The following is a 144,179-nucleotide window of genomic DNA, read 5'->3' as shown; positions in this document are numbered from 1 at the left end:
AGCATACTGAGCATGTTTCACTGTATGTTTATGTTACTTAGGCATGTGTACCATGTCAGTTATTTGTTCAAGATCCATTCTCCTGCGAAAGTAGAGCAACTGGCGACAACATACCTCGTGAATACACTCACCCAAGTCACTGCAAGGAGTATTATTGGTGTGTAAACGGAACCCCAATCAACAGAACATGTTGGGGAAGTTCCTTTTTCATCGCTAATGCGACGCAATCTTTGGCATGCACCAGCGACTATACACTTTCATTCTGTGCACTGAAAAGTTCCTCATCCCGTGAGTATGTCTTTTTATAATCGGAAAGTCATGTTCTCCTCTCTAATCTTTGCGTCATCATGATACGTCGAATGAGTGATTCACGTACAATAGATAGATGCCTGTTTGTTGTTCGATTACAGTTTGCATTAAGATGTGGGTTTCTTAGACAAATAAAATACCGTTTAAATTACATCAATGATTCTGATTGACAGTTTGTACCACGGGTAAGATTGAAGTTTATTCGTTTCAATTTCAGCGCAGTTGTAACATATTCAGAACTGAAGACTTCCCCTTAGTAACCTCATTATCTGACAAATTAACGATAATAGCCAGATCTAAAATACATATGTACACATTAATATCTTTTTTTAAAACTTAGAATTTTATAGATAATTGAAAGCTGTTTTTCTCTCTGAAAGTTGTGTATTACATGTAGTTGTTAAAGTATATCGCATATCGCATATCGCATATCGCATAACACTTTGCCGTTTGGGGCGCTAAGCCATACTGTGTACTAAAGAAGGGCAGAGAATTGGGTCCTATCAGAGAAGCGAGGATTTGTCGTTTTTTATAATATGTCCACAATATTCTGATTATCACTTTTTCTTAATAATTCTTGTTTTGTCAAAACACAAAGCACAATTTCAAAACCATATTTTCTTTGTTTTTAATAGCACCAGCAGGGGCTACTACAACAGGTAATGGAAAAGTAACAGTTAGTACTACGAGTAAGATTGAAGTTTATTTGTTTCCGTTTCATTGCGAGTGAAACACTCTTAAGAAATGAAGACTTACAAGTCCTTAGTAATCTCATTATCTAAACTTATAATGATAATATCCAGTTCTAAAATACATATGTACACATTAATACCTTTTTGTTTTAACTTAGAATTTTATAGATCATTGAAAGCTGTTGTTCTCTTCGAAAGATGTGTATCAAATATAGTACTTAAAGTATGTTGCATATCGCATATCGCCTATCGCATTTATATAACACTTTGTTCTTTTTGGCGCTAAAGCCATGCTGTGTACTAAAGTAAGGCAGAGAACTGGGTCTTATCAGAGATGCGAGGATTTGTCTACAATATATATGATTATCACTTTTTCTTAATAATTCTTGTTTTGTCAAAACACAAAGCATAAGTTCAACACGATATTTTCTTTGTTTTTAATAGCCCAAGCAGGGACAACTACGGCAGGTAATGGAAAAGTAACAGTTAGTACTACGAGTAAGATTGTACTTTATTTGTTTCCGTTTCATTGGAGTGAATGACACTTAAGAAATGAAGACTTACAAGTCCTTAGTAATCTCATTATCTGAACTTTTAATGATAAAATCCAGTTCTAAAATACATATGTACACATTATTATCTTTTTGTTTTAACTTAGAATTTTATAGATCATTGAAAGCTGTTTTTCTCTTCGAAAGTTGTGTATCACATGTAGTAGTTAAAGTATATCGCATATCGCATATCGCATATCGCATATCGCATAACAATTTGTTCTTTTTGGCGCTGAAGCCAAAATGTATACTAAGGTAAGGCAGAAAATTGCATCTTATCAGAGATGCGAGGATTTGTCCATTTGTATAATGTGTCCACAAGATTCTGGTTATCACTTTTTGTGAATAATTCTTGTTATGTCACAACACGAATCGCAAGGTCAACACGATATTTTCTTTGTTTTCAATAGCAGCAGCAGGGGCCACTACGGCAGGTAATATTACTAAAAGAACATTATTGTTTCAATACAACTGATCTGAGAATGATTAAAGTTACATCTATGTGATATCAATGGTATCATTTATCACTGTACAGTACCATACACATGAACCAATTTGTGAGAAGCATACTGAGCATATTTCACTGTATGTTTATGTTACTTAGGCATGTGTACCATGTCAGTTATTTGTTCAAGATCCATTCTCCTGCGAAAGTAGAGCAACTGGCGACAACATACCTCGTGAATACACTCACCCAAGTCACTGCAAGGAGTATTATTGGTGTGTAAACGGAACCCCAATCAACAGAACATGTTGGGGAAGTTCCTTTTTCATCGCTAATGCGACGCAATCTTTGGCATGCACCAGCGACTATACACTTTCATTCTGTGCACTGAAAAGTTCCTCATCCCGTGAGTATGTCTTTTTTTATAATCGGAAAGTCATGTTCTCCTCTCATATCTTTGCGTCATCATGATACGTCGAATGAGTGATACACGTACAATAGATAGATGCCTGTTTGTTGTTCGATTACAGTTTGCATTAAGATGTGGGTTTCTTAGACAAACAAAATACCGTTTAAATTACATCAATGATTCTGATTGACAGTTTGTACCACGGGTAAGATTGAAGTTTATTCGTTTCAATTTCAGCGCAGTTGTAACATATTCAGAACTGAAGACTTCCCCTTAGTAACCTCATTATCTGACAAATTAACGATAATAGCCAGATCTAAAATACATATGTACACATTAATATCTTTTTTTAAAACTTCGAATTTTATAGATAATTGAAAGCTGTTTTTCTCTCTGAAAGTTGTGTATCACATGTAGTAGTTAAAGTATATCGCATATCGCATATCGCATAACACTTTGCCGTTTTGGTTGCTAAGCCATACTGTGTACTAAAGAAGGGCAGAGAATTGGGTCCTATCAGAGAAGCGAGGATTTGTCGTTTTGTATAATATGTCCACAAGATTCTGATTATCACTTTTTCTTAATAATTCTTGTTTTGTCAAAACACAAAGCACAAGTTCAACACCATATTTTCTTTGTTTTTAATAGCACCAGCAGGGGCAACTACAACAGGTAATGGAAAAGTAACAGTTAGTACTACGAGTAAGATTGAAGTTTATTTGTTTCCGTTTCATTGCGAGTGAAACACAGTTAAGAAATGAAGACTTACAAGTCCTTAGGAATCTCATTATCTAAACTTATAATGATAATATCCAGTTCTAAAATACATATGTACACATTAATACCTTTTTGTTTTAACTTAGAATTTTATAGATCATTGAAAGCTGTTGTTCTCTTCGAAAGATGTGTATCAAATATAGTACTTAAAGTATGTTGCATATCGCATATCGCCTATCGCATTTACATAACACTTTGTTCTTTTTGGCGCTAAAGCCATGCTGTGTACTAAAGTAAGGCAGAGAATTGGGTCTTATCAGAGATGCGAGGATTTGTCTGCAATATATCTGATTATCACTTTTTCTTAATAATTCTTGTTTTGTCAAAACACAAAGCATAAGTTCAACACGATATTTTCTTTGTTTTTAATAGCCCAAGCAGGGACAACTACGGCAGGTAATGGAAAAGTAACAGTTAGTACTACGAGTAAGATTGAAGTTTATTTGTTTCCGTTTCATTGCGAGTGAATGACACTTAAGAAATGAAGACTTACAAGTCCTTAGTAATCTCATTATCTGAACTTTTAATGATAAAATCCAGTTCTAAAATACATATGTACACATTATTATCTTTTTGTTTTAACTTAGAATTTTATAGATCATTGAAAGCTGTTTTTCTCTTCGAAAGTTGTGTATCACATGTAGTAGTTAAAGTATATCGCATATCGCATATCGCATAACAATTTGTTCTTTTTGGCGCTGAAGCCAAAATGTATACTAAGGTAAGGCAGAAAATTGCATCTTATCAGAGATGCGAGGATTTGTCCATTTGTATAATGTGTCCACAAGATTCTGGTTATCACTTTTTGTGAATAATTCTTGTTATGTCCCAACACGAATCGCAAGGTCAACACGATATTTTCTTTGTTTTCAATAGCAGCAGCAGGGGCCACTACGGCAGGTAATATTACTAAAAGAACATTATTGTTTCAATACAACTGATCTGAGAATGATTAAAGTTACATCTATGAGATATCAATGGTATCATTTATCACTGTACAGTGCCATACACATGAACCAATTTGTGAGAAGCATACTGAGCATGTTTCACTGTATGTTTATGTTACTTAGGCATGTGTACCATGTCAGTTATTTGTTCAAGATCCATTCTCCTGCGAAAGTAGAGCAACTGGCGACAACATACCTCGTGAATACACTCACCCAAGTCACTGCAAGGAGTATTATTGGTGTGTAAACGGAACCCCAATCAACAGAACATGTTGGGGAAGTTCCTTTTTCATCGCTAATGCGACGCAATCTTTGGCATGCACCAGCGACTATACACTTTCATTCTGTGCACTGAAAAGTTCCTCATCCCGTGAGTATGTCTTTTTTTATAATCGGAAAGTCATGTTCTCCTCTCATATCTTTGCGTCATCATGATACGTCGAATGTGAGTGATACACGTACAATAGATAGATGCCTGTTTGTTGTTCGATTACAGTTTGCATTAAGATGTGGGTTTCTTAGACAAATAAAATACCGTTTAAATTACATCAATGATTCTGATTGACAGTTTGTACCACGGGTAAGATTGAAGTTTATTCGTTTCAATTTCAGCGCAGTTGTAACATATTCAGAACTGAAGACTTCCCCTTAGTAACCTCATTATCTGACAAATTAACGATAATAGCCAGATCTAAAATACGTATGTACACATTAATATCTTTTTTTAAAACTTAGAATTTTATAGATAATTGAAAGCTGTTTTTCTCTCTGAAAGTTGTGTATTACATGTAGTTGTTAAAGTAAATCGCATATCGCATATCGCATATCGCATAACACTTTGCCGTTTTGGTTGCTAAGCCATACTGTGTACTAAAGAAGGGCAGAGAATTGGGTCCTATCAGAGAAGCGAGGATTTGTCGTTTTGTATAATATGTCCACAAGATTCTGATTATCACTTTTTCTTGATAATTCTTGTTTTGTCAAAACACAAAGCACAAGTTCAACACCATATTTTCTTTGTTTTTAATAGCACCAGCAGGGGCAACTACAACAGGTAATGGAAAAGTAACAGTTAGTACTACGAGTAAGATTGAAGTTTATTTGTTTCCGTTTCATTGCGAGTGAAACACACTTAAGAAATGAAGACTTACAAGTCCTTAGTAATCTCATTATCTAAACTTATAATGATAATATCCAGTTCTAAAATACATATGTACACATTAATACCTTTTTGTTTTAACTTAGAATTTTATAGATCATTGAAAGCTGTTGTTCTCTTCGAAAGATGTGTATCAAATATAGTACTTAAAGTATGTTGCATATCGCATATCGCCTATCGCATTTACATAACACTTTGTTCTTTTTGGCGCTAAAGCCATGCTGTGTACTAAAGTAAGGCAGAGAATTGGGTCTTATCAGAGATGCGAGGATTTGTCTGCAATATATCTGATTATCACTTTTTCTTAATAATTCTTGTTTTGTCAAAACACAAAGCACAAGTTCAACACGATATTTTCTTTATTTTTAATAGCCCCAGCAGGGACAACTACGGCAGGTAATGGAAAAGTAACACTTAGTACTACGAGTAAGATTGAAGTTTATTTGTTTCCGTTTCATTGCGAGTGAATGACACTTAAGAAATGAAGACTTACAAGTCCTTAGTAATCTCATTATCTTAACTTATAATGATAATATCCAGTTCTAAAATACATATGTACACAATAATATCTTTTGTTTCAACTTACAAGTCATTAGTAATCGCACATTCTGACAAATTAATGCTTATAGCCAGTTCTAAAAATTAAACATAGTATTGTCTGAGATACCTTAAACGTGCTGTGCATTTTTGCTTTAACACAAACCATCCGGAAATAAGTAGTAATTCAGTACGTCCGATTTAACAGTATTTAGTGATAGTATTCACTGCGATGTGCTTTGTTTGTTACGTACATAGTAACGGGTGCGTTGACTTTACGCCGAAAATAATGTATGTATGAGAGAGAGAGAGAGAGAGAGAGAGAGAGAGAGAGAGAGAGAGAGAGAGAGAGAGAGAGAGAGAGAGAGAGTATTGTATTGCAAAGAGGACTGATTTGAGCCCAATGGGGAACGATCTGAGCCTTGAGTGAGAGTTTTGGGCCTGCATGCAGAGAGAGATGATAACGAATATTTCCACACATTGCTTAAAGAGACGGTATAGGGGAAGAGAGGGTGTAGGGTAAAGGTGAAAAGGACTGCAACTGTTCCTATTGATTTTACAGCTCCTCCTTCTAAGTGTGACTGCAGCACATACGCCTACATCGCAAGGGCGAACACATACCCTGGTAACTGTTCTCAGTACTACTGGTGTGTAAATGGTGTGAAGTACCCCCATGAATGTGGACCTGGACTACAGGTGCAGTTCCACATTTCAGAGGACGCTATACCTTGCACAAACATACCCTCCGACTACTACTGTAAACACGTAGAAGGTAAACTACATAAGCTGTTTCAAAGTGATATAAACAGTTTTAATATTGTTGACTAAAGCGTAACGCACTGTTTTTGTTAAAAGTTTAATCATCGAATGACTCAACGTCAGCGTTGAAATGAAACCCACACGTGTTCATATTTTCGCGGTGAATATCTTCACGATTGCTGATGTATCGTCATCAATATTCACTCCATTTTCGTATACCTGTTTTTCGTATCTGTATTTATAACAGAAATAGCCACGTTGTACGTGTAGCCTATTTTTCATATTTGTCTGGAAAACGGAGCTGATCCAGTGGTAATTTGTCCACAACATATTTCAGATGGTAACCTCCAACCCTGCGCATGAAGCACATTCCCACAGAGATATACACACACGTGCCTGCTGGGAGATGTACAGATAGATGACACCATATATGAACCTTGAATGGACAGTTTTTAAGATGCCAACACGCATCGGGACTTTTCTGCGTTCGTTTTACATGGCCCAATATATCTGATTGATAATGTAGGCATCCATTACCATAAAGTGCAGGCAGTAATTGAGGGCAATTGGTGGATGTGTCAAGAAAAAGCGGTTGTAATATATTTGACAGGTGTGGAACCGGTCAAACACACTTGAGATGTATTTCCATATTGTTAAATATACATTGTATTTGTGCTTAAGACTTCTATTGTTATTGTTTCGCGCTTTGTACTACTACAGTTGCTTTGCTTTTTTCGGAAATATGCGCGTCATTTGTAGTGGCGTGATATATATATATTTCATGTACATATTCACAAATCATGTTTTAGTCGGTCATACGTTCTACCTATATTATATTGTTTCTGTTATAATATTGTGATATGTGCATAATTGAACTGTGTATTATATATCTACTCTGTATGTTTATGCAATTAATACTCATGCAATGAACTAAAGATAGACGTTATACCTGCTGGAGTTCTTTCTTTGACTTGTCCAAGTGAACATACTAATTACTTGTAATAGGTGTGTTCTACCCGGCACCACATAATTGTTGAAAATCCTGGCAGATTTACCCGTTTCTAAAGTTAAAGAACCAAAGCACTGATTGAGTTCACTTATGAGATAAAGTACAACGTTTTCAATGTAGAACTAGGTTACTTGTAGATTTAACAACGCTTAATTGAAGTTGGAACCGAACGCGCAAAAGGATGTTTTAAATGTTAAATTGAGCGCGGTTAAATCTTCAGTATATACTGTCTACATTAACTGTTTTCAAGTTCGCGAGCGATAACTGAATATCTGATGTCAGCTCATCAAGTAGACAGAAAAGGTCCTCAAAGCGGAAAACACATGTTTATGTTCATTGCAAATACAATAGCAATCACTCATTAACCGTGACACTCTTTCTATCTGTATCAGGACAGATGTGAACCCTCTGAAATACGCTGTCTGGCTATATGCGTTCATGATCCTGACGACTGACTCGGCTAATGTCTATTGTAGAGGACCGCCTCCGTGTTCCGGTGGTAGAGCGTCCAACCAGAGAGCGGGACCGGTGGTCCCGGGTTCGAACCCCGGCCGCGTCATACCTAAAGACGTAACAATATGGTGCTTGTTGTTACCCTGCCTGACGTTAAGGGGCTAAAACAAGGTGGGCTCGGCGTCACTTTACTGTGTCTGAGTGGGGTATTCATGTTAAACAGCGGCATGGTATATCAGTGGGCCAGCACTATAAATCGGCATCAGTCCGGCCTAGTTCAAGCAGCCACACAAACACACACACGTACATGCACGTCGCTATATAAGTGCAATAATCTTGGACGCGGCGTTAAACCCAGTTTCACCTCACCTCACCAGATGGGGGATGTAATGAGCGACATGTTGACTGCATCGTTCACAGTATATACCTTAAACTCATTCATCAGTCGGTCGTGATGGAAGTGTTGATACACCGACAAGGATACCTTAGTGGAAGTATGCTTGTCGTAGGGCGGTGGGGAAGCCTAGTGGGTTTGATTCCCCATATAGGTACAATTTTTGAAGACTATTTCTGGTGTTCCCAGTCGTGATATTGTCGGAATATTGTTATAAACGGCGTAAAACCATACTCACTTACTATGCTTGTCGTACAATGAATCGGACGGTAAGGCACTCTTACCGATGGCGCAGCTCATGCTTTCCGTCTTAACTGTTTTCATACTCGTTTGCCCTGTCCAGATTATTACAGACATTATGTAATCGGACCTGGACTGTTGCAGGATGTGGCGTTTACTACAAATTCCCTTTGCAATATGATAGTAATGATGATTATGACTACGATACACATGTGAATAATCTGTGCATCATGATCGTGTCCAGCGTGTCTAATTTGATGTGGAGGACAAATCAACTCTTCCAATAATATGATGTTGTGCTGTCTACCTTTGGACAACTTAATATTAATCAAACACATTAATAACTTTCTTTAAACCAGAATGGTGGATGAGTTGGTCTTGACTTCGCTTTGAGCATCATTTCCCCATATACCCATGTGCTAACTTGCCACCTCTCGAACCTACAGAAAATGTTCAGAATGTGTGTCTGTATTGGTTGTGTTTGCTTACCTGTATTCCTTAACAAGACAAATTAAATTTAAACATTTTTTGTTCAGTGCACCTCCCCCCCCCCGTACCCACCATTCCCATGGCTCATTTACTTGCATTTCATGGTTGTAGGAAGGTCGAGTGGCGAAAGTGCTCGCCGAACGCCCATGTTGTATTCCCGACATGGAAACATACTGGTAACCAACCCACTTATTGCAATAACGATGTGGTGATATTTAATACGCCAAATCGACACTCTAAAGTATGTTCAAAGCCCTACATTACCTCCCCGGTGAATGGACCAGTGGACACTTTATTTTCATTCTCAGCTCCTTGAGGAGTATACAACCAAAGTTGCCTGTAATGCGCTGGAAGGTTAACAGTCACATTTCATACTACCGGGTACCCATTCACTGCTGAATGAACAGGGGAGACCCCACATGTACTACATGTGTCTCAATTTGCGGCATGGCATCGTTATGGTGTTGATGCAATATTGTTTTAAGTGGCGTAAAAAACTCACTCACCCACTGAAACCAGAACACAGGTAATGGTTAACAAACATGAACAGGTAAGGAGGGGCGGTGGACTGGCGTAGTGGTCAAAGAGTTCGCTCGTCCCGCCGAATTCTAGTATTCGGTTTCGATTTTCAATATGGCTACAATGTGTGCTAGCCATTCTCGGTGTTCCTCATTCATAAAATAACGGGGCGGTCGGGTAGCCTAGCGGTTAAAGCGTTCGCTCGTCACGCCATAGACTTGCATGGGCTGTATTTCATATATATTTGTATCAGGGTCTGTAAGACAGACTAGATTGTCTGGTCCAGACTCGGTTATTCACATACAGCCGTCATATAGCTGACATATTGCCAATCAAACAAAGTTTGTACGCACAGGTGTTGTGAACACGTAATGTTTAATTCAGTGGAATGAAAATTACGCTTTTGAGATTTCATAATTTTCCACATTATATTTTTTATCCGTAAACCAATTTATCAAGTTTCGGCCGCAGCTTATGCCGGTGTACCATGATCGCTATTAAGTTAATTTAATCTACCGACAAAGTTAATATGAGGAACCGGCCGTAAAATACTCCTTGTCGGCATGCCTTTCTCTGGACAACAGGTCACATGCTCCTGATGATTCAGTTAAAGTGAAAGGTATTGAAGTATTCACATTGGTTGCCGGACAGACGGCTGTGAACGCATATTTCTGATTTTGTTTGTTTGTTGTTTAACGCCGCACTCAGGAATATTCCAGCTATATGACGGCGGTCTGTAAATAATCGAGTCTGGACCAGACAATCCAGTGACATCATGAGCATCGATCCACGCAATTGGGATCGGTGACATGTCAGCGAGTCTGACCACCCAATACCGTTAGTCGCCTCTAACGACAAGCATAGCCACCTTTTAGGACAAGCATGGATTGCTAAAGACCCATTCTACCCCGGATCTTCACGGGTCGCATATTTCTGAGAGCAACATATAGATACATGTATGTTCATGGCATCTCGTTAACGTTTGCTCCAGTGGAATTAATGATTTATGATATACTTCAGAGTGAAAGACTGAGTTTGCTGAAGTTGGGAAAAGTGGCATTTTCATTGCAGTGAACATAACAATTGATATTTCACTGATGTGAGAAATAACATTTTGACGACCGCCTCCGTGGTCTTGTGGTAGAGCGTCCGCCCGGAGAGCGGAAGATCCGGGTTCGATCCCCGGCCGCGTCATACCAAAAGACGTCAAAAGATGATACTTGTTGTTACCCTGTCTGGCTCTCGGCTTTAAGGGGCTAAAACAAGGACTGGTCGACTCGGAGTCAGCATACTGTGTCTGAGTGGGGTATTCATGTGGGGTAAACTGTGGCATGGTATGTCAGTGAGCTAATCGGCATCATTCCGGACTAGTACAAGCAGCCAAACAAACGCACACACGTAGATGCACGTCGCTATATAAGTTCAATAATCTTGGACGCGACGTTAAACCCCATTCGAGACGAGCGCCGTTTTTGTTACTTGACAACCGTGTATTCTTTCGCATACAACACCGGACTCGTAGTTTTTCAAGAATATTTTTGGTTAAAGTTGATTTCGTATAGAATCATATCTATTTGCATGATACAGATAACTTTTGTTCACTTTGTTTAAGATTTCGATAATACGAAACTACTTTGTTAGTCGCAAACACAAAGGGAGTTGTGTCCCTGTGTGTTAGGTAAAGAGAATTTACGTTTCAATGTTTTACATTTGTTATGAATTACTTTAATTTTCCGCCAGACACCTACACAATAAGTACATAATATATAGGATTAATAGTCCCTCCCCCAGCGTCACTCTATATGAGATCCGTATAATTCAGGGCCAGTAATATAGCTTCAGCAGTAAAGATGGAACTTCCATAAGTTATCCTGACAGAAACGATGGCATGATCTTGACAGTTCCACATGCAGCTGATGCCATCTATTGATCCATTTATGCAGATAATTGTATATATGGGAAACCTGTCTTTAAGTAAGATTCTTGGTTGTACAATAGTGCATTTGTATTAGGCCTTCTCTAGCCTTGTCTGTTCTAAATCGTCGCCAGACTGTAAGGATTGCTTGGTGGCAACTAAAACAAGCCATATCAGTAAGGATCATATATATGAATCTTTGATATGCGATTGCATGTATATACCTAGCGGGGAAATCGAATTTATCACACAAACCCTGAAAAGCTGGATTAAAAATATTATGAAAATCCGGGTTAGATGGATTTGCGTGAAGCTTAAAAACGTATTTACTTTAGACATGGTTCTTATGAGCTCTCGATATCGGACATTCTAACTGCTGTCAGACATTTATTATCAATTGCGAGATCCTTTCAATGATCTATAGACCCGTGAACATCCGGGGTAGAATGGGTCTTCAGCAACCCATGCTTGCCCTAAAAGGCGACTATGCTTGTCGTAAAAGGCGACTAACGGGATCGGGTGGTCAGCCTCGCTTACTTGGTTGATGCATGTCATCGATCCCAATTGCGTGGATCGATGCTTACGACATCAATCACTGGATTGTCTGGTCCAGACTCGATTATTTACAGACCGTCGTCATATAGCTGGAATATTGCTGTGAGCGGGGTTAAACAACAAACCAACCAACCAACATTAAAACTTGATGGGTGAGATATTGATAAATATCAAACACAGCGCCATATTTGGTTATCTGCCGAAACAGATTCCACTGGGCCTAAAAGATATAATAGCGGTGAAAATTATAATAATAGAGCATTGAAAATCAGTGGTGACACCAGGTGTTCCTGAAAAGAGTAAGCATGTTCTACCCTACTGGAAGCAGCCGCCACTCACACAATTTGTATAAAAAGACAACGCAGAGCTGTACTGCTGCCCAAGGCTTAGTATATGCCGGTTCCTGGATGCAAATACATTTTGAATCTTTCATTGAATATACACGACTACTTGCCCATTACTTTTATCATTATCATCCGTTGAAACCCATAAAGCAGTGTGACCATTTAGATCTTCGACAATTAAGAAATGCTTGGGAAGTAGATCAACAAGACTGCCAAGGTCCTTGATTTGAAGCGCTGAAGATGGGAGGAATACATAATGAGCATAAAGTTATAGCAATGTGGAGAGTTAAACACACGTCCACGGCATGTTGATTGGCATTTAACGGAAGAGGACTGTGGAGGGTACCGTATTTAACAAAAAAAGTGGGACCATCAGATACTTTACCATTTCTTGTCCTTGTATTTCATCTATACATGTAATACTGGTGTAAAGAAAGTAAAGACCATTTTAAAAGTTTCTTGAAGGCTAAAACCTATGTGGTATTAATCACGTGGAAGTAGTTGGACTTCATCAAAATCAGCTCCAAAGCAATGAACACACACACATGTGATAATAATTTGAATATCCGTAATATGTTTATGTGTGAAAACATACACGACCTAATCTGGTGCTTCTGATCAGTGTATGTTTACACTCATAATGGCAGCCATAACACAAGCAGCTGTGATTCGACAAAAATAGTTCCACAAAACGAGAGACGACATCAGCGGGTGTATGCTAACACTGCCTTTGCAGTTACATGTGTTGTAGTTTGTTACAACACATATATTTCAATAATATCACTATTTGATGAGGAGTGTCTGTTTAGAACTACATGCACCTCTGTACGTTTGTCACAGTGACAGTGCGTCCTAATACAATTACATCAAGTGGAGGACATCAGAATCGTTGACAAGATCAACGTGACGGGGGAGATTGAAGTTGTCGACGAACATGTAGCGACTACAAGTGTTAGTCATCATTGATCAATTGACCGCTCATTCAATGGTCATTACAAAGATATGTTGAATATATAATGAAGCAAATCCAATGATTGCTGCAGAATGTTGTTGACGGTCACTGTGAGTCAAGGCACAAAACGAGTCGATAGTTTGGGTGCGGTATTCTTGTCTTCAAGATTCAAGATTCTTTATTCAGTATTTTGGACCATGTGGCCTAGAGTACAATTACCATTACAATAATTGCTGCGTCACGTGGTGTCAGGAAAATAAATACAGGTAGACTTATTTCACATTAAATACATGATTTAAGTATAAGGCCAAAGCCTTTACAATGTTGATATTTTTCTTGAATCTTGTATTCTTGTCTTGTTCACTAGCATGGTCGCAGCGTGAATATTTGATCAAGGGCATGCAGTCAAACTACTTCCAAACTTTCCAATGTATGCAAAAAACGCCGAGTTCAAGATTAAAGTGTCTAAAAGATCAAAGCGTCTTCTTGGCTTGTTTGCACAGTTGATCGATTCTCTGCAGTGTCTCAAAAAATGTTTTTGCTGTTTGAACGACTCAAATTGTACTAACAAAATCCAGTGACCCCCCTTATGAGGATTTCCGTCGTCATTTCGTAACAGTATTTACGTTGTTCACTGTTTCATCTGACTCTCCAAATGAAAAAAAACCACAGAACAAGGTTAATGTACAATTTATTGCAATCGGTAAAAACGTTAATTTCCATCAATTCCAAAAGTACATCTCCATTCTTGACGCAAAACGAGGTTACAATGCGTCTTTCATTCCCGTTTGTCGTAACCAAAACGCATCAAGTCAATGGTTATTATTACCAATTTCCTTTGAAATGTGAAACTGTATACATGAGTGGATATATTTGCATTGAAGCCAATCATCCGCTGATGCATCGCTTCATATCATCTTAGACCCGTGAAGGTCCGGGGTAGAATAGGTCTTCAGCAGCCCATGCTTGTCGTAAAAGGCGACTAAGGGGTGGTCAGGCTCGCTGACTTGGTTTATGCATGTCATCGATCCCAATTACGTTGATCGATGCTAATGTTGTCAATCACTGGATTGTCTGGTCCAGACTAGATTATTTACAGACCGCCGTCAAAGAGCTGGAATATTGCTGAATGCGGCGTTAAACAACAAACCAACCAAACCAATCATATCAGCGGAGACGACTTGAAACATGTCATACAACATGTCAAGTGGTGTTGGGATCGTCAACACACCACAATGCCAGCATACACCTTTAAGAGACAGTGCTACCAGAGTATTAGTACAGCGGTTTGCGGTACCTAATTAGACGACTGCGACACCCTGACACTTAAAGTACGGCTTATATTATGAAACATCATATTTTCATCACCATCCCAATTAAGACACTCTTAAGAGCTTGCTATCTTTGATCTTAAAAAATATAAAATGTCAATGCAAGGGAACAACCGGTCCCGACCACCTGCCGAAACACGTGTTTTAGTAAAAAGCTACATTCAGAAGAAATATTCTCAGATAAAACAGATATAATATATACATACACAGAGACGCGGTTCTTTGAGATGTGCTCCAGCAAATATGCTTGCATGGCATCATTTAACATAAACAGTGTTCAAATCAGTATTAAACCCAGGTGAACCACGTTCAGTATTTCTCAATGCGATGTCACCCGTACCAATCATCACACCCACAGGCCTCATCACACAGTAATAGTCACTGTAATTTCAGTTAGCATTCATCAAATTGTTCCAACGCATCGCGTGATAACCTTGATTTGCTTTGTGCTAAATGTCTAAAGGGGACAGTGACGTTCTATTTTCGAAACATCAAGGTTAGACGTTGCTAATTAGATTTTCATCGAGTGCCTCTTATTTTTTCCGATTCCAGGGAAGCCATAATTGAGATCAAATGTCATGGTAACTGTCATTTTTTCAGATTATTAAAAATCTGTCAAAATAGCCAGGAAGGTAATAGAATGTTGAGAAGCCAAAGTGACCACACGTGATTATTCACAATGCTCCATTTGTTGCAGTCAATATAGTACTGGTTAGATGGTGGCACGTGGTCCTGTGCTTAGGCCCTACATCAAGTGACGTTAAGCCACGTCGGCGACGTGTTGGTTGTGTAGATGATTCAGTGAGTGAGTGAGTTTTACGCCGCTTTTAGCAATATTCCAGCAATATCACGGCTGGGTCGGGGACACCGGAAATGGGCTTCAGACATTGTACCCATGTCGGGAATCAATCCCGGGTCTTCGGCGTGACGACCGAACGCTAGGCTACCCAAACGCCCTAGGTGATTCAGAGAGCTAAGAGGTTTCGGTCATACTCAACACAGAAACACATGTTATATAATACAAATAGTCATTGGTGTTGAGTATACACAGTGTGGAGTTTGGCGTTATACTAATGGCATATTATTATCGTTATTGTTCGTTAAGCCTATATGATAACCCTCTTCGTTTGTTTGTTTGTTGTTTAACGCCTCACTCAGCAATATTCCAGCTATATGACGGCGGTCTGCTTGGTCATGGCGGTCATGAGCATCGATCCACGCAAGTTGGATACGATGACATGCATGAACCAAGTCAGCGAGACTGACCACCCGATCACGTTAGTCGCCTCTTACGATAAGCATAGTCGCCTTTTACATCAAGCATGGGTTGCTGAAGACCTATTCTATCCCGGATCTTCACGGGATTGATAACGCTTCTACCTTTGACGAGAAACAAGTTAGGAAAAACAAGCGAACGACGTATGAAATGTAACACATACTCAGAGACATTAACATAACCTATAAAGTTGTTTGTGTGTGAACGTCAAGAACTGTATGGTTGACTTGAGCGTGTGAGCCTCCATTCAGTAAGGGTATTGAATACAGTGATGTGAAAAAGGCATGAATTGTCTCCAACGGCTCGCGCAGTAGAAACATTGGACTATGATTTCACAAGAAGTTTGAATTGATCACCGTTTCGATCTTACACGTTTCATATGGTGGATTTCATTAACTGAGGTCGCTAACCTTGGAGCGCCGCTTTGAATATTATTTCAGTTGTATCAATGGACACCTTGATTGGGGAGTATGGAATCTGGAAGATGATGGACCTGACCAATTGCGTTCCATATCATGGTGCTGTGACGACCCCACTGAGATCTCTCTACAAAGCAATCATCAGCTTACTTCTTGCCTCGTCAGCACCAAAGGCTTCAGAAACCATCCCCACACTTTGGTCAACAGGAAGTTGATCTCTCTGTAGTCCAGTCATAGCCATTTTACCAACAAACTAAATGTCAGGATTGCAATATCAAAGGAATTTTGTATTCAAAGCCTCCTTGCTCAACGCTTGCAAGTTGACTTTCATGTTAGGCTCACTTTTTCATCGCACGTGTTAAGTGTTGCGTTCAATGGACCTGTATCGAAAACAATGGCGTCAAACATTTCAACTAAATCACGTTTTATTTATGTTTTTGCGAAAGACATGTCCAGTTATGATTGTACAGTAATTTTACATCAAGGTTACATGTTTATCAAAGAACGAGGTAGAATAAGGGCCTCGTTTACCCCCAATGCATAATTTAAATAGGAGCTAAACTTTTAAAACTTGCTAAGCAGGTCATCATGACAAGATTTGTTCATATCGATGTAAACACAAATATGTTCATTTCAACTCTGGCATGTTTGGACCGTTTTAGTGTTCGAGGTTTCATGAATGAATCTTTGAATATGTGAACATGAGCAAGTCTTCGACCCAAGCCTCGGAAAAATAGATGAAAACATAACAAGCATAGATGTTCTCCTGAAGTTAGAAATAGCCATTTTAACTATACTTAAGTACTTCATTCTTGTAGAAGTCCAAAACACGCAAGTGTACGAAGTGCAGGAAATGAAAATGCCCCTTCTAGTACTTGATCCTTTGACTTTTGTTTTCAAGTAAATGTCATATACACATGTGACCCGCGAAGATCCAGGTAAGAATAGGTCTTCAGCAACCCATGCTTGTCATAAAAGGCCAGTATGCATGCCATAAGAGCCGAATAACGGGATCGGGGGGTCAGCCTCGCTGACAGAGTTGATGCATGTCATCGTATTCCAAATGGGTGGATCGATGGTCATTATGTCTATCACTGGATTGTCAGTTATTTACAGATCGCCGTAAAAAAGCTGGAATATTGCTGAGTGCGGCGTTAAGCAAACATCATATACATATGTATACATGTATTTGTCATTGTTTTTCATGCATTACCTATATTTTGGTATTATACTTTGGTGCTTTGCTCCTTCCAAGAATAACCCAATTAAGCTTTGTCACAGTTACTTCAGAAGTTATTTGATCAAGTTTACAACATTCAAGGCCTCAGTAAAGCTTTTACGGAAGTCATATGGAAGATATTTCCCAATTTGTCGCATCAGTGACAAAAATGATGTCCGACAAAGCAATTCCCTAATTTGACTTGTAGCATAGGTTTCCCGTGTTTTTTGTGTGACTTTGCATGTGTTTGTGACTGGTGCCACCGGAAGGGCAGGATACGCTCACCTTTTCACGAACACCTTGTATCATCACTATTTGATAAGGATTCATAAACACATGTTCATGATAATGTCGGAATCGTACTATCTACTCTGCTTTCTGCAGAAATTACTGTTAGATATGGAAAGGGTTTTGTCGCTTTAATCACACATACTCTCTGACATTTCGGAGAAGTATGTCAGACATACCTTAGAACCTATGAAATTACCAGTCTTGCATGACCCTCAAGGTGTTGAAACTATAACCTTTTTGAAGGATTAAATTAAGTTCATCGATACTAATACCGAGTCATTTGTTCCGCTAAAGCATTACAAAAATTGTATCGTTATTATACCTTTCAAAGGCGCATGTTGTATTCTTAACCTTCAAGAATGCCCAAGCAAGCTTTGATCATATCTATCTCTATAGTAACGTATCTTCTTGAAAGAACCTGAAGCATCTGAACACGAAATTAGATTGGTTGCAAGTCACGTCACATTAAACTACTAACAGGTTATATTCCAAAAGCGACAGAGCGATATGACACTGCGTCAGTACCACTGACGAGGGGCCGTCACATAGCTGTAATTTTGCTCAGTGCGGCGTTAAACAAACTGAAGAACGTAAAGAAAAACAACAACAAACTTATCACTTTAAAAAGTCAATCTAATGTCTTCCTATCGAATATATAGTCTATCAAAACAATGTATTTGGGAACGAAAAGTGTTGAAATACAATTGCGATCTTGGCATGTGATAAGGTATGTTAACACTCAGACACACCCCACACTAATTTCCACATCACGGACCTCTGTCTACATGTTCATTATATATATTTCTTACCTACATCATTAAGTGATTTTTAATGTATAACCTTACACTCACTCTTGGCAATAGTCTTCTTTTGTTCAGAGGCGCACAGGTGGCCAGTCGCTTAAGGCTCCGAAGTCGCCTTTTCAGAGTTGCATCACTTCGTCACTCAAGAAACCTATGATTGTTGGTAGCATTCAGATGCGGCCAGGTCATGGTTCTAGGTTTGTCAGCACTATACCCGTTCTCGTGGACTTCACCGAAGAGGTAAACGTCTGAGACCTGCATCACTTCGGGCTTTCCTCCCACATTTTAATATAACTGGTCTACTGTTAATAGTGGCGTTAAACCAAACTCACCAACTCGATATTCTACCATGATATTGAAGAATGCTTAATCCTGATTGGTTAAAAAGGTGGTTCCTTTTCGCTACGGAACCCCTTTTAAATATATGAAGCTTTTTTACACAAAAAAGTGTGTATGAATACACCGATAGCCTACATATCAATATTCATAAAAGATTGCTGCAGATTGATCACCCATAGGAACTTTAGAACGTATCGATATTTCCTCTATTACACGCTGGGTCTCAATACAAACCAGGACTCTAATACACGACGGGGTCAGTCGTTCTCGTGAAATTAATAGACGGCCTAGCGTCTAGTAGAGGAAATACGATAGTTTGATGTCGGATGTCTTTGGCCACAATATGATGTTCTAGGCCGTAACCCTGACTGCTTCGATGATGAGATTACAAGACTGAACCAAAGCATATCTTTGCATGCCAATGAAACTGTTTATGAAACTGTAAGGGACATGTCCGATGGCAAACATCCTCGGAACAGGCAATTTCCTCATTGAAACAACTGACAATGAATGTAAAATTTAACATTATGAAAAGTGTTTGAGGAAACTGTATTAATGACAACATGTTTTTTACAAACCTTTTTTTGTGATCTATTCATTGCCATCTCCGTCAACCACCACTGTAAGGAGTTGACAGGAGAGGATTTGAAAGTCAGGAAACACTCTTCCCCTCGGAAAACCACGACAAAAATGTCCCGTCATCTCCAAAGTCACAGCACAGGTACTAGATCATAATGATGCATGTCATCATATCCAAATTGCGTGGATCGATGCTCATGATGTCAATCACTGGATTATCTTGTCCAGACTCGATTATTTACAGACCGCCGTCATACAGCTGGAACATTGCTGAGTGGGGCATGAAACAACAAACAAACACACAAGCAAACAAACTTGATCACAACAACAAATTCATTTCAGAACACGCACAATTAAACAAATCATACACGTTTCAGGGCCACAACTTTCACATTCTTTCCCACGTTGGAGTCTAATCAGTGAACCAGATACCCCGTGTCAAAATAGCCGGCTCATCTGCAGCCTTAACAAGGGCTGTTCAGTCATGCTCCAGTTCTACTGCCAATCACGTTGTACCATCCGGCTCATGCCGAGTAAATCTACAGGTTAATGTTGAACCACATCATGTTCTGCCACATCCGGGGTGGAGAGGTATTTATTTTGATTTTCTTTTATCATTTATCATTTTACTAGGGGTGATTGCTAACCAATTTACTAATAAGACTTACTTAACTAGTAGAATGTTACTCATAACTTTTGTTGGAGAAATATATTCGTTTGGCATTTTTAAAACTATTTCTTCAACCTGTCAGCCCTACAATGGTTAATGGCATATTCCATTTCCAAGAAATGACATATCGCGCATATTTCCAAGAAATGACTTGGCGTGTCCAAACTGTGCACACAGTTGTGATTAAATAAAAACATATTTCTTTGGACAAAGTTTGGAGGGTTATTTGTCAACTTCTTTTTGAAAAAGTATACACTGTGTGATTTGAACACTTATCTTGAACTAGTCAAGACTATGGGTATTTTAATGTTGAACATAGTAATATTTGTTACATATATATCTATCTCGACCCCGTTTCAAATTGATCTAACGATGACATGCATCACCCAAGTCAGCGAGCCACCCGATCCCGTTAGTCGCCTCTTACGACAAGCATAGTCGCCTTTTACGCAAGCATGGGTTGCTGAAGACCTATTCTACCCCTAAAAGAGCCGTATACTGTAAATCTTGAACTTATATGGTCATATTGGTTCCTGATATTCTCGTGGGTAGATGTATTTGTTTGTTTGTTGTTTAACACTGCACTCAGCAATTTTCCAGCTATATGACAGCAGTAACTAATCGAGTCTGGACAGAAGTTCTGACTCGTACACATAAAGAAAGATTTCAGCAAGAAAGGGAGAACAATTGGTGCCAAGGGGATACCTACCTCTTTTCTAATGCCTTTGTCTTAAGAGTCACAAGGATGCTATCCATGGGGTCAATCAGTTCAAATATTTTTCTCAGTAAACCTGACACTGCATGACTAGGTTCGTTGAGTGAGTGAGGTATATTATTACGTGAGTCCAAAGAATTTATATAAGCAGACAGTGGTCATCAAAACTGGCATCTCACGTACGAAGGGTCCCAGACAGTCTGGTTAAACGATTTGCCGTCTGAACAACGCGTGACCTTTTCAGCAGGTCACATTATTGCTTGTCTGATTATATCTCCGTACGCTTCACATCGCCTATGTAATAATGTACACCGACATCTCACGCCATTATTAACTGGCAAGCATCAGTGTTTGTCTCACATTCCTATGCAATTGTGATATCGCTCAATTATTGCTAACCGAGGAGTCAGCAAAATCCACTACACATTATCAACACAAACAATCCTTGATATTTTTTTTATTTGATATAAACAGGCGCCTCGTAAAGACATTTTTTTCAGTTTAATACAGTGTATCGCCGTGAAGGAAGAATTCTGTGTTGTGTGCAAAAACGATTTCACTCACTCACTCACAAATGACATCTTTATGGTAATGTTAAATACGCCGGTCTTGACGTCAACGTCATATTGTTTTACAACCATGCAAGTATCTCACAACACACCTGACCAGGTATGTACGCTGTACATCACGGTGTACAGTGGATAAAGGCGCCGTTGTGGCTTGATTAAGACGTTTAACGTGATCCAATATGCACAGCTATTCTTGAAGCTGTGAACGGATTGTTCCAATATGTCTCCAGCCTACATATGTGAGTTGTGATAGGATCTGCGGTCTGCGTTCGAATCCCCAATTACCATCTGTCTCTTCCAGTGTAGGATGGTTTCGCAAAACTATGAAGGATGAACATAACCTGTGTCGCAGATTTCCCTCTCTTGGAATTTTCTGATACAATGTTCTTCATGGCTCTGTCACATTATTGGCGACGTGGATTAACATTGATTTTACGACGGGAGTGTTTGGATTATCATTGTCGAAACGATATAAATTAATTCTTCGTATTGTTCCGAGTCCGAAATAATATTCGTGCCATTTTTGCACAAAAACTAAAAACTAAAAACAAATGTACCCAGGTACATGCACTAGGTCGTGAAATAATTCATGTAAGGTCAGCGCGTTTGACAGAACTGGGGATTATTGAAAGTGAATCAAAATTGTACGATTGTTTAAACACAAATGAAAAATATATATTCGGCAACAGAAGCAATAAATTATGGATTAAAACTTATTAAAATAGAACTCATGGTGGTGATTGACTTTCACTGATTTGAACGGTATTTCATTTATTTCAGGGCGTGTCGGATTTGATTGGTTGGTTTGTTGTTTAACGCAATATCCCAGCTATATGACAGCGGTCTGTAAATAATCGAGTCTGGACCAGACAATCCAGTGATTGATATCATGAGCATCAATCCACGCATTTGGGATCGATGACATGCATCAACCAAGTCAGCGAGCCTGACCACCCGATCCCGTTAGTCGCCTTTTACGACAAGCATAATCACCTTTTACGGCAAGCATGGGTTGCTGAAGACCTATTCTACCCCGGACCAAACATGAGAGGAGATCGCCGTCATGCAGATCAAAGGGCCTACACAGGATGTGGTGATGACAGAATAAGAATCATAACCGGTGTGAATGTGTGGTGTGAACTACAATTCTGCAAAGCTAAATCATTAGATTGTGAATCTCCACCCGGTCCCCAGGTTGCAGGGTGCCTTGTTTTAGCATTTATATTATTTACCCCTAACTGTGTCTCCCAGTCGGGGAAATCAATGTTTGTCAGTCAGTGAAGACATCGACTGTAACATATTTTCAACGACAGTTGACCAATCTGGCCAAACGAACTGTCTGTGCCACGTTCCACTCTCCATTCCTCAATTTAAAAGCAACCTTTTATCCTATCTCTACCCATTAAGCAGAACACGCTAGCCGAACAGATCAGTGTTGTGATCGGTAGGTCTATAATTCCATGATTGATGTCAAAAGTAGGATAGTGTACTTCTTATGCAAGTCCGGATGGGGATTTGCCTGGACAAATGAGAAACTGATGGAAGGACACAACGCATCGATGATCTTTAATACTGTCTTGCTTGAAGGTACGGTTTCGCAATTTGTGTGTTGTAATAACCCGTTTCCCAAAATAATGTTCATTTAGCAATAAACATTGCTTGAGCACAATATATATAATTTTCCTTTAAAGAAACATGGACATGGCAGCTTATTAAGCTTCACCAATTACTACTTCTAAATAATCTACTTAGCGAGTGGCGAATGAATTCATGTTGGCCGGTTGTCCTCATTGTCGAATATAAGGCAAATCTAATCTCCGAGCGTCTCTGGGAAGCAGGCTTCAGCTACAGTGCCGTGTTGAATGGGAGCCACCTTCTAAGATTGCTATGACGAACGTCCTTGATAGGGCACTAGTAAGAAGACTCTGGGAATACGATAGCGTGGACACTTCGTTCCATCTGTCATCTCCTTATTCGAACAGTGATCTCAAATTATCATTAACGTCTGTGCAATACACAGCAAATGTAACTTTGCGCTGTCATCGGTTACAAGTATATTTCCATCTTGACGTACATGTTTGTGAGAAGTCATGAGTCATATGTGACAAATGTTTGTCTTTATGCGACGTATATGTAACTTTACATGTGACGTTTGTGACGTTTTATGATGTTACTATTTTAAAACTAAAATCTCTGTTTAGGATGCGCTCGGCAAGAGATGTGTATAATCTGCGAATTCTCCTTGAGTCTAGAAATCAATTGACCAGTCCCGAAGTTTTCTTTAGTCGTCAGTTTTCTATGTCCTTTTCATTTTCTGTTGATGGGAATTTAATTCAATTTCGACGGAAATTCATTTTATTGTAATACTCATAAGGCATCGAGGTTTTAATTATTCATATCTTTTTCACATTTGAAATAGTTAAATGTCATCTGCTGAATCCAGCATTTCAACGCCAGCAACAACGTATTCTGTGGGGGCACGAATGGCCCAGTCGTCTAAGGTGCTGCAGTTCGCTGTACAGATTTGCGTCCCTTCGGCACGTCAGAAACCTATGATCGTGGGGTCGGATCCCGGTGGTTCGCCCCGATTATGTTTCTAGGTTTGTCAGCACCATACACGTGATCGTGGGGTTCAACAAAGTGGGAAAGGTCTTATACCTGCATCACTTCAGGCAAACTGACACGCCATGATGTAACTGGAATACTGTTCAAAGCGGCTTTGGACCCAACTCACTGACTCCGAATATTTTTTGTGTGTTACTATTTTGTCAGCGGTATTGCATATTCCTGGTGTACTCTAAATACAGCCAAATTCGGTCCCTGCATCCAGAAAGACGTTTCTGAATTCAACGTTCCCGGACGCATCTATGTACGGTTGGGATTCCGACAGTGGCCGTTGTCCCCGAGGTCTGCCGCTGCTAATGCATCTGATTGAAAAGAGTAATAGTTGTGTCAGATGAATTTGCTCAGAATGGTAACAGATTAATTCGGCCTAAGCTCTTCTGGAAGTGGCTGTCTACATTTGCTTCGATACAGCGTAAACATTGACACGTACAGCATCGTGTTCTTAGCATGTATTAAATACCACAGACACAAGGCAGCCTTACTACATTAAGGCATTGATCAACCGCGCCACGTTTTTGTCGCCACAACTCCTTTCATTGATGGAGTAATGTAAAACTTTCAGCATTCTTTGTATGTCGTGAACGTAATTGGAAAGAGTGCATCTAAATTCGAAAAGGAACAGATCAATATTTCTACCACAATTAAACATGGCAGCTTTGAATGCTCCCGAACCTGCCCTTCAAGCAAGTTGTTAAGCGCTACTTTATGTCACGTAAAAATTGCGTAAAACATCTCTCTTATACGTAAGACTAACAATTAGACTAGTTAGGGTTTGACAGTTGACATTGACTGGAAATGCCGTTCAATAAGATTTAATCGATGCAAGCATTAATTGTAACCCCAAGTGTTCCTTTCCTAAAAGTTACACTAAAGGTTGACGTATATATTCTCAACAAGATCAACCCTTAGTGTTGTCAAGTCAACCCTTAGTATCCACACTAACTGTTGCAGAAAGAGAGGGGATTCTGAGAGGTTTTAGCATAAGTGTTTGTGGGTTCGCAAGTGAGTGGGAAACTGTTGGTGGTGGGCGGTGATTTTGGGTGGGGGAGGGGGGTTAGGGGATGGCGGTTGGGGGATGGAGGGGGGCTGCTTTTGAGGGCGTCGGGTTGGCGGATGGGTATCGAGTGTTCGTAGATGGTTAAAAGAGTTGAAACAGTGGAAACGTTTTAGAGAACACAAATGTGAAATGGGTTTAGAAAAATAGTATGTGTTGCCATGAAGATGACGAAGGCGTTTAATCTATTAGGAATGATCAATCGAGGAAACACTAAAATAACATCAATTTGAGTGTTTTATCAGAAGTATAGGTGAACAAACGTTTGGGATGCAGTGGAAGTGTGGACTATTGACACGAAATCCATATTACTGTAGATAGTAATTGATTTTGTTCCAACTTGGCATACTTGGCTTATAAGCCACAGTGTCAGGTCTCAGATTGGTTGATGGATTTGATAACTCAAGGTCAATGTCACTATATGTTTGTCGTATAAGATATGATATTTTTTGTGCTGGAATGATGAAATTTGTTGAGTAAATGTATTTAAGTGGAAAGTATTGACATGAATGAACCACAGTATGATTGTCAGTGGGACTGTTTCTATATTTGCTGTGCCAAGCAAACTGTTATATGGTTGTAAACGCACTGTGTATCTGTGTATGTCTATGTGAGCGCGTTGGTGTTTATGCGTGTGCAACTGCTAGTGTTCGTTGTCAAAAATGATATACTATCTATAATATCTCTCTTTGTATAGTTATGCTCTTGTATTTTGGAAACTAGTTTAACTGATATTTGTTTTTGAAGGTAAACTACGCATTTATTCATTTATTTTAATAGTAAACAATAAGGGTTGATAATACAACCCCTTGTGTTCTTATGGTGGGAATTGATACTGTTCGTTTGCCCGAGACAATCTATTATCTCTGCATAGAGTGAGTGAGTGAGTTGGGTTTAACGCCGCTTTTAACAGTATTCCAAATATATCACGACGTGTCAGCTTAATGTTGGAGGAAAGCCCGAAGTGATGCAGGTCTCAGACGTTTACCACTTCGATGAAACCCACGAGAACGGGTATGGTGCTGTCAAACCTAGAAACAATTGGGGCGAACCGGGATTCGAACCCACAATCATAGGTTTCTGGCGTGCCCAAGGCAGCCAATTCAGGCACAGCGAATCGCGGCGCCTTAGGCGACTGGGCCACCCGTGCACCCACTCTGCATAGAAAGTTATGCGATTGTGATTTCGAAAACTTCTTTTAAGCTTATACTACTTTTGGAAAATAAACTGAGACTTATATATAAATTTCAAAAGTTGACACTAAGAGTGGATACTGCACCCCCTAGTGTTCATATGGTGACACTAGGAGTTACATGTGCCAGTGCTAGCGTTATTTTGCCTATAATGATCTAATGTATCTTTGTAGAAAGTTATACAATTGTGTTTTTGATAACCTCTTTTAACATACATGTAATACATCTTTTGGAAAATACTAATCGTAATTAGTGCCAATATATTCTGAGATGGCTGCATCCCAAACGTTTCTCCAATTTGAATTCATGTTATTTGATATTTCATCAATAACACCCGTAACCATGCCCCCGATAAATCGTTTCCTTATCCGTTTTCTCGGTTTGATAGTAACATCGTGTCCAGAATCATCCCAGTAACCCCATTAACGTATATTTGCGGAACAGATTTGGGCAAATATAAAGTAAGGAATGGTTCAAAAATTGAAAATGGTCTGTAAATCATCGAGTTTCGACCAGACAATCCAGTGATTGACATCATGGGCATGATGGTTGAACTAACCATTTCCCCAGAAGAATGGTAACGAGGGTTTTAACACATGAGTGACATTTCAATGACCATTTCAGGGGTTTCAGTTACAACCCTCAGTGTTCATAGTAACACACAGGTTTAGGTGAACACTTACGGTTGTAACAGTGCTATGATCGCTTTGCGAAATGGGGCCCTGGTATTTTGATTAGAGACAGGGCAGTCTTTTGGTCACTGCTTTAAAAAGCGCATTATTTCTGTGAAAGGACAAGCCGAATAATTTTGTTTTCTTTCACATCACATTTCATTTCAGGACATTAATGCAGTTTGGGAGGTCTCAGACATTTATCGCATTGTTGAAACCAACGAGCATGGATAAAGTTCTGACAGGACAAGAAACATAATGATAACCCATTTAGGATTCGAACACCCGACCATAGGTTTTTTGGCACGCTTAAGCAACGCAACTCTGCTCAGCCACGATGCCCAGCTGATCTCGAAATAATGGTATGGCACCAGTTTATCATGTGAGGTTACTTCATCCAATAATCCATCACGTTATTCCTTGAGCACGCTGCTGTTAATCTTTAACTCTCAAACTGTGTACGACATCTACACGTCTACCCTTACTGCATTTAAAGTCAAGTTCCCCAGCGTCCCTTTAAGCTGGAGATGAGGAAGGCATCACCACTCGAGGGTCGCTGCAGCAGCATCTGTACAGTTTGGTGTTTTCATGTTCGATGTAGCTCGTGTGTAGTATTAACCCCAAGACTGCATTTACTCAGTTTGGACGTCTTGTCTTGTTCATCAGCTCACACAGATAGTAAGGTAACTAACATCTGCTTGTGAACAGTTTCCCAGAGTGTTAATATTGCAATATTACCGCTACACCACTGTGGTCTGTAAAGATTTGTGACGGGGAAACCAGTGATTGATGGCATGGCCAACGATGGACACCTTCGGGGACATAAAATAAGCCAGGTAACACAATGATCCTTATTTTGGTCGATATTGAGTACTGTGGCCTCTTCTTCCCCAGACTCCCAACAGAAAGACAATCACTGGTTACTGGGGACAAATTCTACCCCAGAACCCTACAATAAGACAATCACTGGTTACTGGGGACAAATTCTACTCCAGAACCCTACAATGAGACAATCACTGGTTACTGGGGACAAATTCTACTCCAGAATCCTACAATGAGACAATCATTGGTTACTGGGGACATATTCTACTCCAGTATCCCACAATAAGACAATCATTTGTTACCCGGGATATATTCTAATCCAGTTTCCTACATGTATATTAAGACAATAATTGGTTTCTGGGGACGTATTCTTCTCCAATATCCCACATTAAGACAATCATTGGTTACTTGGGACATATTCTGCTCCAGAATCCGACATTAAGACAATTATTGGTTACTGGGAATTTATCCTGTTCCAGAAGGGCTAGGGGATTTTGTCACAGAAAGACAGAATAATATGTTTCTGTCAATTCTTCAAGACACTTTTTTTAAATGTAATTTGTTTGGGGCCCACGCCACAATGTTTTTTTCCGACATCCCACTTTCACCGAGTAAGAAAATTGAATGGTCGCTTATTGACGTCTTCTAGAGCTGATTGCCTATGACTGTTGACGGGCGACTTCATTACTCTCCATCATATTGACTTACAGTCTTTCTGCGGTACAGAACTCACTGACATAAAAAACGTATACATCCCTTTATTCTGGTTCGTGATTTAAAGCAAGTATATTTGGCAGATTGTCTTCAATATACTGGTCTACTTCCGGTAAGGGTATACGCACCTTTAACCGACCAAACATGCACATTGTATTACTTACGACTTGTTAACCAAATGTGAATGTTGATTGAGTATGGTTTTACGCCGCTTTTAGCAATTTTCCAGCAATATCACGGCGGGGGACACCAGAAATGGGCTTCACACATTGGACTCATGTCGGAAATCGAACCCGGGTCTTCGGTGTGACGAGCGAACGCTTTAACCACTAGGCTACCCGACCGCCCCCAACCAAATATGAGTGTAAGCTATAATGTTATTGGTTGTTATTGGCAGTGATATTAAACAGTATTTGAATTACGTCCAGGCATGTTGGACTCATATGGGAATTCGACTTAAATCTCGGAATGAATGACCAGCCCCGAACTTTCCTCCATCTCTGGTGTCCCCCACCGTGATATTGCTGGAATATTGCTAAAATCGGCGCAAAACCACACTCACTCTCTCTCTCACTCACTCACTCACTCACTCACTCACTCACTCACTCACTCACTCACTCACTCACTCACTCACTCTCAATCAGTAAGTGTCCAAACCATTTTACATCATGGTTGAACTTCAGTCGATTTCAACGTTGAAGGAAAATGGCTTCACGTTAACATTCCTGAAGCATCGACGTTTTAATCATAGTGATAATAGTGATAATATAATGTTTTCAGTTTTGAAATAGGTAAATGTCATCTACAGAGCCCAGCAGTTGAACTACAGTAACATCATTTTCGGTGCAGGCTACTATTTTGTCAGTGGCATTGGACATTTCTGTCATGTCATGGTACACCAAACTGATTACTTATATAGTATATACATGGGACCATGGGTTATCCGTAGTTCGAGAGAGATCGATGATAGACCATTCGACAAATGGAGTGGTATCTGAATCACTGCTGCCTGATGTCATACTGTAGATATAACCACATTCGGTCCTTACATACAGAAAGTCGTTTCTGTATTCAACCCTGCCGGACAGTGGTGATTCGCCCCCGAGGTCTGCCGCTGCTGATGCCTCTCATCGAAAAAAGTAATAGTTGTGTCAGATGAATTTGCTCCAAATGGCAACAGGTTAATTCAGGATTGGCTGTCTACATTTGCTCCGAGACGGCGTAAACATTGACAAGTACAGCATCGTTATCTTAGTATGCATTTAATACTGCAGACACAAGGCAGCCTTAGTACATTAAGGCAATGATCACTCACGTCAAGGTTTTGTCGGCACAACTCCTTTCATCGATGGATCAATCTAAAACGTTTCAGCATTCTTTGTATATCGTGAACGGAAGTGGAAGGAGTGCATCTAAATCCGAAAAGGAGCGGATCTATATTTTGACAGCAATTAAATATCGAAGCTTTGAATGCTTCCAAATCTGCCCTTCAACGAAGATGTTGAGCACTATTATATTTACGTAATAATTGAGAAAATCATATCTCTAGAACGTAAGACTGATAATTAAATTAATTAGGGTTCGACAGAAGACAATGACTGGAATTGCCGATAGGATTTTATCGTTACAAGCCTTGACTGTTATTCTTAGTGTGGTGGCCAGGGCTACAAAACCATCACAGAGCTAAGACGATTGTAACTCCCTTGCTTCAGCACAGACTTTCATAGTGCTTTGATCGCTTTGTGGAAGGGGCCCCTGGTATTTCTAGACAGGATGATGTTTCGGTCAGTGCTTCAAACATGCAATATTTCCGTGAGGAGGAACCGAACAATTTCATTATTGTTCACAATACATCTAATTTTATGATATACAATTGAGCGAACAATTTGCCGAGTAATACTTGAGAACAAATTATTGTTTCAAGTCTTTGAGGGACATTTACAAGTGATACACATAAGGAAGAGGATTTATGGATGTCAACTTCTTTATTATTATTATAAACATGTACTTACTCCTTCATGAGCTGAATGAATGCGTCAAGTTAAAACTTCCATTTGTCTACTGCTAATCACCTACCAGCGCCAATCATCTGTTGGCTTCCCTTGTTTAAGTTTCCACCTTTGTTATCTTATTACTTTTGTTGTTCTTTCATGTACATATATCGCCTGTATCCACTATAGGCACGTGTTGAATTTGAGCCACCATCTGAGATTGATAGAGCAAGAAGACTCTAGAATGTGACAGCGTGGACACTTCGTTCCATCTGTCATCTCCTAATTCCCACACCGATCTCAAATTGTTATTAACGTATGTGCAATACACAGAAACAGTTATTGTGAGCTGTCATCGGTTTCAACTCTAGTAACTGTTCTATCTTGACGTAAATGAGAGGTCATGTGGCATATGTGACGTAGATGCGACACGAGTGGCACAAAAATGGTGTTTATCTGTCTTTAAGCGACGTATTTGTGACGTTATAAGACGTAATATGACGTGGGTTCGAATCCCGGTTCACCTCGATTATGTTTCTAGGTTTGTCAGCACCATAAGCGTGCTCTTGAGTTTCACCAAAACGGAAACGTGTGACACCTGCATCACTTCGGGCTTCCTCCCACATTAAGCTGACACGTCCTGACATAACTGGAATATTGTTCAAAGCGGCGTTGGACCCAACTCACTCACTGACCCCTATTCTGTGTGTGGTTCTATTTTATCAGGGGCATTGGATATTCCTGTCATCGCATGGTACACCAAACTACTTACTTGTAGTATGTATATGTAGAAGCAACGGCACCTCTTAGACTCACGGGGCGGTCGGGTAGCCTAGTGGTTAAAGCGTTCGCTCGTCACGCCGAAGACCCGGGTTCGATTCCCGACATGGGTACAAAGTGTGAAGCCCATTTCTGGTGTCCCCCGCCGTGATATTGCTGGAATATTGCTAAAAGCGGCGTAAAACCATACTCACTCACTCACTCTTAGACTCACAGTCATTGTGACCATCGGGTTATCCATAGTTCGAGAGAACCAATGTTAGACCATGTCGACAATGTTCACATCTGAGTTCGCGTGCGAATGTGTCTGTATCTCTATCAAAATGAAGATTCCGGGGTAGAATAGGTCCTCAGCAACCCATGCTTGCCGTAAAAGGTTACTATGCTTGTCGTAAAAGGCGACTAACGGGATCGGGTGGTCAGGCTCGCTGACTTGGTTGATGCATGTCATCGATCCAAATTGCGTGGATCGATGCTCATGATATTAATCACTGGGTTGTCTGGTCCAGACTCGATTATTTACAGACCGCCGTCATATAGCTGGAATATTGCTGAGTGCGGCGTTAAACAACAAACCAACCAACTCTATCAACATTTGAGTAGTACACGAAGCACAGCAGCCTATAATACTGGAAATACAACCAAATTCAGTCCCACATACAGAAAGACGTTTCCGTATTATGTACGGTTGTGATTTCGACAGTGGTGGTTGTCCCCGAGGTCTGCCGCTGCTAATGCCTCTGATTTAAAAAAGTAATAGTTGTGGCAGAATAATTTGCTCCAAATGGCAACAGCTTAATACAGCCTTGGCTGTCTACATTTACTTTGAGGCGGCGTAAACATTGACAAGTGCAGCATCGTTATCTTAACATGTATTCAAAACCGCAGACACAAGGCAGCCTTACTACATTAAGGCATTGATCACTCGCGCCAAGGTTTTGTCGCCACAACTCCTTTCAGCGATGGATCAATGAAAACCTTCAGCATTCTATATATATCATGAACGAAAGTGGAAAGAGGGCATCTAAATTCGAAATGGGGGATCTATATTTCGACCACAATTAAACATCGCAGCATTGAATGCTTCCAAACCTACCCTTCAACATATTGTATTTCTGCGGGGCACGGGTGGGCCCAGTCGTCTAAGGCGCCGCGATTCGCTGTGCAGAGTTGCGTCCCTTTGGCTCGCCAGAAACCTATGATTGTGGGTTCGAATCACGGTTCGCCCCGGTTATGTTTCTAGCTTTGTCAGCACCATACCCGTGCTCGTGGGTTTCACCGAACTGGTAAACGTCTGAGACCTGCATCACTTCGGGCTTTCCTCCCACATTAAGCTGACACGTCGTGATATAACTGGAATACTGTTAAAAACGGCGTTAAACCCAACTCACTCACTCACTCATCCAATATTCGATCTCGTTATTTCATGAGCACGCTACTGTTAGGTACACGTAATGTGGAACTCTTAAGCTGTGCACCACATGTACAAATCCGCCTTGTTGTATTTATAGTCAGGTTTCCGGCAGTGGCCTTGAGGCGGGGGCCAACTTCAATTGCCTATGCACTGCAACACAGTTTCGTGGTTGCGTTTAGCTTGTGTGTAGTATTAACTCCAAGCCTGCATCTACTCAGTGTGGTGCTCTCTGGTCTTGCTCATCAACATCACATAGCCGGTTAACTACCGCGTGCTTGTGGACAGTTTCACAGATGGCTAATGCCGCAATTTTCCCCATATCACAGTGGTCTGTTACGACTCGATTTCCTGACAGGGAAACCGGTGATTGATAACCTGAGCAACGATCGACACCGTGGGGAACTGAGACAAACAATCAGCCAGGTAATACAAACATCCTAATGTTGTACGGCATTGGGTACTGGCCTCGTCTTCTCATGACTAACTACATAAAGACAATCATTGGGTTTTGGGGACATATTCTGCTCCAGAGTTCCCATTTAAGACATTCATTGGTCATTGGGTCCTATTCTGTGCCAAAATTCCATATTATGACAATCATTCATTTTGGTAATTGGGACCCTGGCTATTCTGTTCCAGAATTCCTCATTAAGACAACCATTGGTTGCTTACGATTCTTCCCTGGAAACTCAACAGGAACAATCATCGGAATGTGGGGCAAGGCTTTTTTTGTCAGAGACAGACAGGATAATAATTTCCTAGCAAATCTTCAAGACATTCAATTTGTTTTTCTAAAAAACAATTTGTTTGGGACCAGCGACACGTTTTTTTCCCAGACATTCGGATCTCCAAGCATCGAGAAAGTAAATTGGATGGTCGCTTATTAACGCTTTTAGAGCTGTTTGGCCATGATTGCTGAAGCAGCGACAGTCATAACTGTCCATCATGTTGACTTACATACATTCACTCGTTGACGTGAAAGACGTTTTCATCTCCATATTCTGGCTACTGATGTGAAGCGTGGTATAAGGCAGAATGATTGTCATCAACACCCTGGCCTACAGCCGTCAAGGAAACGGACCTCTAACCGCCCAAACATGCAGATTGTGTTAATGACGACTTGTACCACAAATGAGAGTGTATCGTGCAACCTTATTGGTTGCAATGAGTGGTGAGTGAGTGAGTTGGGTTTAACGCCGCTTTTAACAGTATTACAGCTATATCACGGCGTGTCAGCTTAATGTGGGAGGGGAGCCCGACGTGATGCAGGTCTCCGACGTTTACCACTTCGGTGAAAACCACTAGCACGGGAATGGTGCTGACAAACCTAGAAACATAATCGGGGCGAACCGGATTTCGAACCCACAATCATAGGTTTCTGGCGTGCCCACGGGACGCAACTCTGTACAGCGAACCGCGGTGCGTTAGACGACTGGGCCACCCGTGCCCCGGTTTGGCAATGATACTACATGGGTAAATGTGTCGACATTACTGCATTTTATGTCTCACAGTTTTCGAAAACATGTAGAAAGAGAGTGCTACGGGATATTACAGATAACAATGTGGTAACCATGACGTCCTTTGGAATGCTTATACATCTGACACCTCCGGCTTAATGCGCGAGGGTTGCTTCAGGGTAACCTAACATCGAATACCCAGTAACACCCTAAAGTATGAAAACACACATCTCCCAATTATTGAGTGAAAAGCTTTTGGAATTACGAAGGGGTGTCGTAATGACGGATGCCGTTAATGACTTCAACCTCTGAGATCAGCCCCTGTTTGGAGTGCATGGGTGGCATTAGAGAGAGGTCAAGTTTTATATACGTTGAAGGGTTATACTACAGTTTGATGTACTCGCGTGGCGTGTATATGCATTTCCGTTGTACACTCATGTAGTCGGTGTAAATAAACATTTGTCAAAACGCCATGGACCAATTGATTCAAATAGTTTAACATTGTTGTCCTCTTGCAATGGTTGTAAATATAACTGGATATTCATGAATTTGTAGCCAGATAAATGGATCAATTAGCGTTGAATTAAAAATGAAGCACAGTGATTATTCGAGACGGAAACGACAAACATGCTACTTTCTGTTTTCTGAAAACAAATATTTTCGACGACCTTTTTCGGGCTCCTTCATCCGTAGCAAATTCGTTCAAATAAGTAGCGACAGCAATAAATAACAGGCCATAAACAGGCCATAAACATATAAGCACTGAATGTACCTACGAATTTGGTCCGTTCTTGAATCCAGAACAGTGTTGGAAGCAGGCAGGAAGTCGGCTTCGAAAACGGCTCCGAATCGCCCTCTTGTAGCTCTTATAAAGGTACACGCAGCCTCCTAGAAACTGTACCATCCCGAAACATCTGGAATGATGATGTCTGTCTTGTTTGTAAACAATCAAGGGCGAATAACGCCAATAACGCACTGTCGCCAAGAGCCTGTGAAACCTGAAAATACAACACTCGACATTTTACTAGCACTTCAATTATTTGCTGCCACAGGCCATTACTACAACTGTCAGATTGCAAACCTCCATATAACCATACGAATAGATTATGTTTGTTTGTTGTTTAACGCCGCACTCAGCAATATTCCAGCTATATGACGGCGGACTGTAAATAATCGAGTCTGGACCAGACAATCCAGTGATTAATATCATGAGCATCGATCCACGCAATTTGGATCGATGACATGCATCAACCAAGTCAGCGAGCCTGACCACCCGATCCCGTTGGTCGCCTCTTATGACAAGCATAGTCACCTTTTACGGCAAGCATGGGTTGCTGAAGACCTATTCAACCCCGGCGTCTTCACGAATAAATTAAAATCGACAATGCAGTGATTGATATTATGAACAACGGTCCACGCCGTCCGGATACAATATCAACCCTGCAACCAAGCTACCGATCCTTACCACCCGATCCATCGAGTCAAAGATAACGATAATCCGAGATATGAAACTAGATTAAAATAGACATGTGCTCTCATTAACAGTATTTTCATTATTATCACCACCTTTTGGAAGGAACTAAAAACCAGCATCAAATTGTACAGGTGATGTTATGTATCTGCAGACGTAACATATGTTCACACAAATCACATATACCAGTGAGCCTCGCGTGTAATACGTTCTATTGTCCTTCTCTACATGAGCTGTGTACATAGCATTTAAACACATAACATATAGCAGTGTCAATGAACTGCACATCTTATAAATGTGGCGGTCGGTAAATAATCGTGTCTGGACCAGACCAGACAATCCAGTGATTTACACCATGAGCATCGATACATGCAATTGGGATACGATGACATGCATCAAACCAAGTCAGCGAGCCTGACCACCCAATCTCGTTAGTCGCATATTACGACAAGCATAGTCGCCTTTTATTGCAGGCATGGGTTGCGTTAAAGAACAAACCGACATTGAATCCGGACTCACGTGACCTGGGACGCTTAAAACAATGGCACGACATGTAAGTTGATGGACAAGCAGCGTTTGGAATGAGCGCTTGATGGTTAACTTTATCGCCAGTCATTATCAAAGGGCTTCCACCCAGCAACGAATTTCGTGAAATTTGATTCTCTCATAACCAGAGCTCGTTATATTTCCAACTATGTCATTATATAAATATTATTACGTCCAACTGACTCGGAAACCTGTGTGGTGGCCGTTTAAGCCCCAAAGACCTGACGTTTACGAGAGGCGCGTTGACACGAGATAATGTGAACTGACATGATCTCTGTTGATCCCTTCCTCCACGATATAGGGAATTATATATAATTAGGACGTACTGTAACTAATCGGATCTTGATCAGTACAATTCTACCAAATGGGAATTGTGCCTACTGTGCGATCGTCGTTATAGGCCAATTCTGCAACACTTTTGTCCTGTTTGGATTTGTTAGAAAAGATGTAAAGAGCTTGAATCGATCGTCCCACATATTTGGAAAGTATTATTAAATACACTGTTGTCTAATTCCACCTTTATATTTACGTAGATGCGGTGAGATAACTGGGTTACATTTCAAATACAGTACACGGCTGTGCATACTTAACAATAGCAATACCGATTTTATTGAATTATTTTCACTTAGAAAATTGTGAAACATAAGGAGATAATTCCTTCTGTTCTAAATGCCAACACTCCCAGTAAATCCATGTGTGAATATTTATAGTGTCAATGCCATATCGGGCAATAAAACTGAAATAGATACTTTTGATAAATCTGCTTGTATGAATAAAACATGCGAACTGTTGATTATTAAGCCGTGCCAAGATTTACCCTCTGTCCAGTTTACACGAAGTCACGCAAGACTAGGCTACGATTTGGCATATCCTCCCAGGAAGCAACGGCTCCACATACACGGTGAATGGTGTTAATGAAAAGTTTCCCCAGGTTGCGATGAACACAATGTCAATCTGCAGCACACGCGAGCTGGAGTGTTACATAGAAAGGAAGCAATTTGGTGACAACAGCCTACGAGAGCTGACTGCCGCGGCAGCGTATGGTCGGTACCAAATGGTCGTGAGATTGGTCGATATACCCATCTTGACAGTACTAACGAGGAAATAGTGAGAGCGGAGAGGACACTGACTTATTGATCACCAGTGGCTGGACCGTCCGTCAATCAGGAGGACCTGCGCGTACAGGGACCACAGTAGAGGGCGTGCTATACCCCACACTCTCATTAGGACGTATGTGTGATTCTCATCGGGAGTCCAACCAATAGTTGCTCATATCGCATTTTCTCCCTACAGCTTCTTATAGCTCTGAAGTTTCAAAATGTCGAGCGTGGGAATGATTCGAAGTTTTTATTGATGTATGTTTCTAAGGAGCGAGGCATAATTAGGAAGGGTTCCCCAGAAGTGATTCCGACACCCCTCGGAGAGAGTGATATTTTACCATAAGTAAACACTGGGCATCACAGCTGATGCTCACCATCATATACTACGGTGTTAGGGATTCCGGAGGAGTGAGAAGGAGTTTTCTACTTGTTTCTTCAAGATGATTCGGGATTTAAGGATTAACGCTGATTCTACGTGATAGCCATGGCTAATGTGAGTCACAGGTTCCCCTTCTGGACTAACGATTCCCTAGCAAACCAATGGCAAGAGGAAAATAGTTTTTATGATGTGATAACAAGTTTCAGGGAAAGTCTTTTTACTGTGCACAATACGACAACTATAATCCTTTTAACCTTTTACGTGCCTGTGTTTCTTGTTTCCCTTGTGGGAAACATCCTGGTGCTTCTCGTGATTGCTCCGAATCGACAACTGCAAAGTGTCACCAACAACTTTCTGCTCAACCTCGCAATAGCGGACTTACTAGGTAGGTTGTATACCGCTTTGCATGAGTGAGTGAGTGAGATTGGTTTTACGCCGCTTTTAGCAATATTCCAGCAATATCACGGCGGGGGACACCAGAAATGGGTTTCACACATTGTACCCATGTCGGGAATCGAACCCGGGTCTTCGGCGTGACGAGCGAACGCTTTAACCACTAGGCTACCCGACCGCCCCTGCTTTGCATGAAGTTGGAATACATGTACATAATTTGTCAAACGGTGGTTGTTCAATGTGGGCTTAAGCAACGTGAATTGTCATACGAAACCGATCGTTCATATCCCTATTACCATCCGGGGAAGAATGATCAGTTCAACCCGCTTGTCTAAGAGTGGAATAAAGAGGATCGAGTGGTCAGGTTCGGTGACCTGCTTGAGTGTGTGTTATGGCACCCCGATGGCGTTGGTCGAGTGTCGTTCTCACAATCAATGGTTTGTCTGGTTCCTGACTCGATTATTTACAGGCCACCGTGATGCATTGTTGACTGTAGTATCACTCACTCTCGTTCATACTGTCCAAATAATCAGAATAATAATGAAAATGGTCAGATTAATTATTGATCCTGATTAGGAAATTGCAAGTCTTGAGAATAAGCAACAGAAAACTTGCAACAAATTAATCTGGAGATTTCATGTCAGCTAAACTGGAATCTAAATTAAAAGAAATATCTGCGATTACCCTCTGTTTCTACCAAACTTGATATTAACATGTTTCTGTCTTACTGCAGGAACTGCCAACACCAAATTTAAAATTCAAAGGAAATGAGACAAAAAAAATTCAACAAATAATTTGAATGACTGCCATCTATAAGAAACACAAAATAATGGCCACCTGGGTTTATCTATTATGAGCTATCTGGAACAGTGGGGTCGGATCCAGGTTCAGGTCTATATGTTTGTCAGCACCATACTTGTACTCGCGGTTTAGCAAAAACGGCTTTCCTCCAACATCAAGCTCACACTCCGAGATATGACTGAAATTCTGTTCAAAACTCATTCATTCACGCAGCTTAATTCTAGAGCAGGAATTAAGTGTACTGTTTAGACAAACTAAGCACATGTCCGAATCGATTAGCGCGAAATTACGAAATGATCGATATGTGATGTCTCAATGCGACCGTATCTGCCTGTTGCACTTGATGTGAGATTTTTCAATACCGACAGGTCTTGGCAGTGTAACATGACAACTTTGAGTATTAGAAACTCATAGTTCCCGATACATGTCTGACAACAAAATATTATAGATTAATTTAGATAGCAATTTCACGCATTGACATGGTCGGAACTGGACACTGGACTCATATTCCTTAAGAATATGGAACGGGTTTTGTCGCTTTTATTCACTATACTTTCACATCACAGCCGACACACACAACTATGTATTCCTAAGTCTGCAAGCCATTAGGTTAACGCTTATACTCATCCTTAGCCTGTGACTAACGCAGTGATAGGAGCGAAGGTCTGGCACCTAACCTCAGATGCTTTCACTGAGAGAAAGAGAGAGTGAGGGTAATGCTGTGAGAGGCATCAGAACGGCATCGGCACACGTCAATGCAAACACTCAGCTCTCTGGCAGCCGGAAGGATACACAGATGAATTAACACTTGCTGGTGTATTACCATCACAAAGGCAAAAGTGACTATTGATTATATAAACCTATCGTTATTCACAGTTACTAATAGAGAGAGGAGTGTTGAAACATCAACGCTGATTCATCTGATCAATTTGATATAAGATACCCTCAGCTTTATATCTAAATTACTTTGTAAAATAGGACTTATCCCCCTACTAAGGGCAAACTTATAAACCGCCACTGACTTGATGTTTTAGATATTTCTTTGCGTGATGTCTGACCTATACCTTGGTTAGCTTATCCTCCCAGCTGCGTGATAAGGTCTTCGTGTATCTTATATTGAAGACGTTAAAAGATGGTACTTGTTGTTACCCTACCTGGCGCTCCGCACTGAGGGGCTAAAACACGGACTGGTCGGCTCGGAGTTATTGTACTGTGTCTAAGCGGGGTATTCGTGTTAAACTGCGGCATGATATCTCTGTGGGCTAGCACTATAAAATAGGTATTAGTCTGGACTAGTATATAAGCAGCTACACACACGCTTGGATGCGCTTCGCTGTATAAGTCCAATAATCTTGGACGCGACGTTAAACCCCATTTCACCTCTCTCTCTCTCTCCCTCTCTCTCTCTCTCTCTCTCTCTCTCTCTCTCTCCCTCTCTCTCTCTCTCTCTCCCTCCCTCAGCAGTTTATATATGTCCAGCTTGAAATATAAACGTCATCAAAAACAGTATATCGGACGAAGGTCGTCTCACTATCCATCTGTAACTGAACTTTAATGAGGACGCCAGTATATACGGAATAGATTTCGTACGGACAAATCGGAGGCTTACCATATGTGCATGCGGTTAGGTATAGAATTAATATCGCAGCTGTGCCCCTTGTTTTACCATTGAACTCTGGTTCAGACAACTTTTAATTCGATTAAGAAGCAGTAGATTCTATTTTATTGTAGAGCTTATCTCTCAAACATGAAAAAGCTTTTCCCATAGTAAAGAATTTGTTTTTATCAATGTGAACCAAACATCATATCAAACCCCTTTGGGTATATGGTAAATTGCTTTTTCTATTAACGATCACACGCTACAGTAAGCACATTCCTCTCGACTCGATTGATTCGTAAGAAGGCTTCAAATTCCACCGACTTCAGGAACGTTTGCTTTTTTTACATCAGTTATCTATATTAAATGTTTGTTGAAGATGTTATGGAATCACAGTTTGTAATGTCATGATAGTATATATCGTTTGATCAGCGACGTTCATTGGATACAATCTTTTTTCAGCTCTCAAAAAATCTTCATATTTCAACATAAAAAGTTAAATCCTACATAGGCATTACCTTTCACCATTCAGCATTCAAATAAAGTAAAGGAAAAAGTGCGTTTTCTTACCTTTTAGTCATGATATCGACACTATGACATGATATCGACACCGTCACATGATATTGACACTGTTACATGATATCGACACCGTCACATGATATCGGCATTGTAACGTGATATCATCACTGTAACATGATATCGACACTGTAAAATGATATCGACACCGTCACATGATATTGTCACGGTGGCATGATATCGACACCGTCACATGATATCGACACCGTCACATGATATGGGCACTGTGACATGATATCTACACCGTCACATGATATCGACACCGTGGCATGATATCGACACCGTCACATGATATCGACACTGTTGCATGATATCGACACCGTCACATGATATCGGCATTGTGGCATGATATCGACAGCGTCACATGATATCGACACCGTCACATGATATCGGCACTGTGGCATGATATCGACACCGTCACATGATATCGACACTGTAACATGATATCGACACCATTGCTTGATATCGACACTGTGGCATGATATCGAAACTGTAACATGATATCGGCACTGTGACATGATATCGACATCGTCACATGATATCGGCACTGTGGCATGATATCGACACTGTAACATGATATCGACACCGTCACATGATATCGGCACTGTGACATGATATCGGCACTGCGGCATGATATCGGCACTGTGACATGATATCGACACTGTAACATGATATCGGCACTGGGGCATGATATCGACACTGTAACATGATATCGGCACTGGGGCATGATATCGACACTGTAACATGATATCGGCACTGGGGCATGATATCGACACTGTAACATGATATCGGCACTGTGACATGATATCGACACTGTAACATGATATCGGCACTGGGGCATGATATCGAGACTGTGACATGATATCGAGACTGTAGCATGATATCGGCATTGTGACATGATATCGGCACTGCGGCATGATATCGGCACTGTGACATGATATTGACACTGTTACCTGAATCAAAAGAAATCTCTGCTAAAAGCAGAGTCAATTGTACAATTTCGACTATATCATAAGAGTGGACCGCCTCCGTGGTATAGTAGATCGAGCTCCAGGCCGCGTCATACCAAAACTAAAATGGTACTTGTTACCCTGCCTTGCGTTCGAGACCTTTATTTAGCGACATGCATGCACTTCTTGTACTAGTTGGGACTTTTAAATCCCTATGTTATAGAGCTAGCCCACTGAGATACCACGCCGCAGTTTTACATATAGATGTCCCACTCAGAGACATTAAACTCTGATTTGGAGCCGCCCAGTCCTTGTGTCATGATTCAGAGGGTGTCGTCGCGTTGTGTTATTCTCCGTCCAAATGGTCTACTTACGGAGAAAAACTATGCTAGCTGATAGACAAACGGACAATTCGTACCGAAACACACTGTGGCGACAGTGCCGCTCTGAACATGGTTGATTGTGCACAATCTGTCCCTCGTTCGGCACTAGCTGACTAACCAATCAACGTTCTAAACACGTTAATTCACTCAGACAGTTTTATTCTGGGCACTGATAACATGGTTTTTTTTATAAATTATATAGGAATAAGAAGAACAGTTTTGTTATAGGGAAGTAACAGAAATAGGAACAGTGAGTTGAACAGCACAGTGTTATACAGAGTGTACACAGTAGATTAAATGTACATTGTCTCAATAATATGAATACTGAATCTCGGGGAAATACAGTTAACTTTACATTTACCTGCGAAATGAAGATGCTTGGAAATATATAACAAATCTGAATCTATAATAACATGAGGTTTTCCGCCTTGCCAAAGAAACATACATGCATGCTATTTTTCGTAACTAGCAAACACAGTCGTGTCTGTTAATTAGCCCTAAACCAGATTAATAGTTCAGAAAAGTGATATATATTCAGGGCAGTGAACATAACACTTTGACGGAAATACTGTCATGCAAGGGTTACCTCCCCGCTAATTGTCTCCCTTTATCGTAACTACATTGGCCAGGCAAAATACTGACAGATGGGCTTTTCTTGAGCGGGGGCACAGATGGCCCAGTCGTCTAAGGCGCCGCGATTCGCTGTGCAGAATTGCGTCCATTGGACACGCGTAAAACCTATGATTGTGGGATCGAATCCCGGTTCGCCCCGATTATATTTCTAGGTTTGTCAGCACAATGCCCGTGCTCGTGGGTTTCACCCAAGTGGTAAACGTCTGAGACCTGCATCACTTTGGGCTTCCCTCCCACATTAAGCTGACACGCCATATATAACTGGAATACTGTTAAAGGCGGCGTTAACCACAACTCACTCATTCACTCACTCTTTTCTGGAGCTAATATCGCTTCTTGCCGTTTATTATTCTCTTGAAAATATTTCGTTTCGAACTGTAAATTCCTCGTCAATCGAGACTGTTCGCTTCGCAAGGCGCCACATTTGTTACTTTACCGACATGTATTCTTTGCTTCCAACAGCAGTCTCGTAGATTTCAAGAATATTTTTTGTTGATGTTAATTTTGTATTTAATCATATCTAAACGTACGGTAAAGACTTTTTGTGACTCTAAATATATTTTATTACATCTGTTTATATAATTATGTCACGAAACTACTTTCTGAGTCGCAAATACAAGTGGTGGTGTACCGTCCCTTTGTGTTAGGAATGAAGTATTTACGTTTCAAGATTTTACATTTGAAATGTAATAACTTAATTTCCCGGTACACAACTATACAAAAAGTATATAAAAAATGGGATATTCATTGTGTCGAGTGAAATATCATATTTCTCTCATCGAGCGACGGCTACGCCACTCTTGAAAATATCTCCTTTCCCCCCGTCACTCGATGAGTTAATCATGAGATATGAGACACATGAAATATCCTTTATTTATTGCCAACAGGGTCAGACATACCCGCGTTTTTAAAAACCGTGTGTGCTCTGGTGCAAATATCGCTGCACGCACACCAGTGTATTTGGTTTACGTCATCCGTACAACATTATTGACGTCATTCGAATCTTATTGTGACGTAAGGGCAGAAAGGCATCACACTAGAAACTTCACAGCTGAAGATTATTGACGTCATTCGACGTTTGTCGCTTTCTAAGACGCCGATCGTGATCAGAACATTGTTTCTAAAGGACAGCTCAAACTGTTTAAGAAATAATTGAGAGTAAAGAAAGTATTACACTAACATGTGTTTCAGTCTGATTTTACGTGTAACTCGTGTAGGAAGTATTGTATCACCCGCGCTCTCGATCAGGAAATGGATGAATTCTGACAAACATCAGTTTGACACACATGCTCATATAATAATCTCAATAAACATCATAACATTTGAGTTAGTAACAGAATTATTAATAATCAAAGATCGTACCACCAAAAACTTACAATGGCATACAATTTGATGCAGGAATAGTTATTCCTAGGAACAGTCACTTTAATGGCATGGGTACTAAAGACACAGAAGGCACTAGCGAAACCGCCTCATCTGTGTCAGATTTCAGATTCGGAGTGACAAAAACTACCCACAAGTCTCACTGACAAGATGGGTGACTTCTATTTTCCTTTAGTGAAGTTTCCCTTTATGTCTAGCAATATTTCAACAGCTCCAGCCTTGGTAGGAACATTTACCAACGCCTGAATTACATTCGCGTATGTCCGTACTACGAAGATTTATAAGAGCGTCATGCGACTCTCACTCAAAATTGTTTGATCAGGGTTACAGGATTCAAACCTTAGGTGAAGCTTGATGGGAGACATGTGAAAGACGGTTCCAAATTTGACGCATCCGTGACAAAAATTGATGCCCGGTCTAATTGCCTATCTTGATTTGTACCATATGTTCCCATATGCCTTGACCTTGCATGTGTTTGTGGTAAAATATGCAGTGGGTCAGGATAATCTCACCTTTACGCCTGTTACACATGGTATGTTTACTATTTGATAGTTAGTATTTCGTCGGAATCGTTCAATGCATTACGTATGATTATGGAGATGGTCGCGTCGCTTTTATTGACAACGTGTCACACATTTTTTACCAGGATCTTCTCGTGGACAAAAACGATGGTTAATAGAATGTCAAAATACATTGTGGATACATAATTGATCGCGGTCGATCGTTGCAACAAGGAAAGCCTACCGTTAAAGATAAAAACATCGATGAACATTTCTTACATCCGCGGAACTTGTATGCATTGGAAATAGAAGCGAAATTATGAAAAAACAATAAAGAATAAAAAGGTATAACCCTCTCCTCTGTTAGAGTTTATCTGAGTATTAAGTAAACACCTCTCTGCCGTACGCGTGGCATAATCAGGGTTAAACTCATTTTTAACTGCAGTCAATATCATTGTAGTGTTTCTGAAGTGACTCTAACGGATTCATGAACATACATTTCTCAGTACAGAGACATTTACCGACCACGCACACAGGAACCTGCAGTTATCGATGTGTGTTCATGTGTGACACGGGTGTGCATGACAACGGTGTTAGTATGATGGAATCAGTGACGGACGTGCTATTCTTTTCATCACTTTCCACACTACGTTAACAATGCTGGAGGCAACACCGTGTTGAGCCAGTCTCACACTGATACAGCGTGGCAGTGACATCGATCAGTGAGCGACAGATCTTCTTACATGCTGCCTTTTTCTAATGTGTACATTTCCTGTCCTGGGGACACAGTAGCGATATTGCGAAACACAGAAGTATTTGGAACAACAATTGGTCGTTTTTACGTACATGTTTCCAGATTGTAAAATAATTCTTAAGATATCTTTTCCAATCTTGGATTACGAGATTCCAAGGCGAGTTTTCGGAAACAATCTGAAGATTTCTTTCTTCAACGTAACGTAACCCCAACAGAGGTCGCTAGGAGTGAGTGAGTGAGTAAGTATAGTTTTACGCCGCTTTCAGCAATATTCCAGCAATATCACTGCGGGGGACACCAGAAATGGGCTTCACACATTGGACCCATGTCGGGAATCGAACTCAGGTCTTCGGCGTGACGAGCGAACGCTTTAACCACTAGGCTGCCCGACCGCCCTAGGTCGCTAGGAACACGGTCGGTATGGTCGTGTAGGGAATAAAGTGTTCGCTCGCTGACTCACCATAAGAACGTTCGGTAATATACAAAAAATATAGTTTTCAATCGCCGATTCACTATAAGGACGGGTGGTGAGGGAGTCTAGAGAATATAGTATTCACTCACTCACTGTAAGGAAGGGTGGTTAGGTAGTCTAGAGAATGTAGTATTCACTTACTCGCAGTAAAGACGGTCGGTAAGGGAGTCTAGAGAATATAGTATTCACCCCCGACTCACTGTAGGGACGGGTGGTCAGGTAGTCTAGAGAATATAGTATTCACTCCCGGTTCACTGTAAGGACGGATGGTGAGACAGTGTAAAGAATATGGGATTCATTCACTCACTGTAAGGAAGTGCGGTTTGGTAGTCTAGAGAATATAGTATTCACTCCCGGTTCGCTGTCAGGACGGATGGTGAGACAGTGTAAAGAATATGGGATTCATTCACTCACTGTAAGGAAGTGCGGTTTGGTAGTCTAGAGAATATAGTATTCACTCACTCACTCTAAGGACGGGTGGTGAGGTAGTCTAGTGAATATAGTATTCACTCATTCACTGTAAGGACGGGTGGTAAGGGAGTTTAGTGAATATAGAATTCACTCGCCGACTCACTGTAGGGACGGGTGGTAAGGTAGTCTAGAGAATATAGTATTCACTTGCCGATTCACTGTAAGGACGGGTGGTAAGGTAGTCTTGAGAATATGGTATTCACTCGTTCCCTGTAAGGGCCGGAGGTAAGATAGTCTAGAGAATATAGTATTCACTTGCCGATTCACTGTAAGGACGGGTGGTAAGGTAGTCTAGAGAATATAGTATTCACACATTCACTGTAAGGACGGTTGGTAAGGTAGTCTTGAGAATATAGTATTCACTCGTTCACTGTAATGACGGTTGGTAAGAGAGTTAAGAGAATATAGTATTCACTCGTTCACTGTAAGGACGGTTGGTAAGGGAGTTACGAGAATATAGTATTCACTCGTTCACTGTAAGGACCGGAGGTAAGATAGTCTAGAGAATATAGTATGCACTCGCCGATTCACTGTAAGGACGGGTGGTAAGGTAGTCTAGAGAATATTGTATTCACTTACTCAATGTAAGGACGGTTGGTAAGGGAGTTAGGAGAATATAGAATTCACTCGTTCACTGTAAGGACCGGAGGTAAGATAGTCTAGAGAATATAGTATTCACTCGCTGATTCACTGTAAGGACGGGTGGTAAGGTAGTCTAGAGAATATAGTATTCTCACTTTCCTGTAAGGACGGTTTGTAAGGTAGTCTTGAGAATATAGTATTCACTCGTTCACTGTAATGACGGTTGGTAAGGGAGTTAAGAGAATATAGTATTCACTCGTTCACTCTAAGGACGGTTGGTAAGGGAGTTACGAGAATATAGTATTCACTCGTTCACTGTAAGGACCGGAGGTAAGATAGTCTAGAGAAAAAAATAGTATTGACTCGCCGATTCACTGTAAGGACGGGTGGTAAGGTAGTCTAGAGAATATAGTATTCACTTACTCATTGTAAGGACGGATGGTAAGGGAGTTAGGAGAATATAGTATTCACTCGTTCACTGTAAGGACGGGTGGTAAGGGAGTTTAGTGAATATAGTATTCACTCGCTGATTCACTGTAAGGACGGGTGGTAAGGTAGTCTAGAGAATATAGTATTCACTTACTCATTGTAAGGACGGTTGGTAAGGGAGTTAGGAGAATATAGTATTCACTCGTTCACTGTAAGGACCGGAGGTAAGATAGTCTAGAGAATATAGTATTCACTCGCTGATTCACTGTAAGGACGGGTGGTAAGGTAGTCTTGAGAATATAGTATTCACTCGTTCACTGTAATGACGGTTGGTAAGAGAGTTAAGAGAATATAGTATTCACTCGTTCACTCTAAGGACGGTTGGTAAGGGAGTTACGAGAATATAGTATTCACTCGTTCACTGTAAGGACCGGAGGTAAGATAGTCTAGAGAAAAAAGTATTCACTCGCCGATTCACTGTAAGGACGGGTGGTAAGGTAGTCTAGAGAATATAGTATTCACTTACTCATTGTAAGGACGGGTGGAAAGGGAGTCTAGTGAATACAGAATTCACTCGCCGACTCACTGTAAGGACGGGTGGTAAGGGAGTTTAGTGAATATAGTATTCACTCCCGACTCACTGTAAGGACGGGTGGTGAGGTAGTCTAGAGAATATAGTATTCACTCACTTAGTGGGCCCTCGATTTAAAGTAGATAACTAACATGACATTGCGATCCAAGTTTAAAATTCAATTCCATCGTTCAATAGGCATTAAGACACTAATGAATAAAATAAGCACTCACATTGCCATTGCCCCATGTGTAAGGCGATTCAAGCCTGCATACGTTATTCCAATTAAACTTAAATGTATTTCAATGTGAATTATGACAATTTCATGCGGGTTTGATAAAAGATTGAGGGCTACATGTTTCAACGTCTATTACTCGATACTACTCAACTTTCGATAGGGATTCTCCGATATTTGAATCTCTTACTAAAATAAGGACAACAGTTCAAAAGAATTTGTACTTAATTACTTTTTAAACTGTAGCGATGATGTAGATGTTTAACTTCAGGGGCAATATTGAATAAAATTTGTCTGACAACATCTCTCAAAACCAATAAGTTATATTCTTTATCCCACCTGTACACACTGAATGTTCCTGTTGAAAATTTGAGCAGTGTGTTATAGCATAACTGCAGATTGATGATGTTGGGAATGAGTTTCCGAGCATTTGTCCCACGCTGGTCCCGTTACAATCTACAGTTAGATGCGAATGCCACGTGCAATACGTATATCACGGGACATAACAACATACTGGGCCTGTGGCTTCGTTGCCTATAAAATGCAAAGCACGTAGACTTGTGACATCACAAAGTAGGGCGTGTGCGACACCCCTTTTCACTGTTACCAGAATCACCATACATTGAGTTCCTTTGCTGAACAAAAAATAAATTTCATTCACGTTCGAATATTCATTATTCATTATTATTCATCATTCGAACAGTAGAATGTCATATCAGCGGATGAACGTTAAATGCAGGTGTGATCCCTGTACTTCGGAAACATGTACACACTTGAAGCTAAATATTTTATATTTGACATACAATCGAGTAGAAAAATAACACCAGGTGTTAACTCATCAGATGCATATTAAACGCAGATGTGGTCGTCGCCCTACAAATATACAGCTATACGCATATACTTTACTTGCAATCACAGTGTATCATTAAAATGACACCAGGTGTTAACTAATATGATGAACATCAAACTCAGATGCGTTCGCGAACACCTTTATGCTAATACAGACTTGGTCAATATCGTACACGTATAGATAGATATACTTGTGCACGAAAATGTATGTGTTATATAACTGTTTCTTTTAAATCCTTTCAATTTTCCCACTCGATTTATCTTTTCATTTAAATTACTACTACATTTGTCGTACATTTATCGTCTCAAGGAGACATTGGATGGGTCCAATCTAACGGTCTCTCTTAGGAGATATCACTGCAAGCAACCTTTATGACGTCATCGGTTACCATGACGTCACAATAAAATGACATTAGTAATTTCTCTGCAACTGAAATATTTCTTACGTACACTTAAGACACTGCTGATGACTTGTTACAAACTAACAAAGTTGAAAGAAAAATGTTTGATTATAAATTGAATATCACCTTCCTGTCTTATTATGATGTTTGATGATAATACAATCTCACCCTCGTGTCTTGTGATATCAGGGGGCCCAGTCGTCTTAGGCGCCGTGATTCGCTGTGCAGAGTTGCGTCCCTTTGGCACGCCAGAAACCTATGATTGTGAGTTCGAATCCTGGTTCGCCCCGATTATGTTTCTAGGTTTGTCAGCACAATACCTGTGCTCGTGGGTTTCACCGAAGTGGTAAACGTCTGAGACCTGCATCACTTCGGGCTTTCCTCCCACATTAAGCTGACACGCCGCGATATAACTTGAATACTGTTAAAAACGGCGTTAAACCCAACTCACTCACTCACTCTTGTGATATCAAATATATCAACACTCGTCCAAACAATCGGGTAATATTCTCTATGTATCACCCAGTTAGTGTAATGTGTATTCTACAAAAATCGTAAAGATACTCCAGGTTATCTCCAAACAAAACATGATGTGAATACGTAGCCCTCAAACACCAAAGCACTACTTTGTCTTTGATTCTGCAACCTGGAAAGACCATCACTCATTCACCACTCTTTGCTTAAAGCTGACAGGTGCGCCCGTGTCTCATACACAACAATTTACTACCCACGTGCTTGGCGGTAAACGCTTGATAGCAAAGCAGATATTCGACGTTCTTGTCGACGAGCAATTAGCCTGGTTTGATAAACACGTGACGGATAACTCTGGGTGTATTTTCAGTCTGATTTAAGACGCCAACGAATGTGTGTCGGTAAATAATTCTCAACTTCCAGAAACAAGCCAAGTGTAATCCTATAGCAGTGGGAACATGCATGTGAAAGCGCAATGTGTCACGTCCGATTACAGTATGTTGACGGCTTCGTATCTCTGAGGTTTGTAGTCTTGGACTGAGTTTAGTGTTATTTGTTTTTTTGGCTACAGTGTTGTACACGTTTGTATAATTAATTGAGTTAGTGTGGTTTTACGCCCCATTTAGCAATATTCCAACAATATCATGGCGGGACAACAGAAATGGGCTTCACACATGTACCCATGTTGGGAATCGAACCCGGGCGTGCCGAGCGAACGCTTTAAAAACAAGAAAGCCTACCGCCCTTGCATAAAGCAATTTTGTTACATTTTTCTCACATATTTTTGTCATCTTAGTCAAATGCCGATATTTGTGCATACCATATATTCACCGATATCTCGGATATCTGAAAATTGAAGGCATTTCTCATCAGTTATTATCTTTCCATTGTGATCAAGTTTCTAATCTGACAAGACCACACGCATGATGTAGGGCAATGAAGGCCAGGTAATTATATTCTTATTATAGATGGATATTCAATATATTGTCAACTATTAGGTACGGTAATTGGAGATTTCCATAATGGTCAATGAGTAACGTCCTATGATTCTGAATGAATGATTTTTTTTCTGGAAATAACTTACAACTGAATAAACGACAAAGTCCGTCCAATGTCTTTAAATCGCGATATGTTTGTTATAAGCAGTATTGACACACTATTTAAAAGAGCAATCTATTCACACAAAAGATCTAAGGGGGCAGGGCTGGCCCAGTCGTCTAAGGCGCCGCAATTCACTTCTAAGGCGTGCCAGAAACCTATGATTGTGGGTTCGAAGATTCCAGTGTCCAAGCCCTGCATCACATCAAGATGTCCTGTCACTTGAAGCTGGCACGCTGTGATATGACCGAAATAGTGTTCACAGCGATCCAAGCTACCGGTTATTTCCGTAAGCATTGTAGGCTTTCTGCTTATGTTTTGTTTATGGCATAGTTTTATTATCAAGGCAAAACGCCCACACACTATATTTACCGAAAACATAATAATGAACCTCTGACTTATATTTCCAAATAAGATAGCTGTTTGTTTGTTGTTTGTTGTTTAACGCCGCACTCAGCAATATTCCAGCTATATGACGGCGGTCTGTAAATAATCGAGTCAAGACCAGACAATCCAGTGATTAATATCATGAGCATCGATCCACTCAGTTGGGATCGATGACATGCTTCAAACAAGTCGGCGAGCCTGACCACCCGATCCCGTTAGTCGCCTTTTATGACAAGCATAGTCGCCTTTTACGGCAAGCATGGGTTGCTGAAGACCTATTCTACCCCGGATCAGATAGCAATTTACAGAAACCGTGTAATCCGTGTTTAATTATCACACGAAATACATCTGTTTGTGTTTACAAAGTGGCATATTCATATTGAAATATAGTAATCGATATCGATTATGTAATGACATATTTTGTAACCGTTGCATGTTAATAAGGTATATTGAATCAATTATTAAAGAACTTGCAACAAGAGAATCGAAAGAAAAATGTAACGTCTCCAAATAGTTATAATCGTTAGAAAGACAGAATGATCCAACTTTTAAACAATTACATCATCTAATAGACAACGGAATGATGCGTGCCATTTATTTCTTCAATACGACAAGACTCAGCTATAGTATTTACAATCAACTTTTGTTCTCATAAGAACCACCCACGGTGGAATAAGAGCATATTTTACAAACCATTGATATATTACATAAAACGCGTGACAAGGTGTTATGATTGTAGACATGGATAACTATTTTAGGTTCACAGTATTAAATATTAGTTGCATAAACTTAGACATTTATGTAGTACCTTTTATTACTGTGATATTCTTTGTAAGGTTTGTTTGTTGTTTAACGCCGCACTCAGCAATACTCCAACTATATGACGGCGGTCTGTAAATAATCGAGTCTGGATCAGAAAATCCAGTGATTGACATCATGAGCATCGATCTACGCAATTGGTCAAGTCAGCGAGCCTTACCACCCGATCCCGTTAGTCGCCTCTTACGACAAGCATGCTCGCCTTTTGAAGCAAGCATGGGTGGCTGAAGACCTTTTCTAACCCGGATATTCACGGGTCAGCAAGCGTTAAGTACATATGAGCAGATGAATACTTTTATATTGTCATAACTACTTAAATGTTGCAGAAATTTAATATTGGCCTTGGAGTTACGTAATGACTCTCTGCTTGAGAAGATCAATATCCAACTCTAATAATAAAAGTCTGACATTCAGAAAGGTCGGAACTGCAGTCTGATGTGTTATAATGGCATCATTGTCAACCGGTTATCTATGGTAATAGGTTTACTGTCCAAGAATTAAACCGTTATGATTCACCTCGCCGTGACGCACAGTGCAGTATTACATCTGATGGTCAACTGAACCATGTGATTCTGGTACTCTGTGAAGTACTATCTACGTGTCTGTGTAAGACTGTCTGACGAAGTTGGTGAATCCGTTTCTGATTCAATTGATCGCATCTCAATATGTGAACTGTGGTGCTGTCTTCACAATTGAACAAGAAACACGAGTGAAGTTATTACTTTATAACCTACTGAAGAGGGATCTTGTCAACGTCTTGTGGTACTTGGTGTTTCCGTTTCCAAGATGTAATGGCAATTGAGAAGATACGTACTGTATATGACTGCTTATTTATACAGTGGTCATTGGCCTCGTTATTATAGATTCTGTTTTCTTAAAATGTTCGCCTACTGTGTAGAGATGCGCTGCGTCTCGTGTGTCTATTCAAGAAGGATATAACTGCTTCTTACTGCTGTCGTATAGCATTGTGCGTTTTGTGTGGGTGAACTGAATTCTGGTTCGTTTGTCTTCGCTTCCGTGTCATATTGCTGAACTTTGACTTGGGGCATGTGTGGGTACTAAGACAGATTATATGTAATATACAAATAATGTAATCGTAGTTGATACTTGTACGAGGTGATTTCTAAATTAAAACGCAAAGGTTAAACCAGAAATTGGTGCGGTAATTTGTGAAATTAGTACAAAAACAAACTTGATTAGTGAATAATCAACAAATTATATTCAAACGTACAATTTTAGATTTGCAATAAGAAGCAATACAATTTGTCAGATGCGTGGCAGTAGCAATAAGTCGGCTATAGAATGCACTTACACCTCTTCGCAATAAGTAGGCTATAGAATGCACTTACACCTCTTCGCAATAAGTAGGCTATTGAATGCACTTTCACTTCTTCGCAATAAGTAGGCTATAGAATGCACTTACACGTCTTCGCAATCTTGTCACTGTCGAAGGTCTGAAACAGGCCAGTTTCTTTTCTTGAATCCGGAATAGTGTTGGAATTTGTCAGTGAGTCGGTGTTTTCAGATAGGTATCCCGTCCCCACGAGAGATAAGATGAAAGTCAGGTAAACATAATCTTTTGAATCGCTATCGTGTCGCTCTTATATAGAGGCAGCCAGCCTTCTAGAAACTGCCCCATTCCGAAACCTCCCGAAGGGTCAAGTCTATCAAGTTCATGTATACACAAGGACGGATAACTCTAAATGAATGGCTGCCGCAGACCGTTAGTTAAATCTGGCGACAACAGCGGTTGATATATTACTAGCACTTCAACCAAGAGCTGCCACTGACAATTATTACATATGACAATTTCTACTGTCACATACCAAAACATAGCACCTGTATTGTAAATAACATGTAACGCTGGTTGGTACACCGCATACATAGTACGTATCTGTAGTTCATACATAGTGCACAGTAATTAGCTGCAGTTACCTCATAGTGTACACAAGTACATGTATGCATTCGTAGTTGATATAAAACATACAAAATATGTACCCGTAGTTGATACATTGTAAACAAAATAAGTACATGTAGTTGATATATTGTAAAGAAAGTATGTACCCATAGTTGATACATTTTAAAGAAAGAATGTACTCATAGTTGATGCATTGTAAACAAAGTATGTACCCATAGTTGATGCATTGTAAACAAAGTATGTACCCATAGTTGATACATTGTAAAGAAAGTATGTACCCATAGTTGATGCATTGTAAACAAAGTATGTACCCATAGTTGATGCATTGTAAACAAAGTATGTAACCATAGTTGATACATTGTAAAGAAAGTATCTACCTGTAGTTGATGCATTGTAAACAAAGTATGTACCCATAGTTGATACATTGTAAACAAAGTATGTACCCATGGTTGATACATTGTAAACAAAGTATCTACCTGTAATTGATACATTGTAAACAAAGTATGTACCCATAGTTGATGCATTGTAAACAAAGTATGTACCCATAGTTGATGCATTGTAAACAAAGTATGTACCCATAGTTGATATATTGTAAACAAAGTATCTACCTGTAGTTGTAAATTGTAAACAAAGTATGTACCCATAGTTGATGCATATCCTAAAAATATGTACCCGTAGTTGTTACATTGTATACAAAGTATATACCGGTATTTGATAACACATCATTCAAAATATGTACCCGTTTATGGTACATTGTTAATAAAGTATGGACCGTTTCTGATACAAAATAAATAAGGCATGTACTTGTTTGTTTTACTTTGACTATACACATTATCTTCCTACATTTTCACCTGTACCTGATAGACTTTGTCATGATGGTGTTTATGTGAGAGAGACGTTGTATTGGCAGTTAACTTTTGATCATTGCTCCAAATACTCACTGAATGAAGCTTTGAGAACACCCCTTTTTATGTTAGCCATGTTTCCCTGGATTTCGAGGCGATGGAACGTGTGAGCAATACTATTGCACTTGATAAAGAGATCAAAGAAATTCTGTATTTTGCATTATGGATTATTTCAAATCCATTGTTCCCCAGGTAGGGTTTTATTCCGCGAACTATTTCCCAAACACAAAGAGGCGTGCTAAGTCATATCAGTGTGAAATGTCTCGCTGGTCATGAATTAAGATGAAAAGCGACGGCGGTTGCCCACGAAACATTAATCGTACAAGATGATGCCATCTCACGAGTTTTATCGTGTATTGAAAATATGGTGGCGAAATATACAACCTATGTGAAGTTTTAAAGTTGATCACAAATTGGATTCTGAGCTGAAACGTCCCCTCGCGGTTAACGTCCCAGCAACAGCATCGCTATAAAAGGCCAGGAAATCAACACGTGAAGAGGAATGAGTGAGTTTGGTTTAACGCCGCTTTGAACAGTATTTCAGTAATATCTCGACGTTTCGGAATGTGTGCAGATATTAGTCGACCAACCGACTTCGTTATACACACGTGCTTGAGTATTGTGCTGACAAATTAAAACCATACACATAATCAGTGGAAATCTTGGATTCGAACCCATTCTGGCACGTCCAAGGGAACCAAATCTGCACAGCGAATTCCGACTCGCGTCTGAGCAATGTTTCAACAATATCACGGGTCGACACCAGAAGTGGGCTTCATGTGGGGGCTCGAACTCGGGTCTTCGATGTGACGAGCGAACGCTGTAACCATCAGGCCACCTCACTGTCCCGTGCGCCTAAGAAAGAAAGATGTAATTAACGAATAAAACAAGGACTGGTTGGCCCGGAGTCAGTATACTGTGTCTGAGGAGGGAACCCATGTAAACCGACCGCCTCCGTGGTCAAGTGGTAGAGCGTCCGCCCGGAGAGCGGAAGGTTCGGGGTTCGATACCCGGCCGCGTCATACCAAAAGACGTTAAAAGATGGTACTTGTTACCCTGTCTGGCGCTCGGCATTAAGGGGCTAAAACAAGGACTGGTCGGCTCGGAGTCAGTATACTGTGTCTGAGTGGGGTATTCATGTTAAACTGCGGCATGGTATCTCAGTGAGCTAGCACTATAAATCGGCATCAGTCCGGACTAGTACAAGCAGCCACACAAACACACACACCTACATGCACCTCGCTATATAAGTGCAATAATCTTGGACGCGACGTTAAACCCAATTTCACCTCACCTCACCCATGTAAACCTGTGGCATGGTATCTCAGTGAGCTGGTAGAAGCCACCACACTCAAGTAATGTTGAACACGTCCCTATACCCAATGCCACCTCCCCTCACCTCATAGTCATATAAAACAAGCTATCATAAAGTGTATGCTTCTTTCATACAAAAGGCAGCCAAAAGACCAATCTTCATTTGGCAGGGACATTGGGGGACAATTCGTAGGGCTCTTTGTGCTGTAAGAACATATGTCTGAGTTCAACAATTGGCATGTTGTCAAATTGCCACGTTAATTTAAGCATTGGTTTCCAACATACCTCACAAGAAGATGAAATGAGTACAACACAAGGAAACGTATACCTCAGATGATGTTTATGTTTTTGGAGAAGATTCCTTTCTTTGTTGTCAATGATCTAAACTTAATTAAAGGGATGACTGATTACAGTGGTACCATCATGAGAACTGTTTACACGTTCCTGGCATTGAGTACGCATATCTTCTTCCTGATATTAGACCTCTCACAACGGAAAATGCAAATTGTATAGGCCATCGTGAATAACATGGGTAATGAAATACCTCGTGCCTCTATATACCACAGACCATGTGCAGAACATGCATATACAAGAAAACATTATCGCAGACATTTATAGGGATGACTGACACGTCGAAGTGTGTGTTCAGATTTTGGATCAGTTTGCCCCAGACAAGAAGAGCACCGCATCCCCAAACATCTGTATAGGAATGGGCGGCCTCACCTTCAATTTCTTTCTGATGTTTGTAATGAGCTACAAATGCATTTGGGGCACGTGGTATTCCCACAGAGTAAGCTCGGAAGAAGTAATTAGTTCTAGCATCTGTCGAACTGTAAATATTCCCAATTCTTCTTCAGTATGTTGATAATTATGTTTCATCCCGGTATTCCGATTAAGATCCACTAATTGTGTGTCGTAAGTCAGGTGTGCGCAATTAGTCCATCAAAATACATTTTGTATTTTCCAGACAATCAACCACTTTCCGGCAGGATAGACTAGTAAATATTTGATTTTTTAAACGATTTGAAATAATGTAACGGGAAGGACTGTATGACACATGCCTCAATTAGTGAATCAAAGGTAAATATTTACCGAAACGTGTATTATTGAACAATGTGAAGACACTTAAATTTTAATAACTAAAACAAATCCTGATTCCTTATTAACCTTATTTATTACTTTCATAAATGGCTCGAATGAACGCGATCTTCTCGTTGAAATGCAACGGGAACGACTGTACGACGCATGCGTCAATTTGTGACCAGCCCCTGCCACCAGACGCGCAAAAACTCTCCGGCGCACAGAAAAAGTCAGTTGTCTGATGACGTCACGTGGATTAGGTCGCCATTCTTAATGGAGGCCTGGATCAGTCATGCCGGTTGAGTGGATGATGTGTTGATGTGGTGGCTGTCGAACATGACAATCCATGACATCCCAGATGTGTTCTATGGGTGTCATGTCTGGGAATCGCGCAGGCCACGACAACACGTTGACGATGTTGGCTGCCAACAACTTTGCACGATTCGGGCCGTATGAGGTCTGGGGCTGTCATGCTGCAGCTGTTGTAGAAATGGTAGGACAGTCGAACGAAGTATGTCATCCATGTAGCCTTTGAGCTGTCATATTTCCGTAAACAATGACCAGTAGTATTCCCTCCTGCATGCAAATTCCTCCATAACACCCCCTCTACAATCGGCATGATCCCGGAACGCGACATGCCGCCGTTCGTTCTCCCCTTTGGCGGTAAACACGCCTTCCATCAACCCTCAACAGACAGAACCGGCTTTTGTAATTAAAGACGACCCTTTGCCAGTCACGTCGTTGCCAACGACGTACAGTCCAGGCCCATCTCAATCTCTGACGTTGCGCTGTCAATAACTGTCCTCTGTAAGGCCTGCAAGCCCTAATTCCTTGAGCCCTGAGGCGCCTGGCCATTGCCTATCAACTAACCATATGCCCTAAGGCATTCGTCGCTGATGACGTCACTGTCAGGAATCGATTCCGGAGAGTACGTAAGTACGCAAGTACTGGTCTTCATTGGGCGTAGTTACCCGGGGTCTTCCAGTTCTTGGCCTGTCTGATGTCTGCCCGTTTTGCTGTAACGTTGCATCAGGTTAGTTCCAGCAACAGGGGAGCAGCCAAAGGTTTTAACAATGTGGAAACGGGTAACTACCATCTGTATCATACCCAGGGCCCGCTCTCGTTGTTCGGGTGTCACTCGTCGTATTTCTGTGGTGTGTTTTTTATAAGTGTGAGTGCCAGACAAACCGTCCGTATCACTTATACATCCCTATTGCACGCCTTATTTCGGCTGCCCAAGCGGCACGCGTTTTTCACTTTTTCACATTTGTTTGAACTCTATTTTCAATATTTCATTTGGAAAGTGGTACCGTTTTCTTATTTAAATCTATATTAAATCATTGATTTTTAAAGATTCTCAAAGTTATTTGCATTGTTAGAACACAATGCGACAAAACCCTTTCCATGTTCATATCAGATTGTTGCTTCGAAAGGACATGGAAATCACGTTGCAGGAACTTTTCAGAACTTTCACAATGCGAAGTGTTTCAAATGACTGATGGTCTATCCGTATTCTTACGTGAGTAAGTTGTCACACTTTACGTTTGTAAATGGGTAAACCCACATGAGCATGAAGCTATTATTTTTACTGAATACAAAGGAAGTTATTGAAACGATTGAATCAGAAAAAGGTGCATCAAGGGGGAATAGTATCCTTGAAATATTGCAACTTGTGTCACATATGAGTACATCGGCAGTTTCAGACTGTATGTCAATGCTCCTGTAGGTCGATTGACAGCGGGCAATAGATAAACTGGTTGAGGATTATCAAGATCTCTGATTGTTTCGTGCTATTCTCAGAGCTGCTTTTAATACAACGGTGCTAAGGAAATGGCAAACGCCTTGGAAAGAACGCAATGTTGCCTGATTCACACAGCACAGATTCAGTACAATTTCATGGCATTTACAAATCCGCGAATCAGATTAGGGATAACAACTTCTGGTTTAGTTTCGGTGCATATTCTTAAACCGTTCTTGGGCGGTCGGGTAGTCTAGTGGTTAAAGCGTTCGCTCGTCACGCCGTAGACCCGGGTTCGATTCCCAACATGTGTACGATTTGTGAAGCCTATTTCTGGTGTCCCCCGCCGTGATATTGCTGGAATATTGCTAAAAGCGGCGTTAAACCATACTCACTTAAACCGTTCTAACCTGACTTAGAACAATGCTTATGAAAGTATCACAAAGATGATTGTCTTAGCACTGTGTGGCCATTGTAACGACGATGTGTCTGAAACCGTTTTAACCAAGATTGGATATTCTCTTGCATTGGCATATTGACATTACCTCATCGAATATGTCCTGCCTGTGATAATACAACAAAAAGGCGAAAGGTCCCGAGAAGCACGGTCTGCCTTCTTAATGGAAGCGATTCTGGGTCGAAACCTCATTAGTACTTCAATCCAAAGGGTACTCTTGGAATGTTTGTCAAGGAACAATTAAATATCACATCATCTGGGTGAGAATGTTTGATCTATGTGGCATGTGTCTCGTGCATATTTTTGATGTGAACACATTAATTTTGTAATCGATTTTAAAACTCATTGAACTCCCATCCAATCTTTTATAAGTCTTATTTTTTTCAGTGGTTTTATACATGCTTGTGTACTTTTCACAATAATGAAAAACCAACAAGGTAAGATTAAACAGAATCTAACGCGGTGAGGTGCAGTGGGAACTCGGCACTCGAAAGGGCAGTATCGATGCAGCAGGTTCATAATCAGTCAGTGCCTACACTGATAAACAGCAATGCCGAAAGAATGGCGTCAAAGAGTAATATAATCTATATACGACCTACACACATCTACCTCATACCATTTGGTCCTAACTGTCGAAGTACACACACTAGCGATACACATCGACGCCAGAGTGAGTTGGGTTTAACAGTATTCCAGTTATATCACGGCGTGTCAGCTTAATGTGGGAGGAAAGCCCCAAGTGATGCAGGTCCAACGAGCGTGGGTATGGTGCTGACAAACCTAGAAGCATAATCGGGGCGAACCGGGATTCGAACCCCCACAATCATAGGTTTCTGTGCTGCCCGTAACTCTGCACAGCGAATCGCGGCGCCTTAGACGACTTGGCCACCCGTGCCCCCCATCGACGCCAGATGAGGTATCAGGTTAGAACTGGGTTACAAACATTATACGTGACTTACCATTTGACATCTCAGTGTGGGTAAATATCGACAAAACAAGATATATAGAGTCGATATCAATAACACAGGATAAACGTCGTCATGTTGGCAACACGAGATGAAATTGTTATTGTTTCATGAAAATTCAAACGTCAACACCGTACACACGCGCGTAGGTTTAACAAAAGTTATGTTCGTCTACCGTCGATACGATGTATGTAACCTATCGCCAGCATCCCCTGTGGTACTGTACCGCAATACTGATGAAATCGGCGTGATACTATCGTCATTTACATGAAAATTCCAAATGTGACCCACTGTCATGTAACAGATATGTCATGTACACTGTAAAATATTGTTTAGACTCCACATTAAACCTAAACACGTTCATTGTCTTAGAATAGTAAGGTATTTAGGGGCCTAAACATGGTTGTATCCAAAACATGATTAGATTTGAAAATACAATACTGAACAATTTTAGGAACAGATAAAAACATTAAATCCTTAACACAATACTAAAACGTTCCTTGTCGGAAAAGCGTTTAGAGGCCTAACAATGCTGAACATGTTTAGATTTTAAACGCGCAGATTTTGGGGGAGTTTAGAGCCAAGCTCCTTTCATGTTTTAATGTCCCTGATGTGTTTAAATCAAACACGAAACGTGAGACGCATTTACTGTAGGACTTAAACACAACCCTAAAACATTTGGATAAAAAAAATGCCTTGCATGTGTTTAATACCAAATGACTTTTTTATAGTAAAACTGACGTTTCCTCCCCTAGGATTGAATCAAGTTTTGTGCATTGGCAGGTGCTTTGTATGAGTTTGGTAGGCCTGTCATTTGTACAGAATATATTTGTTAACCTAAATAAAAATTGAACACGTAATGTTTACGCTGGATGTGCTGGATGTCACAAAAAAAAATTTGTTTGGCTTCTGTTTTCACCTAAAAATGCATGATTTGAAGCAGTAACCCCAAATCATCCTGTCTCAAACTCAAAACAGTAGGACATATACATATAAAATATACTGCTGGGCAAAGTTTGATGACGTTAAAAGTGAAACAAAAAGGAATGCTTTTTTCACGGTGATGTGATTGATGCGGGTAGCAGTATAGTTGTGTTTTGGACCTGAAGATTGCAGTGGTCCGGCGAGTGATTCGCCAAGTGACGTTTTGATGAATTTTTTGATCAAATCCAGTGTATACATTCTTTTGTTAGCCGAAAGGTCGAATACGGAGAGATCACCAATTGCGATCGGTTTAAATCAACGTTCGTTTTCTTTCCACAATCCGCAATTTTCACCATTGCACTTAGACAGCTTTCATACAACCTACAGTAGTTCACAAAAACAAAATTCCTGAAGACACCCAGAGTAAATTGAGTGAACCCTCCAGCATAGAGTTCCTAAGTACCAAGCACTATTATGCAACCATGTCAAGATGACAACGAATTGAGACACCGTAGTCAAGACGTCATTGTGCTTGATTGATTGGCGTCAAACGTTATGCTACTACATGACGATATGGTTAAATTTTAACATATACACTTTAATTACCCTTTCTCCACAAATACTCTAAAATGTTTTGAAAGTCGAATTTGTCACCCTTCCGGTGATAAATAGCGCTTCTTGCTGCTTTCTTACGTAACTTGATAGCGGTCATCATATATAATGCACTAGACCATGTGCCCTACGGGGAAGAAAAAGACACATTGTAGGAATATAATTATTTTTCAGGCGAATATACAACATCAGTTCAATATGAAATTATATGGAACAATAGCAACTAATTATAAGGAGGTTCAGCATGCACATAAAACTAGTTCGTTTGATACAAAGGACCAATTGTTTTCAGCAAAGGGTCTAAGGAATGTTTGCGTCCTCTAGCCACGCTGAATTTAATAGTTTTATTCAGCGGCGACAGAGGAAGTATATTATGGCAGCCCCTGCGGCAGGGCTATTCCAGTGCGTTCAGTGCTTTGGGTCGCTAAATCAAAAGACAACCTGCCATACTGCTGCAACTGAGACTAGGCTAATTAGCCAGGATAATGAAGAGCCCAGTAGGCCAGTGCCATGTGGCCGCTCGGTACGCCCAGTACATAATATATTCGACACTTTCCGTAATGCTAAGATCCTGACCCAAAAAGACTAAATACCACATCATAGGTCGATGTCCGAGGAGAAATTTCAAGGCCGAATCATCACATGCAGAGCGTTAACCTACCGATACAGCCGATTTACTTGGGGTAATAACTGTCAAGACACCAAGTGGCTTTGAGGCTATAAAAATGAGACTTTACCATTTCGACCTCGGAGAAGCAACTGTCTCGACACTAAATCTCTGCAGATTCTCCACATCATCGACAGGTGCTCCACATGTTTGCGGCGCCATTCAACCGCGAAATGATGAATCACTTCTGTAGCATCTTGGAGCGCCTGTCAGAGTTGCGGGTCACTGCCGCGGTTATGAGGTTATAAAGGAAATTACTATTTATGAGGTTGTGTGTGTAAATACAATCGACAAAAACATTTCCATAATCATAAGAAATCTTTTCTAAAAGCACCATTGCACATCTCATAAGCATGTTTCTTTATGAGTCACTATCAAATAGGGATGATACCAGGAGTTCGCGAAAATGGGAGCCTGTCTTGCTCCACCTATAGCATACATACAAAGGGAAGTCAAATTTTCATTTGAAATTACACGGGAACATATGGTTCAAGTCAAAATAGGGAATTGCATCGGACATAATTTTGGCCACTGATGCGCCAGATTTGGAAATGTTCTCCAGGTGTCTACACAAGACTTGAGCAGGAGTCTTATGACGATCTTTGAAAATCTTCGTAGAAAGAGCATGCTGGATTGTACCTCAAAAGTTGTGAAATGTAGAACCCTAACCAACCTGCCTGTTTGTTTGTTTGGTGTTTAACCTCGCACTCAGCAATATTCGAGCTATTTGACGAGGGGTGAAGGGGGGGGGGGGGGGGGGGGGGGGGGGTGTTATTATGAAAATCGGGGCCAGACAAACTGGTGATTGATGACATGACGAATGTCGCACGCCGTCGCATGCAAGTCTACGAGAAGTGATCACCCGATCCACTATCAACAAGCATTAGAGTACTGGGGGGTTATTCTCACCTGAAATCCCTGAAACCGCTTTTACTAATATTAATAATTACGACGGTTGGCTTCATTGGTGAGGTGAGGTGCGGTGAGGTGAAATGGGGTTTAACGTCGCGTCCAAGATTTTTGCTTTTATATAGCGATGCGCATGCACGTGTGTGTGTGTGTGTGTGTGTGTGTGTGTGTGTGTGTGTGTGTGTGTGTCTGCTGGTACTAATCCCGACCAATCCCAATATAATAGTGCTAGCCCACTGAGATCCCATTCCGCAGTATAACATAAACATCCCAGACACTCAGACATCCCAGACACTCAGACACAGTATACTGACTACGAGACGACCATATTGCCGAGCGCCAGGCAGGGTAACAAAAAGTAGCATCTTTAACGTCTTTTGGCATAACACGGCCGGGTCGAACCCTAGACCTTCCGCTCTACCATGAGACCATGGAGGCGGTCTGGCATTGTTGGGTTTCCTACTCGAATATAACATTTAGGAACACTGTTGCTGACTGATTCATTGGCCATTGCAATAAAAGGCTAATGCATTCACTATTTGATAAATCGCATTAATATGTAGGGACAATTAACTGGTCAATTAACCGTACCAGGATCTGCTGAAGGTGAGTTCCTACCAAAGACTCATCTGATCTGTCATAAAAATGCACGCGCTCATGAGTGTAAGTATACCATGGGCTCGAGTGGAACAATGTTAGTGAGTGAGTGAATTAGGTTTGACGCCGCTTAAACAGTATTGTCAGCTATTTCAATTTGAGTTGGGGGGAAAGCCAAGTAATGCCCGTAATAGACGTTTACAACTTTGGTAAAACCCACGTGCACGGGAATCAGCAAACCTATGTGACGGCGATCTGTAAATAATCGAGTATGAACTAGACAATATGGTGATTGACATCATGAGGATCGATCTACGCAACTGGAATACGATGACATGCATCAACTAAGTCAGCGAGCCTGTTCATCCGATCCCGTAAGTCGCCTCTTACGACAAGCATGGGTTTGTTAAGATCAATTCTAACCCGGAATCTCGGTGACTTGCGGATCTTCACGGAGGTGTTACAAAGCAATTTAACAAATAAAACAACTTCAACCTACCTTTACGCATACAACATTTGGCATCACATTACAGTGTCGACTGGGATATTATTTATAGGCTCCCTTCCCAAATGAGATGTTTACTAAGCACAACTTCGACTTAAAAACGCCCCGAAGTAATTTGAACCTCACAACTAGCGCTAGGAAAGCCGTGCAGGACCAAGGAATTTTAATTAAAACCTTTTCTTATACCCGATATTTTAACTGAAGTCGTTCACATGTTGAGGATACTGCAAATCAACCATGACTGTGAAAATGTGGACGTGTGACGGTAAAATATTCATCAAAAGTATTTCTACCATGGCATTAAATTCTGTAATCGGACTGGTGCGCTAAATCTCAGTTAGACCACAATTTTGCAGATTACCGCAACACCACGAAAAAAAAGTTATTATTTGAAAGAAAATCTTTCTCAAAGCCGACCGGTAGGGAGTTTGAAACGTTACTTCGATGCAGTTCTTAGGGTAAATAAAGTGTATATGTTAAGATTTAACCATATCGTCATGTAGTAGCATAACGTTTGACGCCAATCAATCAAGCACAATGACGTCTTGTCATCTTGACATGGTTTCATAATAGTGCTTGGTACTTAGGAACTCTATGTTGGAGGGTTCACTCAATTTACTCTGGGGTGTCTTCAGGAATTTTGTTTTTGTGAACTACTGTAAGTTGTATTAAAGCTGTCTAAGTGCAATGGTGAAAATTGCGGATTGTGGAAGGAAAAGTACGTTGATTTAAACCGATCGCAATTGGTGATCGCTCCGAATTCGACCTTTCGGCTAACACTTGACCTGACCGTTTCTTAATCAATTGTTTCAAATGAAATGTACACGTTATGAATCTACTTTCGACCCTCAAAATAACTAAATCGGGCGATACAGTCATCTAAGGCGCCGCAATTCCATGCGTACCTTAGTTGTGCCACAATCATTTTATCTATGTTCGAATCCCAGTTTCGCCATGGTCAGTGTGGTTTGTGTGGACCATACCAGAAACGTGTAGGACCAGCATCACGTCGGACTTTCCTCCCAAATTAATTATAAACGCGATGATATAACTGAAATACTGTTAACCTAGGGTTAAACTCCATTTCTGAAACCCACTGTCACCGGGAACGGATTTAAACAAGGAATGATGCATTAATGAAAATATGCTCCTTTGTCTTCTCGAGTCAGTGGAAATGTCCTTAGCACAACATAAAACCAACGACATAAAAGTTATAAATATAAAATAATCGACCGAAGCAATTTGAAACAGCTTGAAACTGTTCAAGGTCCACAGACTAAAACAATCGCTTGAAGCTGTAGCCATACCGATATTTTAATTGACAGCTTATCTTATCAGTGACTTTTAGCTGAAGACTTTGTCGTGTGCACATCCCCGTAGGCAACTAATCGCTTTATCAAGTAATTTCATACCACGTCAGTAATGCTTCCTTAAAATGGATTGATTTTCGACGTGCTGACTCTGAAATACATAATTCAAAATGACAGATGAGATCACAAAATATGATCTATTTCATACAAGGGATCTTTTTGCGTTGAGTGTTTTACGCTTTAATGCAACATTTAACACACATGGGATATTGGTTCACGAAAGTTCTTGTTGCCATAACAAGAAAAAATGGTTCAGTTAAAATGTTGGTTTCCGGTCGAAACTGAGATGAGTTGCATGAATATACAGTTAACCCCTTTTAATCCGCACCGTAGCGTTAAAGCGGATTAAGGGAAAATCGGATCAACAAGGTCACACCGTTTTATTCATCTAATCACACACACCCCCTCCCACCCCACCCCACCCCTCCCCCGACGCTGGTTCAAGAGTATCAAATCATTGCTATATACATTCATCAATAAATATATCATGCATAAATGTAATAATGAGGTAATTACTGTGTGGAAGGATTACATACCAAAATGCTAAGATACTTAACTCATTTAACACGGTAAGTTTTCTCATGTTTCTAGCATTAAGAAGATTCTCTAGTTTATATAAAAAAAGGACATATATAATACAGGTCGGGTATATAGAGTTTTCTGAAGGTTGTAACATAATCACAACGAAAGAGGACCGCCTCCGTGGTCTATTGGAGGAGCGTCCGCCCGAAGAGCGGAAGTTCCGGGGTTCGATCACCGACCGCGTCATACCAAAAGACGTTAAAAGATGGTACTTGTTGTTACCCTCGGCATTAAGGGGCTAAAACAAGGACTGGTCGGCTCGGAGTCAGTATACTGTGTGGGAGTGGGGTATTCATGTTAAACTGCGGCATGGTATCTCAGTGAGCTAGCACTATAAATCGCATCAGTCCGGACTAGTAAAAGCAGCCACACATACAGATACACGTGCATGCACGTCGCTATATAAGTGCAATAATCTTGGACGCGACGTGAAACACCATTTCACCTCACCTCACAACGAAATAGACAGTGATTTTCGTATTCTTTCGGAATGTTTTGCCACTTTGAATACATATAATCAGTCACGGCAACAATTGTTGGACAGAACAGCTTTCCGAAGTAACAAGGGGTGCACTCAGAGGGTTCATTATGTACAGATTTTTTAATGTATAGTTGGTACACGAAGATCCGAAAATTGGTCGTTCACATGGTACATTTTCAACGATTTTCATAGGACCCTCCATGTCTTTTTAAAGCCTGGCCAACATTCGATGAACCCAACCACCTAAACGTTTAAAAACAACATTAAAAAATAATTATTTAAAACAGACGTTCAAGAACTCTGTGCATGGATATTTATGAGAATATTGTGAGTGGCCCCTGCGTTATTCACGTGTTCTTGACCCTTAAGCACTTGCACCTCCGCGCTCTTTGACGATGCATGTTATGAAATTCATGTATACAATTCATATTGGACCAGCTCGAGGTCACTAGTCATTCACCTAAACATTACTAGCCCATCAAGAAACTTTGCCTTGTCACAGAAAAGCCAACATTTCACACGTAGTTCAAAATGCCGAATAGCATACAGTATTAAGTAAAAAAAACCGTTCACAAACGGAGTATCATACATGATGTTAGGGGTCATGAAAATTTTGTGGGGTTATTTTTTTATGGAACTTTGTGCTCAGTCTTTAAATATCTCCAAACAAATTTAAAATCCCGAACATTTTTGTTCAGGTTAGCACTATTAACAACCATTTGTTCGGATTAGCACAAGCAGCCCCCCCCCCCCCCCCCCCCCCCCCCCCCGCGCAATACTCTTCAACGCTTCATTTAACCCCATTTCATCTCACCTAATTGCTCTCGCTTCACTTCCTCATCCGCAGGTAATACGGATGAGTTTATACATTTATATTGTGTAGAAGCATTTTCTGAAACTATCTTATAACACCCAAGTGAATACTATCAGGACACATTTGATATTGCACAGATCTGATTGCAGATTAGCCCGTTAAGGCTCTTTATATACAAAAATAATGAACTTTTTGTGAAATACAGCATTATTGTGTGCAGTTCAAGTCGCTGCCATAATTACTTCCCGATGGCAACATGCAGGCTGTCACCGTGACCAAGGTCTGCTAAACAGACAACAGTCCTGGAATTGATTAATTATCAAATTCTCTTTAGTACGGAAACAAATGAAACGTGACAGGAAGATAGGAGTTACACGTAATGTTTTGTCAATAAGTTTTGAAAATGAGAGGTTATGAGTTAATGGTGTTGTACATGTATCAGCTATTATTATTTACAGATTAAAATACTAAATGCAGCAAAGAGGGTTTGGGTATTCTGGCACAGTCAGCTGGTTAGGCTTGTCATCAGCTCAGGGCCCTCGCCCCCTCTACTTCTCCAAGGAAGCGCTGCTTAGTCAAACCCAACCAGAACTTTTCGGTGTATGTGAAGACTCCCCAACACTGTCGCCTTCTGCATTACCCAGATTGTCAGAAGGGCAGTATTCCTGGTAGCAAACCCGGGCACTCTCCCAATGTCAGTCAACAGATTTGGAGGTACCAAACCTAAGGCATCGAGAACAATGGGGAGTCGGACAACTCAGTACTTGAGATGCAAGCATGACATTTCGAAAGCGAGGTCCGCATATTTGCCATATTTTTCCTTAATCTTGTCAATCACATGAGTCCCAACAGGGACAGAAAATTCAGCGATATAAATGATCTCATTGGAATTATCTAAAAGGACAAGATCAGGTATTTTGGCTATTATCATTATTATTATTGTATTGTTGTTGTTGAGTTATCAGTTCCCGAAAACAGATTTTGGGCGTAAATCCAGATAAGTACGAATATCAGTATCCTACTCCGTTGACAATCATTCCTAGCCTTTACCATAAGACATCACACGCATGATAATATTTATCAACGCGAACCTTTCTTGAAAGATTTCCTATGTAAAGAAGTGGATGCCTATTTGTTGTGCTCAATAGCACATCCCTACCAGCGCGGATCACGATGTTCTAAAGACATAATGAGAATGGATTGACAAATATTATTCGATGGCCAATGACATAAATAGATCACACTCCTTCCCTTTAATGGTGGATCTAATGCCCGTCCGACTCAACATCGACAAATTCAAATCAAGACACAGCGAAGACAAACGCGGCACTCGAAATAGGTACGACTGGATAACAATACCGGTAGTCCTGGTGGGAACTTCGTGAACTTTAGGCGTTTCAGCGCGTTGATGATTTGTTACATAGGATATTATAAGATTCAATTTGGAGTAACACAACATACAGTAAGAGCCTCCTACGTAATATCACCATACGGTATCTTTCGTTCAGCATTTACGGTCATCAGTGAATGATTCATTAGACCTATTATTAACTTAAAACTATGGTTTTGACCAATGGTCATTGATGAGATATTGCTTATTATCGTTCCTTAGTTTGTGTACACATATATAGTAGCTCATATCACATATATGAGGCAGCTCATATTGTTCGATATGATTCGGCCAACATGTTGAAATGACCTATTGCCATAATTTGGTACCAAAGTGGTGAATTTGGTACAAAAGCAGATGTTGATCTCTTGGTCAGAGGGAAGCTGGCTTGAATGTTTGCATGGCATGGTACCACATAGAACAGCCAGTCTCAATTATCCGCCATCCATTGGGAGTAATTAAACTTCAAATTGAGGTGACAATTATATGTACAGATCACTGAAAATCAGTGATGACACCAGGTGTTCGCGAAAAGAGTAAGCATATCGTGTCCTTCCGATAGCACCCGCCACTCGCACAATTGTAGTGTTTGTTATACTCGTTGCCTGACGCCACAAAGCAGTACTCCTACCATGCGTAGAAGGCAATATTCTGGTAACCATTATGTGAATGGATCCCTGGCCACATACCAAATATCACATCTCACGCCCAGCATGGTATACCCCCGTGGGGTTTCCGGGTGAGAATTTGTCCCCAGCAACCTATGATTGTCGCAAGAGGATCGGTGACTTGGTTGATGACGTGTGAATGCTACCGTTATTCACAATGTCAATCACTTGATTGTCTCGGCCACTTTCTCCTTTTCCAATAGTCTAGCAGAAGTATAATTATTTTTTCGATTTTCGGGGACAATTATGTTTTTGCGCGATAAAATATAGAATTGTATGTATGTACACGTTTATGGGCAAATCGTCTTCGAGTAGCAGAATATTATACGATCGATTTCTATCTTCGTCAAGGGGTACTGAAAGTTTCACATAATTGACGCTCAAGAAACAGTAATGCGGCGGTGTTGTTTTGCCGTCCTTAGGTTACTTGAGGGCTTACTTTAGTGTGTTTACATACCGAGACCACAAAATCGTAAGATTTCTTTAACTAAAGCACAGCAGTTTTAACACTGATTGTACGACGGTATGTCTCAGGTTTTTCCAAATCTATATCTGCTTTACAACTTTAAAACTTTAAATTCATTCTCGGACTCTCTCAGTTAGGTGATAACATAAACGACAGTTTTCGAAACGGTTCTCCATTAATAAATGTTTATACATATTTCTTCAGTTAACAAAAAAGAACTGTTGTAAGTTTGTATTATGTTTCTGCTCTACAAAACCGCACAGAATAGCCTTGAATAATGTGTACTTACAATTTTAGCATATTGTTTTCATACAAATCAAATAGTTAATCTAGATTTGTTTTTGGTGTACAAACGGTCTACACGGGCTATCGTTATCACTCAAACATTTGATGTCAGTTGTCTGGAAAAGTATAGTATACATCAAAAATGGTTTTCACTCAAACATTTGATGTCAGTTGTCTGGAAAAGTATAGTACACTAGATAAATATAGTGTACTTCGAAAGTAACGAATACGGGTGCAGCGTCAGAAGGTACAATATGTTCCTCAAGTACAATCGAAGTTTATCGTTCAAATTTGGTGTTTCATTGCAATCTCCAATTCCGATGTACTATCGTAAGAGACGACTTAATCAAGATTTAATGACGATCGGGTGGTTATATGTGACTTAGCTGATGGTGCTTCATTGTCAAAGGAATTCATGACCTTGTCGCAATGCTATCGGTGACCCGTTTGCCAAAATCGGCTCAATAATGTGTTCTGGCAACTGTGACATAGATAGGATGGTTGCGGCGTGGAATAGCATTCAGTCCCTCATTCGCTGTCCCATTGCCATTCTCGACTACAGAAATCAAGTGTACGCACATGATCACATCTCGTTTGGAAATAAATACACAATGGCACTGATCGTTACATCAATAATCGACGCATTTCCTCTTGTTAAGATTGACCATAGTGTAGCGTTGATAACGGAACTTCAGTATATGGTGATACCAGCGTTTAAAGTGCTATTGCAAAAGAGCTTAACCACAAATAGACCAGAGTCTGGCTTAAGGATGTATCTTGTCCACCGCAATTGACTCCAAGCATTACATATATCAACTCGTATCGCGTCAGGTCGTGGTACCTCAAAGAGGCGATAGGATCATTTCGGTCGTTTTGAAATGCCTCGAGGTAGATGCAAAACTGTGTAACATGTGGTATAAATTGGTGAGGCTGAATGTGTAAAACTGGCTGTTAGGTATTGGAAAAATAACCAAAATGACGTGAATAGTGATTTAGGAGAGGGAATGTGTTGTAAATCATAACCAGTTTGTATGTAGAGGCATCACCACAGATACAAGCGTTGAGGCTCACCTGCCGAAACATCAAACACATAGATCTTTGAGAGATTTATTATGGTGCGACAAGCGTAGAGTGCTTGGATGTTTGGAACTCTCGATCGCTGAAGATAGAGATTACTAAATCAGTGGCTGTCAGGTACCATTAATCTTACAACGAGGTGTTTCGAAATGTATCTAGCGAGCGAAAGCTAGTTATATACGTTTTGAAACGACGAGTTAAATGATTGACTGTGTGCAGTAATCCGTTTCTTACACATTCTAAATTCACATAACTTTATCATCGAATCGATGCTTGTTTTGCCTATTCTAATGCTCGCAATTTGCGCCATATCTGTGGTTGGTTTGTTGTTTAACGCCGCACTCAGCATTATTCCAGCTATATGACGGCGGTCTGTAAATAATCGAGTCTGGACCAGACAATCCAGTGATTAATATCATGAGCATCGATCCACGCAATTGGGATCGATGACATGCATCAACCAAGTCAGCGAGCCTGACCACCCGATCCCGTTAGTCGCCTTTACGACAAGCACAGTCGCCTTTTACGGCAAGCATGGGTCGCTGAAGACCTATTCTACCCCGGATCTTCACGGGTCCGATATCTGAGGATTACCAGGGCAATGATAATAACGCAAAATGACTAAGATCAAAGAACATTTATTAAACACTCTAAGACCATACATTCGGACACAAACGGAGCTGAATTTGGCTGAAGCACGACAAACGTATGATGAGGAAAGCAGTACGTCAAAATTTGACCTTAGGTCATCGACAATCACGGATCTGGAATTCAAACTCACACATATGTTTGATTTCAAAAATGGGTATCACACTCACAGGTGTGACAGAAAAATTTACAACTTCAACAACAAAGTTTTATTATTGAGAAATGACAATAATGCGTATTACTTTTCGAAGGGAGTGAAGGTACACACGTGATTTCAGTACTCTAGTATGTATGTCCCACAACCTGTATAAACTTATTCATTCATCATTTAATGGGTTCGAATTTAAGATTTACGGGTGCCACACATTTCTACCACAAAACGTTATGAAAGCTTAAGGAAGGTCATGTAACTTTGACCTGACAACTTGTTTTAACAGAAGTCGCATGCCGCTCTTTGAATTCCTAGTAGAAAGAGCATGCTTTATTGTGAAATGTAGACACCGAAGCCGTTGAATATTGCTCGACGTGAAGAGAAAAGTTGACAATTGGAAAGTTGAAATTAGAGGCGGCTTCACCAGTCTGTTTTATTTCCAGTCTAAAGAACATGTGAAATATGACAGGACAATCTAAGGTTCGTAACACTAATGCTGTCTGATAATATAAGAATGGTCGATTTTGGCTTAATAAAATATTAAAATATTGTGATTTCGTCAAGGAAGTGTTGCCACCTGGATCTGCTATTCAGGTTAGTCATAGTACGACCATGATGAACAGCCTAACACTAAATGTAAATAACCCTCGAGTTGTTTCTGCCACTACAAGTTTATCATCACGTAAATCGTTGTTAGGAAAACAAGCATCAGTGTAGCTAGAAAGCGTTAACAGTTATCAATTGTTGTTACTGTGCTCAGACCTGACACTTTCCGTGTAATGAAATCGCTATCAAACCAGGAATGAAGGAATTTAGGGGAGAAATAACCTGCAGCCTGCCACTGTTCGGTCATCTAAATATTGTTGTAATAGATGACACGTCAGGAGGATCTAGGCAGCGTCTGGAAGCGCCTTTACCCATGAGGGAGTTCTTAGTTAGCCTCTTGTCGTCTTTGTAATAATGGAAACAAAACCCTTTTCATAATCATAAGAGGATTCCGACAATAGCATGAACATATATAAAATATGATACCTTGAACGAAAGCTGCTCCACCGGGAACTCACGTCACACACATGAAAAGTCAAGACAATTGTTCACCTGAAGATAAACACGGGGACATATGGTACAAGTCAAAATTGGGAATTGCTTCATCTTTGTCAAATGACACGCGAATTTTGGAAATGTCCTCCACATGTCTACCATTTAACATTTTGAAAGCTTTACCGAGGCCTTGAATGTTGTAACCCTGATCAAAACATGTTTTTAGCAAGAAATTCCTGGAGCCAAAGTAAATATAAATATTACCATTCATCATTCCATTGTGATTGTTTTATTGTTTCGTGCAGAAGAAATGATAAATGTAGTCATTGATCGCTCATTCCAAGAGCTGCTTATTCATGAAAAATAAGCATAACATTGTGTGCCACTTCTTGACGTCAATGGTTGTTTCTACACATATATCCCAGCTGGTTGTTAAAGACACAAATGACCTGTGCAGAATAGGATTTCCATTTTGACGGCTTTGGGCGTCACTCGATGACTTCCTTTGATATCAAAATGTTTCATTTTGTACTCATTTTTCAACTTTTGAAACTGTATACACAGGATGAATACATATGTATTGTATGTCTATGCATAAATGAGTACGTGCAATCTTTGCAGAGACTATTTCCTTCATGCTCTTATGTTCGTCAGCTGGTTATGTCTTTGCCAACCACGTATTAATGGGGATTGGGTTTGATTGGATTGAAATGGGGATTGGGCTACATCCAATTTCCACTTTACTTGGTAACGTAAATTATACGATGAATTTTAATCACCTTGGCAGTTAATGATTACTTTTATTACAAGGAGACAGTGTCTGAATGCCAAGTCTGAAAGGGCATCATTGTTTTATCCCCTTAATGTCCAACACGATATGTTTAACAACATTGACAATATCACGTTTGACTTAATATGTTTTGTCGTGGTTTTTACCATGTATAATATAACTGCCCAATTATTTGTGGACAGGAAACAAATAATCGAAACATACTCGGCCTAGAAATGAATTCGAGTGAATCGCCGTGTCTTTTGTTTTTTAGCGTCAACTTTGAGCTCGACCTGGTACTACCTAGCAATGACCTTCATTTGTAAGATCATCCATGAATTGGAAAGTACGAGTATGGGAAATATTTCAGCTATACCACGGCCTATAAATAATCGATTTTGGAAAAAAGTATACCTCATGTTTTTATTCACGGGGAGGATGTCATAAGCATTGGAATTTAATTGACGCTCAGTGTTGAATTCGTTCATTTATAAAGGACTCAAAAGGCCAGTTCCTGCAACAAAAGTGGTCCTCAAGTTAACTCTTTGATCTCTGCCCAACCGATAACACAACGTAGAGAGTAAGGAGGTGTGACAAGGTTATAGAATGGGATAACAGAGAGTAAGGAGGTGTGACAAGGTTATAGAATGGGAAAACAATCCGCATCATGCGATGTGTTATATTTAGTAACATCCTATGAAAATCTACCATATTACTTTCAGGAACGACTGAACCAGGCCTTTGATGATGACGCCACATTGTCGCCGATATGTAACTGTGAATTACAGAAAAGAATTGATACTATCAAAGATGTGGCGTAGAAGTAGTTAACTGCAGTTTTATGGGAGAAGTCTCATATTGAGGATGACAAAAATAAATGCAAGTAGTGTCACGCAACTCTTTAACTGTGGCGGCTTAACACGGTGTGTCGCCATGAACATAACAGAGATATTTGTAGGGACACATCGCAGCAACTAAAGGATACAGCTGACTGTTCCTCAAATTATAGATTTAAATGTAATCAGCATACAGACATTTATAAGTAATGATTTGTTCGAAAGTTAGGATACCATGAAAATACTGTCAGATTAGATATTCCCGCATATCGTTCTAAGCCTATTGCTGTACATATTGGCATCAGATTTTGCATAATTGTCACCCTACATATTGTCACAGAGTATGGCGCGAAGTCTTTTGTCTGTTCGCCATCCGGCACAGCCTATATCAAATACCTCACAGACGCTAACCATTATTGCAATGCTTAATTCGATTGTAAGGATTTTGTGTAAAGACATAGACATGTTTTCAAAACCCTTATCTTCTTTATTCTTTTAACGCACTCCAGACATTACCCGTCTTTACGAAAATTGAATAAATACATGTTCACAGAACTCGGGGAGAAATTTGATTGGAAATGTTTGAAGCGTCTCTTTGATGACAAATGTTTTCTTCTCGCAGCGTTCCAATCGATCGTTATGCTGTGCATCACTAGCAATGTCTTTCTCAGCAAGGTAGTCGTTATGTCCAAAAAGGGTAATATGTTTTCCCGTTTAGTTTGATAGAATTAAGAAACTATCATGTTGGCTTCATGTTGCGTCAGTTACATCACCATGCTGAAATCTATTATCAGTTGACGGACAAATGAAGAAAAGTGTTTTTGTCTTTCCTTATGGATGGATTTGAAATGGATCATAGAATTATATTTCTTCACTTGTGTAACCATACCTCCGAGTCGATTTAATCGTGTTGTTTGCTCCAAACGTATTTTTACACACATGGTATATATTTTTGGAATTTGGAACCTCAACACGGTCTGTAATGGATAATATAGCTCTTTGACATAGTCTGCCGACCACGAGTGAGAAAATACATTTCATTAAATCTATTTGGCAACTATCTGTAACTTTGGATATGTTCAAATCTCAGTTAAAATCTCATCTATCCCTCGCGTACAATACGTATGTGTTTTCCCCAGCGCTTTGAGAATGTACAGCGTGTATGGAGGCCAGTCTTTCATATATCCAAATTATAAGTATTACTATTATTGTTGTTGTTATTATTATCATTAAATATTAGCTTCAAAATAATACTTCAACTATTGTATTGTTACTTGATACGTATATTTGAATTATACTGGGAATAGAATAAACTCTGTTTTACGTTTGTCCTTGGACAGTAAATACGCATTCATAGTCGCTTTGAGATATACAAGTATATATCATCCTTTGCATTGCAGGAGTCAAAATTGCTCAGACCATGGACTTCATTATGATTCCATGCTAGAAAATGTCACCAAGTTGCATTACAATAACACATATAATTTCCTATGTGTAAAAACGATTAATGTTCTAATGCTATCACATCGTTTGAAACTACAGGAGACCAATTCCAGAAAGGATTAATGAAGAACACTCGGTGATATATGGTAATTTCAAAGATATACTTTATACGATTTGAGTTGTATCGGTGAATTGATATACATGTACATATGTCGTGTAATGTTATAAGACAGCAATACTGGCTTTTTATGATCGTACAGTACACAACCCGAAACGGTGCTTCCAGCTGTGGGTCCCTTTATGTTGCTGCTGCCAGAGAGCGTCTGCTTTGGTACCTGTCTGAAACTCATTACACAAACTCTCTCCCTCGTATGCCACCCGCTGTCGTATACGTTTCAAGTATGTTACCTGAGCGAAACCTTACCAGCTAATCTATGACAAAAGAACCTAACCTGTCTGCCACCTTTGGATGTCCGAGGATAATTTCTGCAGCGAACCCATGACCCTACACCACTATACTTTGATAGGCCCCTTTGTGGAGCCACCCCCAGCTGATATGTGTTGTCAGCATGTCGTTAGTATTAGTTGAGAGCTTATGTCATGCTCAACCCACCAGTGACAGGGACAGTCTCCTAATGTGTTCTTTGGCACCTAGCCGACATGCTTGCGATCATTATGTATATGTGTATAATGGGTTATGGTACTCTGTCGAAAGGTACTTCATTATGTCGTCGGCAGCCGTCGAACCGCATCAGCTTTGATGGTCCACATTGAATACCTTTGTGTCATTACTCGCCTCATGTGGCATCAATCCAATTTGTGTCTCAGCACGGCGTTCTGCTGAGGCTTTAGTCTTATCTAATTTACGTGAACCACTACACCATCTCGTGCTCAGCAAAACGTTCATATCTGCTGAGATTTCAGTTCGATGCAACATGACGTTGGTTTCTCCCATGCTCAGTTCTCCGACATATTGCCATATTGTTTTCAGTATTCATTTTAGTAACAATTAATAAAAGAACTTTCTTTTTTTGTGACTATAATGGAGTATGAATCTCCATTAACCTCAAAACAGAAACGCTCCTTGAATGGTTACGTCATGAGATGCAGTCTCATGAAAAACGTATGATTGTCATAATATTCAGCGGTCTTGTGATCAATCTTCGGTCAATGGTCTTTAAACGTATTGACTATATAGCTGCAACGTGGTCCTAAAATACCTGCATATTGTCTCTTTGACACCATGGAAACAAATAGGAAGCAATACTTTCATAAACCTATATTTACGAGCCACATTATGGTTCAATAATAAAAAAAACAATATAATCTCAAAACGTTATTTCCAACGATATAGAACCCGTTGTGACAAAAGGTCAATCTAATGCACATTTGAAGAAAGAAAACAACATATTCAACGACCGTCTTAGTAATATGACGAAATGTTCAAGAATATCCTAATTCATGACGAACGTCTGTAAGGCAGGGTGTCATTAGCTTTTGAATTTTGTTGCAGTAATACAGGACTCAACTGTTACGTAAATACATTAATTTTATAATAAAAAGTGACAATCTGAAATCTCTGCTGAAATCAGAGTTGTTGTACGGCTATCACGCGCAGTTAACACTCGTAAGTCTGTTTCTAACTGAATCGATGAATATGTGGCATCAGTTAAATAGGTACCATAAATTCAAATAGAAAATTATCAGTCGCGAATATCTGCTGAAGCACATTCTATTGGGCGTAAGAGGAAAAATAGTGATGGAGATTGTATGTATGGATCGCTGAAAATAGGTGATAACGTGAAAAAGGATAATCATGTCTGGAAGCACCCGCCAATCAAACAATTTTCTTTACAAACGTAAGTGTTTGAGAGTAAGGCAGTGTTAAAATTCAATGTAAAGGTTCTACCAGGGTGCAGCATCGCACATCGTGTTGACAAACCACGTGTTATGTTTGGTAAAGTCCTCCATGTCTACCACAGACATTTTAGAATGCCTTAACCAGGCCTTTGATTGTGAAACATTGATTGAAAGGCTTAATTGTAAGCATACTGTGTCTTTCAATGAAATTTGCTATGCCTTAAAGAACCTAAGCAATTGCGAAATGTAAAAGCTGGAGTTGATTGTATATCGCTCTTCGTGATCCTGAAGAGTAAATTCACGACTTAAAAGTCGAAATCATCCCTGTTATGTACATGCTAGTGCAGAGGTTGCATTCATTTTGAATTGTTATCCACAGATCCTTAACTATATCAATAGAACCTTTCCACCAGGGAAAAAGGTGTCAAATAATCCATTTGTAATAACAATAGTTTGACAGTGTATTAATAATCGTGCACGCGTTGTCAAGTCTTTCGAACCTTGCATCCTTGCCCACAATAGCACATAAACCTTTTGATAATTCAGGATGCTCACATCAAACTTAATCGGTCGGAAAGAGCTCAATGTATTCTCAGATCTCCAAATAGAAGCTTTCACGCAAGTAAAATCTTTTAAACCAAGCGAAACAAATATGTGTTTGTCCCTTTTCCAACAGTTCACCAACAGGATACATGTAATCGCTCTACTGCAAAATCTACTACAGCATCAATTTCTTTATTGGTGTACACATCTAGCTATATGTCAGCAATAATATGATAATGGGATGCCAGATGATTCCCATGTCACATTTTCTTCACATCGTGACATGAGAGATCAACTGTAATTCGCGGAAAGATCCCCTGCATATAAAACCTTAAGAGAAATTAGTGTTGTCACAAAAGAGGATGTTGTGCCTTTGAGAAAAACACTGGAACAACTGATACAGCATGTACGGCCCATGGCGCTATAGATGCCAAACATACTCTGACCCAAAGGTCCGATTCGGTACACTTTGATCATGGGCAGTGTTTCTCTCCCTCGCAGCCTATTGAAGGAATTGACGTTGCTATTTCATGATCAATCGTCCATCGTTTACCTATAATGCCAGGGCCATAGTTCCCCGAGTCATGTCTGTGAATATCCCATGGTCGGGTCATCTTGGTAATAGCTGATTAACTTCAGCAGAGACGAAGAGACATTATCCGAATCTGTATCAAAATGGTTCACTTTTGAAGGTGTCTCCTCATCATTGAGTTGCTCCAAGCATTTAATCCTGTACTATGGATTAAAGAATGATGAAGACGTTGATACTCTTCTCCTCGATAAGACATTTATTAGTTAACTGGTTTCTGGATCGGGCTATCTTTTAGTGTATATAATGTCTCGCTGGGGTATTACAACATATCAAATGATAACGAACTGAAGATAGGACCCTTTAATTTCTTTCAGGATCCTACACACATTAATGGATATTGATGATATTGTATTAGATAACATGCTTGTGTAGAGCGACGAACAATTACTGCACAGTGCGGGCCAGCTACCTTTCTTGCTAAAAGACATAGGCACGAATGCAAATGTGACACCGAGGCTGCTCTCTGTAAAGACTGGCACGGCTACATAAGTAAAAACGAAAGAGCGAAGAAGGCTAAGGGTGAAAATGTCAAGTTATAAATATGCGGGAAAATTCTTTTGGTAAAATGTATATGAACATTAACAGACATATTTTAAAAGTTGATAACTAATCCTTTATTTACACTTGGAAGCAGCGTCTGTTGTACGAATCCGACGATATGACAAAAATGTGTAACTATCTAAAAGTGATGATACCAGATGTTCCCTGCCACATAATGGGCACCAGTCACAAACACAGGCAAAGGCAAGTCAAATGTTCACCTGTAAAAACACGGACACGTTCGTACAAGTGAAAATATGGAATTGCAATGGAAATCGTCTTCCATAAAGCGTTTTGATGATATGGCGTAAATGAGTGAATTGTGAACAATTAAATGAGTGAACATCATAAGAAAATCTACGAATGAGCAATCCCGTGACCCATAAATATTCTGGCATATGTTTGTATTATCTTTTCTACGTGGACGCTCAGCTTGGCTCATAGACTCCTCCTGTTGAAATAGTAGAAAAACGCTCCCTGAAATCCTCTAACATCATTTGACATGTTTTCCCCTTTGAACTTAGTTTTGTTGTATTCCAATGGGAAAATGTTAAAATGAACAAAGAACATATAAAAACTTCGGATAACTTTCACAATGATTTGTACAGGTTTTCCTAACTTTTAATTTTTTTTATATATACCCCTTGGGAAAAAAACGGTCCACTGTCATGCATTGTCCGTTCATTGTCTCCTTAACATGGTGTGGGGGCACTGGTGGCCCTGTCGTCTATGGCGTCACAATTCGCTGTGCAGAGTTGCGTCCCTTGGGCACGCCAGAAACCGATGAATGTGGGTTCGAATCCTGGTTCTCTCCGATTATGTTTCTCGGTTTGTCAGCACCATACCCGTGTTCGTGGGTTTCACCCAAGTGGTAAACATCTTAGACCTGCATCACTTCGAGCTTTCCTCTCGCATCAAGTTGACACGTCGTGATATAACTGGAATACTATTTAAGGCGGCGTTAAACCCAACTCACTCACTCACTAACATGGAGTGTTTGTGTCATATCTGACATTTCACATGGTAATGTTCTAGGTGTGAGGGTTGATACTTCCTTGTTCTAACAAGTTTTCGTATCGTTGTTAAAACTGTGTGTAACACCCAATACTGCGTAAGGTTAGATGCTTGTGTTGACCATATTGATTTAACTACTCTCATGAAAGGGAGTAAATCTTAAAACTGAATCATTATGACGACGTCACGCTATCGTTCTTGTAGTTGATTCTGACCGAGGAATTCACTGGCTATTCTGAACGTACATTTTAACAAGTAAAACTGACCTATTATAGGTCATTAGGGGAAATAACAGAGTAATAACATATCAACTCTGACATGGTTGAAGACGGAGAAATTACTCGAATCTGTTGCTTCCGTAAGTAGAATAACCTGATTCTCCTGCTTTCGTCGTTACATAGTAATGTCAACTATTGATTGCATAGTTTGTCACTGAACCAAATCGTATGTACTCCCATACTTGATCTGACGTTCGCGAATATGTGTATTTGTTTTGATACACACATAAGGTAACGTTTAACTTGTCATCAATGTTATATTGCAACAACAATAAGTGTGTACGGTTACGCTACAAGTACGTGACATTAATATTTACTGTGAATGGATACCATGTTAGTCATAAAAAGACATCTCTCTTATCGATAGATATCGCAGCCGTGACTCTCCAAAGCATCTGGTTGAGTAACAAGTACTTAAATCGACTGTTTTTTTTCGTGTAAAATGCTGCTAGGCAACACAATCAGAAATAATGAGCGCATTTCTTTCGTGAAATAATTGATACCCATTATTATTTCTCTAGAATACACTAGCCGCAGCTATTTTTGAATTGTCAATCTCGACACAAGTATGTGCATTCACGAATTGGAACGGAAGAGACATTGTTTTCTTATAAAGACGTAACTGCAAAGATAGCTCAGCCGTCTAGAACACAGGAGGGGCTATGGCCTGGAAACGTGAAGCAAAGAACTGAATTATCCTTGAAGCAACAATGTATTCATGGGTATTCTCAAAGTGGTGTAACCTTGTTACGGTTTATAAGATGATAATAGGATATCATTCCACGACCACATAAACAATGGACGCGTTGGTTACCTGGTTACCAGACATGACCAGACATTATACAGTATGTTACAGCAGAATTGCTGTAGTCAAGACTTTGGCTCTTTCTTCGTAGCCGTTGGTATATATGGCGTATTATAATGGAATCAAGGACAGAATGTTCAAAAAATATTTTTCTGCTAAAACATATGTTTAACAATGTTATGCGAGGGTTTAACGTCGCGTCCAAGATTATTGCAAGTATATAGCGACGTGCGTGCGTGCGTGCGTGCGTGCGTGCGTGCGTGCGTGCGTGCGTGCGTGCGTGCGTGCGTGCGTGCGTGCGTGCGTGCGTGCGTGCGTGCGTGCGTGCGTGCGTGCGTGCGTGCGTGCGTGCGTGCGCGCGTGCGTGCGTGCGTGCGGCTTGTACTAGTCCGGACTGTTGCCGATTAATAGTGCGAGCCCACTGAGATACCATGCCATACAGTATACTGACTCCGAGCCGACCAGTCCTTGTTTTAGCCCCTTAATGCCGAGCGCCAGACAGGGTAACAACAAGTACCATCTTTTAACGTCTTATGGTATGACGCGGCCCGGGTTCGAAACCCGGAACTTTCCCTCTCCGGGCGGACGCTCTACCACTAGACCACGGAGGCGGTCATTCAATGTTATGCGAAATAGTCATAATACATTTTGCTTCTTTTGTAATAACACAATCACTACTGTTCATCAGCAAAGTAGTAGTTCTTACTTTTTAAATTTCTTAATAATAATTACAGATCAGTGTTTGTTTGTGTGTTTGACTTATCGCTGAACAGTATTTCAATAACGAAGAGTCAGGAAAGAAAAGTTGAACATTGTTTGATAGCTTTTTAAGGTCTGAAATTTACACTAATTTTATGTAATAAAATCACATTATCATGGTTTAATTAACATATATGTTCACTTTAAAAGCTGGATTCTGTGAATAGTTTTGGTTTCAATATTGCTTAGATAAATACAGCAACACGCAAAATTCATTGATGTAAACAGATACTGGAACTGGTCGATGGTATGTTTTATGTTCGAAGCCCTTTATGTTAATGCTGTCCTATTCCATTGCCTATTTGCATAACAATGTGGAATAGTTATCGTAAAACCTCTCAAAAAAGCTAATCTCTGAACATGTGTTGGTTCAAACCACGTTCAGAGTTTATAAATATATCCGTGTCCAATGTGTTTCTATGTTTAACATGTTAATATGTTCAACACATTTCTAAACATGTTTGAGATGTACTCGGTTTGCAACAGATAAAAGACTCCTGTAAGTGTTCAAAAAGTTTAATTTGTCATTTTAGTTCAGAAAATGCGTGATTTCATAAAAAAAACCATGAACATGCCAAAATGTCAATTTACAAGTGAATACCGTGTATGTCCACCTCTTCTTCTCATGGAATGGACCAGGCGTCGGGCAAAGTCCTCTGGGATATCTGTCCATATCTGCTGGAGCATGTTTCGAAGTTCCTGGAGTGTCTGTGGAACACGTGGTTGACGTCGAAGGCACCGATCCATCTCATCCCACATGTGCTCGATTGGTGAGAGATCAGGGAAGCGAGCCGCCCAGGGGATGACATTCACGTTGATTTGTTGAAGAGAATCTTGAAGAAGTCGAGCAATATGAAGCCGGGCGTTGTCATGTTGAAAGATAATGCCTGGGCTATGACGACGCCAAAACGGTAGAACAGGGCTGATGATCTCCTCGCGGTAGCGCTGTCCATTGAGATTTCCCTCTACCGCTATTAAACGGTTCCTCTGTCTTGCTGTAATCCCACCCCATACCATAACGCTACGGCCCCCGAACCAGTCTTCTTCCATTACACAATGATTGACGTGGGGCTGTCGGGTAGCCTAGTGGTTAAAGTGTTCGCTCGTCACGCCGAAGACCCGGGTTCGATTCCCGACATGGGTACAATGTGTGAAGCCCATTTCTGGTGTCCCCCGCTGTGATATTGCTGGAATATTGCTAAAAGCGGCGTAAAACCATACTCACTCACTCACTCACTCAATGATTGACGAAACGTTCACCTCGACGTCGGTACACTCGAATCCGTCCATCGCTGTGCCTGAGGTGAAAACGAGACTCGTCAGTGAATAGAACTTGTCCCCACTGCATGGTCGTCCAGCGTAGACGCTGTCTGCACCACTGTAGACGTGCTTGACGGTGGTTTCCCGTCTAAATGGGACGTCTGGTGGGTCTTCTGGCGACAATCCCTGCACATCTGAGGCGACGACGTACGGTTTGTGAAGATATTCGTCGAAGGCCAGGGATGCTTCTTACAGTCACTGTTGCTGGCTGGAATCGATTTCGTAGGTGTGTTGTTCGAATCCAGATGTCTTGTCGATTTTTGGTTACGCGTGGCCTGCCACTTCGAGGATGATCTCTGACTGCGTTCCTCTGTTGCCAGCGTTGTCATAAACACCAAATGGTGTTTCTGTGGACGTTAAATTGTCTTGCAACATCACGTTGACTCGATCCTGCTTCAAGCATACCAATGGCTCGCAGACGCTCATTTTCGGACTGGCGTGGCATTTCGTAATGTTGAATAATTGCATAGTGGTCTTGTTTTTCTGAGTGGTTGTTGTCAGCACGATGCTAAACAATGCATATGGAATCCCGTCAACGCACATGTTTTTATACTCATTCTTGGGTAGTGAAATGCATGGGGCTTGCATAAAAGTCAACTTTTGCATGGAATGCATGCTTTTTTTTGTAGCAGTTGTGTTTGTGTGAATTGATTCCATAGATGTACTACAATATTGAAAACCAAGCTTTACTTGTTTGAAAAATACACTAAACTATTGGTATCACAGGATTTTTTGTTGTCGAGTATACAAAAGACGAGGCACGTATTCAGATTTCTGTTCAGAATATGAAGCTAAAAATACTAGTAAGCCATGAACTCTCTTGCAAAATATTATAGAAAGACAGAGCTTGCGAAGGGCATGTGGACGAAACTGGTCATGAGAGCCATGCTTATACAAACAAATATAAATAGTCAATGCAAGGGAACAACCAGTCTAGATTATCCGCCGAAACAGATTCCATCTAAAGAAAAGGGCGAAATAACTGTGACATAATATGAATGGGCCACTGAAAATCAGTGATGACACCTGGTGTTCGAGAAAACAGAAAGCATGTCCTGCCATACACATTGCATATTCTCTTCTTTGTTGAAGCATAGTATTGCTGCTCAAATCAATGAAATTAACTCGTATCAATTACGTGTTTCCCATCGAATAAGTGTAATCTTTTAAATCTGTTTTGACATCCCGATATCCAGATATTCACCATTTCTGGTATTGCCACGGTTGGTTCTGTATTGTGAACATATACATATTGTAACACATGTTCAAATAATCACAATATATAGAGATATAAAGTGCCGGGCAAAAGAAAGTATTCATTTGAAAATTGCTTTTGACCAAACAATTACAAACATTATCACGGCATTACCAGGCTATATGTCTGGTATCTGTGAACTACATATGATCTATCATTACAGTGCCATCGAGGAACCATTTCTTGTTCGTTTCATTTTTACCCACCATCAAACATGGGTGTATACTTTTTGTGCCCGGCAGTTTAGATATGTTTATATGCATGTACGTTCTGGAGGAGTATTTCTTTACCTGGGTACGTTAGGAAATTAGCCTTGACTGAGTTGACAGTAACAGTAATACGCAGATTTATGCATGGTTCATTGTGCTTTGTGTTCAAGGTAACAACATACAAGGCTTTAGTAAAACTTTCATGTTTTATTGTAGACAGGTGGAGAAAATTTGCAGTATCAGTGACCAAACGGGTTCCTCATTTTGACTTGAACCATTTGTTCCCGTGAATGTTCAGATAAAAAAAGAATTGTTTTGCCTTTGCATGTGTTTATAACAGAATACGGCCACCTTTTCGCGAACATCTGCTATCAACACTAGTCGATAGCGTTTCATAACCAAAAGCTTATGATATAATTGGAATCGTACAATGGACTGTGCTTTTAGCAGCCTTTCCTTATCAATATGGAAATAATTTTTGTCGCTTCTTAAATTTTATTAAGAATATTAATACATAGCAATTCCACTTTCGCACTGAATTCGCAATGGATGGTTTATGAAAGGATGAAACGGGATCAGTTTCCCTTCGATATTTGTATTATTATTTGTCATACAGCGCACAATGATTCAAATAAATACAATATTAATATATAGAGTTCAGCGTACATTCCTGCCCTTCCAGATGAGTTCTTTCTATTGGCTACCTTATGATATTTGCTTTGCCACATTTGGAAATAATATGTTTAGATTTACACAGGTTTAGATTTACAATATTCAGGCTCTCCTCTAGATTCTCCACTTTCTGTACTGATTGCTAAATTGATGGTAAGTGAAGACTTATATGATCTCAGTAGGAATGAAAGGGGACCTGTCTATATTCTCGATTAATAGCTAAAAGTATATAAGTTCAAGTTAGTTCAATTTAAATGATGCCGTCCAGACGTCACAGTATTCGCTTACTACTACATGAGTAGTCCTGCAACTTTATCCGTCTGTTAAGTTGAGAATACCATGCGATGCAAGCGTCTGTGATATGACCTGATACCACTAATGATATTGATTAAAAATCTTTTGCAGAATATATACCCGCACAAGAAGAATATTATTGAAAACTTAAGCGTCACTTTTCCTTTTAGTTGTTTATAAATTGTTTATAAATTGTTTGTGTTTTTAGATTAGATTACAGTTCTTAACTAAGATATGGATGGTATTTGACGGCACTGAAATGTTCTTCCTATAGACATGGGCATCAAGAGAAATATTATCCTGATGAAATTTTTGAGATGTATTTAAGTTATGTTCAAACAAGGTGTTTAGTATTCGACTGGTGTACTCAATGTCGAAGCAAAATCAAAATGTCAATGATTATCCCAAAGAGATAATCAGATAAGTGTCTCTGTTGGTAAAGTATTAAAGCTTTGTATATGTTAAAGTGTATAGGACTGCCGGCAAAGGAAAGTATACACCTATGTTTGATGGTGGCTAAGAATGAAACAAGCAAGAAATGGTCATTCGATAGTGATGTATTTGATACGGGCATCATAGTTGTGATTTGGACCTTAGGTTTTCAGTGTGCAGGCGACTGTTGTCACCCTAGTAACGTGTTGACAACGTTTGCAATGTTTTGGTCAAGTCCAAGTCTATACTTTCGTTTGCCCAGCTATTTATTTACTGGTCAACTGTGAAACATGCATGGAACACTGAGTGGAACATTTCACTGGGTGCGCATTTGTCAACGAAAGTGAGTGCGTTGGGTTTAATGCCACTTTGGCGTGCCAGCTTCATGTGATGCAGGTTTACCAGTTTGGTCAAAGCCTACGGGCACGGATATGGTGACAGACATAATCAACAAACATAATCAGGGTGAACCGGGGTTCGAACCTTCGGACACAGGCAATTCTTCGCATAGACCTGCGACGCCTTAGACGACTGGGCCACTCTTGCCCCACAACTAGTAATATGTAAGTCATCTCTGATAATGGTGAGTTCATCAGACATCCAACGTTGACTTGTGAGTACTAGTATATCATTAATATCAGGCAACATGATGAGGGAACGCAAATTGGAACTTTGAGCCCTAGAGCCCATGACACAGTCCTACATCAGAGACAGAAGAACTAATCAGGTTTCTTTCACATATTGTATGTACAGAGCTGTAGATTCATTACAAGCACAATATATTCTCTAATACTTCAATATTCTTAATTGTATTGATAACTGAAACACTCGGTCAGTGTCCTTGTGTTATGGCAACCTATCAAATATAATGTCTTGTGTGTTCTGTATTGAGTGATTTGCCAGCAGCATTAATCAACCACAGAGGAACTATACTGAATCATGCAATATCTGTGAGATACTGAAACTGAAATATGATTGATGTAATTAATAGTTGAGACAGCACACAATTAGATAATATGGTTTCACAGCAATTTGTTAAGAGTAATAAGAAAGGTTAAGATTGAAATGACGTTAATTGAGTTTGCAAATGATTTCATGTAATATCTGTGAGAAACTGAAACTGAAATATGATTGATGTAATTAATGGTTGAGACAGCACACAATTAGATAATATGGTTTCACAGCAATTTGGTAAGAGTAATAAGAAAGGTTAAGATTGAAATGACGTTAATTGAGTTTGCAAATGATTTCATGTAATATCTGTGAGAAACTGAAACTGAAATATGATTGATGTAATTAATGGTTGAGACAGCACACAATTAGATAATATGGTTTCACAGCAATTTGGTAAGAGTAATAAGAAAGGTTAAGATTGAAATGACGTTAATTGAGTTTGCAAATGATTTCAGTCAACTTCTGTAGGTAAATCCATGAAAGGATGACCGACTGTGCGGAGATCGATCCGCGACAAAAGAGACTACACAAGATTGCCCCTCTAGTGACAGCTGAGGCTTTGTCGGCCGACGTGATCTAATATTTTGGTGAAATTTGTGGCTCTACATGATTTGTCCAATTGAATTTGTCGTCAACCATTATGTTTGTGGGACTTCTGTCCCAGGTCTAGACGCCTGATCAGTCAACGTGTGAATACCGCAATGATCCATCTGTCCGTCACATTTATTTTCAGGAACGTTAGACGAACATACTTTGTGACATAGTCCAGAAAGGATTGAATTTACCCGTACGCCTTCACTATCAACTGCCTCATCAACAGTTCCATTATGATGTTTACTCACCGCCTTCTTCTGAGACCTGTGCAACTATGTTCTCCTTTAAGATTAGACACATTTTCACTTGAACATTATTCGAATTAAGAACCTCGATCGTTTTTAAATAAAGACGCAAAGTCAATAGTCTTGGATATTTTCTTCACTATTTTTGTTTTGAGGCATGATTCCCCCTTTAGCGCTAGAAATGTTCCGATTGTAATTTATGCAAATCGCAATACTATTTTTAACAACACAACTCTGTACTATCAAACAGATACTATTGAGTAAATATGATTTTGCGCGCTTTTAGCAATATTCAAGCAATATGGCAGGGGACACAAGAAATAGACTGTATCCATTTGGAGAATCCGGCGAAAACAATTTGCCCTCTATGCTACCCATCTACTCGATAATATAGGAAGATCATCAGGACAAGGGACCTGGTGTCGTCAATAAGTTATTTATGTATTAAGGTGGTGGATGAACTAGAATTGCGTCCATGCTGTTTGGACGCTTTTTGTTTGTGACAGTCACAAAGAGTCCCCATGGACCTGTGAACGAACGCGAGTGCACACTGATCAATTGACCGGGGTTATAATAATGTACCGTCATGCACATTAACTAGGCATAATAAATGTGCTTCTTCTTCTTCTTCTTCTTCTTCTTCTTCTTCTTCTTAATTCAACAATATTCTAGCAATTTCACGTCGGCCTGTAAACAATGGACTCCGGTCACATCAACCAGTGGCATATATAATTAGCAACGTCAAACTCTCTTCGAATCAATCACAATACCGGCATCCCCATTAGTCATTTCGCAAGGATAAATGCACGTTGTGTCCAGCTTTGGAATTGAGAAGGAAATCAATATCAAGATATTTTTTCTAACTCTGTGAAAAGTCAAGAAAACTTCCGCAATCCAATTCCATTTGACATATTGCAGCACACACTTTTACAATACCCACAATTACCTGGGAATATAACCATTGTATATTTGAGAGATCCGCTGGGTCATACAGAGTGAAGATCCATGTTAATTACTCCGTGCTCCGATGAACAGGAAAGATGATTTGAGCACATCCAAAGGTGGTGTGTTGCGCTGACATATTGTTGTAATTAATACATTTTACAAAATGTATATTTTTCATTTTTCGTTTCGTTTCTTTTTCAGTTACCATCGTGTGCATACCGATGACAGCAGCCCAGAGGATTTACCAGCTGTGGATATATGGTGATGTTCTCTGCAAGTGTGTCCAGTACTTACAGGGTAAAGTACAGTTGTCTCCATTACACTCTGGTCTGTTCAGCCTGTACCGTTACCTGCATTATACATCATACCACGGGTGCCATCATATGTGTGTGTGTGTGTGTGTGTGTGATTGAGTGAGTGAGTGAGTGAGTGAGTGAGTGAGTGAGTGTGTGAGTGAGTGAGTGAGTGAGTGTGTGTGTGTGTGAGTGTGTGTGTGTGTGTGAGTGGGTGTGTGAGTGTTTGTGTGTGAGTGAGTGTGTGTGTGTGAGTGATTGAGTGAGTGTGAGTGTGTGTGTGTGAGTTAGTGAGTGTGTGTGAGTGAGTATGTGTGTGTGAGTGTGTGTGAGAGAGTGTGTGTGTGAGTGAGTATGTGTGTGTGAGTTTGTGTGTGTGAGAGAGTGAGTGTGTGAGTGATTGTGTGTGTGTGTGTGTGTGTGTGTGAGTTTGTGAGTGTGTGTGAGTGAGTGATTGTGTGTGTGTGAGTATGTGTGTGTGATTTTGTGTGTGTGCTAGCGTGAGTGTGTGTGTGTGTGTGGCTGCTTGTACTAATCCGAACAAATGGCGGTTTAATATTCCCAACCCACTGAGATACCATACAGCAGTTTAACATGGATAACAAACTTTACACAGTATACTAACTCCGATCCGAACAGTCCCTGTTTTATCAATGCGGATCGCCAGGCAAGGTAACAACAAGAACCATATATTAACGTTTTCATATTAACGAGATTCAGCTCTTAGTCACTTGCGATTTTTGAGGTTCAGCATTACACTGAATATTCACTGTCAAATCACGTTATTCAAGACCTCGGGATATGTAACAACGCCTGAATGTAATTAATAAAATCTTGAACACATAACCATTGTCCGGATTAACGTGTGTGTCTTTTGTTTAACGCGTACGCAGCAAAATTCCAGCCATATGTTCTCGACCATTAAATAATCGAATCTGGACCAGACAGTCGAGTAATAAATATTATGATGAACGATCAACATCACTGACGTGTGATAGTACGCCATGAACTAAGTCACCAGGCCTGGCCAGCCGATCCGTGATAGTACTGTAAAACGAGTATCAAGAGTAATTAAATCCAGCTCCCCGATTGGTCAGTCGCCGTCTTCTGAACCCCTATATAAATCGGTAGGCCGGTATGTTCGGACATCATGACGTCATAGTGTTTCATAAGACGTCATCTGCCTCTCACGTCATAATTACTACGTTCACAATTTGAGTTACCATACCGAACCGACTAGTGGTCGACAGGCAGACCTGAAGAGCAAGGTGGAGACAGTCTCTTGGCAATAAGTACTTGTAAATATGTAAAGTTAACTTCGTTTCAAGTCACCTTCGTTCTCGTGCTGTACAGGCCCCTTCAGTTTGTAACAGACGTACATACCGCTTGTAACACATGAAACTCACAATCCCACCGCCCTTTGATAGTATTATAAAACATGACTGCCTTTTTGAAGACATGGTAATCTGTGATTAACAGAGATTAAATAAACAGATTAGAGATGTACTTTGATTTGAAGAGCATTCCAAACGCAAACAATTTGAGCTGGCACGAAAGTAGATCCAGTGTCGATTCCTGGCGGTGTTGTAAGTCATAAAAAAAGTCAAGACCCTTTCCATAGCCAACAGAACGTTCTGTTAAAACGTGAGCGTATCCTGCCCTACCTGTGGCACCCGTCACAAACACATGTAAAGGAAAGTCAATTGTTCACCTGGTAAAGTCAAAATAGGGAATTGCATCGGACATAAGTTTTGTCACTAATGCGTCAAATTTAGAAATGTCCTCCACATGTCTACCATAAAACCTTTTGAATGTGTTTTTCAAATCCTGGCCATGGCATTCCTGCTGTTCTCAGAAATCATCTTGCTTGCATAGAAAAAGGTGAAATTACCACACTAACAGAACATTACTAAAAAAATCCTACATGATTCTCAGTTGAACGTCAGGAGTAAACTTACATCTCCAGTCTCAGGTCCTGCTGTAGTCAACGGTCAGATTGAACTTCTGCCTGAATGGATTTGGCTCCACACAGACAAGACACAGAACAGTACTCGCACTAATCTTATGATTCTGTTATAAGAAAGAGCACATGTAAAATCTAAATGCCACAACATTTGAGATACCATCGAGCATGCTCTTCCCATGGGTGTGCCAAAGAGCGTCATGCGACTTGCTCGAAAGTTGTTTGAAAAGGGTAACAACATTCAAGGCTTTAGAAAAGCTTGCTAAAGCTTTCATGGAAGACACGTAGAGGACACCTATTTTAGCTTGTACCATGTGTTCCCGTGTTTGTTCAGGCGAACACTTCATTTGCTATTCATATGTTGTGACGGGTGCCACCGGTGGGGCAAGAAACGCTCACCTTTTCGTGAACGCCTAGTGTCGTCACTATTTTAATAGTGATTCATAAACACATGCTTTGGATTCAGTTGGAATTGTCGCATGATATCAACGCCACAGTCAACTACAATACAGCAGCATGGCGGTCTGTCAGCTGACCAGGCACACTAGTTGTTGCAGATAGGCGGAGAACAGTTCTCGTGAACACCTGGTGTCAATAATATTTAGTGAGGTGAGGTGAAATTGGGTTTAACGTCGCGTCCATGATTATTGCACTTATATAGCGACGTGCATGCACGTGTGTGTGTATGGCTGCTTGTACTAGACCGGACTGATGCCGATTTATAGTGCTAGCCAACTGAGATACCATGCCGCAGTTTAACATGAATACCTCACTCAGACACAGTATACTGACTCCGAGCCGACCAGTCCTTGCTTTAACCCCTTAATGCCGAGCGCCAGGGTAACAACAAGTACCACCTTTTAACGTCTTTTGGTATGACGCGGCCGGGGATCGAACCCCGGACCTTCCGCTCTCCGGGCGGACGCTCTACCACTAGACCACGGAGGCGGTCTAATATTTAGTGATCCATTCATATACTTGTTGCTGCTATTTTACCTTTTACGCATAATGGAATCTGTTTCGGTGGATAATCGGTTGGTTGGTTGGTCCGTTGGTTTACGCCGCACGCAGCAATAATATGACAAGCATCAACCATGTCAGCGAACCTGACCATCCGATCCCGTTCGTCGCCTCTTACGACAAGCATAGTCGCCTTTTATGGCAAGCATGGGTTGCTGAAGACCTATTCTACCCCGGATCTTCACGGGTCGGCGGATAATCGGGACTGATGATGACGGTTCATATTAATAACACGCACAAGATACTATTTAGTATTTTCATCTTCCGTGTGTACATAGTTTCGGATAAGAACAGATACGAGCCTTCAACGATATATACTAGATAATGGCTTTCATGTATGAGATACTCTATGAGCGAATTGGTAGACAGTGTATAATTGGCGCGAAAGGACTGAATACTAACATGTGCTCCCTTGTCTGGCTTGGCCATTAGTCACAGACCAAAGCTGCGATGGTTCTCTTCGAATTCAGTGCAAACAAAGAGTTACTATATCGTTGTGCCATATATATTTGCACAGAGAAAGCAATGCTTTAGTCATCTTTCATTGATGACATTTATGGTTAATTAAGTCCTTGGGAAATATATTCATGGACTGGAGATAAACAGAACGATAACCTTTGCAGTTGAATTCACGACGAAATGACTTTGTTAGCGGTATTGTTAAAAGTTTTACTTGAGGGAAAAATAGTTGGCAGCATTTTTTGTACAGTATTAAGAGCCACAAGTGCCAGTCAGGTCACAGGAAGTTAATACTTTGATTGGTCGCGGCGACGATCAATACCTACTCATACACACGAGGCCTTTAAGCTTCTATGGGTATTAACGGTGACACTCCTATGCATCAGAACAACAACAACAACAACAACAACAACAACAACAACAACGACCATCTCGTGGAAAGCCCGGCCTGTACGTGTTAAGGGTTGCAGGTTAGGGACAAACTCCAGAATGCCCATATCAAAGACAAACTGCGGGCGGAATACAAATGCAGGCTTAAGAAACTCTGCAGTTCAGAGCTAAACGATTGCAATAAAGTCAAAGCCACAAATATTAATGCTGTACCCGTCCTTTCGTATTCGTAAACAAGGCGTTTTCCTAAACGATGTGGGACATAACCTCAATGTTAATGATGATTTTGTTGATGGTTCTGTACTGCTGGGCGGTACAGAAATAAGTGTTAACCATATCAAATCAGCCCAAAGAGGACACCTGAACGACCACTGCATTGCGTCTATGTACAGTGTGCTGAGAAGATCAGCAATCCTGTAGAGTCCTTCGCTTGGAAGAAGTCGGCTGGCCTGAAAAGTGAAACCGAAGGCTTTCTGTTTGGTGCTCAGGACCAGAGGCTTCCCACTCGAAACCGTCAATGTGTGATTTTGCATCAAACTGTAAATATCAAATGTTGATTATGCAATTAATTTAATGAGTCTGTCCAGCACATTATCAGTGTAAGCCCAGCTTTGGTACAAACATACCATCTTAAGCGACATGATGGCGTGTCTCGATCAATTTATTAGCGTCTACGCCATTTTTGTGATTTTGTCCATCCATAGTACAACCCTGAAAATTTGGAGGGTGTCATGGAAAATGAAAAAAAATAAAACAATCCAGGGCAACAAAACTGATCTCGTCCTTTTTAATAAATCCAATGAAATCATTTATATTTTTAAATTTTCTGTCCCTTGCGACACCAATGTGATCGAGAAGATTCGGGGAAAACATGGCAAATATGCGGACCTCGCTTTCGAAATGTCACGCTTGCATCCCAAGTACCAAGTTGTCCGATTCTCCATTGTTCTCGGTGACATTGGGAGAGTGTTTGCTGCCAGGAATACAGCCCTTCTGACAATCTGGGTAATGCAGAAGGCTGTAGTGTTGGGGTGTCTTCACGTTTTCCGAAAAGTTCTCGGTTGTTTCGTTGGATAAGTCCCATTTGCTGTCTGGGCTGCACGAGAGGGGGAAAGGACCCTGAACTGATGATGAGCCTAACCAGCCTGACTGTGCCAGGATCACCCAAACCCTCTTTGCTGCATTGTTTTATTTTATTCTGCACATAATAATTCAATACATACAATCGGAAACCCATATTGGCGGAAGACCAGAAGCACAATTCGAACAAAGCCATTTTACCTATGGTTAATGTATTATAACGTATGATTCAGTGTTCCGCTTAACTTCGCCTGATGTACAGTGTATGACCTTAGCGGTGTGCACAAAACCACATGGCACCACCGCTTAACTTCGCCAGATGTACAGTGTATGACCTTAGCGGTATGCACAAAACCACATGACACCACCGCTTAACTTCGCCAGATGTACAGTGTATGACCTTAGCGGTATGCACAAAACCACATGGCACCACCGCTTAACTTCGCCAGATGTACAGTGTATGACCTTAGCGGTATGCACAAAACCACATGGCACCACCGCTTAACTTCGCCAGATGTACAGTGTATGACCTTAGCGGTATGCACAAAACCACATGGCTTCTCCGTCTAACTTCGCCTGGTGTACAGTGTATGGCCTTAGCGGTATGCACAAAACCACATGGCACCACCGCTTAACTTCGCCTTATGTACAGTGTATGACCTTAGCGGTATGCACAAAACCACATGACACCCCCGCTTAACTTCGCCTTATGTACAGCGTATGACCTTAGCGGTATGCACAAAACCACATGGCACCACCGCTTAACTTCGCCAGATGTACAGTGTATGACCTTAGTGGTATGCACAAAACCACATGGCACGGCTTAACTTCGCCTGATGTACAGTGTATGACCTTAGCGGTATGCACAAAACCATATGGCACCACCGCTTAACTTCGCCAGATGTATAGTGTATAACCTTAGCGGTATGCACAAAACCACATGGCACCGGTTAACTTCGCCTGATGTAGAGTGTATGACCTTAGCGGTATGCACAAAACCACATGGCACCGGTAAACTTCGCCTGATGTAGAGTGTATGACCTTAGCGGTATTCACAAAACCACATGACACTGCTTAACTTCGCCTGATGTAGAGTGTATGACCTTAGCGGTATGCACAAAACCACATGACACTGCTTAACTTCGCCTGATGTAGAGTGTATGACCTTAGCGGTATTCACAAAACCCACATGGCACCGCTTAACTTCGCCTGATGTACAGTGTATGACCTTAGCGGTGTGCACAAAACCACATGGCACCACCGCTTAACTTCGCCAGATGTACAGTGTATGACCTTAGCGGTATGCACAAAACCACATGGCACCACCGCTTAACTTCGCCTGATGTAGAGTGTATGACCTTAGCGGTATGCACAAAACCACATGGCACCACCGCTTAACTTCGCCTGATGTACAGTGTATGACCTTAGCGGTGTGCACAAAACCACATGGCACCACCGCTTCACTTCGCCAGATGTACAGTGTATGACCTTAGCGGTATGCACAAAACCACATGGCACCGCTTAACTTCGCCTTATGTACAGTGTATGACCTTAGCGGTATACACAAAACCATATGGTACCCCCGCTTAACTTCGCCTTATGTACAGTGTATGACCTTAGCGGTATGCACAAAACCACATGGCACCACCGCTTAACTTCGCCAGATGTACAGTGTATGACCTTAGTGGTATGCACAGAACCACATGGCTTCTCCGCTTATCTTCGCCAGATGTACAGTGTATAACATTAGCGGTATGCACAAAACCACATGGCACCGCTTAACTTCGCCTGATGTACAGTGTATGACCTTAGCGGTATGCACAAAACCACATGGCACCACCGCTTATCTTCGCCAGATGAACAGTGTATAACCTTAGCGGTGTGCAAAAAACCACATGACACCACCGCTTAACTTCGCCTGATGTACAGTGTATAACCTTAGCGGTGTGCACAAAACCATATGGCACCACCGCTTAACTTCGCCTGATGTACAGTGTATGACCTTAGCGGTGTGCACAAAACCACATGACACCACCGCTTAACTTCGCCAGATATACAGTGTATAACCTTAGCGGTGTGCAAAAAACCACATGACACCACCGCTTAACTTCGCCAGATGTACAGTGTATAACCTTAGCGGTGTGCACAAAACCACATGACACCACCGCTTAACTTCGCCAAATGTACAGTGTATAACCTTAGCGGTATGCACAAAACCACATGACACCACCGCTTAACTTCGCCAGATGTACAGTGTATAACGTTAGCAGTGTGCACAAAACCACATGACACCACCGCTTAACTTCGCCAGATGTACTGTGTATAACCTTAGCGGTATGCACAAAACCATATGGTACCGCTTAACTTCGCCTGATGTACAGTGTATGACCTTAGCGGTGTGCACAAAACCACATGACACCACCGCTTAACTTCGCCAGATGTACAGTGTATAACCTTAGCGGTGTGCAAAAAACGACATGACACCACCGCTTAACTTCGCCTGATGTACAGTGTATAACCTTAGCGGTGTGCACAAAACCACATGACACAACCGCTTAACTTCGCCAAATGTACAGTGTATAACCTTAGCGGTATGCACAAAACCACATGACACCACCGCTTAACTTCGCCAGAAGTACAGTGTATAACGTTAGCGGTGTGCACAAAACCACATGACACCACCGCTTAACTTCGCCAGATGTACTGTGTATAACCTTAGCGGTATGCACAAAACCATATGGTACCGCTTAACTTCGCCTGATGTACAGTGTATGACCTTAGCGGTGTGCACAAAACCACATGACACCACCGCTTAACTTCGCCAGATGTACTGTGTATAACCTTAGCGGTGTGCAAAAAACGACATGACACCACCGCTTAACTTCGCCTGATGTACAGTGTATAACCTTAGCGGTGTGCACAAAACCACATGACACCACCGCTTAACTTCGCCAAATGTACAGTGTATAACCTTAGCGGTATGCACAAAACCACATGACACCACCGCTTAACTTCGCCAGAAGTACAGTGTATAACGTTAGCGGTGTGCACAAAACCACATGACACCACCGCTTAACTTCGCCAGATGTACTGTGTATAACCTTAGCGGTATGCACAAAACCATATGGTACCGCTTAACTTCGCCAGATGTACAGTGTATGACCTAAGCGGTGTGCACAAAACCATATGGCACCACCGCTTAACTTCGCCTTATGTACAGTGTATGACCTTAGCGGTATGCACAAAACCACATGACACCACCGCTTAACTTCGCCTGATGTACAGTGTATAACCTTAGCGGTGTGCACAAAACCATATGGCACCACCGCTTAACTTCGCCAGATGTACAGTGTATGACCTTAGTGGTATGCACAAAACCACATGGCTTCTCCGCTTAACTTCGCCAGATGTACTGTGTATAACCTTAGCGGTATGCAGAAAACCACATGGCTTCTCCGCTTAACTTCGCCTGATGTACAGTGTATGACCTTAGTGGTATGCACAAAACCACATGGCTTCTCCGCTTAACTTCGCCAGATGTACAGTGTATGACCTTAGCGGTATGCACAAATCCATATGGCACCACCTCTTTTTCAACGATTGTTTCATCTCACCGACCAAAACCTTATCTAGACAGATCTGGTCTTGTCGTGAATATTATTTGGGTAAATGATGTGAACATTAATTATATATTCATCAACTGATTTGACTTTGTCAGAAGTAATATTCAAGCGCAAAGACAACCCTAAGGCACAGATGGCACACGCTTTCCTGACAATTCCTTAGCTTCATTGTAGCGAGCGCAGCATCGCGTATCCAGTCGTTAATCGCGACAGGGGAATTGCATAAAGGCATTCAACATCTGGCGTGACCACTACAGCTAGCTCATGGATGGCAGCAGGTAGAGTGCATCTGTGGTGATTGGCAGAACGATAGGAAATCTTCTTGATGATAACAGCTTATTTCTGGTTGACCATCACCTTGGCGAACTGGCATGGAGATAATTGTTCTTACAGCCCTGTTTTAACTCTTGTGCCAGTACTGAACATACTATGTCCAGGTTTCTTGTTTTCTAGTATCGATTTATTTAATATGAATCCTAAAACTAAGAGATATTGATCCCGTTTCATCCTGAGTGATTTCAACTGCGGAAAATGAAAATACTATCAAGAAATATTCTTAACATAAAAAAGGAGCGAAAAAACCTTTCCGTAATCCATTGAAGACAACAGATGATTGAAAAGAGCCTGGGGGACGTTGTTCCAATCGTCCACGGCCAATTGATCTCACTGAGGTACCTTTACCGGCTGGTTCTGATCATGTCGTAGGCATCTATCCATCACACCCAAGGCATGTTCTGTGGACGGATGAAGGTCTGGAGAAACAGTCGACCATGACAGTACAGGAATGTTATGCTGCCTCGAAAGATTTGTCACAACACGTGCAACATGTGGGCGGGCATTATCCTTCTGCAACGTGACGGTACGTCCCTGCATTTGCACACTATCTCGAACGATGGCGTCCAGATAGCGTACGCCAGTTTTATTGCCATACAAATGATGAATTGTGAAGCCACACCATACCATTACGCTTCCACCAAAATCGTTCTTTTTGACGCACGTCTATCAGAGCTATCCAGATGAAACCTTGACTTATCTGTGGACAGTATACTGTCCCAGCTTTGACTTCTGAACCTCAGATGCAGTCTACACCAAGTTAGGCGTGCCTGACGGTGACGTGGAAGCAACGTTGAGCGTTTCGCTGGATGTTGTGCTCCCTGGACCGGTTGCGTACGGTTCTGCCACTGATTTGTCACAACCCAGGACTTGTCCGAGCGGCTAGTGTGGCAGTTTGGTAGTTTCCGTAGAAGCACCAGCCGTGGAAGATGGTGAAGACCGGCCCGTGGGAAGTCATGAATGGTACCTTACTGTCTCAAGATATTGAGATTTATTTATTTCGATGGTTTGTGCCGTTACTGTTTGCAGATTACACACGGCACGTAGGCGTTCATTTTCACCAAGCCGTGGCGTTATTAACGGTATAACAATTTATTTTTTTCACTGATAGTGAGACAATCATTGTGTGCTGTTCACATTAAAACACGTTTGTGAGTATAACGCTCTCAACAAACGCACAAACATCCAAATTTTGCGCCGTACGTAAACACGCACGTGCAAGTTGTGAGCCACGCCAAAAGCCGAGGAGATGTCTTTATGAAAATGTACTGAAAGTTGCATTGTTTAATTTCAGAATATTCTTTTTTATTGAACATTATATGAAGCACAGCTTCTTTTTCCGTTATATCCGATTAGTGGTTATTTCCCATTCATAAGTATTTCTGAAGTAATTGGCAAAAAATGTCTCTGGTCTTACGCCTTTATACATCCTAACATTATCAATATCATTTTCAGCATCAGTTTTAACGTAATTATTTCGTTATTAAATTCTCAAACCTTCTTGGACGCGACGTTAAACCCCATTTCACCTCACCTCATATGTTTAACTCTTGACGGACGCCCGTGGACATACGATGCCATTGGTCAGATTACTATGTTCTGTGATGAACCTACACAATGTACACGAGCTGTCACATGTAATTGCTAGTGTACGCAATGCTACATACAATTCCTATTGATTTTTATTTGAATCTTATATTGGCAAAGTGGCATAGTTCTAACGTGTTGTAAGACATCTCATCCGATGTTTCTTACAGTAAGTAGCTATTGTTGAGGAATTGCACCAGTCAAACAGTGCGTGAACTTAAGCATGTTTCAAAAGTTTTGAATAGTTTTGTACACAAACGTTCCAAATCGTTCAAGGTAGAAACAATAAATATCGATGTTTATCCTTCCGGTTTCGCCTATGGCACCTGATGTGTTATTTTCAGAAAGAGAAATGTAATCTCCTGATTCATCATGCAAAGGAGATGCTGTTGTCTCAGTACCAAACAATAACAACCAGTACATAAAAAACTAACCTATGGCAAGAGAGTTCCATTAGGACATTGGGTATAACTTTGATAAGCCACGGTAATGCGTAAATGGATAGACTTAAACAAATAACGAATAATTGCAGGTACTGCACGACACATGTATTTATCCTAAATTGGTGAGTGAACGTATCCTGTCGTTCCAGTGGCACATGTCACAAACACATGGAAAGGAAAATCAAGTGTTCAGCGGGATCATCGCTCAGAGAGACGTTTTTGTTTTATCAGGACGTTTCAGCGTACTGTTTAGGCAAAGTCCAAAGTTCATGTACGGTGCTTACAGATGAGGGGTGGTATCAGGTCGAATACTGGATAAAGATACGCGGATCCTGGCATAGCTAAGGGATGTAAATGTGTAGAGTGAACTGTGGGAGCCTTAGACCACAGTCCCACCCATACATCATGGTTTAATCCTTAGATAATGGTAAATATACGAATTGATAAAAAATAGATGGTACCATAAAGTGTTATGCAGATCGAATTAACAACCGTTGAAACGGGACATTTTGGATACCAGCAGTATGACGGTTTCACTTTGTAAAAGCAGAGTACATATTTCTGTGAGCCGCTTTGTGCCTGAATTATTAATGGCCAGAAACTCAACTGGAATCATTATTGCATTCACACAATCATGACGAATAAGTTTATCCTAACCTTGACAATGAAATCTTTTGATATCCGAGTTCAACCACATTCAGATTCCACCACCCGTAAATTCAACCTTAGGCCAAGATGCCATGTTTCAACCGTTAATAAATAAAGGAGCCGTAGGGACGGAGAGGGATTAATTGAATGGTGTTTGAATAAATAACCATATTTGGTATAAAAGATAAAGTGTGACATGTAACTCACTGAGGTAATAAATAGACCGCATCTTGAATTTAGTTTGGAGCCTCGAAAATGTTTGGAAATCTAGATCACCATGGGATAAGTATGGCGTATGGTAAATCTCCATGAGCACTTACGCGTTCGATCTTTGGTAAAATCGCACGCGTCTTCCCAGCTGAAAAAGGCTTTCAAAAGGATTTGGGGCAGACATGTGAAGGACAGTTCGACATTTGACGCATCAGTGACAAACATGATGTCGGACGCAATTCTCTATTTTAAAGTATACCATATATATATATCTTGTTTCTAGGGTGAACATTTGACTTGCCCTTGCCTGTGTTTGTGACGGGTGCCACCGGTAGAACAGGATACCCTCACGGTTTCGCGAACACCTGATGTCATTACTATCTGATAGTTATTCATAAACACACGATATAGTTGGAATCGTACAACCTACTCTGCTTATAGCAGATATGGTTCCTATGTTTATGGAAATTGTTTTGGCGATTTATTTATTAATATACTATTTAGTAGTGTGTAGTAACTTAGAAACAACGCCCTTTAATTAGTATTTTAATCTTAAACCAAAGCCCAAATAAGACACCTGTCGTGGACGTTTATCACATTGATGAAACATCACAGGGGTATGGTGCTTACAGACCAATGATTTCAGTTGTTTGGAATCTGAGATTCGAACACTACCAGCGGATCCTTGCTGCCAAGGGACACACTCCACTAGACCCGTTAAGTGGAACTGATAACGCCAAAATTGTGGTACATTACGCATAAACAGTCTTTGACTTCATCAATATATATTGTAGTATTGCCATATTGACACGATAACCCACACGCATTTATGAAACTCCCTTCCTTGTCTTGGCGTCATATGATAATTACACTTGTCTAACTTTGTCTTGAATATCATTATTCGGTTTTGTTTTGTTAAAACCGACTGATGAGGATTGTGTCATCTTCCCAAGATGGAAAGGATAGCTGCTTATTCTTTCCGACACTGGTTTACCTCGTAAGTTTAGAATAGTAGCCAATGTGCTGCAGCTGGAATATTCTGGCGTTAAACAACATTCACTCACGCCTTGAAATTTCACAAACATTGTCATGTTGTGTGTCATGACTGTGTAAGCATTTAAGGCCATCGCGTTCATTACATTTGTGAGTTCATGTTTTTGAATAATTATTGTCATATTTCCCGTGTCCCGTTTCCTAGGTATCGCCGTCTCTGCCAGTACCTTCACCATCACAGCTATGAGCCTCGACAGATGTCTTGCCATTCGCCATCCAGTCGCCATCAGAAGACTGAGGACAACCACCTTCGTCCGCATCCTCATCTTCTGTGTGTGGACGTTTTCCTTGCTCATCATGGTGCCTCTTCCAATCATTAGACGGACTGTGACCGAAGAGATCCTTCCCGGGCAGTCACTTATATTCTGCATAGAGGAGTGGCCATCATTTGCCCACAGGCGAACATACGACATAGCCATACTTCTAATAGTCTACATCATTCCAGGGATCATAATATCAACGTGTTATATACTCATGGGCAAAAGGTTGTGGGTGCCAGACAAGGAATTAAACAGAGATTTATACCGATATCCTATACAACGAGAGCCTACATGCCGTATGCATCGTTTGACGACGGGGCGACGGAGACTGGCGAAGCTGTGTATCGCTGTTGCAGTCATGTTCGCTCTTTGTTGGCTTCCGTATTACATTGTGACGACATATTTGGACTTCCGACCAGATTTGGACGCGGCGGACATCGTCCACTTCACACTCCTCCTCGGACATCTTCATAGCGCGTCTAACCCCGTGCTTTATTGTTTTCTACATAAAACATTCAGAAGATATTTAAGGAAATTCGTCTTCTGTGGATATAGATTAAATCCATCGAAAATGATTAGCAAGGTGAGTAATTAACCTGTTTTCGTCTTAGCCTTCTGCCCATATGAATAATCGAATCTGCCAAAGAGCAATGACCTGCGCTTTTAGAATATGATAACCTACAGTCACACTGTCGCTACCCGACCCTCACTTTAGACGGTAAAGGTATGGTAGGCGGGAAAACTTTCAAACAGTTTCATGGTAGACATGTAGAGGACATTTTGTAAATTTGACTCATCACTGGCAAAATGGTGTCCGATGCGTTTTCCAATTTGTGACTTGAACTTTATGTTCCCGTGTTTGTTCAGATGAAACATGACTTGCCTTTGCATGTGTTTGTGACGGGTGCCACCGGTGGGGAAGGATAGGCCCACCTTTTCGCGGATATCTGGTATCGTCACTATTTGATTGTGATTCATACACAAATGCTCATGATATATATGTAGTCGGAATCGTACAATCGTCTCTGCTTTTGGCAGATATGTTTTATGAATATGGAAAGGGTTTTGTCGCTTATATTTACAAGGGGATGGGGACCTTCTACCCAGACCAAAAGCTGAATACATTGCTAACTTGAAGGTTGTTTGTTAAGCTATATGTAACAACCTTTAACGACATTGTTCAAATACTCAATGATTATACGGGGTAGGCGTATCCTGCCTCACCTATTTTAACGTCGTTCACTGAAGACGCTTTTCCAGAAATGAACTACATTTTTTTATTCCGTTTTGCTTTAATCCCACTCTGTCTAACCAAGAGATCCCTGTAAACGGATCAGATAATTGTTGTATACGTAACGCGTAGGTGGTGACTACAGAAACAACGTCTACCATTACTCTTTCATTTGCGTAGTATCAGTTCAAATCCAGGCCCTTCTGGAGATACTTAATAACCTACAACAACAGTTATCAGTTTGTGAAAGGATGCCGAAAGGCTATTCCCAAAATAGGATCATCCTCTTACAAGAAATTGAAAGTCATTTCATGGGATATCATCGGACTCTCAACATCTGCCATCAGACAACTTTCAACTAATAACCCAAGTAACATGAAAAATATAGTTTAATTTGAGACTAGGGGTTGCTGCCTTCTTCTAAGACACCGTAGGCGAATAATTATGGTACGGTTTTCATTCTGTGACTCAAAATACCTCAATGTTCCTCAGGCGGTTGAGTAGCTTCAAGTGAGCTTTTAACACTCATATTTGCAGATGATGTGCAGTGTCGCTCATTGAAACGCACTTATTGCCACCCACTCAATGACACTATCTTTCGATCGTTTTCTTCAGAACAAGTAACACGGAAAGCCCTGATTCATAATATACGCGATGAATCGCAAAGAACAATCAAGAACGAAGTGTGGTTTATTACACGATAAAACATTGTTCTGTCACGACGACATTTCTGGAGATTCGAACATACGCTTGCAACTTCATGACATCGTGTATGGACGACGTTATTTTTGAAAGGGGAATGTCTGTTGAGTTGTTCCCCATAGATGTAGCTGGGCAATGCAGATAAACGCAATGGCCGAGCGATAGCATCCAAAAGCGGGAGAGATATGGCAATCGGTATTGGGAGAAATGGGTAATCGACGTGAGGAATGTGTGATTAAGCAGCAAGTACTGACCTGTGAATAAAATGGACTTGTTCGACACTACCGAGGTCGGATTCTGTTGAGGGAGTCATCATTTTTAAAATATAGGTAAATATTTTTAAGTTTGTACATTTTATCATCCTCGTTAAAGAGGCTGTACATAATTTTGATATCTCATATAAGAAATAAACGACTCGTGGTCGTTGTTTATCGTACAAATAAACACTGCACCCTTCGTGGTATATTCTCCATGCAGTGTTTTTAGTATGATAAACAATGACCACGAGTCGATTATTTCTTAAATAAATAGCACAGATAATAAAGTTACTTTAACACTGGTCACTCTCGATGTATGATGCCCTTTTTGTTATTAAAAGAAGACTGATGTTGAAATAAAAGTAACATTTATACTATAAAAGTATAAACAATGTATTCTACAGCTTTAAGTGTCTCTTGTTTATTTTTCTCACGCGAAAAAATTATACACGTGATTGGGAACGTCAAATCAGTCTGAAATGGTCAGGCACCTATGTATTTTGACTATGTACTTGTACCGTTGGTAGTTTACACGTTCTTCGTATTTGTCGTTATTGTCGCACCCTGACGCCAGATATGAGGTGACGTAAAACGCAGAAATTATAAACAGTAGGTTATAAACTGAGAGGTTAGAGGCTGTTTGGAATACATATATACTGAGCAGCATTGAAAACGTACCAGCAATAAATCTTGAAATATTACAAAAACAACTTGAGCAATGACCGATTTTAATTAGAACAGACATAGACGGATTATTAAGAAAGACGACAAAGGAAACAGGAATACCACACAGTAATTACATTTACGTCATCAGTGTAAGGAAGACACATAGGGTTAAAATAAAAAGTCAATATCTGGTATGTCCACCATTGACAGCAACACAGGCCATGCAACGTCTTCTCATTGATCGAATAAGTCTGCGAATAGTGTTCTGGGGCATTCCACTCTTGACGTAGTGTATCTTCAAGTTCTCTCAGGTTCTGTACTTGCGGACGACGTGAGAGGCGTTGACCCAGGTAATCCCATAGATGTTCAATTGGCGATAGATCGGGTGACAGGGCTGGCCATGGATTCAGTGGCACATTATTGTTTGCTAGGTACTGTGTTGAAACACGTGCTGTGTGCGCTCTTGCATTATCTTGCTGGAGGGTGTGCATATCCTGGTGCTGATGAAAGAATGGGATGACGTGATTTGCCAATATGTTTTTCCTGTAGTAAAGGGCATTAACTCTTCCACGACAAACATGGGTCTCTGTTCGATGGTTATGACTGATGCCACCCCACACCATGACACTGTCTTTTATAACCCTATTCTGCATGCTTCCCGTGAAACAAAACACGTTTTCAATGATGTGCACGCAATTTGTTGCGTTTTGGCGATGTCGCTCACAAAAAACTTAGGAATGTGTTTTGACGAGCTGTTCTTCTTCATGCTTCGTCCAGAACGTCGTATATTACTCATTTACTTATATATTTTCATATGACTTAAGCCCGAATAAAAATACATCCATTTTCATGGTGGTGCGTTTTCAATGCTGTTCAGTATATTATGATGTAGGTCTTATAGAATTTGTTTTTTGTACGTCTCTCTTTCATCCTTGTATCACCAGTGTAGATATTGTCCAATCATGTATATTTTTGGATTGATACGATATTTGATATTTATTTGGCAACATAAGTTTGTTGGTCAATATTGGTAATTGGAATTGTAAATAGTTAATTTGTGAATTTTAGGTTAAACCTGGTAAAACTTGTAACCTTGTAAAACAACAATCAAACCAATCATTCAGGGAACCATATACTAGTATTGTATCTCTAACACAGGTTCAGGACAATTTGTTAAAAATGAAAGCAAATGCCATCTGAATTTAACTCAGAAAACACTTTGTGAAATGCTGTATTATTTATAGATGACATCTATGTGCAGTTTTGGGATATCACCTTTTGGCAGGTCGATGGCATCCCCCTGGAAACAACATGTGCCCACTTCTTGCTGATCTGTTTCTTTATGCACATGGATATGAAATTCTGCTCGGCTAGGCAAAATCAAAACAAAGGGATTTGGCCAATACGTTTCACTTAAGCTTGTTCAATATTGTTCAGTAATTTTAAATACCCATGGCCAATTCCCTTCCACTGATTTACCCACATGAACTTGAAATAAAAGACACCAGTGAAACCATCTCATCTGTTTCATGCTTAGATATATCCATAAAGATTCAGAGTCTCAATACAGTTTCCTCAAGACAATGAAAAAAGAGATGACTTCAACTGTCCCAATTATGTCGAGCAATATTTCGGCAGCTGAAGCCTTTGGTGTGTGTTGCGGTTCAATCGAGTTGGTTCTTTCTACAATGATTTCATGATTGCTCAAGAGTTGTTTGATTAGGGTAATTAATCAAAGACTTCAGTGAGGCATTCAGAACGTGTTATGGTGGACATGTGGAGGACATTCCGAATTTCATTATGATGCCCGATGCAATTCCCTATTTTGACTTGTATGTTTCCGTGTTTGTTCATTTGTGTCTCACCTTTGTATGTGTTTGTGTTTGTGGTTGTGACTGATGCAACCAGTTCGCGAACATCTATTATCCTTACTAATTACATGTCATACACACATGCTTATGCTATTGTCGGAATCGTACATCGGACTATACTTTTAGTATCGATTTGTTAGTTTTGTCGTTAAGGCTATATTAACACACACGCGTTACCTACGTGTTCAAGGTCAAAGATCAAAGCCCGCTACCAAGGTATAGCTCATAAAGTCTAATTAATCAAGTTAGCATTTGTGTAAACAAGTATTGCTTAAACCACACTTTCCAAATAGGAACTTTCCGTCTTCAACGGGGTATAACCACTGACCTATCATGGCTTACCGTTTTCATTCTAACAACGGTTCACGATGTGAGACATTCATCTTTCTTTTCATCAAAACAAGAAGCATACTTTTAAATAATAGTGTATGATTGCCTTGCACAAAATGAATACCCTATTCGTTGTGCAGACACGCCAGAAACCTATGATTGTGGGTTCGAATCGCCCCGATTATGTTTCTAGGTTTGTAAGCACCATACCCGTGCTCGTGGGTTTCACCGAAGTAGTAAACGTCTGAGACCTGCATCACTTCGGGCTTTCCTCCCACATAAAGCTGACACGCCGTGATATAACTGGAATACTGTTTAAAGCGGCGTTAAACCCAACTCACTCACTCACTCACTCACTCACCCATACTGCCTTGGCGAGGTAACACTGGAAACCAAACACTCCGGGCAGAATTTCGTTCCATGTCTACATCTTTCCATACATTAGCTCGAAGCATATCATATTGTTCTCTCACACGTACCGACTTATTGATATGATATGTAACATCATCCCTTTCAATTCCTTCCCTCATTCATCCTTCAGCACCCTCTCTGACATAAACACTCACCCACACCCATGGTAATCCTATTTTGTGCTGCGTCAGCGTCTCGAGACTGTCCCATTAGCACGTCCTTGGCGCGTCTCCGCGAGTCTGGTCTATCTCCGACAAGTGATACTAATTGTTAACGGCATGTCTCGCCCTCTGGGAATTATATTTTTTGTAACCCAAACGCAGATCCAACAACCGAAATATCAGTAATGTCCTTCTTTTTACAAAATACATTGAACATCTCTGGGTCCTGTCTTTAAAGAATGAAGTCCGTTGGTCCCCTGGTTAGAATAGGTCCATAGTCCTCTATTGCCTGTTGAGTTGGTTGGTTGGTTGGTTTGTTGTTTAACGCCGCACTCAGCAATATTCCAGCTATATGACGGCGGTCTGTCAATAATCGAGTCTGGACCAGACAATCCAGTGATTAATATCATGAGCATCGATCCACGTAAATGGGATCGATGACATGCATCAACCAAGTCAGCGAGCCTGACCACCCGATCCCGTTAGTCGCCTTTTACGACAAGCATAGTCGCTTTTTAGGGCAAGCATGGGTTGCTGAAGATCTATTCTACCCCGGATCTTCACGGGTTATATTGCCTGTTCAGAGAAGGGAGTAAAGTGGATGGGGCGGTCAGACCCTGTGCCGTGGCTGATTGCGTGTAGGCAACCTCCAATGGTTTGCCTAGTCTAGACTCGATTATTTTCATCCCACCGTGATATAGCTTCAATAATGCAAATTGGACGTTAAATAACATTCCCTCAGTCACTGATTATAAAGTATTGAATATATTTTTAGAATTATTAAGCTGATTTTATATCAAGAAAATCCCTGTTCTTCCTGTCATCTCTTATAGAGATGGCCCAGTCGCGATAGGTGAGCAGAGTTGTGTGCCAGCATCCTATGGTCGTTGATGCGAACCCCAAATTCGCCGTACTTATAAGTCTTGGTTTTTCAACATTACACACCCTCTGCTCATGAGTTTCAAAGTGGTAAACGCCTAAAACCTGCTTCATTTCGGACCCTCTCCTAAATCAATCTGACACCCCTTGATGCAACTAAAATGCTCCGCAAAGCTCAAACACAATACACCTCTTAGACACATGTCGAACCACCTTCTACCCATCCCGACTCCCAGGCGCACTCAATCGTCCCCTGGGGACACTCATTCGGGAACCGAAAGGAGTAATCAGACATTTTAAACCTACTCCAATTTTCTGCGTTTACTGCAAAACAACCAACAACCGTCTAGATTTATTTGCAATTAGAGCACGTGGTATATTGATTGTGGCGCAACATCAGACAGAAGGACCTACAGGTCCTGTCTCGCCCAGTGTGAGGTTGCCCCTACAGTGTTATAGTCGACAGGTGGTAACCAGGCGTCAAGGAGGCTAATACAAGTTATTATGCTGCACCGAGAGTGCTCATAAACTTGTCAATGGCCTTGATGGTCAGCGCTATTTAGGACATTCAGAACATTAGGACACTTAATATACGACACATCTACCGCGTATTGATGCGGCGGTGACAATTGGCTGAGTAATTTGACATCATGGTCAACTTGTTTGGGCACTTTTCTTCCATATCAGCCTTTATTAGTCGTATTTAATATTTCGGTTATAAAATATTATCATTATTACATATTAGCCTTACGTGTATGTTTACGTTTTACAAACATGCAACAGGGTAGTGGTTGTCTGAATAGCTTACATTTGTTGTACAATGTACGCTGCCTGATAAATCTGCCTCTTACACAGAAAAAAGACACGGTTATTCTAATGTAATGGGAAATTAACTAACAAGTTGTTTTATTTATACCTGTGTAACGAACACAACAGTATGATAGGCAGACTTTGAAATATTTTTATAAAAAGAGAATATAACTCCTTAGTGAGATTTCTGGTCGTTCTTCATCTCAATTAAATACCAACATACTTTAAATCTTTAACGGAGAGGAGTTTTGAAATATGTAACTAACAAAATTCACAATATGATAATGTAATCATATTCTTATATTTGAACGCAATTTTGTATTAATCACTGAGTGATATGTTCATTCGCAACTTTATAATGAGAAGTTTTGAACCCCAGTGGCTGAAAATGTGAACTCTTTTGACCAACCCAGACATTAATGTCCCTGTCTGTAGTGTTTTTTTGACGATACACGTTTTTTTCAGTGATTCTTAACGGGATGTAAACTAACAATGTACCGTTAGAACATGCCCTACAGTCATTTGTGAAGCTGTGAGTTCATAAACGATCCATTTCTTGTCCAACTTCCCTTAATTGCCAGTTGAAAGTCGAGTTGAGTGTAAAATGCTGTCCTCATTTGCAACATAAACCTGTCAGGGATGATGTTGACACTGATGTTAATCCCAGATCGAGTTTGTATCAGGAGATTGCTTTATTAAATGCTTTACCGAGATGAAGTGTTGGGACGCGTTAATAACGACGGCATTGGCCTATATATGACGTACATACACTGTAGGTAGGCATTGTTTTATAACATGTAATAAATGTCACCTTTATAACTGTAATATTCCTCATGTCAATTATAATTGGCCATTTCATGACTGACTAGAGAACTGGTTTAGGTTTGTGTTAAAATACTTAGTCTCATTGATTTCATTCCTCTGAAATCTCTTCAACGCAATTACCAGGATGGTTGGCGAAAAGGTCATGCGGTCTTATAGCTCGCAATGATTGGAAAAAATAACGCGTAGTTGTGTCGCCTTATTTGAAAGATATTGTTAGACATATTCTGATTACAAGTAAGTCTTATTTGGGCGTTCATTACACCGTTTTCTCAACGATTTACAAAAAGGTCATCTACTTAACCAATCTATTTTAAACAGTCTGAGAAACAATGTTGTATTTATGGCTCCTTCGAAGTGTTGCAACATTACAGAGACCCTGACATGATGTCTGAACGCTATGTAGCCACTATTCCTGTTAACATAATCACACATTAGAGTTCAGGGGAGACTTAATACCATATTTAAACATGTGTTTAAGTTATATTATCAGCTGGTGGAAAAAAATCCGAACTAGGCTCACAGGCAATAAAGGTACCCACAGACAGATGCTGTTGAGCAAGTATGTGGGAAGAGTGACGAGGTTGTGTTCTGAGGCCATTGACCTTGTAAGTGTTACTCTAGACAAGTAACAGAGTGTGTCACGACTGAGTTATGTTGGGCGCTTACTTCCTTCACAACGCGTGATTACCTCCACAATAAACACACCGTGTTTTTGGAGGCATTCCAGAGGCGGGGTGTAAACATATAGGTGGCAGCAGTAGGTGTTTGGAGAATCATTCGAATTGTGAGATGGTAATGGACCTTGACGTTCCTTTCATGTAGCTCTTACTTCTTCTGCTGATGTGTATGGCTGTGAGAGGCTGGAGGTGAATACTACACCTCTAGTTTGAAACAAGTCAAGCGTAACGGTAGTGAAGATTCTCTTCTCTGTACCTGCCATTAGACCCCATAATTTTCACATATATTGTATTTCACTTTTGGGCAAATCGTTTAGCCTTCAATCTCTTCCTGGGGCACGATTAGACCATTTGTCTGAGGCGCCGCACTTTGTTTTTCAGAGTTGCGTGCTAGAGACTGTGATCATTTGTTGGAATCCCATACTCTATCCCTTAAGAGGTTTTTAGGGGGAGAATACATTAAGTTTGTTGTATGTGACTGCTGAACCTTTTCATTTCACGTTGATAGGTGTCATGTTTTCAGTCACTGATGTACCTGGTTCAGATTTACATGGACTTCGTGATATAGCCTAGTTATAGCTTAGGCGTCAAACACCATTGATTCTCTCACTCCTCTATATATTATTTACTCCTAAATAGTAGTTGCAGCAGCAGCAGTAGTAGTATGAGTAGCAATATAAAAGCAGTAGTGGTGATATTGCTGTTGTTATTATTATTCTCATTATTATTAATTGTAGTAGTAGAACTAGTGGTAGTAGTAGTAGTTATAGTAGTAACAGTAGAAGACGTAGAAGTAGAGCAACGACAACAAGAGGTAGCGTGGAGGATACAAAAATGGACAAGTTACAATAGTACACGTTTTGTCAGGAATTATTAGGCGGTCGGGTAGCCTAGTGGTTAAAGCGTTCGCTCGTCACGCCGAAGGGCCGGGTTCGAGTCCCGAAATGGGTACAATGTGTGAAGCCCATTTCTGGTGTCACCCGCCGTGATATTGCTGGAATATTGCTAAAAGCGGCGTAAAACCATACTCACTCACTCACTCAGGATTAATTAAAGCTTTAACGTATATGAATATTGGGATTAATAAGGAAACACAGGTCCATCTACTTACGTCTATGTTCTATATATACTGTATGGCATATAAGCTGTAGGGTTAGATACGAACAGAAATACATGCACGTCAGAGAAAACTAACACAACTCAACAAGGCACTTAGACAGCTGCAAACAGTGCATGACAGCTCATCATGAGTAGGAAGTTCGCAGAGTCTTCTTAAATCGATAAAATTCACCTTAATGTAGGTTCTTAATATAGACACCCTGAAGTGGATTAAAATTCTCATCTACATGTAGATAACGTCTTATGCATTAATCCTCGAATGCTGACAGCTGCAATTACCATCAACTATATGACAAGTTCTATTGCTCCGTCCCAGACATTCTACCCTGTAATATGAATGTGAATATGTGCTGTATTCTGATTGGTTGACAAACGTTGCACGATGGGATCGGAAAACTTTAGGTGAGTTGATGTGAAGTGGGTTTAAAGTCGAGTTTAAGCTTATTGCACTTATATAGCCTAGTTATATATCTCTAACGTCTTTGATATGACGTGGCTGGGGTTGAAAAACCTACCTTCCACTCTCCGGGCAGACGCGCTATCCACTGGGAAAACCTTCAGGAATTGTTACAATGCATGAATATTTTTTTTGATAAGAGTATTTTTTCTAAATCCAAAATTTCAGACACGTCGCATTTTGCTTGATCGTATATTGTTTATATCGCATTAAATATGAATCAGAACAACTTAGATTTAGTTTTCCCTCTCATTCTCTTACCCGGAAGTGATCAGATTGTTGAAGCTTATGACGTCACCCATTGTATCATGACGTTATATAGCATTCCAGGGCGACTGTCTCAAGGAGACAAAGAGAACACGAAAACTACTGATAACGTCAACGTTGTATTGCACAATGTGGATAAACAGTTTGTGTTTTTGATATTTCTTATCGAGTATTACACAGTAATGAAACCTCTGAACCAAATGAAATATCCAGCCACAACACAACATTAATAATCGCAAATCTGAAAATATAAAGGACTATTTCCATAATCATAAGAAATATTTTATATTCTTCTGCTCTATTTCCGACTATATCATAAGGATAATTATGTTTATGAGTTACTATTAAATAGTGATGATACCATGTACTCGCAAAAATGTTAAACTCTGTTTCATGCTGCTTCTCTCTGTATCTACTCTGTCTTTCGTACGTGTTTCAATTGTGATATTATATAATGCTATTAAGGAGAGGGCAACCAAGGCTGTGCCATCCTTTTCCTTGTGAATAGGCTATGTTTAAAACAATCAAAAGGTGAGCGTATCCTGCCCCACTGGTGACACCCGTCACAAATACATGTAAAGGCAATGCAACTGTTCATCTAAAAACATGCGTGAACACATCGTACGAGTCAAAATAGGGAATTGATTCATTTTGTCAATGATGTGTATGATCATATAAGTCCATGATCCGTGTTGTCTCCTTTGCAGTACTAATATATCTATGATATAGGCGTTCGGATATTATCACATAACCTACATGCATGAGCATATGTCAGATAATGCGTAATACTGATACACCCTGCTGCACCACAATCATAATTCGTATAAAGAAAATAGGTGTATAATGTGTTACCATGAGTAAAAATCACTTTGGACGGTGTGTTGTTAGCCTTGCATGTATGTTAGCAATAAACAGCTGTGGAAGAAATCAGCGTCTACGATAACGTATAGCCAGATGGTGACATGCAAACTGTAAAAGATACCAGGAAATCTTTGACTTTTCAGCTTTAAAACTCCAAAGCCAGATCTGGAAGCAGTTCATGTGTAGTTTCTATTTATCATATCATTGTAGCTGTTTGACGCGACAAACATTCTTCTGTTTGAGTGTCACGTTCAGGATGTCAGCTGCTTCAAACGTCACGACTGCACTGAATATTGAGTAGAGGTAATCTATTAATAACAAACTAATGATAAACCCTCGACTATTTTGTCAATGGTTTTTAGGTTGTCTGCGTTCTAATACAAAAGACTTTTTGTTTCCTTAGATGATGTTTTCGCGCCCCTTCACAAGTCACAGTTACCGGTCCAGGTCGTCACTCCACAGCTCATTCCGCGACTCCATGAGAGGTACGAACATCCGTCTGACAGCCACCAGAGTGGCTCTTGACCGAAACAGAGGAATAGAAACAAGGGCAGATGGAAACTGGCACAAAGCATCCTTTCTCTCAGGCTCTCGTTCCGACTCCCACTCCAGTTCTGCCGACGTGGAACGCGGCAACAACCGGAACCAGCTGCAGGTACCCCGTGCCGGAAGACCCCTGTACACAGCCTCGTTCCGATCTCACCGCAGGAGGCGATCCGATATGGAGGACTCCTTCAGCAGCTCCTGATTCAAACAACATGAAAAGATATTTCAATTGTGCTTCTTGTGAATTGTATTTTATATCCTAATAATGGATCTGTGATACCAAGTTTTTCTTTTATTGTTGTTTGATATTACATGTTTAAGCAACGGGTGCAACATTCATTCAGGAGACAGTTCAGAGGAATTATGAAGCGTCTGTGTATATAATGTTACAATTAATTTCTTTGTTTACATTTACTCATCTTTCCATTGTCTAAAACATTCTATCTTGTTATTTGCGTGAATAAATATATCTCAGATATTTCGATACACTTATTTACTACTAAGAAGGGACACTTTTATTTCACTTCACATTGGTCACGGGTGGCACCGGTCTAAGGCACCGCAATTCGTTGTGAAGAGTTGCGTCCCTTGGGCAAACCATAAACCTATGATTGTGGGTTCGAATCCCGGTTCGCCCCCATGATGTTCCTAGGTTTTTCAGCACCATACCCGTGTCCGTGGGTTTCACCAAAGTGGTTAACGTCTGAGACCTGCACTCAATCACTTACTCACTATTTCGCTTCTTAAGCCTAATGGATAACACTATCTGGACAGTTTGTGAAGTGGAAGGGGTATTCAAGTAAATACATTCAACCCATCTGGAATGAAGTATTCGCGAGAAGTCAAGACAATACACACACACTGAATGCACTATCTAGGGTTACGTCGCTGCAAGTGAAGGACCGCCTCCGTGGTCTAGTTGCAGAGCGGAGGGCGGAAGGTCCGGGTTTCGATCCCCGGCCGCCTCATACCAAAAGACATTAAAAGATGGTACTTGTTGTTACCTTGTCTGGCGCTCGGCATTAAGGGGCTATAACAAGGACTGGTCGGCTCACAGTCAGTATACTGTGTCTGAGTGGGGCATCATGTTAAACTGCGGCATGGTATCTCAGTGAGCTATCACAATAAATTGGTATGAGTCCGGACTAGTACAAGCAGCCACACACACACACACACACACATACATGCACACACACACACACACACACACACACACACACACACACACACACACACACACACACACACACACACACACACACACACACACACACACACACACACACACACACACACGTGAATGCACGTCGCTATATAAGTGCAATAATCTTGGACGCGACGTTAAGCCCCATTTCGCCTCACCGTGCAAGTGAAGTTGTTTATTTGAGAACTAGACTAATTTATTATATATACTCTAATTAAACAAAGTATATATATATTCTAATATATATTAGGCGCCGCGATTCGCTGTGCAGAGTTGCGTCCCTTGGGCACGCCAGAAACCTATGATTGTGGGTTCGAATCCCGGTTCGCCCCGATTATGTTTCTAGGTTTGTCAGCACCATACCCGTGCTCGTGGGTTTCACCGAAGTGGTAAACGTCTGAGACCTGCATCACTTTGGGCTTTCCTCCCACATTAAGCTGACACGCCGTGATATAACTGGAATACTGTTAAAAGCGGCGTAAAACCTAACTCACTCACTCACTCATGCACAGATTATTACGATTACGTTGACATTAATATAAAATTGTTTACTGGTGTATCTGCAAATGTTCATAAGGGTGTACAATCAGTTCTGTTCACGTTACGACAGCTTGTTGTTGTTTGTTGTTTGACGCCGCATTCAGAAATATTCAAATATCACAGAGGGGGCCATCAGAAATGGGCTTCACACATTGTACCCACGTGGGACATGCATCAACCAAGTAAACGAGCCTGACCGCCCGATCCCGTTAGTCGCCTTTTACGACAAGCATAGTCACCTTTTACGGCAAGAATGGCTGCTGAAGACCTACTTTAACCCGGATCTTCACGGATTATTGCATTGAACTGATAATAAGGTTTTTGTACGCATTGTAACAGTTTAATGCATGTGATTCTGACCATGAATGTGACATACCAATATTTTAAAATTCCGGGGATTTTCTGGGATTAATATGTGGATTAATGGTATAACCTGTATCACTAAATGGATACAGAATACTAAAGAACAAAACCAGCATCGTCAGTGGTTCCTTATTACCAATGCAGCACATTATAGAATGGATGTGGTTTAACATCGCTTTGAACAGTACTCAGTTCCGTGTTTGTCAAGCTTATTGATGTGGGAAAGCCACAGGTGATGCAGGATGCAGATATGTCTCACTGTGCTGAAACCCAGATCATAATTTTGGAACAGTTGGACCAAGGATCATACATTTCAATTATCAGCGGATCCTGCCACGCCTAATATACATAACTCTTCCAAGCGAATCGAGGTGTCCAAGACCACTGGGCCACTTGTAACCCATTTAACCCATTAACCCAACTTCACAAGAAGTCATTTCAAAACGTTAATGAAATGTCAGATTTAAATTGAATAATATGAAAAAAGTATTTTGACCAAATTGCTTTAGAGAGTAATTTACAATTAACTCGACCCTCATGTTAATATGTGTAGGGATTTTATAAAATTAGCCTTACAACATTTTAGTACCAGATTTGTGTAACACTGTCAGATCAAAGGTTCTTTTCTTGGACCCTTCAGCATTATTGTGTTATGTTTGTGTTCAGACAATTTACCGCGCCCAAAATGAATTATTTTTGGGCGCAAGGTGTGTAGTCCTCTTTGTTGAATATATTTGACTTAATTAGGAATCTCTGTGTTAAAACATTTAGCAAGATTAAAGGAACGCGTCCTGGAACAGAAGGAAACATTAATAATGGCATCCTCATCTCCATGTTTGTGCCCTTTGTGATGCGTTGATGATTTATGTAATGATTAATGGAAGGGGCAATGTTCCGGAATCCTGTTCAGTTCTAAATCACGTCTAGGAAACGTAATGGCATAATTCCGTTTCACGACATTCCTAATGTTTGTGAGATCAGATAGGATGTCATGCCTACCTCCACCTAGACTTGTCTCCATTTTAATATGATATAATGTAAATAATGTATCACACAAACAAATCATTAGGACTTGCAACAATATTTTCAATCATTTCGGAACACATCATAGGCGAAGTAGAAAACATATTTTGGACATAATTTCATTTTATTTTTTTTGAAATTTTGAAACAGATATTTACTCAAATTCAACCTCCGTCCTGCCACGCGGTCATGTCATTATAGACGTACCAACCTTTTTTGTTGTTTGTAGTATACGTACGCATACCGTAAATATGGGAAAAAGTCCTGAAATATTCCACTGAGGTTTCCACAAAATACATTAGACCGGACAGCAAGGGCGCTGATAATTGGTAATCAGAAACAGCATGAACTAGAAAAAGTGTTTCTTATGCCCGAGATAAGGAATACTAGCGAGATAAATGCAAACAAATACACTGCCAGTTTTATGTCGGATTACTCAACGCAATACTGAGCACATTCGGCGTCAGAATATCATGGTGTTTCAGAATAGTTTGACAGAAAGCATTTGTCACTTAGTATCATTTCTAGAATAGTTTGTCAGACTGTCTTCCTTTATCACATCATGCAAATACAATACACTGTGAACGCAAACAGGAGCTTTACAAAACGAAAAGGACAATAATGCAAGAATGGTAGAAGTTAGTTAAAGATGGGGTCGGTCGGGTAGCCTAGTGGATAAAGCGTTCGCTCGTCACGCCGAAGACCTGGGTTCGATTCCCGACATGGGTACAATGTGTGAAACCCATAACTGGAATTCCCCGCCGAGAAATTGCTCGAATATTGCTAAAAGTGGCGTAAAACCATACTCACTCACTCACTAGTTAAAGGTGGCCCTATTGAACCCGTATTGCCATAAGTATCTTCCACTTGAAGATCATCTTATCGTTCTAATTGAAATAAACCGTCACTCTCCATATTTTAAAACATCAATGCCAGAGAATGATCAGTCTCTATTATCTGCCGAAAATGATTCCATAGTGTGCAAAGGGCAACATAATGATGGAAATCACATAAATGGTTACTTAATATATCATTATTACTCAATATGTATAGCTAACGGACAAGCAATTTTACTGACGTATACGATAACGATATTATTATAAGAATAAATTAATAACGAATATAGCAGATGACAGAAAATCAGAAGGTAGTAACCGGTTTTGCCATACTTAACCATAATTTTATGTAACCTTATGCAAGAATGTAAATTTTGTATCTGTTACACCCCTTTTGTAGTTGGACGACAGGTCTTCTTATTAATTGATGTAATGTCAAATTTATAGGAATAAATAACGGGATGTCTCAGAAGACATTACGAGAATGTGTTTCCTGGCAGATAAATGAGTCTGTGTACGAATATCGTGATGGTAGTCATCGACCGCTGATTCTAAGTGTTGCTTCATCCCAAAATGAGTGTTTTTCCACACAGGTGTTTTAAGACACCTGGTTGTTATAACCCTCGTGTCAAGTGCAGAAAATTAGTCACGTGTTATTTTGGGTCTTTCAGAATCTTCCTTTGATGTTTGTATCAGGTCGGTCAAGCAACCCGTTACTCGTCTGAAAACTCAAGTTTCATAGTGAGTGAGTGAGTTGGGTGTAACGCCGCTTTTAAGAGTATTCAAGTTTTATCACAGCGTGTCAGTTTAATGTGGGAGGAAAGCCCGAAGTGATGCAGGTCTCAGACGTTTACCACTTCGGTGAAACCCACAAGCACGGGTATGGTGCTGACAAACGTAGAAACATAATCGGGGCGAACTGGGAATCGAACCTACAATCATAGGTTTCTGGCGTGCCCAAGGGACGCAACTCTGCACAGCGAATCGCGACGCCTTAGAGGACTGGGCCACCAGTCCTTCTTAGGTTTATAACCTTGAACAGTGTAGCAATATATGAATAAATGACTACCAAATAACATAACGGCAATGCCTCAATTTATGAAATATAAAACGTAAACGCCAAAGAATAGCCACTTTCGATTATTTGACAAAACAGATTCCATTAATATTGGGCGTAAAATGCACAGTAATGATGAAATGCATCAGGAAAAGAGTAAGCGTGTCCCGTACTACCGGTAACAACCGCGACTCACACAAATTGCATAAAATGATATTGCTCTTGCCTGACTCCGCACATCACTACTTTTAGAGTGAAAAACACTCAGAACAACAGCTATACGTACACTATGGCTGGAATATCAGATATGTCATCAACACATTCAATATTAATGTTTAACTCATAATTGATTACAATTATTTTGGAACACAGAACATTGTTTGACATCAACATCTTGTATTCAAAGCATTACAAATCATGCATATATAGTGGATGATATCGTTAAAACTATTCAAAACGCTTCACGATTGATGTATACTGAGTCAAATTAAAAACTTCACATTTTTAAAAGTAATCCCATATATGATATACAACGGACAAATGTATCAGAGAAGGTAATTTTTAATCATTAATGTCCAAAGAAGGATTTTAATTAACGGGGGTAACCATAATTTGCTCTAAGCACCTACGGTATCCGGTAATAACATCAACAGTTTAAATCATAAGTCCCAAGCACGAGAATCTGATGGCACACAAGTTCAGTAGCGTGTATGGCCACCATGTGCGTTGACAACTGCCACACAACGCCTCCGCATGGACCTTGTGATGCTTGTGAACACATGATTGGGAAGACGACGCCATTGTTGCTGCAAAATGGTGCCAAGGTCTTGCAAATTCTGTGGTTGGTTCTGGAGAGTGCGCAGACTTCTGCCAAGAGCATCCCAGACGTGTTCGATGGGATTGAGATCGGGAGACATTGACGGCCAGTCCATGACGTTGACTCCCGCATTCTGAATTGCTGTGTGGGGTCTGGAATTGTCGTGTTCGAAGATCAAACCGGGTCCATGTGCTGCCATAAAAGGCAGAAGTTCTGGTGCCGGTACCTGGTCGCGGTAAGCAGCGGCGTTAAGGTTGCCACGGATGACAAGAAGCCTTGGACGTGCATTGCTACAGAAAGCACCCCACACCATGACACTTCCGCCTCGAAATCTGTCAACTTCCTGTACACAACACTGGGCGTAACGTTCATGACGGCGCCTCCACACCCTCGCCCTACCATCAGCAAATCGAAGATTAAATCGGGATTCATCACTGAAGACGACTTGATTCCAATTCCTCTGAGGCATCGTAAGTGTCGCTGTGCCCACAACTGACGTTGACGTCTGTGTAATTGAGTCAGAATCGGCCCGCAGTATGGCCGTCGTGATTGAAGGTAAGCAGTTCTCAGACGGTTTCGAACAGTTTGCGCACTCAGTCTACCCCTAAACAGTTCATTTCTGGTTGATGTAGCCGTCAAACATCGGTTACGGAGGTGACGTAAGACAATCTGACGATCCTCTGCATGTGACGTCACACCTTGTCGACCTGGCCGAGGGCGATCAGCGATGGTACCCGTTTGCTGTAGACGCGTCTTTAATCATAAACAGTCCGTCGACTACAACCCATCGTCCTTGCGACTTCAGCTACGGACGTTCCCGTCTGCAACATGCCGATGGCACGTTAACGTTGCACATTTGAAAGGCGTGGCATGACAAATGGCCGTAAAGACTTTTGTTTTCTTGTGTTTTTCTTTTTTTGTTAATGACTGCTAACAAGTATGGCTGAAAACACGTGCGGGATTATGGCCACGTGACCAGTTGCACGTGAAAAACCACTTTTGCCACTATAGTGCTGTGCACATGATTTTGATCGATTCACCTGCACAAAAACGGGTGTTATCTGAAGACAATACGTGGCCATTACTGTTTAAATACACAATAAGGGCCCACAATGATAACTGGTCAAAATGTTAAAATTTTAGGATTGTGAAGTTTTTAATTTGGTTCAGTATATTATCAACTAGTTCAAGTCCACCGCAGTCGCAATTTTATTAATAAACATAATATATTTACGCGATAAATCACAAAGAACAATGAAGAATGAACCGTGGTTTATTTCACCATGAAGCATTGTTCTATCATGACCTCATTTCTGGAGATTTCTAACATGCGCTTGCTTGATGGCGTGATAAATGGGACGACGTTTGTTTTGAGAGGGAAATCATCGTTATATAAATATGTTTAATGCTTGAACATTGCATCAACATCCTTACACAGGCTGTACATTATGTTGATATCTCATATAAGAAACAAACGATTTATTGGAGTGTTTTATTGTACGATAAACAACTCCCACTCGTCTAGGTATCGACTGTATTAGTCTTTGAATCCTTCTCCATTCCTCCGGGTGTGGTTGACGCTATCGTAAGCGTCGGCCGCGTTCATCAAAAGATGCTCAATTGGGTTCAAATCTGGCGACCTGGGTGGCCAACGAAACACATTTACGTCGTAATTGACTCGAAAGGCTCCCGTGACGCAAACCGCATGTGGCCTTGTTGGAATATCTCACGTTGGACGCCAATAACAGGAAGGAGGTGTTACTGCAAAATGTCTTCCCTGTAACGTAAAGCCGTCATAAAACCATGCACGTAAACAAGATTCGTACGTTGTGCGTAGGTTATTGCACCCAACATCAAAACCCTTTCTCCACCAAATCTGTCCACCTGAACACAATTTACGAGCTAAACGTTCGTTAACGTCTGTACACACGATTTCGGCCATCACGCCTTTGTAAGAGAAAACGTAAATCATCAGTAAACCATATTCGTCTTCAGTGTCGCAGATTCCAGATCTATACAAACGAACGCGTTGAAGGCAGTGAGGACGTCGTACACGTAGCCAAAGTAATGTCTCCTGGCTCTCAATCCAACATAGAGAAGACGATTCCGTACAGTCTTGGCGGATATCCTTTGTACTCCTGGCACGTTGGCAGCTCTGTGTTCGGCCGTGACAGTCCGATCACGTAAATGCAGCACCCGGATGTACTTCGTCGGCCGGAACGTGGACGGTCATTGGTTGACCCAGAATGTTGAAATCGTACAACGAGACGTGAAATTGTACTATGGCTGGCATTTGAACGACGGGCAAATGATGTCTGAGACTCCCAAGCTTGAAGTCGGCCTGTGGTGATATTGCGTGTTGCAGATTCATGTCGTGACATAATTAAATCCTTTCAAAATTGAAAAACCACAAAACAAATTTCTAGACATATGCTTTCTTTTATAGTCAAGTAGAGCATGTACGTTTTCCATAATTTGCACGTGTCAAACGTTAAAGGTGGCGTTTGGGCGACATGTTTTAGACATTTGTGAACAACGCACCCAAAGTGAAAATTTCAAAACCAAATGGCACAATTTCCTCATATCCGTATGTGTAGATCATCCATGGCATATTTCAACAATTTTGAAGCCGTTTTGGTGAAGAAAACAATATGTATTGTAATGGAATCGCTTATGCGTTTCTTCTTCTGGGGAGAATATTCAAAGAGGAGTTTTAATCGATTCTCTCCAGACTCATTTCTTGTGGCGCCTACAATTAAGTATTATTTATAGAGGAATTTCAAAGAATATCAATGAGTCGCCTTCGAAGACAATTCCAATATTTCTAAAATCATGAACGCGTACGACGTTTTCGGCGCTATGAGACTTTAGTCTACCAACAAGGGATCCTGACATGAATAATAGACGATATTCTGCACGGCGAATTGCCTGTCCTGAGACCTTGGCTTACCGTTATACTATTAACAATACCTCAAGTATATCTTGCGTTTACATTTAATGTGGGCAAAGACCCAAAAGCGTCTCATGTCGCATGCTTAACCAACCTTCTAACACATTCTAACCCACAACAACCCAGGCATTGTAGAATCACAACTAAGCAGAACGAGCTGTGGTGCCTGTTAAATGTGTCCCTGATGTCACTCAAGCTTGATTTGTTAGGAGTGCTTTCTCAGCAGCATCGGGAAATGTTGCATGAATTACCGTCTCATGTAAGGAATACCCGTCACATATGTGATGCTGTTGCTATCTGAGACTAGTTATATTTGAACCTATGCTTCATAAGGGTATAAGGAGGCACGTGTGACCCAGTATTCCCTTGGGCGTGTCAGAAACCTATTCACGTTTGTTCGAAATCCGGCACGCCATAATTATGTTTCTAGGTTTACTATCTGACAGGCAACTTTGGTTTCATGTCGAGCATTATTCCAGTAGCTCCAGTTTTAGGTGTTTATATTTCACAACTTTTGAGGTACAATCGAGCATGTTCTATATACAAGATTTCAAGGAGCGTCATATGATTGTTTGATCAAGCTGCAAGGTTGCAACATTCAGTAAACCTTTCAAAACGTTTTATGGCGGACATGTGGATCTGACGCATCAGCAACAATAAACGATGCAATTCCCCATTTTGACTTGTTCCGTCTGTTCCCATGTTTTTTGTCATGTCAACAGTGGACTTGCCTTTGCGTGTGTGTGTGACAAAAGCACCAATGGGGCACTATACGCTCACCTTTTCACGAACAATTTTAATCATCACTATTTGATAGTTTTTCATAAACACACGCTCTTCATATAGTCGCAATTGTACAATCGATTGCTTTTAGCAGTGATTTCTTATGAATATGGAAGGGGTTTTGTCTGTTGTATTTCAACAAAGAGGCGGGCGTCTAGGACCTGCATCTCTCATGGCTATTCTCCCACATCAAGTTGAGACGTTACGACATAACTGAAGCCCTGTTCAAAGCGGCGTTAAACCAAAATTCGTTTACTCACTCATAAAGTATGAATCAATTATGTAGGATAGTAACGGTAGCGATGTAGACAATGTAGTGTCTGAATGACCACGTAATTTAGGCCCGTTCCACAAATTGATTTTCACGTCAAGACTTCGTCGTCCTTATGTCCTATGCTAAATCTATCACCAACGGACACAGAAATCTGGGGTTAACCGAGACCGATACCAGACCTATGGGAATCAGACAAAAAACACTTAGGATGGAAACGATTGATGCAAATGAATTACAGACTTAATGAATGTACCCATTTTCTGAAAGGTTACCTTCAATGTTTTTTACGTTTTATTTATCATAATAATCTAATTCCTGCACTAAATAAAACATTTTCTCTTGATTGATTTTACGACAGATGTGTGGCAACACATTTGTGGTGTCTGAGCTCAACGCTGTCGAGGTTTCAGATCCTATTTGAGATTGTAAGCGTAGACGTGTCTATAATTAAACATTTGAATGGTGGGATTAGGGCACTTTGAAGACATTCACCGAATTAATTTTATATTTTCGGACAATCGATTAAGTTCCCGGGTATCTCACAAATAGCTGACGTGAGATTGAGTTATACGGAAAACCTTGAATGGTTTGTCTGGGGCAAATCCTGATCGCCCGAGTCTATGTAATTGATACGTCGGTGACATGCAGAGTGGAACCGTTTACCCTGATTTATGAGTTCATCAAAATTCAGCCTCAAACTCTCACAAACACAGCTCAAGAAAGAATCTACGTGCCTAGAGCTGGTTTTGGGTCACTGTTTTCCCTTGGATGTCATTAGATGTGTTGTGTGTGCGTGCTCATATGCTTCATAGAAGGAAGTCGCACGTCCACTGTATCTCCATGAGTAGTGTGCATGGGCCGATTTGATGGAGAACGAAGGAGTACATCAGCGTACGTGTGTGACGCGTACGTTAGGATGTGACTACAATAAGGTAGATTACAATAATATATATCTATGGATAAATGTGTTAGTCTCTAATCATCTTTTTCATACCCCAAAACTTGTCAGACTATTTGTGACTAGTTTCCGTTAGTGTCATGTTCCTCAGGGTTTATCTCGGCATATCGATTACCATACTTCAGTGTGCTCATGTACTCGTGAGAACAAATGTACTTTTCCTGCAGATGATAATTGAAAGTAGCATTGTTTGGATGCCGCGAGCTTAGCCAAATGAGATGACAGATCAATGGAAGCAATGTGAGGCCCTTGACATTATCTATTAGCATCATCTAAATCATCTCGATATGAGGGATGATTATCACTGGCATGCTGGCATATCGGGATGAAGAGGTTAAGATACTAATTATCTATCAGAAAGAAAGGAAGTGTGTACGCATTGTTCTTATTATTGTCATCTTTTCCTTCGACGACTCATTAAAAACTCCGTCTGCTAGGACTTTTATATAATTGCTTTGGGTTTATTTCTAGACAATCGCAGAATAACTAACCTAAGTGCTCTTCATCAAACACATTCGAGAAGCTGCCTTCCGAGACAGCATTTTTCAATACAAAGTGATGGGCAAAAGATTTTCAAAAAATCCTAAAAGGGTCATATACGTGTCAGAAAATATGATTAAAGTGCGATAACAGTGTACATGTCCTACTCAATGGTTCGGTTCTTCCCATAGGTCTCTACATAATAACAAACACTTCAGTACTTTGTGAGTATCAAGGGCATTCAGAATTAGGTTTCTGTTTCAGTTTTTTATTCTACCAAGACATTGATGAATGCTTGATTCTGATTGGTTAAAAAGAGGTTTCCTTTTTGCTACGGAAACCCCTTTCAACATTCCGAAAAGTGGTCACAGGTAGTTATATGTCATTTGACGGGGACAGTGTGATGAGTGTGTGGGACAGCGTGGAGGTTGGTCAAAAGACGTTTGCCACTTTGGTAAAACCCATGAGCACGGGTATGGTGCTGGCAACCCTAGAATTATGATCATGGCGATGGGGTGCGAACCATCAATTACCGATTTCCGTTGCGCAGCGAATCTCGACCGACGTGCCCTTCGACCGACATGAGAGTGAGTGAGTATGGTTTTACGCCGCTTTAAGCAATATTCCAGCAAAATCACGGCGGTGGACACCTGAAATGAGCTTCACACAATGTACCCATGTCGGGAATCGAACCCGGGTCTTCGGTGTGACGAGCGAACGCTTTAACCACTTGGCTACCCGACCGCCCGACCAACATAAGAGACAGGGGTAATGGGAATGCAGCCCCATACTCTGATAAGACAATGCATCCAATTTCCTTATCCACTTTTGGCACTCAAGTGTTGTTCTTGTTCTATGTAGGTTAGTATCCAAATAATGAGGCTACGTCTAGTGTGCAACAGGTTGCTTGCAACATTCTCAGCAGTGCAGTAACACATTATTTCCGACATACCGGGGTCGGATGTTGTGGATGTTAATTCAACGAAATTGATCTCGACTTTCCATCACACGGAGGTTTAACCGTAAGGACAGCGTTCCATGTACATATACTCATATTAATGATACCACGCAGACCTGCAGGAACCTATTACATGTTTTTGAAATCCCGGCAGGATCACGCAAAGGAGAAGTGCAGATGAATTATTTTTTTGTCTTTGACAGATCTGATTGGTAATAAGTTAGATCCGGCACGGCAAATGTCCCAGGGATCAATACCAATACGCCTTCAATCACGTTTACTGCTGATAGTGTAAAACATGCGCAACAATAAAAACTCGCGACTAGTGAGTGAGTGAGTATTTTTTACGCCGCTTTTATAAATATTCGAGTAATATCACTACAGAAATGGGCTTTACACATAGTATCCATGTTGGAGCGTACCTGATGAAGCTCTGTAACCATGTTATTTACGGAATTTGAGTCCTACAAAAATATGCATTTTATTGTTATTATTATGTACAGATTAAAATTAAAAAAACGCAGCAAAGAGGGTTTGGGTGATCCTGGCACTGTCAGGCTTGTAAGGCTAATCATCAGCTCAGGTCCCTTGCCCCATCTACACGCAGCCCAGACAGCGAATGGGACTTCTCCAAGGAAGCGCTGCCGAGTCGAACCCACCCAGACCTTTTCGGGGAATGTGAAGACTCCCAAACACTGCAGCTTTCTGCATTACCCAGATTGTCAGAAGGGCTGTATTCCTAGCAGCAAACCATAGAACTCTCCCAATGCAAGTCAACAGATTGGGATGAACCAAACCTAAGGCACCGAGAAAAATGGGGAGCCGGACTTCTTGGTAATACTGTACTTGTGATGCAAGCGTGACATTTCGAAAGTGACGTCCGCATATTTGCCATGTTTCTTCTGAATCTTGTCAATCACATTAGTGTCAAAAGGGACAGAAAATCAATGATATGTATGATTTCACTGGATTTATATAAAAAGGAAAAGATCATGCTTGTTGGCCTGGATATGTCTGAGGCTGTATAGGGTCTTATGGTTTAATACAGGCCAAAGAATGTTGTATTTATCATTTTTCCTGACGCCCTCTATATTTTCTGAATCGCACCATAGATGGACCTCATTGTCAAAACAAGAAGCATGGCGCAGACGGTAACAAAACGGTCGAGCCACTCCATCACGTTTCATAAGATACTGCGTTTGTGCCAAAACTGGGCATCCACTCACTATGTGTTTAACAGTCTCTTTACATTCATTGCATTATCTCAATTTCATATTTACATTTTGATGCACAATCACACATTGACGGTTTCGAGTGGGAAGTGACTGGACCTGAGCAGCAAGCAGAAATCCTTCTGTTAAACATTTCAGGCCAGCCGACTTCATCCAAGTGAAGGACTCTGCAGGGTTGCTGATCTTCTTAACACACGGCACTTACACTCGACGCACTTACACTCGACGCAGTTGTCGTTCAGATTGCCTCTCCCTGAAAAAAATGAGTCTTGGCCGATTTGATATGGCACTTCGCTTTGCTGACACTCATTTCTGTGCGGTATAGCAGTACAGAACCATCGACAAAATCAACATTGACATTGAGATTATGTCCCACATCCTTGGCTCGTTGAAGGAAACTGTGGATTGCCTTGTTTTCATCATGAGTCTTGACATGCTTCACAAAAGGATAATCAGACAAAAAAATGTGTACAAAAGTGCACACAATACAACTCTACTATGAAGAGCCTCCACGTTAATCAAACCACGCCCTCCCATTATAACTGGTAAACACAAGTGATTGAGGTAAGTGCGAGGTTGGCTTGGATCTATTGTCTGACATGATTCGTCGTTTGTGGGGTTCAATACTTTGAATTTCCTGTTTCGTCCAAGCAACAACACCACAAGAATGCGAAAGGATGGGCACAGCAGCAAAAGTATTTGTATCTTTAACATTATTGCGATAGTTCAGCTCTGAACTCGAAATTTTCTTAAGTCACTCTGCTCGAAGTTGTTCCTTGATATGGGCATTCTGGAGTTTGTTCCTAACCTGCACCCTTTAGTCTAGGCCTGACCTACAACGAGATGGTCGATTACTCCTCCCACAAGTAAACTGACTGATTATCCCTCTTCTACCTTGCCATGTTTCAGATGAAGACTGTTGCATTTGTTGAACCCGAAGAATATGCCGATAGCATCAGAAAGGATTCGATAATGAGAATCTGTTATTAGTGTGGATTCTCCATTGGCAATAAGTTCAAGGTCATCCATGTAAAGGAGGTGAGTAAGAGGTGTTGGGGATCTCTGTTAAGGAAGTCAGGAAGGATAACTTTCCTCTTTGCTAACCAAATAGCTTTAAAGGATTTAATGACAAACCAAAAAGCAAAGGACTAGACGAATCCTCCTGAACTATTCTTGTTCTGAAAGAAATGGGTTCCGAAGTCACCAAAGCCTCTGCGAATACATCTCCACTTGAGTTGACCAGCAATTCATTAAAGACTTGAATAAAAAAAAAAGTCGCTCGGGGAGGTCAATTTATTCCGTTGACTTCAAAATCCATTCATGAAGTACGGGCTCATAAGCTTTTCTGTAGTCACATTGAGAGGTTACGGTGGTAAGTTCTAGCCTATTTGAGGATCATTTTCTGAACTATCAATTGATGCTCACAACCCTAACATCCCTTTCTGGCTCCATTCTGCTCCACAAAAAGAATGTCATTGGAAGCGCAGTATGATGACACAAGATCTTTAAGACACCCAGTAAATACTTTGTTCTGTGTATTCAGACAAGTAATTAAACGGAAGGTTTGGGGGTCAGTCAAATCACCTTTCATTGGGAGAAGTATTGCTCGACCTTTGTACAACCAAGGCGGGACATCCTCTCTATCAACAAGAGAATTTAAACTGTGAAGTAATGGTGTTTGGACGCATGGGAAAATTCCAATACTGGTTTAGAATACCATCAGGCCCTGGCGCCGTATTAGACTTTTTAATTGCCCATTAGACAATCGTGTGTGAAGAAACACAACAATGGTGACCTTATGTTTTCATGTACACTATGTTTGCAATCTGTAGTACATGTAAACTAAGCGGCAAAAGAAAGGTTTGCAATTTGTAATTTTCCTAAAAACAGCGATAACTAGTGGAAAGTGGGTATTGGGAATATGACTGCCCAGGAACAGGTACCAAAAAACACCTCACCCGAACGCGCCACCTTTGACGGCGCTCGTGCGGTGACAAAATATGGTGAAACATTGCACGTGCATGTTGCTGTATAAATGCGCTCGTCTGCAGGGTATAACCACACGTGATGAAAGCACACAAAAGAAATGCCACGACTGTCACAGGAGCAGAGAGAGAGAGAGAGAGAGAGCCATCGGTATTGTCGAAATGGGGGCAACACAGGTCCAAATTGCCAGAAGGTTTGGTTGTACACCATTGACAGTAGCCAGGCTAATTCAACGGTTCAGGCAGACAGGGAGGACACAGGACAGGCCTAGAACCGGACGACCCCGAGTGACAACACCACATGAAGACGGTCAGATATACGGCTCATTCACCTGCGAAACAGGTTCGTAACGGCGACGGCGACGGCGACGGCGACGGCGACGGCAGCAACAGCGTTGGGACATCCCATTAGCCAACGTTCAGTACTACGACGACTTTGTGCTGCTGGAATCCGAGTGTATCGTCCTTTCCGAGGAATGGTACTGACTGCTCAACATCGACGCCTGAGACTGCGATGGGCGGGGCAGGTTCGACGCTGGCAAGTGAGAAATTGGCGTTGAGTGCTGTTCACTGATGAAAGTTTAACTTGTTTCGCAATGACGGCAGGGAACGAGTTCATCGACGCAGAGGGGAACGTTTGGCTCCGGCGTGTATTCGAGAGAACCATCCATTCGGCAGGGGAGGTGTCATGGTGTGGGGAGGTATTTGTGGAGATCAGAAGACTGATTTGGTGATTATACAGGGAAACCTGAACGCTGTGCAGTACAGAGACCAAGTGTTGCAGCCAGTTGTGCTTCCGTTCTTACAAAACCACCAGCAGGGGACATTGTTTCAACACGACAATGCCAGGCCCCATACTGCAAGACTGACTCGGAACTTTCTAAACCAGCAGAACGTTGACGTTTTGCCCTGGCCTGCCCACTCGACCGATATGAATCCGATTGAACATCTGTGGGACCATCTTGACAGACAGATTAGAGCACGCCATCAGCCTCCCGTCAACAGACAGGAATTGCAGCATTGCAGAATTGACGTCATCGATGAGGCGGCGTATCACAGCATGCATTGAGGCAGCTGGAGGTCATACACGCTTTTGAAGGCAACTGTGTCGTCTATGAACTTGTAGTGTGTCTGACAGTTTTTTGGTGACATTTCAGACAACTTTTGAAAATGACATTTCTTACCCTACCATTGTTTACCTTGAGCTTACATTACCTGTGATTGCACAATTTCATTCCAAATGCGGTTGATCAATCATTTGTTACCCCTCCCTAGATTATATTATAATTCACAACAAAACCTCTTCTTGTTATTTTTTTATCGATCATGGAACTCGACCTTTACTTTCTTTTGCCGCCCAGTTTATTACGGCATGCTATTGAGTGAGTGAGTATGGTTTTACGCCGCTTTTAGCAATATTCCAGCAATATCACGGCGGGGGACACTAGAAATGGGCTTCACACATTGAACCCATGTCGGGAATCGAACCCGGGTCTTCGGAATGACGAGCAAACGCTTAAACACTAGGCTACCCAACCACTCCTGCATGCTATTGAGTGCTGTAGAAGCACGTGGTATTGTATACATTGCAGCAGTGCCACGCCTACTGTGCGTGAACTACGTCATGCGTGACGTCATCAGTGAATGTAGATGATCCTCAGTAAATGACAAAAACCTCCATGACGGGTTTTCGTTGTCATTTGCTCCTGACCCAAAGATACAACACGATCCTCCATCTCGAGGTTACAGTTGCTGGGTAAGACTTCAACTATTTCCAAACCCTTTCACTGGACTCCATGGTGGGTCTTTTCTCATCACTACCGTTGGTTGCATTTAATTGCCTGCACAATTGTCTTTTCTTAGATTTGAACAGTTTGTTTTGTTTGATGAAATTATATTTCTTGTCCCACTTTCTTTTTCTTTCTGTCTAAACCTTTAACTTTGCCTTAAGAGAATCAAGTAATTTATTTAGAATTTTCTCTTATATTTTGTTTTTATTTTTTTCTGATTGAGTTTTGGCGTTTTGACATTGACTGCCCTGAAGAACGTAGTTTCACGTTCTGTCCAGGATATATCTTTCTTTCAGTTAGTTTTATTTGGAACCGTTTTTTCTTTTGATGATTTTGTTTATTACCCCGTTGTGGTTCAATGTTGTTGGAAACGGTATGGGGATCCTCCAGTGTTCGAGCAGTAGCATGCACGCAACAGTTAATGTCATTCAAAGAACAATCCGCATTGATAGTAACAGAAATAATGTCATTTAATTTATCAAGCTGATTCTGTCGAAATGATCGATTAAATTGTTTTATTGGCCTCTGTTCCTCAACCAGTAATTCACAGAATTGATCATAAAATGACATGAACAAAGTATACAAGGGATCATCAAAATAGGGATCGGAATAGGAGAAAAACTAAATATGTATGAGGCCAACAGCAGGGATTTCATTTTGAGAGCCCATTAGTGGGTCATCAGTGAAACCTGCATCGGGTAATTAAGGGAGAACAATGCGATCGTCGGTCAGCTACTGTTGGAATTGAGGGTTTATACAAAGGCGCCTGACGGGCTTGGCAGTTAGCTCACGGCGCATATACAACTTCAGTCGCCCGAGCTGGTCTCAAATATTCTGCTCTGTCAGGTATGCATACATTGGCATGGCTTTGTCCCAATGCTGCTTCAACAATTTGCCATTTATTCGTGGTATGTCTGGCTATCGTGTTGCCTTCGCACACTCAAGAAGTGTGGACGTTAGTTGATACGTCCAAGATATTCTTAGATGGGTTCTGGGCCTCCCGCGGGGCACGTCCCGTCTCCAGTTTGGTTGGTTTGTATACCGGAGGGAGGCTGAAAAGAGCAAAATTGTGCAACATTTATGACTCATTTCTACGTACACATTGCCTTTGTTTTTCCTACCGTGAAATTCTTTTATGTCGAACTACATTCTTAATAAATTTCTAATTGCTCAGGTACTTCGTGCCGGAACATGTTATCAAATTCCATTCAGCTAAAAGTAAACACTTGATTCAAGGTTTTACTATCAAAGGCCTGATTAAGCCATTCCAGGAATGGTGTGGTTGACTTTCAAAGTATCTGACTAAACATGACACGTCGCTTATCAACATGCATGATGCCTGATTCTATCCCGTGCTATGCCTTTACGTGGTGTTTTCACGCCTCCGTACTAACAGGTACTGTTTTAATGAACTACCGGCAGAGTAGGACATGCTTTCGCTCTTCACGAACACCTGGTGTCATCACTATTTTCCATTTTACACCCAAAGGAAATTATTCGGGATTGATTATTCTTTGGCGTTGCCGAATTTAATTTGGGACGTATGTGTCGAAAAAAACAGAGAGGTTACAAATAGCAGCAGAGGTTATGCTTCATTTGCGGATTTCGCAACTCTTGGCATGAACGCTTTCATGTTGGTCACGATATCGAATGAATTAGTATTACCAGAAGAAATTAAAACCCCAAATCGATTGACCTCGACGTAAACGTGTGCTGGGAGACCGGCAAATTGTTTTGATGCAGTGAGTAATCCCCTTCGTTTGGCTTCCCGGTAATAAAGCGTCATCTAATACAAAAGACGAAATAAGTTTGGTTAAAAAAATTAATCACATGAATCTCACATGCATGCACTTCTGCCATGTCACTGGCCACACTCACAGCACTCGGCCTATTCAGCTCAATTCATTTTTTTATTATGTGGAAGGACACATGCCCATATACAACGCGGGATAGAATAGGTCTTCAGCAACCCATGCTTGCCGTAAAAGGCGACTATGCTTGTCGTAAAAGGCGACTAACGGGATCGAGTGGTCAGGCTCGCTGACTTGGTTAATGCATGTCATCTATCCTAATTGCGTGGATCGATGCGCTTAATGTCAATCACTGGATTGTCTGGTCCAGACTCGATTATTTACAGACCGCCGTCATATAGCTGGAATATTGCTGAGTGCGGCGTAAAACAACAAACCTAACCAAAACCAAAACCCATATACAACGGAGTTCCATAACACCTTTCATAAGTTACAAAGTTGAGGTAGCAAATAATTTCGTTACAAACACGTTTGATTTATGTACCAAGCTAGTTGATGTTGTATTTGAGGCCCTTAATGGACAGTAATAAAGACAATCTTTTTGCCAGAACATGAGATAAAGACCACTTCGGTATGTACTTGTTTCCGGCTTATCACTACCCATGTAATCATTTTAAAGTTTTAATGGAGTATAACACGACCGATTGTTTTGAAGAGAGTATTTTGATTTGGCGACCACAGCAAATGGAAACAATTTGAACATTGTCATAAAAGAGTACCTGGCGCTGCTAGGTTGCGTTTTTTCATAGATTCCTGCTACGGCTGGCCGAGGTCATGTGGCGGTCTATAGGCCATCTTACTTAAGACTACTGGATTTGTAAGCGCCGTATGTTTGGTGTGTGATCGGCTGTGGGGCAGACATCCTTCAAATTATGAACCTTTTACAACCTTGTTCAATTTTAGTAATTCGATTCAGTGAAGAAGTATTCAAGTTGCAGAATTACACAATGAATAAATCGAATCTGTCGTATCTTAGAAAATTCCAATTAGTATTAGCAGAACACTTTTTCAACTTTAATGAGAATATGCTTTTAATGGAATTATTTTCCCATGTTTCCAATTGCGTGCACAGATTTGTCCGTTGTTCTTTATGTTGAATTTGGAGTTCACTGTAGACATTTGCATGAAGATCGAGTTTGAGTTATTAGGTAATTAAATTTAGTTTGTGCAATGTGGTTTTATTTCGATTAAAATTTTCCAATAATATTGAAAGAAAACATTGGTAATGACGTCTAGATTGACATTGCTGAGATCGATCTGTCTCATTAACTCCACTTGATATTAATGTGTGTCAATTATTTCACGACAAGAATACGATAATGACTTCTGACATAAATTTTCCCTGACATTCTTCCGAAAAACAATGGTTTTATTAACTTGTACTATCCAACATTTAAAAATGTACATTCACGGAAAGAAATAACCCCAGTTTCCGGTGTACCCAAGGAACGCGACTCTGCACAGGGCACTGTGGCGCCTTAGACGACTAGGCCACCCGTGTCCCACATTATAAAGAATATGGTGATGGTTACATCCATCCATGGCCATGTAATGTATCACTGCGTTTCGCATCAGTTTCAGTTTCTTTTATTAACGCGACCTCGCCAATTGTCAAAGCTGAGTGTAGATTATAGTTCCAAAGTGACAATGAATATCATCATCGTCTCTATATATACTTCATTTTGAACACTGTGCTATTTTTCATATCGTTTCAATTTTATGATTCTGAATCTTTTTGCCACGGTTAAGTCTGAAATCCATTGAAAATGTCACAAAATGTCGCAAAATGTCACTCTGAACCTTTTGACTTCTGAGAAGATGACGATATTTCACAACTGAAGAAGGCGGAAATACCTTAACTTATCAATCCAATACCATGAATAAATCCATGTCACATCATGGTCCTACAAGTATACACATACTCTCTCGGCCGTGTAATTTTCGATAAAAACATTTTTTTTAAGATTGTTAAATTTTGAATTTTACCCGTTTCGCAAATGTTCAGATTCTTAGAATATGTGGTTCTTTAGGAGATGATTGTTTAAAGGCAATTGGACATTACTCAACCAGGCAGTCAATTAACTGATATTATGATCTACTGATGCACCGACAACGCAGGCTCGATGTAACCCACATATTGAAAAGGCTCAGACCATTACTTAAGAAGAGGAGGAAATTATGTGGTCAAAGTGAGTCTTGGTAGTAACAATTCCACGCTTGTGTACGAAATTAGCTTAATGCTTTTCGAGGTGGTCACGACCACAGCAGAAATGTTTAAAAAATATGAACACAGGCGCTTCCTATTTTACACACGTAAATCGTGGAGGTTTTAAGCCAAATCGGTTTATATTTACGAAATTGCTAAACACCAAGAGCGATGCCTTGTTCATTTGTATGAAACATAATTTAAGTACAGTACTGCCTTGAACATGTACAAGTCTTCTACATGAGCCCACTACTGCAACCAAATTTTCCAGGAGGAGCATAAATCAACGAGTCATCAACACGTTACTTCATTAACAAACGGCAAAGGAGTTGGCCAGGAGTTAATCGTTTGCAACCTATCCTGTGTATTTATAAGTATACTTCAATGTGGTCAAAGGTTGTATGCTGCATGCATGTCGTATACTCTTAACACAGTTTACACAGATCAGGACATAACGAGGGGAGTTCTAATTGTTGGGAATAACGAACCCTAATCATGTCAGGCAAATATGAAGGCAATGTGCATGTCTATTTCTATTGTCATTGTGTCAAGGGACAGAAATGCTGTTTCTTTAAATTTAGACTTAAACTCCGATAAAGACGCTATTTCCCTAAAATCAATAATGAATGTGTTCCTTCTCTGCTAGTTTAAATTTTTTCAGATGTACGTTAAAGACAACCTGTCTGAGGGACCCTTTCTTCACAGATTGTTTTCCAGTTGTAACTTTCCTTTCATGGGAGCAATATTCCAGCAGCCCCAGCCTTTGGTGTTCACATTTCACAACTTTTGAGATACAATCGGGCATGCTCTTTCTACGGAGATTCAAAAGACGCGATACGACTCTTTCTAAAAAAAGGTTCCAAACATACAAGACCTTAGTTTAAAAGCTTTCCCAAAGTCTTATGGTAGGCATTTGTAAGACATTTCCAAATCTGTCTAAAAGTGTCCAATGTTGTCCAATGCAGTTGTCTAGTTTGGCTTGTACCACACGTTCCCGTGCCTGTTCAGATAAGTAATTGACATACTATTGCACGTGCGTGTGACTGGGGCCATGGATGGGGCCTCTTAGCGAAAACCTGTTATCATGCTTCTGATATCGTCGAAATCGTACAATGATAACATCAGCAGTTTATGGATTAATACCATGATTACAGTACAGAGAATCCTCGCTAAATAGAAACATGTCCAGTGGTAAAACCTCTTATGTTGGTTGGTTTGTTGTTAAACGCCGCACTCAGCAATATTCACTCAGTGATTAATATCATGAGCATCGATCCATGCAATAGAGATCGATGACATGCATCAACCAAGTCAGCGAGCCTGACCACCCGATCACGTTAGTCGCCTTTTACGACAAGCATGGGTTGCTGAAGACCTATGCTACCCCGGATCTTCACGGGTCTATATATAGAAACGTTCCATACATACTAACGGGAAAAGTAACTGTGCTTCATATAAAGTTCAATAAGAACAGATTATTCTGAAATGAAATGACGCAACTGTCAATACATATTCATGAAGACATCTTTGTGTCAACACCCTTGTGTAGACGAAACCGATTGCCGCACAGTGGAAACCAATCTGCGATTAAAATAACACCACTTGGGGTCGTCTCGGAGGTTTCATTGAAACCTCCGAGCGACCTAATCGGTCGCTGTCAAGTCTTTTGTGACTGCTCTGAAACCTTGTACCGACCTCAGTGAAACCTTTCAGAGACCCCTGAAACTTATTGCGATTGTCAAATATCTTGGTCGCCAGGAGGTTGCATCGCGGTCGCATTGTATGTGTGACTGAGGCTTTAGGTAGATTTACGATGACTTGTGATTAGTTTCGTTTTGGGCCTGTCAGCCTGTCACACACTACCGATGTGCCTCGCCGGAACTAACCCGGGGCACAAAATTAACAACGGCGAGGGCTCCGGCGAGAAAGAACGAGAAAAATCAACATTGACCGTAGCCATACCGATGTAGTTCCGGCTTTCCCGTTATGTTATACCGATGTTCCACCGTTGACCGGAGCTATAGCGGAGTGATACCGTTGCGCTGCCGATGTTATACCGATGTGCCACCGTTGACCGGAGCTATAGCGGAGTGATACCGTTGCGCTGCCGATGTTATACCGATGTGCCACTGTTGACCGGAGCTACAGCGGAGTGATACCGTTGCGCTGCCGATGTTATACCGATGTACCACTGTTGACCGGAGCTATAGCGGAGTGATACCGTTGCGCTTCCGATGTTATACCGATGTGCCACCGTTGACCGGAGCTACAGCGGAGTGATACCGTTGCGCTGCCGATGTTATACCGATGTGCCACCGTTGACCGGAGCTACAGCGGAGTGTTACCGTTGCGCCGCCGATGTTATACCGATGTACCACTGTTGACCGGAGCTGCAGCGGAGTGATACCGTTGCGCCGCCGATGTTATGGTGGAGCTCCGGTATCACATCGGCGGCGCATCGGTACTACTTCGGTGGTACTCGGTAGTACGACGGTAACACATCGGTACCAGTACGGTACACATTGAGGCCACCGGAGAGCCGCCCATCCATTCCGGGGCGCTACCGGTGCACTACCAACAAAGCCATACCGGAGTACTGCTGTTGTACTGTCGTTGTAGTCGCGTTTGAAGCATGTTGCTTAAGTTTTCGCCGATGTACTAACGATGTTCTGACGATGTACTACCGTTCTCAGCGATGTGATACCGTTGGGCTGCCGTACTAGTACCGATCCCCGAAAAACGCCAAATATTTGCTCCGGTATAGCTCCGGCGACCCAAATCGGGTCACTTTTTCCATAGTTATATGTACTTTTTGCTATGGTATATGAGGACCAAAAAACAGTACTCAGCTTCAAGTAATCAACGCACCTGTCATATGATAAACCTTCCAATGGCAACTTGCCTGATGAATATGTCAGGGAAAAGGCAGGGAAACTGAAAAACAGTGCTACAGCAGGTTTCCTGAGCGGATGGACAAAGCACGTTGTCTCACAGACGTAGACGAATATCATAGTGAAAAGTCCAAGCAGTAATGTCAATTGACATATACGTCAACATAAAAACATGATAAATCCTTATTAGGCAGATGGAAATATTTTGGATATAAGCATAATTAATTAGGTAGTCAAGTTAGATTAGGAAAAGGACCGTTTGTGCTGATGGAGGCAAACAGAAACCATATACGGTCTTCACTGTCTCGCGAACGAATTAGGTTTTTGAAATTGCCAAATAGCATGCTGTCAGGGTAAATTTGCTGATGCAAGCATAAGCAACAAATAGCTAAAAGCAGCAGTGATAGGGAAAATCTACAAATTTTAGCTTTGAAGAATTGGCACGGGAGCTATAGAAATACCGTATCCGGTCCCTTCAATATCGAATACGAATTTGAGAGGATTGAGCTGTCTATCTCTCTGCTCGTTAGCAGAGCAGATTGCCACATGCAATGAAAGGGTGTAGGGATGGTGATGGTATTTCACATCCAAACTGGCAAGTGCCATATCAACGTAATGCTATACTCTTGATCGAATCGTGCTCGCTTTGTTTTTCCTTCCAACTTGTTTCCATAAAACTCAGTTTTTCTTCTCAGAAAAGTCAAAGTATGTTTTTCGTGAAGCCGAATGTAAATATAAGCAGCTTAACGAACGGAAAGGATGTTTATTCAACAATGGGAACATGATACCAGCGAGATTCAAACATCGGAACTGCTGGACTGTTTCTTTCATTAAGTCTTCGAACAAACAACTGAGGTGCAATTTTACTTTTATAAAGGCTGATATGTTTATCATGTTTCCCCACTGAATAGTGGACCCTTCATCAATGATTTTGCTCAGAGGTGTTAACATTACAGATTGTTGTTCTTCAATCATGCACAACCTGATTAGCTTTTCACACTTCAATGTATATCTGATGTACAGTGTTTGATATTAAACACCAACCATGATCTACACCGCTCGTGTTCTCGTCAGGTACGATAGCGTATGAAACATATGAACTTTCTATACTAGTACGTTTAGACACCATAGGGAATCCATATGAACTGGTGTCCAAACACAATACGTACACACTAAATATATGAAAAGATCTCTGCAACCCTGTGATGTGGAGAACGCATTCCTAATCTGATCACATACATACACTGCATTGAAGCGAGAGTAGAGAGATTACCTGCTACTGTGGATAATGAATATCAACAATACTAATGGCTCGGAGCATTTTGATGATCTTTCACTGAAGTGTCATGATAAAAAATGACCCCCAATTCAACAAATATTGGATGGTGTGTTTTAGCGTTAGGTGTTGGTTCCGAAACTGTCAACTTTCAAAGCAATATCCTCAACCTTTTCAACTTCAGTTCAACCATTTTGGGAAAATGGTTTTGATTGGATGTGTTGGTTTTCTCATCTACAAACATGTAATCCCCATTAAAGGGAGCCTTACGTTAATAAATCTGGACTGGGGAATCGTATTAGTTCCTCCTTCAAATGTAAGAAGAAATATGTTCAGTGATATACACACTTTAAATGTCCTTCAACTCTTACTTTACCCTTGCACGGATCAGCCTCCTAAAAAGTTAGATCAAAGTATTTTTATCTGTTTGATTTCGTTTGATAAGAGGCTTTTTCTTTGATGAATCCTTTTTCAAGAACATGATACGCGTCTAGTTTTTACAAATAAATATGATGGTAGCCTTTGTTATGATCTCAGTAATGTCAAGTTTTCTACTGGTGCATGTGCCCGGGCAACTGTAATATTTAAATTGTTAAGATTCTGATTGAGTCCGCTAAGTCACCCAAGATTCAGAACATATTACTGTCATCATGAAATAGCTTTTAAGAGTTGGTGAGTTGTTTTAACACAGTCGCTTTGAACAGTTTATCAGTTTTTATGGCGTGTCAACTTACATTCAACGAAGGCCCCAATTGATGCAGGTCATAGATGATTACCATTTAGGCGAAACCCACAAGCACGGGAACAGTGTTTTCCAATACTTTGTACCAGGGAGAAGACAATCATTTGATTCTGGAACGCCCAAAGGACGCAATACTGCACAACAAATGCGGCGCCTTTGACAACGTAACCACTGTGTCTCTAAGCAGTCATATCCCGACGGGGGAAGACGTGTCCATACAATGTGTCCATTTTGTAACAACATATTTATAAAGTTATAAAAAAGATATTTAAAGTGGCTCCGATTCTCAACTCTGGATCTCATTTGGGGCCTTTTCGTTGTGCGCTGGTGGTCAGCTGGTGTTCTCTACCTCCCTCTGCTAACCATCTCTGTATTTAAGGGGTGTCAGGACTCAAACGTTTTGACCTGGCGGCTCAGCGTTTACCTCGTGGAAAGGTTGAAGCTATAAATACGTGCATATGTAGTCAAAACATAATGACACAGGCTAGGGTGTGAGGAATGACACAGGCTAGGGTGTGAGGTCTGATTATTTATTTTCCCATGATGAGAAACTGACACCCTGGAACAATAATCAACGTACAATTATCCAGTACATTAAAACTGAAGCAGATTAAATCTGCTACACTAATAAGCTGTACATGTTATATCATTTATGGTGCATGAGTTGGGTTTAACGTCGCTTTTAACAGTATTCCAGTTATATCGCGACGTGTTATAACGTATATAACATGTTACAATTACAAGTTTAGATATGTAAGTTTAATGGATTTACTCATTTTATATTAATATGGTACAATAAATATAATATATTATTTTATAACAATGCAAGCAAAATATATATATATATATATATATATATATATATATATATATATATATATATATATATATCCCACTGGGGTGTATTTGATGGTCACAATCCCTCGTAAATAAGTAAATCCCTCTTGATAACCTGTTCATGAAGACATCTAAACTATTATCAATATCAATTTATTAACAGACAATACAAGTTACTGAATACACAAATGCGCTAGATTAACACAGACACACATATAGTGAAATGAAATATAACTAGTATACATACACTCACCATGCAGACACTAATACTAGTACATGTGACATGTTTAGTGAGTGAGTGAGTTATTATTTAACGTCACATGGGCAATATTTCAGCCATATCGTGACGAGAAAGTACATTTATGATACATTTATGATACATATATTTAAACTGAATAAAAAGCTGTCAACGAAGGACAGTAGAATAACTAGAATATCACAGACTTGATTTAAAACTAGTTGAGAATATTAAAAGGCAGTAAGCATTAATGAACATCACAATTTAAAAATGGGCTAGAAATCGTCAGCAACTGAAGGGAGATCACCATACTGGGGACCATGGGGACTTACAGTACTTTTGCTTCCTGCATGGACCCCGGCAGGATTTATATCATCCCTTCAGTCACTGGCGACAGTGTACCAGTTAAGCCTTAGATTAAAATAACGAAGATACTACGTTTAAAAGCCTAGTGTGCAGAAAAATACTTCGAATGATTTGGGACTTACATACCCTCTTAGGGGGACAATAATTTTACGCTACTTCAACCCCCCTCAAGGGTACAGCCACTAACAATCTAAGTTATGAATTTCGCACTACCAATTTGTAAAACAATACATTGAACACATCAAAATTTATGAAAAAGCTCTATTTCCTTTAAAAAACATAATATTAAACGAGAATTAACATCATTAAAAAGGTCCTTAATTGTTTTTACATTGAAATATTTATCCCTTGTGATGGAAAAATCAACACAGTCAAGCAGGACATGCTTGACCGTGATTCTTTCATCACAAGGGATACAAAACGGAGGATCCTCACCTTGTAATAAATATTCGTGCGTATATCTGCTGTGTCCAATACGACATCGTCGCATAATGACCTCTTCAAATCTGGACTGACAGCCCAAGTAGGTGTAACCGATATTTGGTTTAATTTCATGTAATTTATTGATA

General features: G+C 40.7%; 2 protein-coding genes across 2 annotated transcripts in view; both read left to right on the top strand.

Annotated features, from left to right (window-relative positions):
• The window catches only part of LOC124128817 (endochitinase A1-like), an 18,931-nt gene extending 11,398 nt beyond the window's left edge, over nt 1–7,533 (top strand). The window contains exons 13-21 of the mRNA XM_048400481.1: nt 73–288; nt 1,963–1,986; nt 2,188–2,403; nt 3,055–3,108; nt 4,060–4,083; nt 4,285–4,500; nt 5,161–5,184; nt 6,389–6,598; nt 6,923–7,533. Coding sequence (XP_048256438.1) covers nt 73–288; nt 1,963–1,986; nt 2,188–2,403; nt 3,055–3,108; nt 4,060–4,083; nt 4,285–4,500; nt 5,161–5,184; nt 6,389–6,598; nt 6,923–6,948 — 1,010 coding nt within the window. The 3' untranslated portion in view covers nt 6,949–7,533. The remainder of the gene's footprint in view (nt 1–72; nt 289–1,962; nt 1,987–2,187; nt 2,404–3,054; nt 3,109–4,059; nt 4,084–4,284; nt 4,501–5,160; nt 5,185–6,388; nt 6,599–6,922) is intronic.
• Nucleotides 7,534–37,402: 29,869 nt separating this feature from the next.
• Nucleotides 37,403–116,464, top strand: LOC124115391 (gastrin/cholecystokinin type B receptor-like). Its single transcript, XM_046476339.2, has 4 exons — nt 37,403–38,268; nt 90,763–90,858; nt 103,809–104,506; nt 115,851–116,464. The coding sequence occupies exons 1-4, from the start codon at nt 37,989–37,991 to the stop codon at nt 116,193–116,195; spliced, it is 1,419 nt and encodes a 472-aa protein (XP_046332295.2). The 5' UTR covers nt 37,403–37,988; the 3' UTR covers nt 116,196–116,464.
• The last annotated feature ends 27,715 nt before the right edge of the window (nt 116,465–144,179 follow it).

The sequence above is a fragment of the Haliotis rufescens genome, unplaced genomic scaffold, assembly GCF_023055435.1.
Source record: "Haliotis rufescens isolate VD_foot unplaced genomic scaffold, xgHalRufe1.0.p SCAF_2, whole genome shotgun sequence".
Classification (NCBI taxonomy): Eukaryota; Metazoa; Mollusca; class Gastropoda; order Lepetellida; family Haliotidae; genus Haliotis; species Haliotis rufescens.
This window is presented reverse-complemented; position numbering and strand designations above follow the sequence as displayed.

What these genes read in the sequence shown, in the direction of transcription:
- LOC124115391 (XM_046476339.2), top strand. Translation starts at nt 37,989, where the DNA reads ATGGCTAATGTGAGTCACAGGTTCCCCTTCTGGACTAACGATTCCCTA. An exon ending in CGCAATAGCGGACTTACTAG is followed by an intron (nt 38,269 to 90,762) that starts GTAGGTTGTATA and finishes TTTCTTTTTCAG; the next exon opens with TTACCATCGTGTGCATACCG. An exon ending in GTGTGTCCAGTACTTACAGG is followed by an intron (nt 90,859 to 103,808) that starts GTAAAGTACAGT and finishes CCCGTTTCCTAG; the next exon opens with GTATCGCCGTCTCTGCCAGT.